The sequence below is a fragment of the Corvus cornix genome, chromosome Z (assembly GCF_000738735.6).
Source record: "Corvus cornix cornix isolate S_Up_H32 chromosome Z, ASM73873v5, whole genome shotgun sequence".
NCBI lineage: Eukaryota > Metazoa > Chordata > Aves > Passeriformes > Corvidae > Corvus > Corvus cornix.
In genome coordinates, this window is record NC_046357.1 from 22,574,605 (window position 1) to 22,697,001 (window position 122,397).

The window sequence follows — 122,397 nt, forward strand, 5'->3', positions numbered from 1 at the left end:
AATTCACAAAGGCCAGGCTGACCAGTAACAGCGCTGCCCACAAATCCCCACTGAGCAACCTCAGTTGTGCCAACAACCACGTTTCTCTTCTCCCCTGTTTAATTCATAATCGAGATGCTCAAAAGCGACAATGAACACCCCTAATATGTTCTCTCACATCTTCTGGACTTCAGCCTCGAGCTCCCTGCTGAGCTGGAGGAGGTCACCATGCTCCTGCCCACCCTTTTCTCGGCTTCACTTTGATCGGGCACTCACCACAGAGCAAGGCAACCTAAAAACAAAGGCCCCAAAGGGATCCATACATCAAACTTGCCAGTGGCTTCTGACTCGTGCCCCTGTGCCAAGGCACAACAGGCTCTACGGAAGGGCTCATCTTCGTGGAAGTCACGGAGTTCATCTCCTGCCAGTTAGCTTGACGTCCCTACACTTGCTAATGCTGATTTGGTTACTTGATCAAGCATGCAAATCTTCAGGTCTCACGCTAGACAAAGCCTGGAGAAAGGAGAAAGCTGGAGCAAACAAATATGTAAAAGTTGGATTTATTAAAATGAAAAAAAAAAAAGGACGGGGGGGCGGCAAGAAGCAAACTCTTCTCCTCCCTCCCCACCTCCTCCTCTGAGGTGTGTTCTTAAACATGATGCAATAAGAGGGCCTGCACAGCAGTGGAAAGGTTCCTGTCACCAGGAACAGAGACCGAGAGCTCCCACAGGGCAAAGGCCACCTTGCACACTGGTAAATGTTGTACCCAGCAGACACAAGATCTGCAAGAAGCAGCAACAGGAAGCTGGGAGGCTCCACTTTTCTCAGCAAATCAGTAACTCATAAAGCTACATAGGACTTGACTGGCAGGTCAAGGGAGAAGATTCTGCCCCTTCTACTCAGCTCAGCTAAAACCCCACCTGCAGAGCTGCCCCCAGCTCTGGAGCCCCCAACATAGGTAGGACAGGGAGCTGCTGCAGCCAGTCCAGAGGAGGCCACCGAGATGCTGCAGGGCTGGAGCCCCTCTGCTCTGCAGCCAGCCTGGGACAGCTGGGGGTGTTCAGCTGCACAAGAGAAGGCTCCAGGGAGAGCTCAGAGCCCCTGGCAGGGCCTAAAGGGGCTCCAGGAGAGCTGCAGAGGGACTGGGGACAAGGCATGGAGGGACAGGACACAGGGAATGGCTTCCCAGTGCCAGAGGGCAGGGCTGGATGGGATATTGGGAAGGAATTGCTGTCTGTGAGGGTGGGCAGGCCCTGGCACAGGGTGCCCAGAGCAGCTGTGGCTGCCCCTGGATCCCTGGCAGTGTCCAAGGCCAGGCTGGACAGGGAATGGAGCAACCTGGGACAGTGGAAGGTGTCCCTGGATGGGCTTCAAGGTCTCTTCCAGCCCAAACCATTCCATAACTTTCTAGAGCATCATGCACCCCACAACCCAAAAGAGCCCAAGTCTCTTGGCTGGCAGAGGCAACAACCTTCAGACAAGCCATAGAGCTGCCAGTTTTACCCACTGAAAGACATAAATAAAATGCCCACATCATGTTCATAGGGGAGTCCAATAGTTTCTGATAGGATTCATGCTATTTGTGGACCCAAATTTTCCCTGCAGCTACAAGTAGACAAAGTAATTTTGCATTTTGGGTCCTGAACCGTAGTGCAGCCTTGTTATTAAACAGCTGACACTATCCTGAAGCCTGGGAGCAGCGTTTTATGTGCATGTGAGAGTTTACAGAGCATTTGTGTGTCATTTCTGATGAATGGCGCTGCATAAATGTTAGATCTTCAACCCATTGCTCTTGCAAATACTATTTCTTCTCTTATTTATTTGTATTGCTGTAATTCATTCAGGTGCCAACCATGACTGAGGCCACCCCATCAATACACAGCCTGACAGCAGCAGCTCTACAGATCACACAGGAGAACAGGAAACGTCTTGGCTGGTGTTGGTGGGGAATGGATGTAAAGCCAGAGAATGTCCTCAAATCCCAAGGAAAAAGCCAGCAAAGCAAACAGAACTCTGATGCACAGAGCACCCATCTAAGTGTTGAACCAGAAGAGGCACAGAAGCCCCATCTCTGGTGTAACCTGGGGTCTCTGACAGACGTTTCAAACGGAGATGTGTGTGCCACCAGCACACCCAAACCATGAGGAACTACAAGGCCAGCAGCTCAGGCCTCTGCAAAGCCTGTCCCAGATCAAAGAACCACTGAATTGTTAAGGCTGGAAAAGCTCTCTAGAATCTAAAATTGAGTCCTACCATTCCCCCAGCACTGCCAAGGCCACCACTAACTCGTGTCCCCAGGTGCCACATCCACACGGCTTCTAAATCCCTCCAGGGATGGGGACTCCACCACTGCCCTGGCAGGCTGTGACAACATTTGCCAACACCTTCCGTAAGAAATTTTCACTAATATCCAATCTAAGCCTGCCCTGGTGCAACTTGAGGCCATTTCATCGTCTCTGTGATCTGCCCTAGCTGTGACAGCCTCCCTAGCCCTGGAGACCTGCAATAAGCACATGCCCCAGTGCTGGTTTCCATGGACCAGCAGGATGAGACGCTATCAGCCCACACCTCTCCTCTGCTCCAAAAGTGCCCCAAGGCAGCGTGCGAGCCCTGCTGCTGGGGAGCAGTGCAGCAGCTGGATTTGCAATATCCCAGCTCTGGTCTGGCAGCACGTGGCCCTGCACCCTCCCTGATGAAGCCAACACGATGTCCAGAAGCAGGCTGACATGGTCCACCAGCACCCCTGGGATGTGGGCTAACTCATGCCAGGCACTGTGTCACCTCCTGTGCCCGTGCCAGATGTTCATCCCATGAAGCACCTGGATGTGGACATCCACCAAGCTGCCACCACCCCGAGCCACACCTCACCAAGTGTCACCACGGTGGGCAGGACCTCCAAGCCATGAAGGTCTGCCAGTATCCCAGTCCTGCTCCCTAGGAATTGTACCACAGCCTGCAACAGCAGCAGAGCTGTCTCCTGGCTGTCCTTGCCACCTGGACAGGCAGTGCCACCCCACCCTTTTAACTCTTTCTCCTGAGCCCTGCTCTTGGAGCAATTCCCTTCGGTCCTGGAAAACTGCTGGAGAGGGAGCCAGCAGCCTGACAAGGACCACCACTCCCCACCCACCTGCTCCTTGCTCCTCCAAAAAACCTCAAGCAAAGCCTTTCAGACCAACCAGCTCAGGTAAATAAGCCAAGGCACCTCCTCCCAGTGGAAGTAATGGAGAACTAAGGTCTCATTAAATAAATGAAACAGATTAATGAGGAGAGTGACTGCTGTTTCTTTGAACTGATCATGGTGAGATAAAAGGCACAGCAAGACCCGGATCCCTTTTCACAGGAGTGCTGTAAAATGAGTGGCACAGACTCAGCAGAGCTGAAAACACAGGGCAGGACACACTTTTCCCTCCAAACACACCTGACACTTCTTTCTCTGCCCTTCTTTTTCTCTCCCATACTCTCTCTCGAAAAGCCAAAATTCATTCATTACAGAACCAAACTATTTCCGTTTTGATTCTAGTATTTACTTTTTTTTTTTTTTTTACAGTCGACCATCTGGGAGTGGGGGAGTAGAAAGGAAGCCCTGGAGCTTTTCAGACACAATAAATAAATTATTACAAAAAAAAAAAAGTATGATTAAAACCAAAAAGTATAAACAAACAAGCCATGTTACCCAGAATAATGACTTCGGGGAAAAGTGCCAAAAAAATTGTATAAGCTTCTGGAGCGTGGCAAGAGAAGAGAACAGAAAGTCCTCTCTGCTAAGGAGAATGTGCCACTGCAATGGGACAAGGGCTGGGACTACAGGGATGCCCCTGGGCAAGCCAGGAAGGCAAAGGGTTTCACATGGGCTTAGATGCCCAAATTTGTCTTCAGGCACCTGCTTTTGCTAACTGCAAAGCCCCAGTCTAGGCACTCTCAGACCTTTTCAATACAGTATAATTGCATCTGCTCCTCTCTGGTGAGACCCCACCTGGAGTCAAGCTTGGGAATCCTCAGCACAAGAAGGATGTGGAGCTGCTGCAGCCAGTCCAGAGGAGGCCACCGAGATGCTCCAGGGCTGGAGCCCCTCTGCTCTGCAGCCAGCCTGGGACAGCTGGGGGTGTTCAGCTGCACAAGAGAAGGCTCCAGGGAGAGCTCAGAGCCCCTGGCAGGGCCTAAAGGGGCTCCAGGAGAGCTGCAGAGGGACTGGGGACAAGGCATGGAGGGACAGGACACAGGGAATGGCTTCCCAGTGCCAGAGGGCAGGGATGGATGGGATATTGGGAAGGAATTGCTGTCTGTGAGGGTGGGCAGGCCCTGGCACAGGGTGCCCAGAGCAGCTGTGGCTGCCCCTGGATCCCTGGCAGTGTCCAAGGCCAGGCTGGAGAGAGCTTGGAGCAACCTGGGACAGTGGAAGATATCCCTGCTCACAAGGTTCCCTTGGGCCCACTTCTCAAGCTTGTCCAGGTCCCTCCGGATGGCATCCCATCACTCAGGCACGTCAACTGCACTCAGCTCAGTGTCATCTGCAAATACAAACCCCTCTGAGCTATTCTTGTTCTACAGCTCCATCATTCTCAGCAGCAGCATGCCATATTCTGCAGGGATGACAAACTGGGGGCAAGCAGGGTGGATGGCATTACCCAGAACAAATCTGATTTCTTTCTGAAAAACCCAGAGCACAGAGGGATGCACCCATTGCTCCTGTCCTAGCAGGGAAGCATTTGGGGGGGGATTCTTTGCACTCAGGGGTGTCCAGCCTGATGCAGTGCATTGAAAGTAACAGGGTGCCACATGAAAGATGTGGTGAGGAGGAAAGGGACAGTGTGCAGCACTGAGACAGGGCTAGCAGAAAATGGACCAGCACAGGCAGCCATGCTCCTGAGATACTGACACTGCAGCAGAGAAGATAAATGATTGGCCCAAGGCCACGCAGCGAGGCAGTGTCCCCTCTACATGACTTTCAATCCCTTCTCTGGCACAGGATTGCTGAGGGATCCTTCAACAAAATGTTATATTGGCTTTGAAATCATGAGATTTATTTTACACCTGAACACACTCACACTTATAAATGCACTTCTCTTCTGCCTGTTTCTCTTGCCTCTACCCAAATGCACTCAAGCACATCTTAAAACCTCTCAGAATAACCAGAAAAAGTAAAAACTTTGTATTTCCCTGCTAAAGGAGAACTCATAGGGGTTAACTTGACTCCAGGAGCTGGGGCTTCACAATGAAGCAGGGTGCTGCCAGCAGTCCCACCTGGCAAATCAGTGTCTGTATTTACAACTGCACGCCCAGAGATTCTGCAAATATTTCCTAGAAGCTATAAACCCCATCCCAAACAATTGCAACGGGAGCAGGGATAAATTAGCTGAAGCCTGTCACTTGGTGAAGTCATGCTGGAGGAGATCCATCCAGGTAATCCATCTTTCTGCTGTGTTATACAATGACACAGTAATGGCCAGCCCAGAGGGATTTCCTTCAGGAAAACTCAACTGTTACTAAAACGGTAAGTTAATACCAAGCAAGAACTCAGCCATCATTAGACCGAAGGATAGGCATGACAGGGAATAAAATATTACAATCCCCATTCAAATATTTTTTATTTACAAGAGCAGGAATAAATAGACCTATCTGTAGGCTGCAAAGAGAGGAGGCTGGGATTAAGGGAGAAGAGAAAAAAAGACCTGCACACATCGATTCCATCTTTGCCATTTTTCCTAATAAATAGCCTGGCACAGCTGTGCTGATGGGTAGCTGGGGTGGAGGAGGGCACGCTGCCCAGCTCTCACAGGGACACAGGACACAAATGTGAGCTCAGGCTCTGCCCTTTTGTGTTGATTAAAAAAAAAAAAAAAAAAAAAAGCCCTAAGAAGAAAGGAAGAAAGCAAGAAAAGTTATGTGGCTAATAAAGGGCTCTATTGTGCCATCAATTTTTTAAGCTTTAATGATTTCGGGAGGAAGTTCAGCTCAGCAATCAATAGCACAATATGGGCAGGAGGGCTCGGAGGAAATTCAGCGCCGGAGCTGCGGCGAGGGCTGGCGGAAAGCAGGGCTCAGAGGAAGGGGGTTCCCCTCCTTCAGGGGGTAGGGGGGCTCCCAGAACCCTGCACAGGCTGGGGATCCTGTCCCCCTCCCTGTTCAGCCTGTTCAGTGCGAGCTCCCTCTCCCGCCGCACAGCATGTGCGGCCAGGGGACAGCGGGGACATCTGGGGATACCACGGCTGCTGCCACGGCAAGGGAGGTGGAAAAGCATCCACGTCGGCTGGGGTGCTTGCCCCACACCTGATGGGGCTGAGCACATCCCAGGAACGCTCACAGCACACCAGGGACAGCCCAGGGACCATCACCCCACACTGAGCATAGCCCAGAACTGATCCCCCCACACTCCCCACCCCACACTGAGTACATCCCAGAAATGATCACCCCACACTGGGTACATCTCAGGGATGACCACGCTCCCCACACCGCGACTGAGCACATCCCAGGGACCATCACCCCACACTGAGCATATCCTAGAAATGATCATCCCACACTCCCCGAATCCAGGGTTAGCACATCCCAGAGATGCTCATCCCTCGCTGAGCACATCCCAGAGCTGCTCACCCCACACCATGCTCATCCCGGAGATGCTCGCCCCACACCATGCTCATCCCAGAGATGCTCGCCCCACACCATGCTCATCCCGGAGATGCTCGCCCCACACCATGCTCATCCCAGAGACGCTCGCTCCACACTCCCCACACCCGGGCTGTGCCCATCCCAGAGACACTCTCCTCCACGCCCACCCGTCCCTAAGCCCCACAGCCCGGGGCACACAGCCAGCCTTCCCCCACACCCTGTGCTCCGGGCAGCCCCGCTCCTGCCCGCAGCGGCAGACGTACCGCATCGCCGAGGCTCGGTGCTGCCGCCGGGATGCGGGGCTGTCCGGGGGGATGATCCTGCGCCAGGCAAACCTAAGAGACACGGTGACACAGCGTGAGGCTCTCCAGCATCAGCGGGGACAGCGCCTCGCCCGAGGTGCCAGCCTGGGCAGGAGCCACAGCCGCCTCCCAGTTCGCACAGGCACGGGCAGCGGCTGGGTAAAAACCGGGCTAAAAACCCACAGAGGGCTTCCCAGCAATGGGGGGATCCCGAGCCGTCGGGTCCCTGCCCCGCTGCGAGGTGCAAGGAGAAAGGATGGGAGGACATAGGACGGGACGGGACGGGACGGGACGGGACGGGACGGGACGGGACGGGATCACCCGGCGCTTCCCGTCCTTCCCTGCAAGGAAAAGCCGATCCTGTAAGTTGATCCTTGGATCAGGGAGCGCTTCGCAGAGTGGGACCGCATCGGCTGCAGCGCGAGCCACCGCCGGCAGCAGGAACTCGGGCGAAACTTTTGCCACGATCCAGGGGGAAAATAATAAAAAATTACTAATAGTAGTCAACCAATCAACCAAAAAAAAAAATTAATAGCAATTAATCAATAAAAATTAACGACCGTTGGAGAAGAAGAACGGGGGGAATATCCGACCTGGGAGCCAGGAGCGCCGGTGACAGCGGTGCTGCCTCTGCGTGATGCTGCCGCAGCTCGGGGACCCAGCGGGAGAACCGGGCACGGTCCCCGGGCACCGGGAGGGACGGAGGGAGGGACGGGAGGGGAGGGGAGGGGAGGGGAAGGGAGGGGAGGGGAGGGGAGGGGAGGGGAGGGGAGGGAGGGGAGGGGAGGAGAAGGAGGGGGGGCCGCCACCGCCTCCCCCCGCAGGAGGGTCCTGGGAAAGAGAGACCCCTCGGTCCACCCCCGTCGGTGAAGGCAGCAGTTCCCACCCGGGAATACCGGTAGGGAGGAAACAGAGCATTATTTTAAAATAGCAAACAGAACAGAAAAAAAAAAAATAAATAAAATCAGAACTTACCGTCTAACACGAATCAGCAGGGAGGGATCCGCGGGCAGCGCAGCCGGGGGAGCATCGCCCCCGCCGTGGGACGGGACGGGACGGGACGGGACGGGACGGGACGGACGGGACGGGACGGGGCGGGGCGGGGCGGGACAGGTCCGCGCACCTCGAGGGGGCAGCGGCGGGGGATGGCGACGGACACAGCACCGCGACGGGCACCGCGGCACCGCCCGCCCCGTCCGGCGGCGCTGGCCCGCGGCTGCGGGCGGCTCGGCGGCGGTGGCGAGCGAAGGGCCCGGATGTCGCTGGCCCCGCGCCGGGGGGGCCACACGGGACGCGCGGGGGGGGGGGGGAGGGGGGGTCCTGCCCGCCCCGTCGGGGCGGCGGGCGCTGCCACGTGGGACCGCCGGGGGGGGACGCCGCACCTTTCTCTGTCTCTCCCCCCCGCGCGCGTCCCCCCCCCCGCCCCGGGCTTGACAGGTCCACGCGACCAAACAAACCGCGGCGGACGGACGGGCGGCGAGGCCAATGGGAGCGCGCGGCGGGGAGGATCAGCCAATGGGAGCGCGCGGGGGGCGGGACCGCCTGAGGGGAGCGCGGCGGAGGCGCCGCCCCGGGGTCGGAGCGCCGCCCGCTGCCCTCGGGGTGCGGGGCCGGGGCCGTGAGGGGTGGGATCTTGGAGACGGGGAATGGCCCAGGGGGGAATGGGCCCGGGAGATCAGCCACTCCCAGCCCCCGCCGTGGGCAGGGACATCTTCCACGAGACCAGGGTGCTCCAAGCCCCGTCCAGTCTGGCCTTGGACACTTCCCGGGATAGGGGAGCCACAGCTTCTCTGGGCAACCTGTGCCAGGGCCTCACCGCCAGCATCCTCAAGTCATTTTCCCAGAGCTGCTGTTCATCCCCATCCTGGATTGATCCTGGGGGTCACCTCGCCTCAAGTGCAGCTTGCTTCAGGTCTTGTTAAACCTCAGAGGTTCCCATGGCACCACTTCTCATGTCCTGCACCATTTGATAATTCCAGACAAATAAACCCTTGCATGGGGATTAAAAAAAGAGCCGATATATGGATCAGAGTGGTACTCCACCATCATCGTCCTGCTGCAAGACCCCCAATCCCTCTTGCAGGCAAGGGCTTGGTGGAGCGGGGTGCAGCTGATGGCATTGCCCTGTTCCTGCAGGGATCCAGCAGCTCTGGATCCTCTCTGCATCCCCTTCCTAATTGCCTCACCCTGCCTGTGTTCTCCAGTGAGAAAGGAAGCTTCTTGAGATGTTTGGTTTCCATGTTCATGTGTGTCACAAGCTTCAGGTGCCACCTGCCCTGTGTGTTGTTAGACAAACATCATCCCTCAAGCCAACCCGACAAAACCTGCGGATGATCCTTTATCGCTCCTCAGCCTTTCGAGGATTGGGCTGTGAGGGTAGAAAATACGATTTGCAGAGAAAATAGACAAAGAAGGCATATAAGTCTAGGAAATCCATGACATTTGGATAGCAAGAAGCCCCCCTTACATGTCTAATCATCTTGGTCCCAAAACTAGTGTTCTAAAACACACTGTTTTTTTAATTTGGCAGGGTGTTTTGGGAATTTGGGATTTTGACTTCCCGGGTTTTTTTTAAGTCAGACCTAGCCAACAATCACAATTTGTTTTTATTTCATCTGGTCTCCTACCCTGTCATCAGGCTCCCGTGCTTTCCCACTGGGTCCCTGAGTGCAGTCAGCACGATGCTGAGTCATGGAACAACATTGTCAGCTTAAATTCTGAGCAGCTGAGGCTTCCCCTCAATATCAGCTACTCAGGGAGAGCTTCCCTGTGTGCGTTTAGAACATTTCCAGCATATTTACCCTCTATTTTTTAGGATTCTCATCAAATTTTTCCAGTGAAACATCATTTCAGGATGTTCCTTTAGGGTTTGTTGCTCTGCAATCCATCTGTTTCAGGTGGAGGAGCCTGGCACAGCAATCCAGCCTGGGATCTCTGCTCTGACACCCAGTAAAACCATTGCTAACAGCTGACCCAGCCTGGGGTCTGCCTCTGAGTGCCTTAATTAGTCAAAAGTCCCCAATTTCAGTCAAAATCCTTCACTAGTAGTGTGTTTTTAGATTTAAAGGGAAGGTTTAAATTAGGAATGGTAATACCAGAGCAGCTGCTGTGAGTTTGCTGGTAGAGGAATGTGTGTTCCTAACAAAAAGCAGAGGCAGGATTTGGGATCTTTTTCATCCAGAGAAAGGATGCCATCCAGCTACAAAGTTCCCCATAAGGGGCAGAGGGGATTTTCTGCCCCCTCTCTGCCTCCTAGGAAACACTCCTAAGCTTTATCTCATTCTCTAGATCCAGACTTAGCACCTGATTATTTTTAAAACAACAAGCTTGTGTAAAACACACTGACAGGAACAACGTGATGCTGCCTCCTGATCTCCCCTCTACATCTCCTGCCTTCAAAAACACACCGAGGTGGAATCAAGCACCCGAACCCACTGCAGCCAAAAGCACCTTGGAGAGAGTGAGTGACATAAGACTGACGTGTGCTAAGGATTCCCTCATGCCTTTGTCTGGCAAACACTCACCAGCACAGCAGGCGAGAGGCTGTGAGGGCTGGGAGCTTTGGATGGAGGTGTCACGAGGCAGAGAGTGACGCTTGTGGTTGTTTTTGCCACAGGAAAACTTGAGATGGGATGCAACCAGGGAAGACTTCAGCGTGAGATTGGAAATGGATGAAATAGAAATGTAACTTTTCCTGTTCCACTTTGCATTTAGTTTTTTGGGTCCTGGGTGCATTAATTGGTATTAATTACTCTCACCAACTTCACCTCCACTCATGCACCCTCCACTCATTAGTCCAGAGGCTCTAATTAAGCTCTGGGCATTTTTCCCTGAGCTGTGTTGTTGTAGTACTTGGTTGTAGTCCTGTCTGGGGTCTTGTGTCTTGGGTGAGCATCATACCCATGTTGTGACCTTGATTGCAGTCCTGCTTCTGCTATTCCCAAGTGGATCCTGGACCCAGTTCATGCTCTCACCTTGCCTGGAACACTTGGTAGTTCCTTCTTACCAGCACCTGGCCCTGACCTTCCTCTTTAGATCCAGTGGGACTACATCCCTGCCTGTGCTGTGGTCCTAGGCTCACCTTACCATGGCAGGAAGGATCGCTGAACCTGAACACCCCACAGCAGCTGGGAGCCATAAGCACACTGCTCCTAGACCACATTCCCTTCCTCGCTCTCCAAGGCACACCTGTCTTGTGTCTGTAGGACTTGACTTGTATGGTCAGGAAGATGTGGGCACCCGTCTCCTACTGCCTACAAACTACAAGTTTGTTCCACTTGTACTTAAGGAGGTCTGTGGTCACCTCAAGTACTCTCAGGAATATTCCCAACAGATTTCTGATGCGTCAAGTTTATCCCCTCCTGAGAGCAGTAGCTCAGCTCTGTTAGAAATGGCTCAACTCCGGCACCCGCTTGTAATGTAATTTAGTGTGGAAATTGGCAGGAGAAGTAGGGAGCTACCTCATTTTCATGCACATAATCAATAGCAAATCATTACTTAAAAAGTAAAGTGGTTGATGGTGTTTCTGTAGGGCAAGACATGCCCTGCATTTTCAGTCTTTGATTCATACTGCTTAGCATGCCGTGAGATGGGGCTTGGCGAGTGACTCACATTGTAAAAGCTCTCCAGTTAGCTCCTGGTGCTCCCTCTCAGCAAGTGTGTCATGGTTGCTTCAGCATGTCTGCATCTGTTCTCCATCCCAGCTCCCAAAGCCTTCAAGGCCCTTTTAGGGATTTCCCTAAGTCCAGACGCTGGCGGCGTGGCACCAAAGCACACATGGGGCTCTCGCCAGGAGCAAGGTGCTCTCATGCTCAATTAGGTCCAGCCTGCATGAAGCAGAGTATGATACAACTCAGTCCACCTGCAGACACTTGGGTGGCTGAGGGAGCTGCAAGGGCTCAGGTTGGAGCAAAGGAGGCTCAGGGGGGACCTTGTGGCTCTGCACAAGTCCCTGACAGGAGGGGGCAGCCGGGGGGGTCGGGCTCTGCTCGCAGGGAACAGGGACAGGAGGAGAGGGAACGGCCTCAGGCTGGGCCAGGGGAAGCTCAGATTGAATATTAGGGAAAATTTCTTCACTTAAAAGGTTGTCCATTCCTGGCACAGCTGCCCAGGGCAGTGGTGGTGTCCCCATCCCTGAAGGGGTTTAAAAGCTGTGTGGATGTGGCACCTGGGGACATGGGTCAGTGGTGGCCTTGGCAGTGCTGGGGGAATGGTTGGGCACAATGGTCTTGGAGGTCATTTCCAACCTGAATAATTCTGTAATTCTCTGACGGGAAACCCATGGCTTGGGGAGCACAAGCTGTGGCAACCTACTCCATCTTGCAGGAGAAAGGAACCTTGCTCCTGACTTCCACCATGACTATGTGAGGGTCAGGCTGTTCCCATGTGGAGAAGGTGGCATGCTGCAAGTGTGTATCAGTGTTGTCACACCCACTGCAGATACACTTTGGTGCTTCTGAATTGTCAGCCTTCCTAAACACGAGCTTCCTGTCTGGGTGCTCCTGCTCGAGTGAGGGATTCAGCCAAGGAATCCAGTGATCCTTCTCTTACCATTGCAAGTTGTTTGCTGTACTTCAATAACATTGTCACTGGTTTTGGTCTGGAGTTGCCTCTTCAACAAGTTACAAAGCTTGGTAGGATTCTTTATTTATCCGCTGAGGATGCAGGGAGTGTTCCTTTGCTGTTGCTTCCTGTCCTCCCCTTGCACTGACAGCAATATGTCTCTGCTTTGGTTCCCTGGAGCTATGCTGGGGTTTCTGTAAGTTTGGGTGGGTCCTTGGACAAGAGGTGGGAGTCAGGAGAAACCAGGCTCCTTTGGCTGAGAGGAGGACAGCACAGAGGAAGGGCAGCAGCCTACCTGGGGCTTGCAAGATCTCCAGCTAACAATGGCCTAAGCTACCCTCTCTGGGTTTGCAGTGGGACAGAACTGCCTGTGTCCATATCATAAACTCACAGGATAGTTTGGTTTGGGAGGGACCTTAAAGCTCATCCAGTGCCAATCCCTGCCATGGGCAGGGACAGCTTCCACTGTCCCAGGTTGCTCCAAGCCCTGTCCAACCTGGCCTTGGACACTCCCAGGGATCCAGGGGCAGCCGCATCTTCTCTGGACACCCTGTGCCAGTGTCTTACCTCCCTCGCAGTCAGGAATTTCTTCTAATATCTGATCTAAATCTGCCTGCTTTAAGCCCATTAATCCTCCTGAGGACACTGCTTGTTTTCTCTGGACTCCTAAACTGAAAGCAGCAAAAGAATTCCAGCTAAGCTCCCAAGGAGCATGAAGGGTTACGGAGAGCTGTGCGGTGACAGGCGGTCCTGGGCAAGGCTGAGCACGTCCTGTGGAGGCCAGCCAGCAGGGCTGACCTGATGGAACTGGGAGCTGGCACTGGATGCTTAACTTCAAATGGCCCAGGGACTGAACAGATGGCTCCTCTTTATTTGCATGCTACTTGGATTTGTGAGTCAAACAGAAGAATAACTTAATTTTTGACATTTGCTTCTCCTCAGAGCCTGGCACAATTTATGTTATACTGGCATTTGCGTGAAGGATGTTGCTTTAGGCACAAAACCCATCCTGGCTTTAACCCTAAAAGGAGCCAAATAGGCAGGAATCATATTCCTCCCCAGCTCTTTTGTAGGCTCTGCCAAGGGATATCACACTTACACAGTGACCAAAGAATCAGGAGAAAACAGTCATTTGGGGCTTGTGGAAGGAAGGGGCAGGGTTGGAGTTAAACTGGACTGGAAAATATCGCATCTGTAGGCCTGAAATGAGAGACTGTTTGTGGATGAGGTTTACCTCCTATTAAAAATACCCTTCAAGGCCTGTGCAGTTAGTCTTGAGCACAGGGGATAAATTTAGTAGAGTCTTGTTCCTGCTGACATAAACTTAAGTGAAAATAATATATATAGCCAGGGCACAACATCTGCAAGCCAATTAAAAACCTGGCTGATCACACCCCAGATGACAGTTGCCATGACTAGTGTGTCTGTGTGCCACCCCTTTGAGAGGGAAAAAACAGATCCTGCTTGGCTGTGCAGCATCTCTATACATCTTCCAATGCCCACGACACCTAATGGCGATTATTTGATAGCTGGAGTCTCAGCAGCATGTCCTCCTTGCCCTAACGCCTGTGCCTGCTGTCCCCAGTAATTGTATGTGGTCACATATGTGATATTCACGGGGTTTGACTGTAGGTCAGTTACAAAAGTCACAGGATAAGAGAATAAAGCTCGTTTTCTGGCCTGATTGTAAAGACGTGAGAGCCTGGGTAAGGATGTGTGTGCTTTGACCAATGAAAACACACATTTGTCAAAGGCTGTACTTGAAATACTTAGTACAAAGAGATGGTCTTTGTTTTCCAGCGGGCAAAGTGCAGTTCTCCTTCACCTGTAATTTTAAGCAAAATATCAAGTGGTGTTTTTGTGGATGGAAGATAAAGCAGGCAGAGCAGGGAGACCCATGCCCTTGAATTCTGGGGCTACAATATGTTTTTCAGACTGTTTTCAGCATCTCTTGCATTCACTGTGATCCCCCTCTTGTGGTGAGTCCAGCACCTGCAAAATTTCCCTGTCTGTGCCTGTCAAGGTTCAGTGACTTTGGGTTCCCCAGCCAGTGCAATTGAAATATGGTGGCTTCATGGTCAGCTGCTCTCAGCTGAGCTGCTGTGACTGTTCTGGTGTGTTCTAGAAGACAACCCCAGTTGTGAGACAAAGAGCATTGTCCCAAACCTCTCCTGTTGACTGTTGCCCCAGCAGCCACAGTTACCAACCTGTTGTGGAGCTGCTGGCCTTGTGTAAGCTCTTGAGATGCTCCTGTTGGGAAGTGAAACGTGTTTTAAACCGTATACATGCAAGTCCAGCTGACACATTCTCCTCTGCCACATGGGCAGGCCATGAGCGTGCACAGGAAGGATTTAACAGCCCAGCTCATGGGCCGTAACGTGTTATATTACAATAATTTGGTCCCGTCTGATGACGTGCTTCACATTTGGCCTGAGCCCTCAGTGCATAAAACATGCCCAGAGCACACAGCAATTGTGGTGTTGCTTGGATGCAAATAAGTCTCGTATATCATCTCCTCTACATCTCATATGAAGCATGGGTTGGATTTTAGATTGGATATTGGGAAAAATGTCTTAACTGGAAGGGTGGGCAGGCATTGGCACAGGGCAGTAGTGGATTCCTCATCCATGCAGGGATTTAAAAGCCCTGTACATGTGGCACTTGACAGTGCTAGGGGAGTGGTTGGACTAGACAGAAGGTCTTTTCCACTGTAAATGATTCTGTCATTCTGTGAAAAACTCCGTTTCACTTCTGACCCCATTGAGTTGTTCAGTTTGAAAATGAGACTGACCCCAGTGTTCATGTAGAAGTACTTGGGCTATGGCATGGGGTTCTGATTCCCCTGAGCTAGCCCATCAACTCTCTTGTGTCTTCAGGGAGGCCAGGATTGTTGTGGATTGAATTCTACTTCTGGCTATCAAGTGGCTTTATAAGGTCAGAGCCTGCATTCTTCCCCCTTCATTTGATGCTGCAAGGAGCTGGGACAGATACTCTATGCTCTGTATCCTCTTTAGAATCCATCCTTGTGTTTAGATCCAATCTACAGACATCCAGCAACAAGACCTCTTCGAATCTCCTCATAACTTTCCATTTCCTGGTTGGTTTTTTTTTGCATGTTGCTTCAGAAGCAAGATGCCCAGTGTTGAAACAGCCTGACATTTCATGTGGGCCCTTTGTGAGACGTGGCACAAGCGTATTGTGAATCTTTGTCGCTTTCTCCATCACTCTCACCGTGTGAGAGCCTGCACCAGACCCACACACAGCTGAAAGACAGCTCATAGCCGGAGGGCTGCTGTGATTAGGAGCAGCAGGGCTGTGCTGCGTAGAGAGAATGGGGAGCTGCACTCCCTCTCGTGGCTGTGCCTACCTTTTCCTGGAGCAGAAGACCCTAAAACTTCACGTACGGAGCCAGTGCAATATCCTCAGCATATTCAGAGCTAGCAGCACAACACCGCCCAGCACTCAAGGCACTGGTAATTCAGCTAAAAGTTTTGTCAAACAATTAATTGTTCGGGGAAAAAAAATTAAACAATTCCATGCCAGATGTCTGCCTTAGGCTGAGGTTCTCTGGAAAGTTTCAGCCAAAGTATTTTGTCCATTTCCAAGAATGAGGGGAAAGCATAGTGTTTTGCCCAGTTTTAGAAAGGAATAATTCCATGAAATTGTAATAACAGAGAAAAGCCTCCATCTATTGAAGAAAGAGCATGAAATTTGGCCCCGCTGTCAAAAAAGTGCCATTTGCTACTTCCAGGAAAGTTTGTTTAATTTTGAATTAGTTTTAAGCTCTGAAGATCATGGTTCGCATGTGCTCAACAGATCCAGTCACAGATTAACAACTCTGTTCTCTGAGGACTGTCTGAAGCAGGCACACTCCAACTCAGGCCTGAAAAGGCTGGAGTATGGAATGGCTGCTTCCAGCACTGGAAATAAGAGCTGGGAAGTGAGGAAAGCTGGGGAGAACAGAAGGTTCAGAAGTAAGTGTTGTGATGCAGTCAGAAACAAATAGGTGCTACTGGAGGGCTCTTTATGAGAGGGGTAACACAAGCTGGCCTAGAAAAAATAGTAATGAAAAAGCTCCTGTGAGAGTTAGACCAGGCATCCTCTCCCTGCTCCTCCAGAAATGCTTCCCTTGGTGGCAGAGAAAGGAAGGACAGATTCCACCAGGTCACGGAATTCAAGCAGCAGGTGAGGGGGGATTCTGCCCCTCTGCCCCGCTCAGGGGAGACCCCACCTGCAGAGCTGCCCCAGCCCTGGGGAACAACAGCACAAGGACCTGGAGCTGCTGCAGCCAGTCCAGAGGAGGCCACCGAGATGCTCCAGGGCTGGAGCCCCTCTGCTCTGCAGCCAGCCTGGACAGCTGGGGGTGTTCAGCTGCACAAGAGAAGGCTCCAGGGAGAGCTCAGAGCCCCTGGCAGGGCCTAAAGGGGCTCCAGGAGAGCTGCAGAGGGACTGGGGACAAGGCATGGAGGGACAGGACACAGGGAATGGCTTCCCAGTGCCAGAGGGCAGGGATGGATGGGATATTGGGAAGGAATTGCTGTCTGTGAGGGTGGGCAGGCCCTGGCACAGGGTGCCCAGAGCAGCTGTGGCTGCCCCTGGATCCCTGGCAGTGTCCAAGGCCAGGTTGGCCAGGTTGGATGGGGCTTGGAGCACCCTGGGATAGTGGAAGGTGTCCCTGCCCATGGCAGGAGATGGGACAAGATGAGCTTTAACCCTTCCCAGCCAAAGCATTTCATGATTCTGAGGTCCTATGTCCCCAACACTGGGTCACCTCCTGAGCTGAGCAACCTTCCCATGCAGGGAGAGTTTCTTCTCAGAGTTTGGTTGCCGCACCGTCATCCCAGAGGCAATTTCTGAGGGAAAGCAGGAATGCCTCAAGAGCATGTCTAGGGTACTTTCGGTTGGTATGTGATGGAGATGCACAGACTGATCCAGGGTGTCCATGGGAGCCTTTTCCATCCTGCAGCATGGCACTGCAGAGACTTGGGGCAAACTGACTGGAGCTCTGGGCTGCTCCTCCCGGCACCCTGCCTCTGTCATCTAAAGCTTGCACTGGGTGTCTGGACACAGCCCTACAGCATGCCCCGTGGACTCAAGTGCAGATACCATCTGACTCCTTTGTCATGGCAAGAAGATTGTCTTGCTTTATAACCCTGCCATCCAGATGCCAAAAACACACTTTTGCCATCCAGTGGAGGGAAGGTTGTTAAGAATGAAGGCATTGACACAACCTGCCTTTGGGGGAAATGGCACAGAGCAGCGTCCCTAGTTCAAGAGGCTGTCTGAGTTTGGCAATAGTCTCTTGTTCCCAGGCTCTGGGCCAGGCTAAATTGGCTGCAGTGTACTTTGGGAAGGATGGTTTTGCCTCCAGGAGAAAAAGAGCTTAGCACAGCTCTGCTGAGAGCCCCTCTTAAGCTCATCCACACAAGGGGTTGGGTGCCAGTTCCTTGGATGGGCTTGTTACTGGCCTTTCCTGGGTGGAGGAAAAGCTGCCATTAGCAGGTACAACGAGAAGGGGTTGAGAGGCAAGAGGGGCCCACAGGTTTTATCTGCTTTTATGAATTAGCCTGCACTGATGGAATGGCCTCTCCACGATGGGAAGGAGAGGAAGGCAGAGACTAGGATGACTCCTGTCTCCATGCTCTGAGCTCTGCGTACACGAGCGAGTGTTCCCCACCGTGCCAAGTATTTTAATGCCTCACACAGTATCTGGGAACAATCAGAGAACAAAGAGCACCAGCCCTACTCCCTGCCCAGCCCTTGTTGCTGTGGATGCAGCCATGCCCCTGGGTCTGGGTGGTGGATGAGGCAGGAGCCAGGCAAGGTCTGATCTAGAGGAGAGGTCTTGAGGGCTTCTCCATGGGCTCCATCCACCTGCTTTGCCCTGGAAACCTTCAGGTTTCAGGATTGTTTGCCCTGCAAGGGAAGGGTGAATTGGAACAGGCATAACAACTGGAGTCTCCTGACCTACGTGGTTCCAGTGAGGACTGGAGAGGAGCATGGCTGGAGCTCAGATCTCTGTGTTGCCTAAACAAGGGTCTTTTCTGTTAACTGAGACGTTTGAGGCCATCTCTGGCCTTGCCTTCAGCCACCACTCCATGACAAGTCTCCTGTGAGCCCTGTGTCATGCTCACCAGTCTCTGTCTCAGTACCTAAAGCATCTCACGTGGCATTGGAGACTGACCTTTAGGTACCTGAAGTGAGCCCTCGGTGTTCATGCACCCCTTGGTGTTCATGCACCTCTGGTTGTCCTAGGATAGGCCATTTCTGCTGCTCAGAGCAACAGTAACTTTCTCAGGTGCTCTGTTCAGACAGGTTTTCTGGATCAATAGACCATGGGAGAGTGGTGGGGATGTTCAGCCACCCCTTCCCGGAGGGCTCCATGAGTCTCCAGGAGAGATGTCCCCAAAATCTGTGTCAGGGAGCAGAACAAGCTTCATTTCTCCACCCTGGACTTCAACCTTCCCTGAACACAGATCAGAAATCCCTGTTTGCTACTTGAGATGCAGTAGGATGGAGACCAAAGATGATCTTTTTAAATGTTTTTTACCTAGAGCAGATTTTTGTATTTAAATTACATACACCTTTAAAAATAAAGGGTAACAGCTTCTTGAAAGTCCTAGGCTTATTACACTCTACTAAATCTCCTTAATTACTGAATTTGCAAATGTTACCAGAGCAGTGGAGCAGTCACAGTCAAGGTGAAGCCCTTGGTTTCTTGAAGAACTAATGCACCTTTTGACAGAAGCCAACTTTTCCACAGATGCACGAAGACAATTTATTTCATTTCCATTTTCTTGCCTAGCTCAGCTCAATGGCTTCTTCATCCAGGGCTCTGAAGAGAATTGGCCACTGAAATAAACAACAAAGTGGGCTTTAAATAAGAAACACAGTATGTATTAATCCTCCAGGGATAAAAAAATGAGGTGTGAAAATCCACTAGTTCTAAAAATCTTGTTCGTGGTCACTACATACATCTGTCAAGTCAGGTCATGGACAACTGAACTTTCTTCATTTAAGTTGGTTTTAAAACAAACTGGTGTTTCCTTTTCTATTTCTCCCACGCATTTAGGCTTCATCCCTGAAAACTCTGGCTGGGAGCAGCCCATGTCCGTGCTGTTTGACTCTCTCATCCTTCAAAACAGGGTGGTCCCCTGCAAACTGCTTGTTGGGGCATGGGTCTCACGAGTCCATGAGATTAAGTTTGAATAAACTCATTAATAATCCATTTGCCCACTGTATTAAATTCCACTAAATTCTATGATTTGGGACAAATGGGTAAATACATGTGCAACTTCCATTGTTCCATAATGCAAAACATTTATGTTTTACAATCCTGAAAAATGAGTATTCATTTATATGGTGACCTAAACATGTTTCTGTCCCAGAGTCATTGCAAAACAGAGCTGGGAGGGACCTCAGCTGTTCAACTCATCCATTCCCTATGCCCCAGACAAGCTTTTCTGTGATTTTTTGCCCATTTTTCTCATTTGTTATTACTCATCTCTGGTGATGGATATTCCATGATCTCCATTTTGATGGCATGTCATCTACTAGCCAAAATGTGCTAAAATATTATAATTAGGTAGAAATCAGCATGTTTTAATAGTTACTAGTAAATATCCTAGGAAAAAAATAATTCTTATAGCAAAACAAGATTAAAAATAATGTTTTCTAACATGACTGCATTTGAAAATTTGCTTAATTTGATTCCAACTGTTCTTGGCACCAGACCTCCCTCCCCTGCCAAGCCCCTTCACTCTTTATTTTTCACCTGGATCTACTCTAGAACAGTTGAAAAGCACAGGGTGATGCAGTGAGCAGTCAGGGTGGGGAGAGAAGCAATTCTTTAAGGAGGCGTTGCTGAAAGGGAGACAGTCCTTGCTTTGAACCATCCTGCTGCCCATTCAACGCCCGTGCTTTGCTCACCTTCCCCTTAACCCAGCAGGTTGCCTGTCTTCACCAGCAAGTTAAAGCAGAGAAGAGCAGCCAGGGATGAGCTCAGGGCCTCCTGTTCTTGAAAAATCACAGCAAAGCATTTTGTTTTTCAAACACTTGTCTAACCCAACAGGAATAATTTGTGAAGGAATCCTGACTCTACTTGTCGTTCAGTTCATTATCTTTATGATCCCGTCCCTAAAAACACTTAATGGTTAATAAACCTTAAGGAAATACAATCTTACAGGCAAATGTTTTGGCTGAGCATCTGCTTCAATACTGGGAAGGGCTGGTCTTTTGTATCTTTAATTGCCTTTCTGACCTTTTCAGAATACAGTTTTGCATTAGCCGTAGGACAGCTGCGCAGAATCGGTGACACTGAACCCCTGGCTACGCGTCCCCCACAGATGCTCTTGCTCCACAGCTATTTCAATGCTAACCTTTCTGCAAGTTCTGTTATTCATCCCAGAAAGGCTCTTTAAAAACCCCAAGGAAGTGTCCTGGCATTTCCAACATGTCCATAGGGAGGCCCAGTGGCAGTTTGGAAGAAATCTGAGTTGTGTGATGCCAGCTCTCCAGCCTGTGTCAAGATATGAGTGCAGAGCCTCATTTGCATAGATGCAAGTACCTTAGAGGAGAGCTCAGCATTGCTGCTCCATGTTTGTAGGAGACCCTCAGTCCCAAGTGAGGTGATCTTTGCGGTCAAAGCTGGACTGTACCACAGGAGGAAGAGTTTCAGAGATCAGCCTTATGCCATTTTTGTCTGAGCTTGAGAATTCACAGCAAAGACGGTGGGTAAATCGAATCCTGAGTGCAGAATCATCATGGCCTGAGTGGTGTGGCTGCCTTAGCTGTCTGGGAGGAGATGAGGAGACCATGGGGATGATGAGTCCTTTGGGGTGATTAGACCACAGGGACGATGAGACCAGGGGGAACAAGGAGGAGTCCTCTGAGGACTCCATGCTGCACTGTCTCCTGCAGATTAATGCACAAACTCACTGTTTCTTTCAAAACAGTTCCATGGGGAAGCTGTGCTTTTTTACTCATTAACCCATGGGTCAGCACACCCATCTGGAAGTGCTTGAGGTGAGCTTGAAGACCCCTTCCCAGCTTTGAGGAGATGAGCCACCTGGCAAGTTATTCTGGAGTGGGGCTTGCTCAGCTTCTTTCTCTGTTTTGTATAAAATAATTAACTGGCGGGGAGAGAGAGACAGAGGGAGCGTGTGAGTTTGCAGCTCATTGCCTAGGCATTAATCTAGAAGGAGAAGACCCAGTCCCTGCTCTTAGAACTGCTTAAATTACCCAGAAAACTGCCACAGCTCCACAGACTCTGCCCAAGGACCTTCTTTGTACACAAAGGAAACCAGAAGTTAAACCAAGACTAATGAGGAGAGGTGACTGTGGAATTTCTGGATCAGCAGTGGTCTCCTTCATGTCACTGCCCAGGGAGCAATGAAGCCTGAAGAATACATACCTCAGTTGTGGACCTCAGGCCCTTGAATCTCTTCATGGATTGAATGTCACCAACATGGCCAAGCATTTTGAAAGTACTTGGTACCTCGACATCTAAGTGCAAGTGATAAAGCTAAAAGGAAAATACTCATTTCCCATAGTAAGTTCCCAGCAGATTATCCCCACAAGGCAGAAAAGCGAGGAAGCAGGGAGTTTCCTGGGAGAACACCTCCACAACCACATGGGTTCAGGCAGAGAGTCCTCAACAGTGGTGGCTGCCTTCCCCTGTCACTCTGTGGCTGCACTGTCTCCAGCAGGGTTGGCTCCTCCTGAGCAGCAGTCTCACGTCCAGAGGTCCAGCTGGTGGTGATGAGGTGAAGTGTGGGTGCAGCTCTGTCCTGCAGGAGCTCAGGGATTCCTGCTGTTTCTGAATGGCAAAGCTGATGTCCAGGGAGTAGAGGGCATGTCACCAGCCCAGTTTGGCTGGAACACTAAATTAATTTTCTTCCTAGTTACCAACATCTGTTGATGGCAGATAGGAATGGAGAGGGGATACCCTCATTCCTGCCCAGTCCCTGTGTTTTTTAGGGTGAAAGGCCCTGGAGGAAAGGTTTGCCCTTACTGTAGACATGATTTAGCTCAAGCTGCCTCCTGCCTTCCATCAATGATATGTCACTGCAATGCAAGCCCTTAGATAGTGGTGTGTTTATAGAACCTTTGTTCTTGCGTTCAGTGAATTGATCTCCATCTGAGAAAGTATCACTCACTGTCAGAATTAAAAAACAGCCCATGAAAAAGGAAAGGAGCAGCCTGACTTCAAAGGGCTGTGGTTCTTTTCTTGTGGCCTCTCCTAACCTGCACGCAGCTGAAAAACTTGTTTGACCCAATTCATTTCAGGCCTCCTTCCTCCCCTCCAACAGACAAAGACGCACAAACAATAAGTTCATTCAGGTGCAGAAGAGGGAGGGAAACCCAGAGACCCAGGCGAGGTCCCGCTGCACACACCCTGTTCCCACAGATAAGCACAAAGCCGGAGGAGTGACAGGTTATCTTGCGCAGATCCAGCTACATGAGAGGTCTCCTTGAAGTCATTGGTGTGTGTCGAGAGATGATATCTTTTATTAGGCCAACTGGTAGAGTCAGAAAAACTAGACAAGCTTTCAGGGGCCCAAAACCTTATTCAGGCCAGGGAAATATCTGGGTCTCTTGAAGCCAGGAGGTGCATGAGATGTTGTAGAGTAGGAGGTGGGTACAGGTAAGTACCTTTAGTGTCTGGTGCATTGGCTTGGCATAAATGGAGACCTTATAATGACCTTCCAGTGCCTCACGGGACTCAGAGAGAGCTGCAGATGGACTTTGGACAAGGGCCTGGAGGGTCAGGACACAGGGAATGGCTTCCCAGTGCCAGAGGGCAGGGACAGATGGGATATTAGGAAGGAATTGCTGTCTGTGAGGGTGGGGAGGCCCTGGCACAGGGTGCCCAGAGCAGCTGTGGCTGCCCCTGGATCCATGGGAGTGTTCCAGGCCAGGTTGGACAGGGCTTGGAGCAACCTGGGACAGTGGAAGTTGTCCCTGCCCTTGGCAGGAGGTCAGAACTAGACAGATGATCTTTAAGGCCCTTCCAACCCAAACCATTCTGTGATTCTGTGATGTTGAAGTGATTTTTTTTTTTTGTTGAGGGGAACCAATTTAGCTTCTGACTCACGACGTGACATCCCATCTCTGACTGGCATGTGGCCAAGGGTGGGATTGCAGTAGCAAACCCCCTCATCAGTTTAAAGTGCCATGAAAAGGTCCTTCAAGGTCAGTAGCAGGCATTAACAGGGTGCCTGGCCTGGCAGCTGTAACCTTGGAGTTTCCAACACCTGATAACATGCTTAGGAGAGTTATCTCTGCAGCAGAGGTACCAAACCACTCCCAAGCAGGGCTGACTGCAGCAGACAGCCCTTTCTTCCAGGAGGAGCACAACCTTGTACAGAGATCTCTGGATGTTTTTCCCCTCTTTCTATTTTTAAGTGTGCTCCAAGCTAAAATCTTCATTTTTCTCTTCAGTGATGCATGTGCCTGCATTTCCTCGAGCTGATATTCATTCCTTCCTCCCTTGTCTTTTCCAAGAGAAATGTCTTAACATTTGCAAAAAGCAACTATTGTTTTTGTACTTTAGAAATGTGAATGTGTCACTATAGCAATTATCTCTAAAACCTTGCTAAACAGGCCTAATGCTGCTTAATAGGAACTTTGTCGCCTCTGAGCACTTTTCGTTAATGAGTCACTGCAAAGCAAATTATCGCTGGTGTCACTGTCTCAGTCCTGCTTCACTGCGGCTGGAGGTAGCATTGCCTCAATGCAAGCAGACCTTAGCCACGGATCTGCCCTGTGTGGGGCAAAAGCTCTTCAAGTTCTTTGTTAGATGTCGATGGTAAGATGGAAGAAGATCGAATAAAACCAGCCACTTGTAGCAGCAACCAGGTGAGGATGAGTACCAATTTCCAGGTGCCCGAGAGGTCTTGGTGGCTGGTTCAAAGCAGCCGGGGACAGGCTAATAACATGTGAAGCAGTCCAAGTTTGGAGATTATACTGCTGGGAAGAGGGACAAGGGACAAAACCAGCATGGACACTGAACACCTTGAGCTTTAAGGTGGCTCCTCAAGGCTATAAAATCTGCCTTGCCCCTGAATTCCATCACCTGGTGACCAGTGTCAAGGAGATGCTCCATGCTGTTACACACAGCATGAGCGAACACAGCAGATACAACTCCAACCAGCCTGGTCCAGTAATGCCCAGTAAATAACCATGCACAAAAAGCTGTTTGTGAACCTACTTCCTATGGCCTAGAAATGAGTTTATCTCAGTCATGCCCAATCACCCAGCTAGACCTTATTCATGGAGGAGCCCCCCAAGCTTTTCCATAAGTAATCATGCCTTCGGGTAGAGTTCTTTGCAGACATCAGTGAAGCTCTGCAAGGAGGCAGCAGCCCGCGTGATTTTAAGCTTGCACATCGAGGCCAGGTTGGATAGGTCTTGGAGCAACCTGGTCTAGTGGAAGAGGTTACTCTCATTGCAGGAGGGTTGGACTGGTTGACCTTTAAGAGTCCCTTTCTGCCCAAACCATTTGATAATTCCATGAGCTCTGATAGACAAAAGGATTGACCACTGAGTTCACAATCCCTAGCAGACCTGTGGTTTCTGTGTCTATGCTCTACACTTATATCCCTTTTGTTAGTGATCACTTGTTAATAGGTTGAAATACCTGGTGCTTCCTGTGGGCTTAGACCATGTATGAGGAGAGTTACTCAGCTGTGGTAGGATGTCATTAAGCTTCTCCAATTAGCTATGCTGGTGCTCTCAGCTTCCTTGTTTTCATAGAGTCATAGGATCCTGGAGTGGACCTTTAAAGGTCATCTAGTCCAGCCCACCTGCCATGAGCAGGGACACCTTCCACTAGACCAGGTTGCTCAGAGCATATCTTGTCTATCATTCCTGTGTGTTCCTGTTTACATGGGGATTGCACTAGAAAGGGCTGCAGAACTAGGTGAGAGGAGCTATTCTCTCTTCTGATGGCATTTCCCTGGACAAGGGTTAGGAAGGTGATACAGATTTATCTGTCCTGCCTAGGAGGTGGTGACAGTCCTTGTGTCTGTCACCAGAAGGTTTCCCTCAAACCCTGATAATCTGAAGTGTTATAACTCATAACTATTATCAGGCACTTCCAGAATAGCCAGGGTGGGAAGACCTCCCCCAGTAGTAGTACAAGACTTTGAGGCTTGCAGAGGAACAGCAGCCATCATCTTGCTTGTGTGTTCCTTCATTTTGCTGCTACTTGAGCTTATGTAAAGGCTGGCCTTGTAAGGGAAAAGAGTTAGTAGTTTCCCAGTAGTCTACTGTGTTCTGTATTGGTTGTTGGCAGTTGAAAAGTAAGCAAATTTCCTAAGATCTAACTGACAGTGTAGAGAAAAGTTTTACCCATTAACATTAGTTATATAAGTTTTTATTTTTTGTTTGATTAATCAAACATCATTCTCCTCATTGCAGGCTAGAGGATTAAGATAACTACAGTGCTACTTCTCATTGGCACAGGTTCAAAAATATGTTAATCTGAATAGGGTAGAGGGATTTAGGAGTACTGTAAATTTTTTCGCATTAGCTTATTTAGCACATCTTTCTGACTGGTCCTAAAAGCTTGGAAACCTTCAGCCCCTAAAACAAATAGTCACTGAAAAATGCAGTATCCCAGCTCTTGTGTGTAACAGGTAAGGTTTGCATGACAGTGACAATGTTAATTTTGTCAGTTCTGCTTTGGGAGTAACACCATTTCCTTCTTGTAAAAAGCTGTATCTGTCTAGACAATACTCTTCCCTGAAGGAAATCTTTTCCACTAGAACAAGTAGCAATCCTCTGAGCTCCTACTGGCAAAAGTTCTAGAGTAGGTACCAAGTTAGATGGGCAGTCAGTGTATTAATGTACAGGGCACGGTTACTGTGCTCTGTAAGAGTCGACTTTAAGTGTGATGTGCTCAGGCCTGAGCAGCAGGCCTCAGCCAGAGCTGACTTACAAGATGAATCCTGGGCATTATGTGACTAGCACCATCAGTATTGTTTAGCTAGAAATAGATGACCAAGATGCTTATGCTAGCTATTTATCACCAAACTGGCTGCTTTAGAAACTTTCACATAACCTTGTGCAATTATCTGCAAGAAATGTATCATTTTAAGAAACTTTCCCAAGGGGGCATTAATAGAGGCCTGTTTGTAGGGTATTTTAGGGAAAACCCTCCCAGCCAAGGCTTGGGCTCTGGCCAAGCCCTGGCCCTAGATGGGAGGGAAGTATGCCATCAGACCCAAGTGCTTCACTTTGACTTGCTGATTCGGGCCTATAAAAGCTGGAGCCCATTTCAGGGTGAATTTGGTGACCTCATCTATGAGTGGACACACCGTGTAGGATTTTCCCAATTGCCAGGAAGGGCTCTCCAGGTCCTCACTGTGAAATGGGGCTCCCCAGCAATTTTGGACTCTGGATGATGGTAAACTTTTTAGGCAAGGGGTGATATATCTTTCTAAATCACTATCCTTTCTCTTGTGTAGTAATGATTAGTTGCATTAGCTTGCTTACTTTTGCATGTTGCTACAGCTGAGTGTGTAGTAAGCTTATTGTTTTATTGAATGTATCATTTTACTTCTGTGTTGCCTTAATATTCATAGTAAAATAAGTCGTTCTTTCCATTGGTGTCTGTGTCCTTTAAATTGCCCCTGTCAGTTGGCAAAACAAAGTGAGAGGATATTTTGTGACCAAGACCATTGTCTTGTTTGTGTGTATGCCACAGCAGAGGCTCAAAAAGTGCAATTTTTTATATAATACAAGTTCAGGAGTTGTTTCCTTCCAGCTCCCACACAGCAATTTGGCATACTGTGCTCTGTATATACAGTTGGGGCCTGTTCTATGCCATGAGTGTGTGCAGTAAGTCTTGTTTTCGCTTGAGTTCAGCTGAGTTGTTTCAATTGAGTGGAGCTGACTGAAGCTGCCTGTGTCAGGGACTAAAATTGCCTTGCTCTTAGTGATGGTGTACACAGATAAAATGTAAGTGCAGCACAGAGTAAAATAAGATTAGAGAAAGGATCAGCACAATATTTTTCTTAATCTCAGCCTTTTGGATGGTTTGACTTAACTTTTGTGACTTAGGTTAGAACTCTGGAAGAAATATTTGGGACTTGTGGTGAATACAATATGCAGTCATGCAATTAGTCATCTAAATACTGTTTAATTTGTGCCTTGGTTCGTTTGTAAGCTCTAAATCATGTTAATCATGCTTCAGCATTGACAATCTGTTTCTACTCACATCAATTTACTGAATATACGTGATGGCTTTTACCATGAGACTTGATGGAGTTTGAGTGACTTCTATGCATTGTACTGGTATTGTTTATATAATTGAACTAGAACATTGTTTTCTTCTTCCACTTTGCTACCACAATAAATATAATAAAACTCATTGTGTGAGCACACCATACACAAAGGTACTCTCTGTTTTAAACAAAACTGATTTCCTTTTCTTGTAGATGCCATGATTACTTGTGGTAATCACATCCTCCTCTGTCTCCCTGGTTCTTGATTAATGCCAATGCTGTGTGATCCTAGCAGCCTTTTTGTTTTGACAAAGAGGGTTCAGAGCTGAGTTGTAACATAGAGTTGTTTTGCATTTTTGGTATTCTTCTATACATGGTGTGGCCTTGCCTTGATGCGCTGCAGGCAGTACTGCCAATTCTTTCTTTTTACCAGTCATCCTTGGCTTTTGTTACTGTTCTTTGTCTCTTGAATGCATGTGCACTGCTCACTTAGCCATTTCTTCTGGTGCACAAATGTTTATGCTCCATGTGCTCCAGTGTAATGATTCTTCTACAGAGCAGGTTTCACCTGCAACCTTTTAATACTCCAGGAGAAGGAAGGGGTCATTACAAAAGAGGCTGTTATTGGGTCTGTTTTTCTTTTAATCCCTCTCCTCCCCCTTGTATTTTATACTCAGATATGTCAGCTTTGTCTCTGAGTTAAGCTATTCTCTCCGTTCTCTTTATTACAGGATAAACCAGGGATACGTCTGCATATGATTTATCAGGTTGAAATAGAAAAACTTCTCAGAAAGCTGAACAGAGTGTTTTGAACACTTTTGGCAGGGTGTATTTTGACATACACCTTGCTGATATCCAGTAGTGCAATTGGCTGTGGAAAAGACCTGCACGGCTGCAGTCTCTTTTGGCTCCAAAACCCAGCACTGCCTAGGAAAACCACCTGTTGATCCTAGTCTTCTGGAAGACCTTCTGGAAATTAGACTGATTCCTCCTGTAGCCCACCACTACCAGGAAGATTCTTGAAGCAGCTCTGGTCTTGCTAGTGAGAGAACTCTATTTGGCCAAACTTTTGATCACATAATGCCAATTTCTCATTTTCAGGTTTTCCTAAGTAGAGCTGTGATGCTATTGAACTGGACTCCTGTCATCTCTGTGTTCCATTCTAGTGTTTCCAATCTTTTTTTCTTCTTTGTTGGCAACTTATTCAGAAAATTTCTGTTTACTTCTTTTTAGAAACTTCTTTCAAATAAAAGGACAGGGTGCTGGGGAGGGTTCTGTCTCTTTCTTCCAAAGAATCAAATCCATAGATTGGCAGGTCCTGCACAAGGATTTTTTGAGGGGCTTGCTTTGTGGACAGCACAGAGGCCATTAGCATTGTAACCATTTCTTGTGCTGCCAGCTCAAATTGTGCCCCGCAAGTTTCATAGTAACGGTATTCGTTACTGTGATATAAGCAGAATGATCTGCAGAGCTGGAAGAAGATGAGGCACTTTACTCTTAATTAGAATGTATGAGTGTTGTGTACTTCATTGCCTACCGCAGGAGATTTATTCCTTTGGCACTGACAGTTACACAACAAGTCTATATCAAAGCTGTGTGCTTTGATTTGGGGAAATCTCTACTTTGGGCCCAGCTGGTAGGCAGGTACCCTCAAAGAATACTTATGCTGTCCTGCATGGACCTGTCATCTGCAAATTAATTATTTTTTTAAAAGAAAAAGTTCACTGTCAAAAAAATTTAACAGATAATTAATTATTGCAATCTGACAGTCCTGAAGAAGTCTACTACTGAGCTGACAAATGTAAAACTGCCCTTTTCTTGTTACTCTAAATTTACCTGTAGGTTCAGGAGCTTCCTCTAGTGTTCCCACATCAGCATCCCAAGAAAGTCAGCACTGCAGAAAGACAGTGCCTTTTTATATAAAGATGGTTTTCATCTTTATATATGATGGTAGAAACTGATTTTAATCTATCAGACTTAATTGCAGGAGTTGAAATACTGATTTACAACTGGCTTAGTTTTTCCTGCTGCTAGAGGCTGTGTGCAACAGAAAAATAAGGCAGGTGGTCAGATATAGTAACAACTGACTGACCTTAACCTAGCGCTTGCTTTTCTCTCTGAGAGTGATCACTCTGCAAGCTTCAAGTCCCTTGTAAGGATGGAGAACCAGGTTGTCTATAAGCTTGAGTCTGTTTAACCTCATATTCTTGTAGAGCTGCTTTAGTAGACCCTCTATATTGACCTTATCTGGTAATTTGAGGATATGCAGGCTTCCCTTCTTCCATCTGTCACTCATTAACTCCATTATGACTCAGTGCCTCCCAGCCAGCACCAGACTGCCTGCTGCTGGCTGGTTACCTGAGTGTCTGAAATGTGTAAATATGCTGGGATACACTGCTGTCTTCTTTTTACCCAGCACACTGTTTCCTCAGCATCACCAAAGTTAAATGTCCACGTCACTTGTTTCTAAGGTAAAGGTATTAGCTGTGATTGAAAATCTGAGACATCATGCAATGAAATTCTGAGTAGGAAGGAAATGCTGTGCTGCATCCAGTGGCAGGGGGCTTAGAAAGAACAGCATTTCTTAAGTGGCCTTTCATGTCATTGTGCTAGAAAGGGGCAATGAAGAGCGTGCAAATGCAGTACTGGGGAGTTCAGTGCAAAGCTGTGTAATGCCACACTTCTGTGCTTCACTTCTAAAAATTAACCTGCTCAGAAATGTGTAATTGATGCATTTCCGTAACAGACAATGCAGACTGTAATCCACTCTAACATTGGATTGGAAAAACAATTAAGCAACCAGTTTATTAAACTATCATTCTCAAAAGAAAGGTTCTTTAAGCAAATTTGCCTGGGAATACCAGCCTTGTGGGTTTTTTAATACTAAACTCTTCAAATGCTTTGCAATGCTTTCTTTCAAGTCCAGCAAGTTTCATTTGACCAGAATCTAACCAAATTTAAATACTTAAATGCATGGATAATTTTTTAGAAATCAGTAACTGCTACCAGTCAGAAAATATTTGTGTGAATTACAAAACACTAGTAAAGATATAGAGGAAGATACCACAATTTTGTGTTATGACCAACCCATTGTTCTGGAAGGGGTAGTTACATGTGTGTGTCAGGCCCCACATCCACTAATAGTCTCTGTGATCACCCTACCTCAGGGATTTATAGTTGCAGGCTGCTCTTGCCTTGCCCTGGCAGATCCTTGGGTGCTCACATTGCTGTTGTGGTTGCTTGCGGTGCCTCCCCAACCTCCATGCACAGTCATAAGGGTGATCATCCAGTCACAGCAGTAACAAGTACTGGGATATTCCAACTTTCTTTTTGTCAGGCCCACAGCTCGGACATACTGTGCTGTTCCAGCTGCTTCTGGCATGATTCTTAGGGTATGCTGGATTTTGGGAGATGTCCAAAGGCCAAGGCTTCTGGAAACCCTTGGCTACCTACAAGAATGTGGGGAGAAGTGGTCCATAATCCAGGTACTGGTGCACATTTAGGAAAAAATGGAGAAAGTCATGCCTTTATTATGGTCTTTAGCCACCTAGACTGCATGACATAGATGGTCTTGCAGTGACCCACAAGTAAAACTGCAGGTGATGAGTAAGTTACTTCTGCTGCCTGCTCACACCTTTGCACAGTGCTTCCCTGTACTGGAATACCTTTTCCACGGGAAACAACTGTAGCAAACAGTAAGGTTGTTATTGGCTGTGTCAGAACTCCAATTGGGAATCTCAGTTGTGGTTTCCAGAGCATGTATGTGCACATGCGTAGACATTACTCCTCCTTCCCATAATCTTGTTTTTGCCTGTTGTCTTAACTACTAGGCTCAAGCAAAATACCCATTTTCTTAAAAAGCAATTTCAAGCCTTTTTTGTTTTAACAGGCATACAAATTCTAAATTTACAGAAGTGACCACCACAACATGTAATAATCTAGTTTGTTTTCTTTCTGCTTGCATTTACATTTGGAAAAAATCGCCATATTTCATTTCACCTGAAAAACAGTCAAGTGGCATATTTCTCCTCCTCACTGGATGCAGACTTTTTGTGCTCTTCATTTTGCCAATTGACACAAACCAAAAACGTTTAATTATGAAAAAACTTGAAATTACATAACATTGAAAGCATTGTTCTGAGTTGTAGCTTTATTTCAGAATATGTGAACAAAACAATGCAATTCCTAATATTCTTATCCTAAAATACACTGGGCTGCTTCATACTGAGGAAGCAGAGAGTCTTTGAGCATTCTTGGTAAGTTATGACTTCCCTGTGCTACCCCAAAAAGCTTTCTGCTTCACCACAAACATCTTTGGAGTTCTCTGTAGAGATAGTAATACTGCATTCTTCTCACAGTGAAGGAGGATGGTGAGAACCTCTACTTCTGTAAAAATAATCCATGTAGGAATGAGTGGGTGAAGAGTAAAGTGGATATGTGCAAGGATGCAACAAATGCAAGTGAAACTGCGGTTGGCATCTGAGGGTAATAACGCCTGTCCTGGTGACCTGAGCAAAGCTGATGTGCCACAGGTCACTGGTATGTATAAAAATGGGTTGGCTATCCTGTAGGCTGCCTGAAGGTGCCTCAAAGTGACATTCTCCAGGGGCTTCAGGTTCTGCTACTCTGCCTGTGCACACACTGGTGAGGAAAATGGTTTGCTCCCAGGGCACAACTGGCTTCTGAGCAGGGGTTTTCCTGAGAACTGCCCCATGCTTACAACTTCTAACCCAGAGTTTTCTTTCCTTCTTTGTTCCCCGGCACCTGAATGGAGATCAGTGTTTTAAGTCCATTCTTGGGTACTCCTTGGCTGTCTTTTGTCCTATGGGGACACTCCATGCCCCCATTCTTCCTGACTTATTAGAACTCTGTAAGTCTGCGTGCATAAAATTCGTTATACAAAGCAAGACCAAAGCATCTTGCCTTTCCCTACTGATGCTGTGAATTCCCTGTCACTTGAAAGCCCTAAATCAGAATAAGCATCTATTCAAAGAGGCCCCCTGCCAAAAGGAAGATTTTGAGGCAGGAATTACTACTGGTTGAAGATTTCTGCCCAGTAAATCAGATCAGCCTTCTCTGATTTTAGAATGTATATTTGATGGATAAACCTTATTCTAAATGCACTGATAGTTTGAGTGACAACTCTTTCCATGTAGTAACATCTGCACATTGCTTTGCTGTTAGTCTGCGTAATGTTTGCCAGCAACACAGCAGGGAAGTTCAAGCCTTTCTGGTGATGAATTTTTACTGAAAAAGCCAAGGCACACATCCCAGAGCTCTAGGGTGCTCTAACTGATTGGAAAGTACATTACAGAGCTCTGCTGTTTTCTTCAGTGCAGAGGCTGGATTTATTCCTAACAGCACTGGCTGGCATAACAGACCTGCATAGAGCAGTGAATTAATGGTGCTCCCCCCTCAGTGAATGCTGGTTGCTATCGCAGACATGCATGTGGTACAGCCCCTCATACTCTTCCACCCATGTGTCACCTTCACCAGTCTCTCCTTGTAAGACAGTTTCATTTTTGCATTAAACCTCAGATTCTCCTTCATGTTTTGAGTTGATTTTGCAGACGTGGAAATTAAGCAAAGCCTGACCAGACAGCTTCTTGCAATTGTATGAGAAGTCTGGAACAGAAATAGAAGATGATTGCAGTTTTGCTGAGTTCTCACTATGCTGTGATCCTTGTGTTCCCATGTCTTAACCACATTCTTTGGGAAGCTGACTGTGTTTCAGAGCTAAACACACCAGTGGTTTTCCACTGCCTGTTGGCTGGTCATGCTGCTTTCCTGTCTGTTGTTCAATTCTTGAGTCTGTCCCTACTGCTTCTGGGGAGTGGAGCTATAAATCAGAGAAGGTGTGCTGAGCCTCCAGCCCCAGTCCTGACGAGGAGTCCTCACCTGAAGTTGGGACTTTTGCTGCTTCTACAAAGCAGGAGCATCAGCCACATCAGTGCCTGAACTGTGCTGAGGGCCTCCTGGATGCCCACAAACTGGTGTCCTTTGCAGTTTAATAACCATCTGGTTGACAGAATTAATTTTATAAGAGTGGTAAATACATTGTCTCTAGCTGAATATATGCAGCTTTTGGAGCACCATTAAAAACAAAGTACTTGTCTGTTTTTTATTAAATGTACTGCTATGATAACTGGTCTCTTCAGTCCCTAGCATAACCAAATTATGTAATACTGATTCATCACATGATCCACTTCCTAAAGCATCAACTCTGTTTGCATATATGAGGAAAGAGGAAGGGCTTTTACATCCTGCAATCCACCCCAGTTTCCTTGGTAGGTGTTGCTACATTATCTACACATATGTACCCATATTCAGGGTAATAGCTTTTAGTTGCTCTGAATTCCTAAAGCAAGGGCAGTTAAGACTAGAAATAGAGTTTAAAATAGTTATATTAAATATTTCAGCATGCACACACACACGCAGGGGACACAAAGCAGTCAAGGACAGGGAGTCTTTCCACAGAGTCCTTAATTTCTACTTTTCATAGCTTTGCAGTAGTAATTTCTATCTGTGTGGAAAATTCATGTCGCTGGATGTTAGTGTCCACAGAGGAGACAGAGGAGTCCTGTGAAAGTACAGACTTCCCCATCCACCTACTACATGTCTCCATAATATGTAGCCGTTCATGATCATTAAATTAGCTTTAAGTCCACGCTGGGCAGAGAAGGTTATATTCATAACTCTATTAAGTCTTTGTTCTTCACAAAATTCAGGAGTCTAGCATGACCTTGGCGGAGCAGCAGTCCGTGTCAATTAGGAAATCTTTCTGAGATTAATGGGTTCTCTTGTTATTTCCTTATCGACAAGTCTCTGGCCTTATCTATAAGCAGATTCACGCAGTCTCTTTGTAAACACGCATTCATCTTACACTTGTCATATCTGAGTTTAGCTTTGCAAGTTCCTATCATCACATGGGAAGCTGAGAAATCCTTGGCTCCTGCCTAGTACTGTGCATGGTTCTTAGTGACTGAGGCTGCTGAATGTATTTCGGAAACACCGAGGAAAGGTCTCAGCTACTGTTAGGAAAGCACGGCCTTACAGCTGTCCTTGGAACAAACATGGCTTTTCCACGCGGAACGGGCTCGCGTGCCAGCCCTGCGATGTGGAAAAGCAGTTTGCACCGGGGTTGGTGCACTACAGCGTTAAAATTCAGTTTGACACCCGGCCTCGTAAGATCCGCATGTTTCAATGCCTTATTCAGTCAATTTATTAGATTCCAGCTACTCAAAACCAGGTGTTTTAGTGGGTATGTAATTAGGCAGGTGATCTCAGCAGTGTCCTCGCTAGCAGGACAGCCTGCCGAGGATGGCCCCGCTCGGATCCACCCTCCGTATGGCAGCTGCCGCCGCTCCTGCTGGCTCGGGGAGCGAGGTAGCGAAGCTCACACGCGGGCTGACGACAGCGGAAGCGGGGCGGCGGGGCCGGGCCGGGCCGTCAGCCGGGCAGAGGCGGTGCTGCTCCGCCCGCGGCGCCCCGCGCTGCCCTGCGCAGCCCAGGACATCCCAGCCCTGCGAGCTCCTGCATGCGGGAGCGGGGAGGGAGCCGCGCCGCCCCGCTCTGCCAGCATGTCCGCCCGCTGCTGCGCCGGCCAGGTAGGGTCGGGGGCGCGGGCAGCGCGGCAGGTGTGCGGCGCGGGGGGCGGACATTGCCGGGCACGGCGCTGGGGGCCCGCCCGGGGGCTCCGCGGTCGCGGCGGGGAGCGAGATCCCGGGTGAGCGGCCGGCGGGGCCGGGGCGGTGGGCGCTCTACGCGGCAGCGGAGGCCGGGGTGGGCAAGGGCCGGTGCGCCGTCCCTGCTCTGCCCCGCGGCTCGGCAGGCTCCGGGCCGGGCTGCGCGCCGGGCTCCCCGGCCATCGGCGCGGTAGAGGAAAAGCAGCCCTCGCAGTGAGCGGCGTGCCTGTCCAGGCTCTCCGAGTGCACTCAGTGGTGTTTCTGCCAGTTTCCTGGGTGGATTCCCCTCGTGTTTCGGGAGGGAGGCTGGACGCAGGCTGTCCCCCGAGGTGCGTGCGGGCAGGCGGGAGCCGCTCCGCTCACCGGCGCCCGCAGCAGGGCAGTGGCATGCGGGTGGAGACGCCGACAGGGAGAGAGGCCTTCCCAAATCCCTGCACAGCAAGGAGCAATTCCCAAAGGGGCAACAGATCCTTTAGAGCTGCGGGAGGCAGTTGGGTAATAGCCACTGGCTCCAGGTGGTGGGGAGATGAGTCCACATGGTGTAAGAATTGGAATGATCTTTTCGTTATCACTGGCTGCCTATCAGTCCTCAGACCCTTTCACAAATCCTTTAAATTCGGCTTGTGGAGAGTTTTGGCATGTTCTCAGGTGCTGACAGAGGAAGTGAGAGATGAGAGCAAGTGGTGATGGAGGGCAGTGCAGGACCTACACTGTTCAGTATCCGTGCAGTGAGGATTCGGTACTCCACATCTTACCATGGTGCACCTGTTTTCCTGTTTGAATCAATCCCATGGATGAAGGATCATGACTTGGAGGAGATAGGCAGTAGTGAGGCCCTTTCCAGATCTCCTTCTTGGCTGCACTCAAGGGAAGGACTCCTGTTCCTAGTAGTTGTGTCTCTGACGTGATGTTAGACACCTTCTCCAGGCACTTTATTTTGTGCTGTATTTTCACAAATTTCTGTTTCTGCCGTAGAAACCCATTACTACTGAGATAAATGAATTTGCGAGCCGAATTTTCAGTAGCATAATATTGAACATTTATTAGTAGAACAAAGGCATATCACAGCGCTGGGGTGCTTAGCAATACTGCCAGAGGCGCGGCTCCATTCATTTTACCGTGAACTTAAGTACTTCTTTAAACATAGTCAATAAGCCCAGAAAGTAATTTCCACTTCACTCAACTTTCCCCCCTCTCCGATCTCTGCCCCCTCCCGCCAGCACGACGCCGCCTCGCTCCTCTGGGTAGCTTCAGAATTGAAGGCAGGCACCCCACTCCGGTGCCTCCCCAGTCTCCAACCTAATTTGTAGCTGACAGTTTCCTTGGGAGGTGTGAGTCTTGATGAGATAACAAACTTCCTGGGATGCATGTGGTTTATCTTTGTTTCTTTAAGATGTCCTGGTTTCTGGCTCTGTAGTTTGTCAACTTAAAGGACATTTATTACCATGTATTTATTACTACGTTTCACAACATACTACAATTATTTCGAAGTTACAATTCACTCTTAATCTTGTTTCTACTTAACTATATTTTACCTTAACACTATTTCTACATAGTATATTATCACTTGTAAATGTTAAAATCATATATGTGAAAGACAACATTTATCATTCACTCATTCGTCACACTAATTCTGTCGGCAACAGACTAGCCAGTGAGCTTATTCCTGTTGTTTTACATATTTAAACACCTTATGTCCTAATTCTGTTGATATTTCTATTGCCCACCCTGCCCACCCTCAGAATCTGATTATTCTCTTGCTTTTGTGTGAACCACCTGGGGAAAATCTTACGTCTTTCCTATAGTTTGAAATCCTGGGCTAGATTTGGTCTTTTGTGTGTAGTTCTTTCAAGCTTCAGTGGGACAGGAGGGATTACTGAGCATACATCCGCTTGCCTGCCCTCTGGGAGCTGCCCTCGGCCTCTCCAAACAGTCCTGTGGACCTGGGGGACAGCAGTAACTACATTTGCTAATATTCTTCTTAACGCAGGGGCCTCCCTGACTGCTGTTGCACAACCACTTTGGCAGCGTGTGAAACAAGTTGTGGAGCAGCTCAACCAAATACTGTTCCTAGGTGCTGTTACTGCAGTGGTTCACGGCGTTTTGCATTTTCATTGTGCTTTTTTTTTGGTGTAGCTTCTGGAGAAGTAACTTAAATACCAAGAGTTTGAAACTGTTGTGATGCTCGGTGGTGAATGGCATGGCTTCAGCGTGACCGACCTTTGAGACATTCTTAAAGCCTCTGTCCCTACCCCGTGTTGTAATCTCTGATAGTAATGTGTTTCATTGACACTGATGTGCCACTCTGGAGTCTGTAAATAAACTGAACTCCTTAATGTTGTTGAAGATTAAGCAAAAGCCCTAAGATAGATGTAGTCATAGTCCCAGAAATCCCTGGGGAGATGTATTCTGCTGGCTCAAGCACTACTTTTGATGTAAGACTTATCTATGCTAAATATGACATATTGCTGGAGTTACACCAGCAAACATAGTGTGGATAACCTTTCTTTAGGCTAAGATAATAAACAGCATAAACCATGTTCCAATAGCATGCAGTGTCACATTTTTAAAATGAAAAATGGTCTTTGCCTTCATTACTTGATTTATTCCAACCTTGTTGAGGAGATGTTTGTATAACGTGATTAATACACAAGAAAAACAAAAGGCATAAAAGTTCTTCATTCTGTCTCAACCAAGCTTCCTCAGGCATTTTGTGGGTACTGTTAATCAAGCTGGAAAATCAAGAAGGAATTTGGCCTCTCCCTCAGTGTTCCCCTGAAGTTAGCCCTATGTCCAGAAACAGAGATTAAGTGCTTGAGGAAAGATGAAAATTTTATAAGAGTTATGCAAAACAACTCCCATGTTAGGTCCCTGATTTTTTCCTAAAATATAGTAGTTTAATGTGTTTGATATCCTATAGTGAGAGGCTTTTTTGTGGGAAGTATTTTTGCCCTTTTTATACTTTATGCATGCCTCTCTGTGGATCTGCTTTCCTGGAACTGACTGAGAATTTTGCTGTTGTCTTTCTGAGCTGTTTAAGTGCAACTGTCGTTTGTGTGCAATTGTTGTTTGTCTATAGCTGATACCAAAATTTTATTGTGAGTTAACATGACTATTAATTTTCGCTCCAAAAAAATTTCCTGGTATGAAGTAGATGATGAGTGATTGGTACTTTTTTTGGGTCAAACCATGCTAAATGTCTAGTTGATGGTGCCTGTCAGAATGAATGCATTCAGTTTTGCAGCCCAGATTCCTGTTGTTATAGGATGCAGCGGCAAGCTGCCAGATTTCCGTGTACTTTGGTTATGCTGATTTTGCATTTGCAAAATTATTTATAATTGTCTTAATGGACAGTACTGTGTGACTTGCATCCTTGCCAAGTAGACCCTGGGAACTTTCTTTGAAGGAACTTGGCCGTTTATTAACTTTAATTTCTGCAGTTGTTTTTTATTGAGCAATGTACAACCTTGCTTTGAAGACAATTGTGATATTTAGGTCTCTGAGCTGTAATAAACTTGCTAAATGTTTCTTCTTTTGCTCATGTCTCATTGATAGGCCTATTTTGAGAATGTAGTGAGAATACAGTTTGGCTTGGTCCTCCACAATGCTTTTGATTACATAAAAACTCTGCTTAAATTGACAGGAAACAGGATTTTATATTTGGCTTTTCTTCAGTAGTTATTCTCAAGAGAATAAATTTGAGATCATGGTTAAAGAAAGCAGCTGTTGCGGAAAATCTTTATTACAATGAATGTGTTTTTTCCAGAGTTAAATAAATGTAATTTAGATCGTTAACATTCATTTTGGGGGGACAGTATGTAGTAGCTGGGTTGTTCAAGAAGATGAATTTTTCAATTAGAATTGGTAGCTATTAAAGCTTATGAAGCTGTTTTTGTAGGTCTGTTGAATCTTGAGTGATGTCCTTAATAGTGTTCTGCACTTAGAAATCATACTGTGGAATAAATAAAAGATGTGCTGCAAGTTAGACTATCAGGTTTTCATTTTATATCCAGACCTCTAATTCTGATGGGGTTTTTTTAAAAGAAAAAAAAAGGGGAAAAAGCAGTGAACCTTGGCCCATCTTATGGCTTCCGTGACTCATAGCTTTTGGGGAAAGGAGAGAGATCCCTGTGCACTCTGGGGCTGCTTTCCTCTCTGGCGCTGCCTGTTTGTACCTGCAGGTTGAGAAGAGGGCTTGCAGTCCTGTCCCCATGGTCTCCTCTTTCCATTACATGGTGAAAAGGGTGGTTCTGTCACCCTCATCCAGATTTGTGTCCTCTCAGGTTACAGGAGCATTGCAGGACATGTGTGTAGTGTGATGTACCACAGTGCAGTGGGATGAGGCCAGTGGTGTTCCTGGCTCCACTCCACATGGTGCTCCCCAAAATACATCTCTTGTTCTGCAAAAGGTTTTCCTGGGTGAGAGCGGTTTGTTAAGTGTGTTTGACCTGAACATTTAGCTTTGGGTGTTTCCACACCTCTGCCACTGCTATTATTAATCGTGATAGAATATGAAGCTATCTGTCTGAGGTCAGATGTAGCATATTGTAGTGTTTATATATAATTATATATATATATATATAAATATAATTATATATTTATATACTTGTATATTGTAGTGTTATGTATTTAAGACCTAACTTAAATGTGTTAGGAAAAACAGCTTGGTGAAGGACTGTTTTCCCTGTTTGCAGAAACATGGAGGTTTTGCTTTAAGTAAATGGTTTCCTGAATAATTGAATTAGCAAACCTGATTTCCTGCAGCTTTGTCCATTGAGGTTGGTATCTCGTGCTGATTCCCCTTCTAGAAAGTACTGAAGATGTGTTTTAGCCTTTTCCTTGCTTAGGGTTGAGAGATCATTTTTTCTCCACTAAATCTTTCACTTATTTTCAAGGAAACTTTAATAACTTATCTTTGAGGTCCCATCTGCCTGCTATAGCAGGATAAAATTTACTGCTGGATTCAAAAGTGGTCAGAAACGGAAGGAAAAGTGTCCAAAAGATGGGGAGATTCTCTAAGTGTTGTATCATTTGACATTGCATTTCTAGGTTGGAATCCTTTCCCTGTCTCCGTATAAAACAGAGAAGATAGTCTTTCTCATTCCTGCCTAATTTCCAGTTGCTTCCTGTTTTTTTAGACTTTTTCTCTTGCATCCCATGGGTTGGTTGTATTGTGGGTTCAAAGAAACACCTCAGATACCCATAGCTCCAGAGCTGTGGAGTGAAGGCAATATAAGAGCAGGGCCTTTGCTTTTGAGGGCAAGGGAGTACTTTTCTGCAGAAGGATCTAAATACTACTGCTGCTTTTAGTTTAATTTTTGCAAGTGTGGTTGTTCCAGGATATGTTTTTCCCATTACTGGAACTTTCATTTCAACAGATGCATTCACCGTTGTGGGTAAAAGACATACTTATTTCAGGGGAGCAATTGGATGAAAGCCTGAGCTATGACTATGGTAGAAGGTGAAGGTCTCTCTGGAGCTAGTGACTGCTCTCATCCCAAACACGTGCTGGGGCTGGATGGTGTTCGCAAGTTAGCCATGAGAAGATGCTTGGACATTAGGTTTCTTCTAGTGTCCTTCTCAAGGACCCCAGTCAACAGTGCTTCCATTCCTGTCTCAACTGTGCAGGCCCTAATATGTCTTGGCGTGTAAATGCCTGGCCTCCAAGTCATTCAGGCTGCAGTTGCCCACTCTGTCAAACGGATTGGACCTGCTGCCTTGTTCAGGTTATCCAGGAGATAAGCTTCAGCATCAGCGTGTGCTACAGTGTGAGGCAGTGAGGGATTGAGCCAGCCAGAGTTGTGGGGGACTGTAGTGTGTGCCCATGATGGCATGTGGGGAGAAGGTGGCTCTGTGACCATTCTGAAGGGAGTCCTACACACTAGCGATCTCATCATCATTTTAATTAGTGGCTAAGCAGTATCTAATGTTTGCAGTTTACTAATTGGATCTTTCAGCAATTAAAGATGGTGTGTGCTCAAGTATTTGAACATATAAATGTTAACAGTCTGAAAACATAAAGCTTTGCTCTTCCTTCTGTCCAGTAGCACTGATCCAAAATGCAACAACCTGTAATCTCTGGTACTGAGTTTTAACTGGAACTGTTCTTAATGTTTTCTGAAAAGACCTGTCTTGTCAGTTCGAACTCTTGGCTTATTACAGTCACTGGCAAAGCAGTGGTTCAGGAATACTTCCTATATCAGGAAGATATAGTCATTATATTTAAAAAATGCTCATTTTAGAAGAATCGAGAGGCATCAAGAAGCATCACAAGGATGTGAGCAGGCTCCACTTTGAACCTGCCAGTCTAGAAAAGTGTGTGAATGTTGTGAATGTCAGTTATCTAAACTGAAGCATTTTTTGCAATGCTTCGAACAAGTAGATTTTTTCTTTTTTTATTTGAAGGGATAAGAAAGAGTTAAGGCTTTATACCAATTTATTGGCTTTGGTCACTTTGTACAAAGTGTTAATGTCTTTTTTTTTTACTCTCCACCATAAAGTCCTCTTGGACTCAGTACTGAAACCATCTTTTAAAGACACAGCATGTTTGTGGAACAGCTCAAAGCTGTCTATTCAAAAGCAAAGCAGCTGTTCCAGCTACATGCTTTTAAGTCAATGCATATGAATATTCAATTTTAACTCCTTCTGCACTCCAGTGGTCCATGGGCTTAGGCAGTTACTGTCCTGCATTTTGTTCTCTGTACCTGGTGATGTACCATGTTATACCATGTACCATTCTACCTCTAGAGTCCTGGTCTCGAACATCAGAGCTAACCTGGAAAAAACCTGCTCTCTGTGTGAAGTGATGGCTCCAGTTGTGAGACTTGGCCACTGCTGACTTGTCTTCTATCTTCCAGTTGCTCTTTCAGTATCTCCTCTGCTGTGAAAGTTTGAGAAGTGGCTGCAGCATGAGCTTAAACTTTCTGCAGATGAGAAACTGTGAAATATAAAATTATAGAAAAGGACAGCTGAACCTGTCATCCAGTGGAGGTTGCTGTCAGTGAGGAATGTCAAGGGATCAGTGCAGAGAAGCTTCAGGATCAGGTCTGTTTTCCTCAGTGACTTGAGAGGATATTTAAAATTGCTCCCAAAAGCACACAGGCAGATAGAAGGACTGATGCAGTGGAGACTACTACTGAAGCAAGTACAACCCAGATGGCATGACACCGCTTTTTAAGTTTAATACAACTTTTTAAGTACAGCCATCTAGCTGGTTGCCCACCTTGTGTGTGGAGTGCTGCGAGGCCAAGTCCCACCCCCTTTGTGGTTGTGTGCTGAGGAGAGGAGTCAGGTGGCTTGCTGGACTGTTTGCAGTGGGACTCCATGATTTTCTGGGAGGGATTGGGCAAATTTGAATTTTTTGCAGGGAAAAAGACCCTGAACAACTTAGGTGCTGGGAGGAAAAGTCTTGAAGCCTTCAAATGAGACTGAGGATAAACGTTTTGGTTTCCTTCTTTGATGAGCAGGGAGAAAAGACCAGGTAGTTAAAAGGCTGTCTAAGCTAGAGAAGAAAGCCTCACCAGGAACGAGTGCCTGGGGAACTGTAGCAGGCAAATTAGAAGGTGGGGGGTTTTTTTCTCTTTTCCGTGTCATATTTAAGTAACCAGAGGGATGGACAGTCTTCCTTATATTGCTGTCAAATACATATGGTCTATGCTCATGGAAGGTAGCTATGCTACTGAGGAGATGGGTGATGTGATACACTGTGAGGCTCAGGTCAGACTAAACAATTGACTTGATTTTTCCAAAATCATCAGGAGAAGAGCAGTTGTGCAGACTTGAATTTAGACGTTTTGCAGTGATGTTATTTTCTAATGCTGAGCTGAGTCGCCACTTAGTAACATTTTTGCACAGTGACAGAAGCTTATCGCCCTCAGTCCAGCTTAATTCCAGCTCTGCCGGTGCCTGGCAGTGGCTCACCCACAGTTTAATTCTCGGAGTAGCTTTCTTGCCTGAGTTTCCAGCTGCTTGGTGATGTATGGCAGTTCTGCCCCGTGGTGGCTGAGGGCAGGAAACCCTTGCCAAAAAGCATTTCTCAGGCAGTGCCTGGGCTGGCGTGACTTTTCTCTGAAATCTGTTTTAATTTTGCACAGTTTGCAGTGTGAGACGTGCTTCTCAAAATAGGTCATCAGTTGATTAACTGGTATGTTGGTTCACAAAACCTCTTGGCTTAAGTCACATGGTGAGTCTGAATATTAAATAAGAGGCAGTGGAAAGCCGGTTAAGTCAGACAAAGGACAAAATAAAGCCTCTTTTTTGGTGAATTTAGTTACTTCAGAGGGACAAACAGCTGTGTAATCATGTGACCAGTTGAAGAAGCTTTTGGAAAATGCATATCAGCAGTAGGTTTTCAGTTATAGTCTGAGACCAGCTCCTAACACTCAGGACACCTGGCATCAGACATCTGTTGTTTTCATGAAGCAGTGCACTAACAAAATACTTGGTTCTAGACACTCTTTCCTGAAACCAAAAGTCCAAGCGAGGGCAGGTGTGTAGCCTCTTCATGATCTTTTTCATGCAGGGCTAGCTGCTTTCCCTGTCCAGACTCCTTGGATGCTGCCTGTAGCTGTGAGAGTAGATATTTGGATGTTTTTGACAGACACTGCTATTAACAGCTCAGTGACTGCATTGTCTGCGAACCTTATGGCCCAGATAATGCTGGTAGTCAAGTAATCAAGCAGTGCATGAAAAACTAAGCTGCTCTAGGCCCCCATGAAAGGAAGCTTCAGGAAGGCATGTTCTGGTGCTCTGTGGACAGGCTGGAAGGCATGCATTCTCCCTGGACGCTCTCACTAGGCTGTCAGTTAGGAGGGAAGAAGTGAAAAGCTGCTAAGTCTTCATTTCATTAAAGTATGCAGGTTTTTTTCTCCATTGTGCTCCTATCCCCTTTGATTTTTACCATTTCTGATGAAGTCTCCCAAAAGGAAGTGCTTTGTTGTGATAAGTTTGATACTTGCCTATGGTTTGTATAATTTAAAAATACCATAGGCTATTTTGGGCAGTGATCCTGAAACTCTTCACTTTAATGACTGCACAAAGTATTTTCTAAAGCCTTCAAGATCTTTTTGGGAACGTATGTGGAAAATACATTCTTAAAATCTCACTGTCTCTATAAAAGCAACAGGCAAGATAGGTTCACTTACTTCTCAGTTTTGTGTGTAAACAGTTACATGTGCTTAACATTAGTCTCATACCTCATTCTACTGATTTATCAGATTGGATCACAGCTTGCAAAAATTGAGACTTGAGTGTGTGGCAGGTGTTAAGTGTGTGCTGGTGGTGTATTTATTGTAGGGAGCCAATAGTTTGTGCACAAGTTGGTAAGCCTGCTTTTATCCTGTTTCGTTAACCTGTCTAACTCTTGTTAACCATAGGTGCTCCCCAGGCTATTGTAAGATGGGACTGTTCAATATGTCTGGGCCTGCCTGTACTTGGAAAAGTGGTTTGCACGAACTAAGGCTGTCACGTGTCTGCTTACCTCTGCTCTTTACTGGGTGAATGTCAAAATTACATTCCTGCATTGGCAGGGACCTACAGCACTCACATCGAATGAGGTGATAGGAAAACGCCACTGGAAACATCTGTTCAGAGAAGGGAGAAGGTGTGTAGGACAGCTGCAAAACATTCACCTCTGTTTTCCCCTTCTGCTCGCGCACTGTGCCCTCGTGGGAAATGGTGGAGCTGTTGCTGCTGTTGCATGATAAATCAGCAGCTGAGAAGGATTCATATGTAATTTTTTCACTTGCCACTAGGTTGCTTTATTTGGTCACCCCCAGCAGAAGAAAGAACTGTCAGGGCTCAGGAGGTGCGTGCTGGAGCAGGGGTAGGAGTGAGTGAGTGGCTGGCAGAGGAGTCACAGATCAGTCTGAGTTTGAAGGGATCCACAAGGATCATTGAGTCCAGCTCTTACGTGAATGGCCTGTATGGGGATCATACCCACAATTCTGGCGTCATTAGGAAAAAGGCTGGGGGGAGCCAGGGATTGTTAAGATAGCCTATATTAACAGAAAAATTTCCCACACAGCTTTCCACAGCTGCTGTTGTGAAACCAGTCAAGTCAGCCATCATCCAGGCAGTTCAAATCCTGGTGCAGTCTGTTTTCAAGTATATCAGGTTTGCAGATTTTCAGGTCTTGGGCAAGTTGGCACTGTACTTGGTGGGCTCCAGAAGAGTAGCACTGAGCAAAGCAGGCAGCTGGTCTGCGCTGTGGTGTCATGTTGGGTTAGTGTGAGGGAGCTGGCTGATGGTAAGTATTTGTGGAAAGCATAAATATTTGTCCAGTGTTTGTAATTGTTGTCAAACTGTGGTGTTCACCCAGTGAGGAGACGTAAAGCTAGAGAGAGAGAGCCGGGCTGGCTGTGCTTGCTGCCTGACTTGTGGGAGCCTTTGGATTGAGAAGCACTTGAAGCCAGAACCTGCTGCAGAATGACAGACTCCTGCCAGAGCAGCCTGGCTTTCAGGGTGCCATTGTGCTGTGATTTTTGACATTGCTTTCTTTTTTTCTCAGTCTTTATGACAAAAATTTATTGCTGTCTTCCAGTGGGTTTTGAGCCCTGGGCAGACCATTGCTGCAGTCGAAAAGCAGAGCAGAAGTGAGATGGGCCGTGCCTGCAGTAAAGGATGTGGCATCAGAGTATCTGTGTGGCTTAACTGCACATTGACCAAAACTTAACAGAGAACTCTTTGTACTTCTGGGCTTTGATGTCTTGTCACCCAAAACTAATTCTTTGAAACCTCTTGTGTCCGTAGGTTGTGGCCAGCATCTTACTCTTTGGGACAGAGACTGTTCTCATTAATTTTTGGATAACACCTATTTCATTGTGGCCTACTGTGGAATGTTAGAGGTACAGTTAAAAAAAAGAAAAAAAAGGAAACAAACTCACATAAAACCCCCTAACCACCAAATTTGGGAGTGTAGCTGAATAATCTAACCAACTTTCTATGGTTTCCATGGCTATTCAGAGTGCTTAAAGAGGTTCATCTGAAAAAGATGGAAATACCGGTATTTTTCACAAGTATTTCCTATTTATAGGGTTACGTGTGCAGAATTAGAAACTATCATTAAAGTCTAAGTAATGTGGAAAAATACATAAACGACTTATATATTCTATTTAAGCATTTGTTACTTTAAGTAGCAGCTCCAGGGACCCAGGAGTGGAATAGCAGATGCTGCTGGATGTAGACGAGAGTTTACTGGCAGAGCTCTCTAGCACCTGGTGTAGGAAAATGTTTTTCTCCTTACAAATGCCAAAGCTGCATACCTTGTTACTTCTATACTGTAATTGTTAGTATTATGCTAAGGCCAACTGTTCAGGTTCATCATGGATCCTTTGGATTTGGCTGATACCAAATCCTTTCAGGTTAAAAGGACCTTTAGTCTTAATTTTTTTGTTGCTGTTATAATTCTGAATGGGGTGAATTATACATTTCTGGTATGCATTTGTTTTGAAATGTTATCCCATTTGTTTGCTGAATCAGTAACTTACCATAGCTTCCTTATTTCCTGGACTTCTGTTGATGCTGTAAAAGGTAATGTAATGTCACTACCTAAAAAAAAGAGAATTGCCATTCAGCCACTACTGCCTTCTACTTTGGCAGTATACTTGCATGATGTGTACATAGTATTTTTAATTTCCAGCTTCGGTGCCAACATGAGGCCATTCTGTTTATTCCCCATATCTGGAGCTCTGTGTTTTGGGGAGGATTTCTGTTTTGCAGTAGCAGCAGTTTTAGCAGCTGCGTGCTTTGAGGCCCCGTCTCCTCTGACATGAGATCCAGTGGTGAAGTGAGAGGAGAGCAGCGTGGGAGCTGGGTTGGAGTGTCCCCACTTTATGTCTTCTGCAGTTGAAGAGCTGCTGTTGAGCAAGGGAAGGGCCTGTCTGCCACCCCCTTCCTGGGGACTGAAGGCAGGAAGTATGAGCTTGAGTGTTGCAAAAAGACTCCCAGTTTATCATTTCCTTGCCATGACTAGTCATGGCAAGGAAATGATAAACTGGGAGTCTTTTCAAGAGACTTCTTCAAAATTATTTGAGGCTCTTTGAACAACCAGTCTGGTTGTGAGACTCTGTGGATTTATGTGGACTCTGTGGATATATGTGTCTGCAAACCCCCTCCCCTTTATCAGACAAGTCATTGATGCTGGAAGAGAAAGTGTCCTGGGAGGAAAACAGTGCATGATGGCTGGTCACCTGAAGGCACATTCAACCAATGAAGGTTGCCTGGATGACTCAAATGTGGCACTTGCGGATTTTCACTCCTCTGGCAAGCATCCACCTTGTACAGCTGCTTGCTGAAAGCAGAACATCCTCTGAATGTTCCTATGGCCCTTCCAAAAGCTAAGGAAACACCAGTAAGAAGCAGCCTTGGTGTGCTCGAGCACCAGGCTCTGGCAGTGCGCCATACCTAGCCACAGGGAGCCCCTGGAAAATGGGAGTGTTGTGGGGTGAGGTTACTCTGGGTTGGCAGCAGTGAGACCTGGGTGGGTGGCTCCCTGCTCCTGGCTGCCTGCTGATGTCCAAAAATCCCTCCTGTGGTCATGGCCAGTGGGTTAAGCACAGGAATCATACGGAGCTGCTGCCTTTTGCAAGGAAGGGCCTGCCATGGACAGTGCTGCCTTATGTATATAAGTAAGGTTTACCTTTGTATTTTATATATGACTTTTAGAAAAGTAGAAGACAGGGAAGGTGAATCCAGGTTCTGTGAAAGTCAGTTATACTGTTGACAGCAAGAAAATAATGACCATCAGTCTAGATGCCTTTCAGGATTTATTCAGTACCTTTTTCTTTGCTAAATAAGGTAACTAAATGCTCTTTGCTATGTTTTGTGGATTTTATCTTGGTGGATCCTCAGTTGTGGGTAGAAAACTAAAATAAACAAGGAAATCTGTCTCTCATCCTTAGCAAATCTGGGAAAGCTAGAAACTGATGTGCTTTAAACTAGTGAGTTTTGATAAACAAGACAGTCTACTTCCACTTAAGTGCTGCTCAGCTGGGAGGAAAGGACTTGAGAAATTCTGGAGTTTTCAGGAAGTCTCCTAGCTTCCCTGTCTAGCTTTTGCAGTAGAAACGCTAAGGTGGAGGGTTTTGGTGGGTTTTTGACTTGCGTTTTTTTTCTTACTTTTCAGCTGGCCTGCTGCTGCGGTACTGCTGCTTGTTCCTTGTGCTGCAAATGCTGCCCCAAGATAAAACAGTCAACCAGCACCCGCTTCATGTATGCGCTTTACTTCATCCTGGTGACCATCATCTGCTGTGTCATGATGTCTACAACAGTAGCTAATGAAATGAAAACTCATGTAAGTAACAGAGGTGTGGTCACTCCTGCCCCTGGAAGAAAATGGGGCTCCTTACATGGCTCTTTGTGTATAGGGGTGCTCCCTCAGAAGAGGCAGTCAATTTCTTCCACCCATCCACTTCCAAACCCAGAATCATTTTTCAATGCTCAGTCTCTTGATTTTTCAGCCTCTTCCTGTCACCCATTGAGTATGTTCCACAACAGGAAGAGCCCAGGCCTAGCATCCTTCCTCTCTGGTGGAGAAATCTGCTGCAGTGAACCCACCCCAGGTTTGCAGTGCAGGCAGTGTCACAGGAGGGAGAAGTATTAGGGAATTTGTTTTAGAAGAACAAATCAGTTCAGTCTAACCTTGATTTTGTTTCTGGCAGCTTGTTTAGTAGAAGATGCAGCAAATTAGAAAATAACTCTTCAGGTGTTGCAATTTTAATTCTGCCTTCCTGGTGCGACAGACTACTGCAAAGCACAATGCTGCAGAGCCTCTACAAGGGGTTTCCTTCAGTGTGTGTTGAGTCATTGTGTTCACATGGCCTTTAACCACAGCAAATACTGTTCATCTCTAATTGTCTTTTAAATTAAACAGCTTCAAAAGGATGAAAGGAGCTGTGGCTAAAGCTAGATTTTAGAACTCAAGTTTCTTTCAGAGTCTTAATATAACTTTCCTAAGCTAAATGCTCACCAGCCTCCTTGTTCTCACACACTGGTCCTGTTGTACCACATACTTGGTTTGGTTTCATAAGCCACCCAAGTAGGACAAATCCTCTCTCTCACCCACTACAAACTACAAAAATAAAACCCTGCTTTTAAGTAGGGGGAACAAGGGCTGCTTTGCTTAATTCTTAAAAAATGAAGGTTCTGCACCAAATGCATCATTGGGCCTGCTTCAGGGTTGTGTATGTGCTTGTCCTGGAGGTTCAGGCTTCCCTCAGTGCAGGCATCTAGTTGTTTTGTGCTCCTCTCCCAAGAGAATGCTTTGGTTGCATACTGTTTCCTAGTTGAACCAGTTGCTGAACAAGCTGGTGCCCTGGTTACATTCTGCACTTGACTTTCGGTTCTCTCTGAAACACTTCCCTCCAGAGCATCCCAGATGCAGAAGCTGGTGGCAGCACCCCCTTCCTGCAACACAGATGAACCAGCAGGTTTATAGCAGGCTAATTTGAGGGCTTCTGTGCTCTGCTGCCTGTGACCTTTCTTTCTTCCCATGGTACCTTCTTTCTATGTTCTGTCCTAACTTTCTTTCATTTAATAGCACTTCGCATGAGTTACCCTAGTGCCACCTTTTTACCCTGGGCTCCCTACCACCCTGTAGGAGCACCCAGAACAGACACGACACTTGCCTGTGAGCTGACTTAAAAACGGTTCAACATGTGCGTGCTGAAATTGCTTGCCAGGAATTACTTTGACTTACTAGATGCTTAGCTTGGCAATAAAGGGAATAACCCAAGGAACTTAAGTGTGTGGGAGACAAATTATGTGCTTATATCCAAATTTCATAAAGTTATTTTCCATCAGTAGTGTGGTTTTAATGCAGCTTGTATCCCTAACAAAAAAAGACTCACTCAGAGTATCCAAGAGAAAAGTGATTCAAGAAGCCTTCAACAACATGCTTTTCAGTATTGCCAAATTTCTTTTCCAATTCATAGTCTTGAAAGCTCAGTGTGGGAAGAAGTGGCACAAAGAGTAGCTGTTAGTTTGAAGTGGAAAGATAATCACTGTCTTAGTTTAGAGCATTTGATGTCTTTGAATAGTAAATGGACCATCTGAAAGTAAGCTTTCTTTATCTGCTCTCTAATTTAATAATTATGTTCAGGGCTGTTAAAAGTTCAAAGATCCCTGAAGCTAATTCAGCACAGTTGTAATGGAGTGCACCTTGAAAATATTTGTTCAGACTAACCAGTCTCAGCTTCCCGATGATGAGCTGTGTTTTGAAAGTGCTGTGCACTTACTGATTCCTTTGCTTTTGGCTGGGTCATGGAACACTCCTAGTTCCTGAAGCCAGACTGTAAGCAAATATTTTGCATGATATTTTTGGGACCTCACTCTCTCTTTTTTTGAGAGAAGACAGATTTTGATTAATTTTAATCAGATTTTTTTTTTTAATTTTTGTATTTAGGTAAAGAATTTCAAATTGTAATGCAGTCCTTTTTAGAGCTGTAATCTTGGCAAGGAACATGTGTCTCTTTTACCAGTGTACAGCTCAAATACTCATGCTGATCTTACATGAAAGGAATCTCTCTTTTGTCAGTGAGAGGTGTTTTTTTCTCTTTGGTTGTTTTGCTGTAAGTTCCCAAGTCTGCAGTAGTAGATCTCTAGGGAAAGAAGCAAGAGGCAGTGGAGGAACAGGGACAAAGTTGATGGATATGTCCAGGAAAATATTTTGGATAGTATGATGTAAAATAGATTTTGCAAGAGCAATATTGCATACCAAGGCAAAAGATGGAGTGTTCATCAATCAAGACATGAGCCTGGTAACAGAGACAGAAATACAGAGAAGACCAATATGGAGTTACACAAAATGGTTTAGAGACTTGATTCTGTTCCAAAATGAAGCAAAGCAGGGCACAACTTTAAGTGCTTTGATACATATATGATTTCTTTTTTCCTGTTACACTGTTTTTTTAAAAAATAGATACAACTTTACTCACATGTGTTCTGTTGAAGCAAAACCTTGCATTTCACAGGCTTTCAAAGGATAACTGAGAGAAGAAAAGAAGAATTGTTTTGATTTCTCAAAACAATGTTTTGATTTTTTAAATTAAATTTTTAATCTTAAAGCTCTTTCAAAACTTGTGGTTTCTGTCTGAAAATATCCATGTCCTACTTAATTAATGAAAAGAAAAATAAGAAAGATATTTTCAGGAAAACAAACACCAGTAAAACTCAGTTCAGTTGTGTGAAAGCATGTCAGTACAAGGTGGTCACAACTTCTGGCAAAACATACTTTCAGGCTTATTTCCCCAGATTAGGTTTATATCTTGGCCCTTAACTGCATTATTGTACATTAAACCCCAAACATGCTACCAAAAATAAGGGTTCTGAGTGCGGATGCCCATTGCATATTTCTGATAAAAATTTAGTCATAGATTCATGATGACATGTGTTCTGGTCTCATTGTTTCTTGGTTTTTTATTTCATTTCTCAGCTGCCCGGGAGAGGTGATTTTACGCGGGGTTTTTTGCCCTTGCTTTCCCACCTGCACAGATTTTCTTCCATGCTTCCTGTTTTCATAACAAAGTTTGCCTGCCATATTCTCCCTCCTTGGGTGAGGCCATCCAGATGAAAGCAGGGTCCTTCAGGCCTGTTTCTACACACTCCTTCCTTCCTGTGCCCCTCTGATGCTCTTTGCTGTGCTCCTACACTCCCACATTTGGGTGCTGACAGACCCCACCCGGGGGTAGCCAGGCCCTGTCCCGGCCCCAGCGCTGGCTCCTTGCACTGAGATGGTTCCATGTGCCTGCAGCTTGCAGTGAGAGCAAGTTTAGGGCACCCTGTTTCTGTAGATGCTACTCAAAGTTGTTTTTCATCTCTGAGGGCTTCAGAGTGTGCTGGAAAATTGCCAGCTTTGCTGTGATAACATCACTGCTTGCGCAGCAACTGAGGCTTTTGTGTTATTGGAGCGGATACTGAGTTTCTGCAACAAGAATTCTTTGTCCTCTACTCAGAGACCAAAGAATTTAGCTTCTGCTGCTTTTAAAGGTAATAAAAGTAGCTATTTCGCTGTATCTTGGCAAATAACTAATCTGTGACTTAACAGCTGTCAAAAATATCTAGCAAATGGAAAGCATGGTGGAGCACGTAGGGTGGGCAGCCTTCTCAGCAGCTGAATGTGTTTCAGAGATACAGACTGAAAAAAAATTAGTCTTTTTTGTCTCTCAGTGAAGTCACATAAGCCTTGATAAATTGTTTCCAGAAGTAGACCATCCTTTCACAAAAACACGCCTTTTTTATTACATCAGTCCTATTGTCCCCAGCATTGTACTTGTGTTTATTATCTGTTGGGGTCTCCAAGACTTTGATTTTATTCTTGTTTTGTTCCTTCAGGACTATGGGTCTTCTAAAAGGGCATTCAGTCCCATGGGACTGTTCCTGTGGCTATCACTTTTTACTACGCAGTGTGGTGAATACTACATGATGGCTGAGCTCTTTATTGCTTTTGTAGGGCAAACTGAGCTGTTGTTCTTGTGAATCCATATATTTTCTCTCTGTTTTCTGTGATGAAGTTAATACGTAAAGGAGGAAAGAATGTATAGGTTCAAAAATCCCATCAAGAAACCTGTGCAATTAAAGAAGCTGCCTACTTATGGTTACTCAGAGATCTGTTTTTAATTAGCTAGTCAGTTAATCAAGTTCTGTGGTATTTTTGTTCTGTTGTATTTTGTTCTGAAAGTCTTGTAAGTAAAGTGAACAGATCTTGTAAAACTCTGTCCCCTTGGTGAGTACTATCATTGATATCAAACAAATAAGTAATTTTCCAAGAAAAATTTTAATTTAATATTATGCCACTTTCTAACCTCTCCTGATTGATGGTTATTATAAGCAAAGAACAGGAAGGCATTCCTTGATAGCCAGTTGCTTTCTCTGGCATTGTTGTGGCTTGCCCTGGCATCACTGTGGCATTGGTAGTTCTCATAATTATTCCAGTCAATCCATTTGCTCATTTTAAATGCTGGCATGTTTGCCCAGTCTGACATTTCATTGCCTTCCAAGACCTGGGAAAAGTGTTGCTGATGCTCCAGACAATTTCTCAGAAGCTTTCTAAAAACTCTTGCATGTGAATTAGCCACAGCTACATATTTAATGTCAAGCTTCTTTATGTGGTGGCTGCTCATCTCTGAGTTATTGCTGAAAGAGCTACTCAGAGTGGCCCAGCTTGAATCCATTCTCGTAACACCACACAGCTGTGCTGAGACCAGTTTTCATCTCCTCAGCTGGTTCCAGCCCACCAAGGATCAGCTCCATATTGTGGTTATGTTTGCTACCCTTAGCTCAGCATCTCAGTGTTGCTGTGAGCTGCTAATATAGCTTTTCTTTTTGAGAAAGTCCTGGGAGGGTTGTTGACCTCAGGTTTGGATTCCTGGAACATGGATTGAAGTTACATACCCTGCCGAGAGAGGCAGGCTTTCAGAGCCTGGTGGCTGGAAGCTGGCAGTTTATACTTGTTTATCCCTTGTTTCCTGCATTTCAGAGGGCTTTCTACCCAGCTGGGAATGCTGCCTGATGACTAGCACCCAGGCCCTGTTGTTCTTTCATTGTTACAGCTTTGTGTACTGACCTGCTTGCTAAATGTGAAGGGGTTTCCTTTGCCACAGCTGTTGGTTTGTGCATGTTGTGCCCTGCTACATGTTGTCTTCTCTATCCTCCAGTCACCTGTAGCAGCAGTCAGCTCCAGAGGGTTTAATAATGTTGTTCAACTGGTCTTACCAGCCTCTGCTGAAGGCTGTAAGCATACAGAAAGGCCTTTTTTCTTTGAAATGGACAGTGGTTTTCTAACTAAATTCCTGTGTTTCTGTGCAGCTGAATGGTTCTCTGGCTGTGAGGGGTGGATGTCTGCACAGAGGTGCCTCACAGCAGCGGGTCCTGGCCACACAGACCTGCTTTTCTGAGCACCAGCATCATGTTCGTGTGGTGAAACTGAAGCCAAAATGTGCAGCTGTTTGCTTTCCACTTTGCAGGGAAAGGCCTCAAAGGCAAATATTAATTTAATGAGTTGAGAGAGGCAGGAATATTCCACCTTTCTGTTAATTTAAAACAACATCAGATCAACTGGCACAGCTCCCTTTCAGAAGCTGTGATGGAGAGGAGAATGGTTGCTGTCCCTGTGACACTTGGATGTGCTTCAGTCTGCATTTGCAGCCAGGGCAGCACAAGCCCCTGTTATGTCTCATGTAACGTGAATTACTGAAGCAATCAGAGTCTTTTTCTGTACAGCATGGGAAGAAGGGAGAAGATCCCCAGGGTGAGGGAATAAGCAGTAATGGACAGGAATGGCATGAGCTAACAGAGATGAAGGAAGGTGGACTTGTACCCCAAGGGATCTGTAAGGAGTTGAGTGAAGGCTCTGGAAGACTTCAGTCCCTATGTTTCAGATTTTGTTATATCCCCTGAACCCTGAAATCCAGGCTGAAGGCATATCAAAAGTGAAAGGTATTAAATGAAGCCAGTGAAAAGTCAGTGGTGCACAGACATAGACATGCTTGGTTATGTGTGCTTCGTGTCCATTCTAACAGCTTATATATGATATGTTCTGCTTTTCAGATTCCCTTCTACAAGCAGATGTGCAAGGGTATTCAGGCGGGTGAGATGTGTGAGAAGTTGGTGGGATACTCTGCAGTGTACAAAGTCTGTTTTGGAATGGCCTGTTTCTTCTTTTTATTCTTCTTGTTCACCATCAAAATTAACAGCAGCAAAAGCTGCCGAGCATACATTCATAATGGGTGAGTATTTTGTTTGATTTCCTAATTTTCACATCTCTTTACAAGTTTGTGCCGTGAACTTCCACTTGGGTATAGTACTAGGCAGAAAAAAAAAGAAAAAAACTTTACTCTGCTCTTATTGTAAGAAATAATTCAGTCAAGTGAAAACTAACTAAAGTGGTAATCAGTCATAAAAAGAATGGGGTTCTTTTTCTCATTAGGCTTTAAATAGAGGTTTCTTGTGGTACTAGAGTGAAAACCTCTAATTCCTATTACAACTGGATGGTTTTTTTGTTTTTTTCTCTCATCCAGATTCTGGCTTATTAAACTTATAGTTCTGGCAGCAATGTGCTCAGGAGCCTTCTTCATTCCTGATCAGGACACTTTCCTCAATGGTATGTCCTCTTGTTTTGCTATGCTGCTTTGTTCTGTACTATCTTGTGAGTGGTTATAAATCCGAGAGGTCTAATCAACATGAATATTGCCTTGTTTCTTCGAGAAAAGCCTTTACAGGCCAGGTGCAAAAAGAGTATTTAGGATTGTTTAGGGGGACCACTGTGTGCACAAACTATGTGGTCTTCATGTGAATGTGCAGGAAACAGCATGTTTTTTTCCTGACCAAGAGCAGGCCAAAGGGGTAGGTAACAATACCACTGCAGGAATTCTTTAAGAATTCTTGCAAATTCTCTAAGAAATAGGGAACTGTAATGGTGCAGAAGGAGTTTGTCACTTAAGAACACAGAGCTGCATATTAGTTTGGCTTGTGCAGGTAGCTCTGGCATAGTGCAGTAGCCAGACTGCACAGTGGAGAGGTGCCAGTGCTCCAGGAGGCACAGTAACCTGCTGGACATTGGTGTCTGCTGCCTGGAAACCCACAATGCCCCAGAGGAATTTGGGATGTTGTTAATTTTCAGGTTGGTGGCATATATACAGTAAGGTAAAATTAGAGTTCTTGGGCCCTGGTGTGAGTGCTCTGCTGAGGATGCTGTGACAGAAGCATTTCCAGTATTGGAAGGCATGCTGGCACTGCACAGGCACGCTGGTACTAGCCCAGTACTGAAGTGCCAGCTGGGAGGGGAGTGTATCACAGGAGTCTTGTGGGCTAGGAGCAAAAACCCTGGTGATACCAAAATGAGTTTGTTCTCTTGCAGTAAGTACATCCTACAGATATTTGTAAGCCCTTAAGTTGTTGGGTCTGGACAGGTGAAAAGGGATGGGATCAGTAGAGCAAAGGAGCAGTTGTGTATGCTGCCTGCTTCCACTAAGACTTGCTTGGTTGCCTTGTTCTCAGCACCTATCTGCTCTAGCCAGGATGTCTAAAAAGGCAGGAGGAAGGAGTAACATGGGGAAGAGAATAGAGTGGGCAGACAGACTATGAGCACAGTACTCTGGGAAACTAAAGTAGAAACCAGTACAAGTAAACCACTAAGAGGTATAATTCACCTTCTTGCTCTTGCTGTCTGTTTGTTGGGTCCTGGCTCAGTTTGGTGCTGCTTTTCCATCTCCTCTTTGAAGCCTTGGGATGGCTATATGTGTTTGTCCTTAGGACCCATTCACTCTTTGGATTAGATGCAGCAGTACAATGCCTTGTACCCGTGGGCCAGTAAGACTGCCTGTCATCTTTGCAAGTGACCCTTTTCATGGTGAAATGTCTTCAGGAAGTGTTTGCAGAAAAAAAGAAACAGTTTTTTGTGCTGATCCTCAACAGCCGTCTAATGTAGTCTGGAGATACAGCATAACAAGCTTTCTTCCCCGAACTATCTCTTGACTTTGCAGTGTAAAGCTGTATTCTGCAACTCCTGCTAAACTGACCTCTAGTCTGTCCCTGAATTTGAGATTTACAGATGGTTTAGGTATAGTATGTTTGTGGGGTTTTCTTCCCTCTTTTCAAGAAACTTACGCTGTCTTTTGGTTGGTTGGTTTTGGGGTTTTTTTTAGAGGGTTGGGGTCATTCTCCCAACTGTTTTTTTTTTTTCTTAAAAAATAAAATCTCTTGCCATGTTTCCCAAGCAGTTTGTTAATCATGAAGGAGAAATACTGTGTGCAAGCAGTAGGTTTCTGCGGGTTGTAGTGTTAAATCTACACTGGTCATGCTAACCTTATCTTGATTGATCCATAAACATCCTGCAGTATACTGTGGCAGAGAGAGATCATGAGAGTCTGTCTATGTAATAATTCACTCCACTGGTGGTCTGACTTTTCCTACTCTTCCTCTCTAAAATACACATGCCACTTTGTGCCCTGCCTATTTTTATGTACTTTTTTACAGGATAACTTCATCCGTTTTTTTGTTTTGTATGCTTGAAGAACAGAATGCTTGTCAAGTGTATACAATGTGTTTAGCAAACCAGACAATGACATTTTTGCTTGTTTCAAATAATGAGCTTATGATAGACTAAGAAAAAAAATGAAGTAATCTCTACATCAACTGCTAATGGGAACGAGCCCTGACTGTTCTGTTTTTCCACTTAACTTACATGTGCTCTTTTTCAAAAGGAAAGCACAATGGAAGGATATGGCTGAATTTTGCTGATGCCTTTCCTTGGTCTTTTCTTCACTGAAATCATCTGCACACCTGGAGTAACTTGTAGGCTGCATACTGCCTACAAGCTGTATATACAGCTAAAAATTAAAATAGGTATCTGTATTTCCTCAGACATTTCTGATGTTGCATGTAAGAAATCTGTTGTCCAAAGTATCCAAGCAGCTACCCAAATACAGTATATGTAGGTCAGCAGTTAAGTAGCCAAATAACCTGTCTTAAAACCAGTCAGTGAATACCAAGTGTTCCTTGGGAGTGGCTCGGAACAGCATTTATGAATAGATAAACCCCACCTTTGTTTTTATGCAGTACTGGAATCTGGAGGAGAAGAAATTGCCCTTTTTAGTAATGATTGGGTTCCAGTACCTTGCAATTTCGGAGTTTAGATTCCTGTGGAATGCCTTTACACCACCTCCCTCCTGCCAGTCACAAATAAGGGTTTCAGTATTTTCTGTCTGAATGTAGTAACTCACAGTGTCCACAAAAATTTTCTAGGTTAGGGAAACTCAGTAGCTGTCGTAACATAATTATGTTGAAAGTGTAGCAGGTTGCAAGCTGAATTCATCAGGGAGCTAATCTTGAGTTAACTGAGCTGGCCTTTCATCTGAAATCTCTCATCTCCTGATACATCTGTGGGCTTGAGATATTCAAACAGCATTAATAGCTTCACTGCATAGACAATAAATCCATTTTATTTCAAGGGAAAGGCAACTGCAGTTTGACCTATTTTCTGCCTCTCTGCCTTGCAGCCTGGCGCTACGTAGGAGCAACAGGAGGGTTCCTTTTCATTGCCATTCAGCTCATCCTGCTGGTTGAGTTTGCACACAAGTGGAATAAAAATTGGTACGTGTTGGGCAGTAGTTATTTGCTTAAAATTCTGGTGGACTCCTGGCCAGTACTTTTCTTGTAACAAATAATGTAAAAGTATCATGGATGTAATTTTTGAAAGGAGACAGTTGAATGTCAATATTCAGAGCTGTTCATATTCGCTTCATAAACTTTCTCCTTCCCCAACAGAAATGTTTCCTCATTGCTCACTTCTACTCTGCTGCTTTATTCTTAAGCTGAATTGCTTGGCTTCCATTAAGTAGTAGTGTCTTGGGATGCAAAAATCTCTTACTTTAAGTTATTTTATATTTTATATGAAAATACATCTTAGTATCTACATGCTAAGTAGAACGGTGCAAGAGAATAAAACTGGATTTGCAAAAGGTAATAGTGAAACTCCGTGCAGTATTGTGAACTGATAAATCCTGCTTTTTCTGTGTCAGCTTAATGCACATCAGGTTTTTTTCTCAACATGAGAACTGCTAAATTTGTGTTCAACTTCTTTCCTGTCATCTAAATATGCAAGATTCCATTATCAACATGGATATACACCATTTGGGCATTGACTGCATTTTTGGTTCAAGTGTATTTTCTGTTACTTTCCTAGCCCTTCCCCTCTCATCAATTTAAAAAATACATGTCTTCCCACATGTATTCTCCTGCCTCTACCTCCACACTTTCTGTCTCACATTTCTTCCTCTACAAGCTCTTGCAGTCCTCTCTTGTTCTAATTCAAATACCACCTGCTAAGGAAGAGTTTTAGCAAACCTTCAGCTTGTTCGATTCCTGTTTCAGGGAGGAAGAGGTGAGAAGTCCTTATACCACAGATATTTTTAGTGGTAGTTACTGTAGCTGCTTTTTTGTGGATGAAAGATTTCCAGCACCAGCATTTAACTTTAGCTTTCTTTACATTAGATATTCTCTTAAAATAAGTCCTGTTTCCACAAAACAACAGAAAAAAAAACCCCACCGAAAAGACTTTCCATCCACCAAACAGCCCGTTGTGTCAAAACAACTGTTTTAGTTTCTTCTTTTAAATGCTGGTGGTCTTTGCAAGAGACCCTTGGAAGGTGAAGAAGGGAAAACAAGATGGACCACACTTTAGCTGAGGAAGACCAGTGGTTAGACCCAAGTGGAGAGGAGGTTTTTTGACTGAGAGAGTGGTAAAACTATCAAGGTAGTACAAGGAGCAGAAGAGAGGCCATGGCCAAGCAATACACCTCTGGTTTCATTGTGTGGGGAGCACCACTCCCTAGCCCAGCCTGGGACACTTGGAGTTGCTGCTGAGGAAACCTCTGAAGTATTGAGCTGAGATACACTGATGGGCTGATTCCAGAGAATTTCTGGGAGTTCTAGGAGTCAGCGTTGGGCTATAATTACAGAAAGAGCTGATTGTGATAGTACAGAAGATAAACACTGGGGATAAGGAATGTTTCCCTCTGCTTCATGGGTAAGAACCTTGCAGGAGTCTGTGTTGGTGTAGTGACGCGTGCATGCTTCCGGAAAGTAAACACTGTCTTTTGTGTTTGAGGATATGAACTATTCAGCTGTTAGAATTTTATGTTTTGGGCAAGGGAAGACAAAGATAAGATGCTTGTCTCTCTCTCCCCAGGACTGCAGGTGCAAACCACAAGCAGGTGTGGAATGGTTTGCTTGCCTTGGTCACTCTCATCCTGTACTCCATCGCTGTGGCAGCTCTGGTCCTCATGGCTCTTTTCTACACGCGCTCAGAGGGCTGCATGTACAACAAGGTCCTGATTGGAGTGAACGGTGGCCTGTGCCTCTTTGTGTCCCTGGTGGCCATATCGCCCTGTGTCCAGAATCGTGAGTCCACTGACCTTTCTCCTCCTCCTGGATTCCTGGTGCTGCCACAGTTGTGTGCCTGGAGGCATAAGCTATGTCAGGGCAGAAAATCTCATGATAGTTCAAAATTGGTGCTGCTCTTGACTCTTTATCTACATTGTGAGTTGCTGTGGCTCATTGTCAGCTTGACTGCTAAAACTACAGAGGTGTGAGACATTTTGGGTGTGCCATCAGGCACATAGTGTAAAGAAGGCTCACCTGCTGATGGCTGGCACTGTGTTGTGAAATTTATCTAAGTCTGGCAGTGGTAGCTGTCAAATGCACTCACCACTGTTTCACCATTTACTTTTGACTTCTTGGGATTTATCATTTGTAAAGTTTGGGCCTGGAGGAGTTGCCAGCAGTATTTCATATTGTGTGTGCTGTTAGTATCTTGCATACATTGGGCCTGAAAACAGTAGAGTGACTCCAACAGAGATTTTACAGGCAAATAAAATTATTGTGGCAGCTTGTCAATAGCTTTTGAAAAGCTGCTGCATTTGGCAAAAGAACAGCACAGAGACGATTCTTTACTTACATGGCAATCTCTAATGCTTTTCTAAAACAACCGGCAGAACTAAAGAATAGACTTTTTTCTCTTTACTGGTCAGTGAACTGTATCTAAACTGCCTCAAACACTTACTAACTGCCTTAAGTAAAAAACAAAAGATACTGGTGTGCTGTTCTTTAAAGGATATAAGTTTCTTTTTCAGTTTTCAGTCTACAAAAATAACTAATTTTCCTTTTACTTGTAAAGGCCAGCCCCATTCTGGTTTGCTGCAGTCAGGAGTTATCAGCTGCTATGTCATGTACCTCACTTTCTCGGCACTATCCAGCAAACCACCAGAAACTAGTAAGTTATCTAACGCTTTATGTAAATTCTTTCCGACATGCCATGTATTAAAAGCAAGAATTTAGCAAACCTGGATTAACAGACTCAGGCATATAGAAGTGCTGGGTTTGCTCTTCACAGAAGAAATTGCAAATAGTACAAATAAAACTGTGCAGCCAAGAGACTGTGCAATTGGAACTCTCCATGTGAGTAAAATGCTTTGGTCTAGGGGTGCTTAACTTATCTTGGGTGAGTTGCATCTGTTGCACCATGTCCTGTTTCCTAAGAATAAATTTCCCAGAGCCTTGTAGTCTGTTCTTCCTATGGCAAGTACACGTTCTCATAAAATAGGATATGACAATATACCTAATGTGTTAGGTCACATGATAGGAAAGGACTGGAACAAACTTGGATTCCTCTGGAACAAGCTGGGTGATCAGCTCCATCCAAAAGTTTACAAGGTCCAGGTCGTAGGTGCTGGCCATCAAAGTGGACACTAATATGACATGTTTTACTCCTAGAATTAGTCTGTTAGGTAGGCCTGGACTCCTCATGAACCAAAAACTTGAGTACCACATGTCTTTTGTTTTGAGAGGAAATATTCCAAGAAAGGACTTGGAGTTACATCTCGGAGTTATGTTGCAGTTGAGATGATGCTGTTCTTCAGCAGAGTTCTTGAACTCCACTTGCCTTTCAGCCACTGGCATTGCAAGTCAGGAGTATGGAACTCGCTAGAGTTCTTTATGCTACAAAAACACCAAGACTTTACAGCACAATTCAAACTTTCCTTTACCCAAATAAATATCAGATTCATATGTTTGGACTGGAAGCATTCTTTTCACTTAGAGAAGATCTTTCTGGTTTGAAGTAGTACTAAAACATCCTTTATTATTGCTCAACTTTTGGTGTTCAATAGCAGAAGCAACAATAACTAGAGGAAAATAAATCCAATGGCAGGAAGGAAAAGTTTACACAGACACCTCTCAAGAAGAAAGGGGAGAGTTGGCAGAAAAAATCTGTCACACTTGTGTAGATACAGACACACACGCAAGAGTATTCTAGAGTTAGGAAGTAAACCAGACAGTATTTAGGTGTAAAATTTACTTACAGAACTTTAGCAGTGTTTTGAATTAATATGGAGTTGAATTTAGAAGGCTTCTGAGTTACTCAAAAGTCTTGACACAGTGTAAAATGAAAAAGAAGGGGAAGAAAGTGATATGTGGAATTAAATCATTTGCCTTGTGTTGCTTCATGCCTGTCACAAACAAAGTCTTCAGCAGTTATGTAAATGTTCTGATTCTTCTTGTATGTATTGCAAGTGTAGTTATTGCATTTGTTAGAGTATGCATCAAGCACACTCTTAGATCTCCTTGTCTTCCCGTGCCTGAGAATTTTCATGGTTGTCATCTGCTCTCAGAGATGCTCCTTCCTCCCCGTCCATGTGATAAGGACTCCACGTTTGCCTGTCATCTTTCACAGTGGCGTGTGCCTGACAATGTGCGAGGTGCTGGCACTTACTATGGTGTCCCAGGCCTTGTCACTCAGGTTTGCCATGAACTTACCTAATGCTGACTCATTTGTCAAGGAGGGATTTCCAAATTGGACATCTTGCATACAAGGCCTGAAGAAAATGCAAGTTACAAGTATTTGCCGCACCCTTTAAGAGTTGGATATGTATTTAGAAGGAATGAGCAAACAAAAAGTGATGTCTCTTGAATCTGTGCTAATTACAGCCTGCCTTAGCTTTATGGTGCCAGAATTGGTAAAACACCTGCCAAGCAGTGGACCTGCCTGTCTGCAGACATGTCCTTAATGGACACAGGTGGGGGAATCTGTGCATCTCTGGCCAAGGTGTTCCATAAAGGCTGGTCATCCTTTTTTTCGCTCTCACCTCAGTGCTGTCCCTGCTGTGTGCTGATAAAGCTGTTTGTGCAGGCCGTACAAAGTCCTCTCCCACTGGGTCAGGGGACTGACTTTGAGTTTATTTTTAACCTGGATGTAGTCTTTGCTGCATTCTTCCCTCTGCCCGTACAAACAGTTGTGCTGCCTCAATAGGGATACATTGTGGTTGCTGGAAGGAAAAAGGAGATGTCTTAAGTAGCATTGACTCAAAAAGCTCTTGATTTGATACAAGGTACAGCTGTCATTTCTTGCTTTGGGGTGATGCTGCAGGCTACTCTATGCCTTGCCTTGACTCCAGGGAGATAATAAAAAGCCAGATGCAACTTGGAACATCAAGGACTGAATTGGTTTCATTTCAGGGACCTAGAAGAAGAATTTGCTTACCTGCCAAGATGAAAATCTGCCTGTAACTGGTGCATCTTTTTTTCCTTGGTCTTCTGTGTGTCAGTCTGAGAACAGGGCAACTACCGACTGCCTTTCTTAACTGTGTATGGATTTCATAGTTGTCCTCAAGGCACCCTTGCTGTGAAAGAAATTTCTGGTCTGAGGTCTGTACTATCTTGGTCTTACATGGTTTTGTAGCCTTGGGTGAAGTGCTAGCAGACTTCCAAATTCTTATTTCTTAGTTCACAAAACAGGGGTTTTTTTTCCTTGTTTGTCTGTTGTGGTCAAACAGGAAATTTTAGCACCCTACTGAGTTGCATTTTTTGTTTTGCCTGAAACACAGAGTCTGCCAGGTCAGATTTACCAATTTTTCCCTATGATCTTTCTAAAAGATAGACAGAAACAAGTGAAATTTACCTGCCTACTCTTGCATAGTAAAAATATTTCAATGAAAGCCTTTAGTCTGAAGATTACTTTAAAATGCAATGAAATGAGCTCTGCAAACTGTTCTTTTTGTTTGTTCTGTTTTGTGAAGTCCTGGATGAAAACAACCAGAATATCACAATCTGTGTCCCTGAATTCAGTCAAGGCCTGCACAGAGATGAAAACCTGGTTACTGGCTTGGGTACTACGATTCTGTTTGGCTGCATTTTATATTCTTGGTAAGTCTAGGAGTTTGCAGCTACCTTTCTGTAAATGCAATGTTGTGGTCCAGACAGTGACGGCTTACAGCAGGCCGCATGCAAAGTCACAGAGAGGTGTGAAATAGAGCTGAGCTGGAAGGTTTGTATTGTCCTCAGCTTCAGAATTTTAGAAGTTTCAGCTAAAAATATTCAACAAGATAATACAACTTTTGAAACAAATACATCTCGTTAGAATCAAATCATTAGATCAAATTTAGATCTAGAGGCAGAGGGGAAAAAAAATCCACCTGTCCATGATCCCAAATAATCTCGAGGTCAAACTCTAAAACTCCATACAGTTACATTCACCTGAAAAATCTGTCTGAAATTTTTGTAGCCTCCTGGCAGAGGCTATGACTGCCTTGAGAGTCTTTAAAACAAACAAACTCTTTGGGACGCTTTAAGGCTTCCTTTGAACAAATGATGAGCACAGTATTGCCATCAGGATTTGCCATTGATCTGCTTTAAAAAAACCCTTCTTGTGCTCGTTATGCTCACCTTTGATGCTCGCCTTGTCTTATTGCAGCTCATTTCAATAAATGAAGTCATGCTCTGGGACAGGGAGTTGCTGGTGATTGAAAGCTAGTGTGTCACTTGTTTTGGCTGTGCAGCTTGCCAGGAGACAGCACTGCCTGTCTGCTGCAGGTTTTTGAGATGGTTCTGCTTCTGATTCAGTCCACTTCAAAATTCACATACAGAAACCCCTTCATATTTTTGTGAAGTGTAAACAAGAGACTTATTCTTCTGTTTATCAAATATACATGTGTTCCATTTTGTTCTGATACAAAATATATAGATATGGATATCATGGATCTAGTTCCCATTAGAAGGGCATTTCCAGTGCTTCAGGGAGGTGTTTCAGGACACAGACATGTAGCCTGCCACTGAAGTGTACCATGTAGCTGGGGAGGTGAGAACACTTTCAAGGGAAGTGTTTTGAGGCATTGCTTACCAAGGCTCAGTGTGTACCCCAAAGCCTTCCTATGGGTAATGGGAAGTTTGCATTTCACGTCCTAAAGGATCAGGACTGGTCAAGAAGTTTTTCCTGTAAGAAGAAACTAGAAGGGATTCCCCCCAGATAACTACAGTCATGCAAGAAAGTAATTTCTAGGAACTGGTACACTGACAACAGTTGCTGGTAATTTACTTTTGAAAACTGACTGCTGCCAGAGACCTGTGAGTTCGCTGGCAAAGCCTTTACAGAAGTGCTGAGCCAAAGTGATGGCTGTGAACTGAGTATGAAAGCATTGGTTGTGCACAGCAGGGGAGATCTCTTCTGACTTGCAAATTGGAGCACTTAGATTTTGCTGCTGTCAGATGGTGGTGAATTCATCACCGTTCAGGAGTGACCTACTTTTGAGCCCATGATTCAGTCTGAGCTGGGCAGTGGCCATCTGCCAGGCTGGTTTATACATAGTGCAGGACAAACTTTTCACATACCTAGTGCTTGATGATAGCATCCAGGCAAATGCTTAGCTGAGACATGGGAGTAGACTGCTTATGTTTGCTGTGATGTTGAAGAGTTACCCTGTTGGGGTTATAGTTATGCCCAGGGGTTTGACGCTATCTTCTTTTCCTCCTAGTTTGACCTCAACAACACGTGCAAGCTCAGAGGCACTGAGAGGAATATACGCAACAGCTGAAACCGAAGTGAGTTCTTGCTTCTTGCCACAGGATTTTTGTGCAGACTTTCTCCCATGCTTTTATTTCTGTTGTCTTTGGTGGCTAGTAATCTGAAAACAGAAGCTAGTCTTGATAGTATGTATGCCATGTGCCTCTGGGTAAGGACTCATCAGAACATTTGTCCACATTGGCCCTTCTGTAGGTCTTGCTGGTCCTGTGGAGGTGCCTTTATGTACTGAAATAACTTGTTGCTCTTAAAGTTCATTCAGCATCCTGCAGACTTCCTGTAAATCTTGTGTTCCACATGAGCTCATGTCCTCTTACTTAAGGGAAAAGTGTGTTGGAAAGCTACCAGAAGAAAAAGTGGAGGCATTCTTGAACATTTTCAGTCCTGGTTGCCTTTGTTCTCATAGCAACTATGATCCCAAATTCTTATCTCTTATTTTTATTTCCATACATAAGTATTTCCTTTCTTTTTGCGTATGGTTTCTTCTCTGATCGTATTTCTTGTCCCTGTTTCAGCTGTTCAAGTTTCTTCATTCCACCTGCCTGTTTCTTTGGCTTCCTTGTTCTGGGAACACCCAGAAAACTCTGGGAAATGAGTGGGGTTTTGCTGAGTAACAGTTTCCCCTTGCTTAGGCTTGCTAATGATGCTTTTCAGATACATGTGTGTGTTTGGAAGATGAGTCTCCATCCCTAGCTGTCTCTGCATTGGTGTTAACTTGCATCTGCAATTTTAGCTTCTGTTTCACAAGTCTTTAATCAGAGTGCTTGTGAGAGTTCAAAAACACAGATCTATCTTCTGAGGCCTTTGGTGTTTGCAGTAGCTGGGCGTAGGGAAGAAAGACACGTTTCAGTGCCAGGGTGCCAGGAGCGCTTCCCTATGGCAGGATTCTGCAGCTGGACAGGGCACCAGTTCCAGCCCAGCCCTCACAGCCAGCTGGGCATGGCGCACCGAGACCTGGTGTGGCCTGTCTCAGGCAGGTCCAGATGGGGCCTGTGCCTTCCCACGCTGTGCTGAGGGACAGGATGGGGAGCACTGGAGAGGAAACAGCTGCCCTTCATGCCCCTGCACCTCCTCTGCCAGCCTTGCACTGTAGGAGGCCTGTACCAGAGGTGTGGGTTCTGTGCCCTGTGGAGGAGCAGCGGGAAGGCTGGGGACTTCTGGCACGGTGTGTATTTGGGATGTGGCCCCTCACTGGGAAGGTCCATCTCATCAGCCACAGTACTTGCCCGCTGGATTAGTTCTGGACTGTTGGGTTTTAAAGAGTGTACTAGAGCCACTGAATGTACATATAAAGAAATGACTGGTAAAGAGCAACTAATAGCACTCTGATTGCCTTCCCTGTGCCAACGGGCCTTTGCCTCCCAGCCCAGAGAGGGTCTGTCAACTGTGCTGGAGTTTTAGGGGTTAGGGGCATGTATGCCAGCATTGCTAATGTCATCACTCTGTGCCAGGAGTTAATTACAACTGGTTAAAATGTTGAAGGGAACCCAGTGCTTGCTTCAGAATGTGAGTGCAGCCTCAGGGTAATTCAAGCTGGCACTTCAGGTGAGGCTTGGCACAACAAGAGTAGAAAGAGGTAGAGAATAAGGGTTTTTTAAGTAGTTTCATCTAAACTCTCAGACAGTCTTTTGAAACAGAGTGAGCTTTTTGGCTATTCCTGACTTTATGAACCCAGTGAGTACAGGTAGTCATTGATATGCAGGGTAAACCTGCTACTTGATGTTTCTGCTGGACACTTTACGTTAAAGACCTACTGTCTGTGAAAACATGCAACCAGCCCCTGTAAGAGGGCAGAAGCTAAAACACAAAGTTTAGAAATGCAAAGCATAAATATTTGTTCATGTGTATGTGGTGTCCCAACAAAGCTGGGGCACCCCAAATGTGGTTTTACACAGGGATCTTCTACCCTTTAGGGATTCAGGTGCAGTGTGATTTGGCTGATCACTAGCACCCACATCATCATTATTAATCATAATAAAACTTTGCAAAGCAACTATTTCTGCAGCAGTCTTGCTGCTTGTCTGTTGATCCAGACATCCTTTAAATCAGTCTTGAGATAGTTACTTATCTATGATGCTGATACGGTTTCAAAGGTGTTTTAGACACTCTAGGATGCTGGCCTTACCTGGGCTGTCCAGGGCCATGTTTTATCCTTCATGGACAGCTCTAAGTTTCCAAGAAGCAAAGTCCATATTTCCAGGACTGGGCTCTCCTTTAGTTTGTTTTACTTAAACATGAACAATACCAAAGTCTCCAGTAAAATTCCAGTGCCTCATTACATTGCACAGTATACTGTGATATAAATAACATATAAATATACAAAGTTAATGCACTTTCATATTATAAAGACTGACTGATGTGATAGTTAGGGAAGTGAATTTTCCTAACAGAGTTCATTGTCTTAATCAGACCACAAGCAAAATAAATCCCAGAGAAGGTTATTATCAGTAGAAATAATGTTGGTGATGCACTACAGAAAGTGCTGACTTTTACTGTATTCTGGTGCAAGAAATATACTTAAAATTTATTTATTAGATGGTCAACACCTTTTCTCCATTTATGTTACCATTCAACACAAGAAGTGTCAATTTTAGCTTTTCTTTATCCATCAGGTTAAAAAAAAAAAGGAAATCTTCATTTAAATAAAACAGTAGAACCAGGTTTCTGCTTTTACTCCTTCTGCTTGTGCTCATTCTAGCTGCATTTCAGCAAAATCTTGCAAAGATAAGTATATTTCAGACTTACACTGGTACAGTTGTGATTTCCAACCCATGCATCAGAGCTTTGAAAGTTCCTTATACTTTCATCTTAGTACAGAAATGTCCTAAAGAGCTCTTATATGCAGATCTAAATAGGTAAGTCCCCTAAATATGAATGTTCTTTAGTGTAGCTTTTCCATTTTGTCATAATTATTTGCATCTGCGTTGTACCTAGAGTTATGTAAAGTGGCTAGAGTAATTTTTAAAGACTGGCTCATTTCTTCAAATTTACTGAGCACATTTTTCCAAAGCTTGGAAACCGCTGTTACGAGCTACTGGGCAAATTCTAATTTGAGTTTGGTGCTGGTTGGAAATACAAACCAGACTTTTCTAAATTAGTGTCTGTATCTTAGGCATAACAGACCTTCCTTCCTCAACTGTTCTGCTTTGCTGTAGCACAGGTTCTTACCCTCTTCCTGTTGTCTGTTCCACAGGTAGCTCGTTGCTGCTTTTGCTGTGTACCCGATGGAGATGGTAATTATGTTTTCACTGCACAATTTACCTTATTTGTGGCTTTTGGACCAAACCCAAGAGAGTAAGGACACAGCTGTGGATGGAGAGCTGCTCGTACCCTCCTTCAATAGAGTACTGAAAGCAAACTGAAGCAGATGAAGTGCTCCAAATTAGGCTACAGAGGGAAGCAAGGGATGTCACAACACCATTTTAAAAATACTAGGCTAGTTAATAATTCTTTAAAGTACGTTTCATTACTGCAACATACAAAGAGTAATCTCTGGTTTTTTGCATGCCTCTGTGTGTAACTGGCTGCTGGACTTCTGGCTCAGCAGCTCTGCAGGGACTGCAGTTCAGGAGTGAGATAGGAAGGGAGTGTCCTGTTTGCAGGTACAATCAGAATTATCAGCTTGGTCTTGCCAGAAAAATATTAACAGGTAGAGCAGTTTAAATGCTCTCAATGCTCAAAATCTACTCAGCAAGCCAGGAAGCTGATACAGGGCAGGATTTCAGTGTTAGTCCAGTTTTTGGCTCAGGGTTTAGGCCCATGCTCTGAGGACAAGGAAATGTTCAGGCGTTACTCTGTGTCAATCATGCATTCCCAAATCACACCGTAGATGTTCTCCTGTGTTCTTTGTGAAGCCAGCTGCTGTTTTCAGTTCTCATTACATTTGCAAAATTTTCTTGTTTCCTGTCTCTTACAGCTGATGCTGAAGAGCATGTTGAGAAAAGGGGAGGCCAGACTGTGGTTTACGATGAGAAGAGGGGCACAGTGTACAGTTATGCCTACTTCCACTTTGTTTTCTTCCTGGCTTCTCTCTATGTGATGATGACAGTAACTCACTGGTTCCAGTAAGTGTATTTCTTTAATGCTGAGAAATTAACATCTCTCTCTGTTGAGAGGGAAGATGTGAACGGGAAGTTCTGGTGTTTGGGTGTTTCCTACCCTTATGGTAGAAGTTTGAAGAGACATTACAAGTCTTTCTTGGGCATTCTTGAGCAAGATCTTGCGCTATAAAGGGCTGCTCTCTCTTGCTTCCTCTATGGGTTAACCTAGTTAAAGTCTTTTGTTTATTGCTAAAGTTCATTCCATTTTTTTTTTTCCCCTATAACAGTTATGAAAGTGCTCAGATTGAAAAGTTCTTCACTGGAACCTGGTCTATCTTCTGGATTAAGATGGTCTCCTGTTGGGTTTGTGTTGGTCTATACTTATGGACTCTTATTGCTCCACTCTGTTGCCCAACCAGAGAGTTCTCAGTGTGAACAGTCAAAAGGTCATTTTAAGTTTTTCTCTTTTTTTTTTTTTTTTTTTTGAATGAGGAAACACCTTTTACCCACTTATCATAATGTACCAGTTATTACCTTTTTAGTCAGACTAAACAAATGATTGCACACTTTTTTTACCATTTTTTATTATCATGAGCAAGCATTGCCTAAGGGTACAAACCCGTTTTGAAACTTTACAATGCTTATGTGTGGTGTGTATAAAACACAGTTGTTGCATAAACTGGAATAAGTGAAATGCTTTTCAAATAACTGACAATCCTTCTCTGGCTTCATTGACAAGAAAAGAAAAAATCATGGTGCAGATGGTATCTTCTTACTCCCCATGAATGTTTGGTATCTTGTAGCAAATATGGATTCATTCCTTTTTATACTCTTTCATTAACTGTTTCTTTTACAGTTTGCAGTGGTGATTTGGACTGCTGTTTTGTACAGCATATAATTCTTGTAAGTAGTATCCAGATAATTTTTTTCCAAAAACCTATCTAAATAATTCTGTAGAAATAAGAGAATATATGAGAATTTGACTGCCAAAGGATCTACTAAAAATTGTTTATCTAAGTATTAAATATATTAAGTTATTTTATACCTGGATTGAGAAAGGAGTGTATCAATGATAGTAAAGTATTTATTCTATTATTACTTTAAAGGCACCTGGATATTTTATGCAATTCAGATTTAGCCCAGTTAATAACTGAAGGGGAGTTCTACACACAAATTCTCAAACTGAATTTTGTCCAATTTTGCTTTGCCAGGTTACTCAAAAGTTGAGTGTACTGCATGGGGATGTAAGAAAAGGTACATTCTTTATTCACAATGTTTGCTGTTGAGAAGATGATAGTTAAGGGAGCACTGCCAGTTGCTGTTAAATTTAAAAGTGGGGTGCTTGTTTACTTTTCTACCCTGCTGTTTCAGCTTGTATCTAAAGATCTCCCAGGATCTTCAGTTCTGTTTCCATGACTAGTTTTTTAATATTTTAGATGCATTGACGGTCAGAAGAGGACTATAGTGTGTTGTCATCTTTTCTGCTTGTGTGTTGGCTGGAAAGTATTTTTTCTAACTGCTATATTTTTATATTCCTCTGTTGATACTAGTTTTGCTGTTGGGATGGGACTTAACCGATCAATATATTAATGGAGACAGTTCTTTTGTAGGACTCCTATTCCAAGCACTGGAGTAAGCAGTCAGAAAAGCAAAACCAGAAGACACAAATATAGCAAGCAGCTGCCTTAGTACAAATGACTTGACAATATTAAATACTACCTTGTCACCTTTTTTTTTTTAATTTAAGCAGATGATTTGGTGGTAGAACAACAGCTCAAATGCCCTGAATGCTGAATAAGGTTGAAGCCACATAGTTATCTACATGCTGGTGGGATGAATTTATGGCTTAAGCTAGTCCTGGTGTTTTTTGTCTTCTCTCTCTTGACATATATATTCACACACATGCACAGTGTGAAATATCAACCAATTTAGCAGGTCGTTTTTAAAAAATGTGATTGAGCCTTAAATCTTCATCCACTGCTTTCTGCAAAACTGAGAAAAGCACAACACAGAGGCCAATGTGTTGGCCAAAACATTTGCATGCCTTAGTTGTTCTGTTGCAATAATTAATGGCTAATGCCCACCTGGTGAGTAATCCTAACATCTCGGATCTCAGTTCTGGTCCTGCTTTCATTACCATTTTTAGCTGCCTTGTTGCTATGGTATCCCAGGGCTTCTGTCCTGCTGGGAGCTTTCCAGGGATGTGATCTTCCCCACCCTGTGCACTCTTACCTAAAACAAAATCTTCAGGTCTGAAGTCCTCTCTACTTACACCACCTATTCCACCGATTAGAGCCTCAAAATACATCTGTCCTGAGATCTGAGGGAAGGAGGAGTCTGTCCAGCAGTGACTGCCCTGGCGTTCTTCTTGTTTGCATCAAGAGTTAAAAATAGCAGTTGAATCTGGGCTTTGACACTGAGTTACAAAAGCAACAAATAACTCTGGACAGGGAGGCAGGTTTTTCTCTTTCCCTTTGCTTCTGCTGGGAGGTTTTGATCCTGCCAAGAGGTCTGCTAGCATGGGGACCTGTCAGGACACTTCTGCCTGCATTTGGAGTCTCACTACACAGATACTTCTGCATCTGAAAAAGGCCTTTATAAATGCTTTTTCAATCCAGAAGCATTTATCTGTCCAACCTCTAAGATTAGAGCTTATGGGCTGTGCAATGATGACTAACAGTTGTCCCACCTAACTCGTAGTAGCAATTCTGACAAACAATTTTGATCCAGTGCTATAGTTGTGTGCTGCAACTGTGATAGTCCAGGCTCTTGATTCTGCCTTGCCTGGTTCTAACAGGCCTGCAAGATTGCCTTCTAGTGCCATATATGTTGTACTATGAGAAACGAAGCTTTTTTCCCCTAAATTAGCCATGTGTTTGTAACAGAACAATTGGGGAAAGGAGCTTTATGGAAGAAGGCATGCACTATGTCAAGTTATAAGGCAGGGAATGGCACCTGTTGTCTGGTTCTGATAGTAGGCATCCTGGTCACAAATGTGGCCCTTTGATGTTCCTGTTTACAAAAACACTTATTTTATGTAGTATTGCATCAGGACTTTCTGCACCTCCTTGTGCCCTTTTTAATATAATTTGTTTTAGGGAAATAGGTTTTGCACAGAGGAAACAAGGCTGTAAAAAGAAAGTCCACAGTGAGGCATGAGTCCATTCTTCTTACACAGCACTTACCTCACTGGTTTGCTCCTTCATCCTTCCCTACTACCGGCTATCAACCTAAAGCATCTAGATCTGCAGGTATACATAGAGTGGGAATAGGGCAGTGCCTGTTTACACAGTTTTGTCTACTTCTGAGCAAATCTTCGGGGGAAAACCCCCAAAATAAATAACTTCAAGGGCCTCTGGGTCCACGGTGCCCCAGATCCAGCTGTGGACTTCCAGGCCTTTCTAAGGAATCAGTAACTAGTGGCACCTGGGTGTGCAAAGACTAGTTCCTCACCAAGACAAGGCTTCCTGCTGGCCAGGCAAACATTACAGCCTTAGCATTCTGTGTAAAATCTGTACTGTGAACTTCCATGTGCAACTACCTAATAAAATCCTCGGCTCGGGTCAAGGAATCAAATTCCCAGCCCATAGATTCCAAACAGTTCATGCAAATGGGCTTTTAAAAAAAAAACTTTTTAAGAAGTGCCTTCATACCTACTGCTGTGATAACTATTAATTCAGGTGGCACTAGAACTGGAAAACCTGGACTGAGCCTGTGACTGGGTGATGCTGCCTTGTACGTTACACCAGTGTGTACAGGGCACAATCAGACCCAGAGTGCGTGTGGAAGACCAAACAATCTGTGCTTGACAAACCTTTGGGGATAAGACTGCTTCAGGTATTACTGTGCAGTGGGAAATTAAGTGGGAAAACTCACAAGTAGCCTGATGCTTTTGTAAATAAATGAGTAGTTTTACATTTAAGCTGTAAACAGTTAACTTTCTCTCCCTATAGCTGAAAGTGTGGGTGACTGTCTGCTGAGGCAGTTCACTGCACAGTCTCTATCCTGCCTTGTGCCATGTTGTTCATTGAATTTGTTCCCAGACGTAAGTGGTGCAGCATGTCTGGCTCCTAGTGGGTTTGGGCTGTGTGAAGTGAGGAAGCTTATAAAGACATCAAGACCAGAGAACATGTCCTATACTAAATTTCCTCCATTTAAATTTGAACTAATGCTATCATTTAATGGACTCTTGGAGGAACACAGTGTTGGCAGAAGTTCTGCTGGGAAGGTGAAGCAATTTTGTTGGCTTTTTTCTACTTTTTCAAATTTGCTATCATAAAGATTATTTGGGACCTCACTGCTGCACTGTCGTCTGAGACTGGAACAATTGTACTTTTCCTCGTGAAGGCAACCAAGAGCCACAGTCCTGAATGGTTCTTGTTTGGGGTAAAATAAGTGGGACAGAGTCAGAGAGCAAGTGTCTGAATCCAAGTAACTGGACTAAAAAATGAAACGATAGAACTTTACTAGGAATGTGTGGAAAGCAGGTGGATATGCTTGTTTGCTGTTTGCCACATAGTTCCTCAACGTGTGCAGGCAGCCCTTGCAGCTGGATGCCAAGTAAGGAGCTCCACTGCAATCGTACATCAGAGATATTGCATGTTTTTGATACTCTCAGCTTTCTCCTTCAAGCATTTCCATGAGGTTCAAGCAGCTTGTGCGTGCCTAGCTAACATGGTAAATCCTGGCTGGGTTGGGCTGCTTTCCTCTGAAATGCAGAATTCAGTGTTGCCAATGTATGCATAGTTCAGAGAGAGGGTTTGTCCCCTCTCAGAATCATAAACACTGCATGTCTATTTATTTATTTATTTTGTGTTTTAGCACCTTTTTACAAGTCTATAAGCGCTTTGAGATTATAAATTATGCACGCGTAATTGCTTTGTCAGCTACTGCTGCAGCCATTTCTGGGCTAGAACATTGCTATTAATGAAGCAACCATTGCACTCGTGAAAAAACTGATTTTTAACAGTTCTTTGGCTTTGAAAGATGGCGTCAGGAAAATTTGAGTGCTTCAGATAGTGCTGCTTGAACTTTGGCTAGCAGCCCACAGTATCGTGGGCATCTGAGCAAATCAGCAACAAAGTAATCTACAGACTTTTTAAACTGCACTGTAAAGATTTTATAAACTGCTAGGCTTTTCTCCTAAGTAAGTTGATGAAGCAAAATACCACAAGACTGTTCCTGTGTGGCTAGATGAGTTGAGATCATCCACAGCTAAAATTTTGCTCTCATCTTTCCTTCTGGGCTTTAGAAGCAATAGAAGTCTTTTGCTTGGAGGCTATATCTTCTTGTTTTACTTGCCTTTTTCTCCTTGGATTTGTTTTTTAAAGGCATTGTAAACCTGGTTCATTCCCAGACAACCTGCTGCCTGCCAAATGGGATGTCTTTGGTGCTAGAAACTAGCAAAGACCACTTTGCCAAGTCTTACTGATCCTTTCCTTTTCATAGCAGGACAACCTGCAGCATTGAAGCAGAGTCAAGGATCATAGTTTTTATAACATGGATTGGTTTTCCTCTGTGAAAACTGCTTCTTTGTTTCCTGTAGTGGCCTACGAGTTCTTGTGGGAGGGAAACACATAATGAACGTCATGACATTTTACGTGTGTTTTCAGTTTTGTAAACAGTAGTTTGAATTCAGTGTTTCACATGACTGTACAAGTGAATGCCAGGGGTCAAGTGCTTAGAAAGCTTTGGCTGTTTCTACTCAGAACAGGCTACATAGCTTGGGAACTGGTATGTCTGTGTTTTCTACATCCTCATGGCCCAGGTGCCCCAGGATGGGGATGCAGACACACTGTGCAGAGTTTGAAGCAGCAACTTTGAGAGACTGGCATGATGACTGCTTTCTAATGCCCGAAGAAATACTGTAGGCTTCAAGTAGGCCTTAAATCCCGTTTGTTCGGAGGTTTTTTATTGAATCTGGATTTGATTTTTCTACACCTGTTCAATAATGTTGTTTTTAAAAAGTTAGAATTTATTTCAGATATAAGCCAGCTTGCTTCCCTGCTGCCTGCCAGTCTCCAATAGTTCCCAGTGTGTAGCGTACAGAGATTTTCACAGACTTGTTCAGAGCCGCAGTCGTCAGCTTTGAAACCACTCCAGCAGCCTAGGCTTCTAGGGCTTATGCTCACCAGAGCTTCAGGGTGCAGCAGTGCAGCCATGCTTTTGCCAAAGAAGCCTCAGTGTGAAGCCAAGAAGAAAGTGCAAAGCCAAGAATTTTGGAAAACTGTGGGGAAATAATGGATCATTTGACATGCCATAGCTTTAGTTTTGCTCTTATCGATACACATCCAGGTGCTTAGGTGTCCTTTGGACATCCATGCAGACTTAAAGTGAGGAGAATTAACTTCCAGATAAAATAATTCTACTTGTAATATAGAAGCTGAGAAAAGGTTTACTAGGAGCATATGGGTTCATTGTCTGCTTCTTGTTCACCACTGATGTGTGGTGTTCAGTCTCATATATGCCATGTTCAAAAACTGGATGCAAAACAGTCAAAATAGAAACACATTTTCTTAATGGTGAGGGGATTTTAATTAGTCTTTTTCAAGGTTCTTAATATCTCAAGGGAACTTTTTGGTGTGTATGTGTGTTTTTATTTTATTAAGCTGTAGCCCAGTGAAGTGGAAGTTTGCCAGTTTATTTAACTTTTTTGCAAGTGTTGTGGTCTTTAGTAACTGTAACAGTTTGACTTTTAAGGATTGGTAAAGATTCCAGAATTGTAAGATCTTACTTGTAAAATAGTCAACAGCTTTGCCTTTATAGCATGTTAATGGTTTTTATGGACACTTCCTTTTGTATACTGAGTGAATGTATTGTTATAGATTTAATGTTTAATGGACCAATAAAATTTTTCTTACATTTGAAATGAATTGTTGTGTTACGTTAAATTTTCAAAGTCAGTTCATTCTTGGAGAAACTTAAAAAATATCTAAATATTTAGATTAGCTATGCAGTTACTGAGCCAGTAAAAGTAAATTGGTTATCTTTTTTGTTCCCTAAATTTGAATGTTGTTTAACCAAAAAATCCTGATCTATGGTATATTAGAGGCCTTCAATGTCCATGTTGTTTTTGTATTTCGCCATTGTGTGATACTGGACGATGACAGATTGCACAGATTTGTCTGTGGCATCTGTTCTGAACAATCCAGCTCCCTGAGACGTTTAAGATACCCTGGCAGTGCAAAGTATCTTCAAGGTCGATGTAGCACTGAAGCCTGTGCAGCTGTTTGAGATGCAGATCTCTGATTTTTAATCTTTTTTCCCTCACCCAGATGGTGGGGTGAGCAGCTGTTGAATTTGACATGCTGAGATCCACACCAGGGAAAGTGCTTTGTCTTCACAGGTGGTGGCTCCTTCACTCTCACCATCCATGTCCTGCTTCAGCGTGTGCCAGCTGCAGTCTGCCTCCTGTGCCAGAGGGTGACCTCCCATGCCAGAGCTGACCAGACCCACACGAGGACACAGTTCCCTGTGGTTTTGAGAAACTGCTGACAAAGCTTCCCAGAGTCAATGGTGGCTGCTACTCCCTGTGCAGCTCCTGGTGCATGAGAGAGCTCTGGTGCATGGAGCTGTGAGGGTGTGTGTTTGGACCTAGGAGCAAGGCAGACAGGTTCCTGAGTGGTGCCCAAGGGCTGGGACAGTCAAGTGCCTGTGTTCCACAGCCTCCCACCAGCCTGCCCACCCCTGCCCTCACCCAACACCGCAGCATCCTGTCAGGATGTTCCCTCCTTGCGACTCCAGCCGGATGGTCTTCAGGGAACAGAAGCACTTGAAGTGTGTTTGCCATGGTGTTTGCAGCACACAGGAAACAGTTAATCTTTGTTGAGAGATTAGATCCTGGTGCAGAAGCTGCAGGACTCTGAACTCCAAAGTAGTTACAGCTGCTGCTCCAGCTGAGTACAGCCCTGCTGTGCAGGTGGTGAGGTCAAGAGCAAGCTACATGTTCAGTTTTAAAGATATGGGATTGCAGCATCTTCACTTGCCAGAGGCCACACATGGAGCTATGTCTGCATTGCACAATAGTCTAGAAAGGGGTCATGGTGCTAGAGAACCTTGTTTAAATGATTTTAAACAGGGACTGCACAATCTCTGATGAGAATGTGAGGCAGAAGGTTTCCCAAGCCCAGACTGTGATCTTCTTGGGGCAAATGTTGTCTGCAACAGCTGGCTTCACTCTTGATCTTGTAGGCTGCCTAGCAGTTGGTGTGTCAGTGTAGCAGACATAGCAAGCTGCAGCATCCTATCGTAAGGTCCCAGCAGCACCTCCTGAAATGGAAGTTCTGGCTGTCTGACTTGTAACTTTTGTCTGTGGCTGCCAGCAGAGCAAGCCAGTATGTTTTCTGTCAGGGGAGGTTAGAGGCTCACAGCTTCACAGAGTTTTCTTTGGCAACAGCATGAGAGCCAGAGCCTGCATCTCACCTCCTAGCTTCCAATGGCCATGGACTGGAAGAGAGCCTGGAACCAGGCAAGCTCCATGGTGGTAAGCCAGCTGATAAGGCAAAGGGCCAGGCTGCTCCCTCCCAGCCATTGCAGCAGAAGGAGAGGCTCTGGCTCCAGGCAGGAGGGCTGAGCAGAGCTTTGGAGCCTGGCAAGTTTTTGAAGGCCAAGTGCAATCGTGTTTTCTCATGGAGCTGGTGTGTGCTGCAGACAGGTCAGGGTGGGCCAGGCCTGTTGCATCCACTGTGAGGAGACCACTTGTGCAAAATGTGAGCACTGCAGGACCCATGTGTTCTGCACTGGTGGTGTGTGTGAGCGTAGCAACTGCCTTCTGCCCGGGCTGTGCCCAGACCATTCAGAGAGGATTTCTGCATGGAGAAAGGGCTCCTTCTGGTGAAATGTAAATGTATGATAAGGAAGATGTAAATTTGGTTCACAGTGTGTTCTCCTTCCTAAGTGAACAATACTGCAGTTTTAGCCCATGTTCAGCTAGAAAAACACTTTTTTTATCATCTTCTAGGCGTAATTTGACAATGCTGTCTGTGTTGCTCCAAAGTAAATAGCTTTTCAGTCCTCAGACATCTGGTGAGTGGTTGGGTTTAGTGATGCCAAGGGGAAAGGAGGACTGAAACTGGAGGACTTTTCATCATCAAGCACTGAACCAAAGGAACACTCCTGCATCATGCTTTTTGTAGTGGGACTCTGGGGTCCCTCATGGGACAGCTCCTAGGACCATCCTGCTTCCAGAAATTTTGGAAATGGTAGACAAGCCCATGGGAAAATTCTGCCAGTAGTCAAAGCCTCTGATAGCTTGTAATATCCTTAAGGGTATTTTTATTGTACTGAGAACAGGAAACTTTTTTTTGTTGTTGTTTCATGCTCTCACCTGATAATTTAACTCAGCATTCCCCCTGTATCCGTGTACTGGGAAAGAGCTAGGAATGTTCATTTTCCCAGGGCTACTTCTGATTTTAAAACTCTCACTGTATTCCCTCCCTTTGTATTTCTTCCTCCCCCGTCCCCACAGGCTGAAGTGCCGTTTCCCAATGTCCTTTTAAAAGTAACTATCCTATAGTTATTTTAAAAGTATATAGTTATTTTTAAAGTAACTATCCTATCTATTCAACAGTCCTTGGAGCTTGTCATCCCTCCCTTCCTAGCTCCATTTTGAAAAACAATGTAGTAAAAATGCACACTGTATTAATAGCTTTCTGCACTTCAAATTAGTGCACTATGATACAGTTTCTTTCAGCTTTTTGTTTCCAGTCCTTTCCTAATGGTTACTAATGCATAAAACAATGTTTTGGGGTTTTAGTTTGGTGACTTTGCATAATATTACAGTACCTGCCTAGAGAGCTCGGCTCTGGCAACAGGTCAAAGCCTGGCTTTGTGCGTGTGAAAGGATTATTTTATCTAGGTGATTCTGCATTTATTATCTCTTAGTCTTTTTGTTTTAGTCACATGCAAGTCGTAAGATGTGACTACAATGCTCTGCTGTCAGCTTTTTTGCTTTTCCAGGATATGATAGTGTTACTCACAGTTTTTGCAAGTGGGAGGGCAGGGAGGTCTAATACAGTGCTTAAGAGGAGGTCTGCCAAAAGTAACAGTGTCCAAAGGCCTTAAACTGTCCTAAAGGAGATGCAGCCTATTCCTAGGAGGACTGGAAAGGTACTACTTGGCTCAGCCAAACAGCTCTGAACCACTTAATTACCAGATGCAACCTGTTGTTTATAACACATTCAAGGTAGAGAAAATTTCACTGTCTTCCCCATCGTTTAATTATGAATCCAAAAATGCAGTAGAGTAAAACTTTTCCTGAGAGTGTTTTAAGCAAGTTGTCACTCCATTTACATGCTGCCCTCTAGATTTGAGGGCATATTTGAAAACAAGTGAGGTCCAAGTCTGTTTTGTCTCCTTTTTATTTTCACTTTTATACAAAAAAAAAGTCTGACATTGTTCTCATTGATGTGACTAAGCTGCGGTGTGCACTCTGACAACAACAATCATATAAGGATTTAAAAGATACTGTTTTACTGTTTGCAATAGCAATGTTAGTTTGCTTTTACTTTTTAAATATCCCCAACGCCAAATTGCTGCGCTTGAAATTCTTGAAAGTCCTCTGGGATGGTGTCTGAAAACAGGAAAATATGAAAAAGTTTAGTCTCTTCTGACAAAATTAAGGAGCACTTCAATTACCAGCCTACTCTCTTTTTATGTAACATGCTTCTCTTTTGTTTACACAGTAAGACTGAACAGGGAATGTTTTCAGTTTGAGCTGTATACCACAGAAAAACACGAAGAGGCTAACAAGACAGTGAGTGCTACAGTGCCAGCCTACAAGGGAGTACTATCTATCTTCAAATTACATATCTCTGAAAACTTTGTGGCTTGCACTCTTAAATTTTTATCAATAAATGCTGACCAGAAAGGCAAGAGAAGTGGTTGTCTTGCTCTGCCTGCCAGACACATTTTTAGTGCCAGCATCTCTATTTCTCATGTATCCTAATTCAACTTCCCTGTGATGGTTTTCCAGGACTCAAGAAGGGACAAAAAGCATTAGGACCAGGACCAATAGCAACCGGCATAAAGACTTGAGACTTGGGCAAGGGAGCTGGAGATGGATCAATGTCGTAAGAGTAACTACAGTTCTGTTTGAAGTGTTGTTTGCAGTCTGCCTTTGCCAGATCCCAGAACATTTTATCTGGAGAGCCACAGAGCAGCCATAGAGCTAAAGGTGCAGCCAGCAATGGAGCCACAGCAATGAAGCTCAACTGCATGACCTCAACTTTACTTTGATTATTTCCACCCTGATGCAGGAGAGTTAGCTTTAAAGTCATAAAAAGGACGTGCGTATTAACACACACAGTATGTAGAAAAAAGGGGTAAGTCCTTTGCTTTCTGTGGAGCACTTTTTAAAGGCTTGAAATTCTTCATAACGTAGGAACTTGTCTGAAATGAAAACAGATACTGGGGGACTTCAGAGTCTTTCTCAGTGGGTTTCATTGACTTAATGTAGCTCCTGCAGCAAAGCCACTTGCCTGCTCTCTGCCATGTAAGTGTGACTCAGTGGCAGCTTTGATACATGCTTTCTGGGAAACCACAATACTGTTGAAAATACTTACCAAGTAATTTTTATTTGTAAGCATTATTGTCTAGAAATTCCCTGTTTAACTGAGACCTCCAAGAGCCAGCCGAAGTGTAGTACTGAGTGTCAAAGTACCAGAGTCCATCAACATAACATGCCACAGAGTGGCCCTGTCCCCTGCAGGCCTGAACTGGGCTTCTCAGATCCACAGAAAGCAGACAAGGAAACTATTCCAACTTGGCTGGGTAATTATTCTCCAAAGGTTGGATGCTGAGAGGAGGGGCAACCCCTTCAGCCCCAGTTCAAGTTACCTGAACTGCTGCTGGGGCAGGAGTACCCTGAAATGATCAGCTTCTGTGTGAGTGATCAAAGTTTGAGTTATTTTACATAGTGGATGATCAGGGCTAAGCTAAAAGGCTCTTGCTCCAAGAGAAGTGAGCCAGCACGCTCCCACAGAAGCAGGAGCATTCCTACATGGGAGGAAAGGTATCTTATGATCTTGTCCCCCCACATATAGGACCAGCCAGCAAGTACCCAAGTGACACTGATGCCTGGTGCCTGAGCTCACTGGCTCTCCAGGTGTATTTCACCTTGTATTCAAAGCTCAAGGCATCTACATACATGATGGTGTCAGTGTATTTATTGTGTGTGTACAGCTCTCACAGTCAGCTGGTTTTATGTAACATTCCTAATTCTCTGATGACAGCTATTCCCCTCAGTTGGCACAATCTCGCCAGCAGAGTGACTGCTCTGGGAGGAGCAGCTGTGAGGTGTTAGTTCTTGTCTGGCTGAGCTGCACTGTGCTGCTGGTGTCTGGGGAGGCATTTCACAGCTGTGAATAACTTGCAAAGGAAGGGGAAAGGAAAGGATGCAAAATGGCTTAATCCAACAGCCTTACTACTGGTTCTTCACTTGCTAGTTGTTAGCTAAAATGATGTAAGAGCAAGATTACCATTGCAGCGATATTTCAGGTTGGACCAAATAATGTTTTCCTGAGAGAAGCAGAAAACTCCAAGCCGTCCTCCACGCATCGTGGTGTCTATAGTTACACCAGAGTCTGCCACTAGGTCAGAGCCTTCATAAAATCTTGCCCTTAATGAAAGCAAACAGAAGCTCTATTAGGTCTTTTCTAAGTCTGCAACATTCCTGAAAGTAATGTTGTTATCCATGGAGACTCTGTTCTTGGGCATGCTATCCTTCCCATCTAGCCCAGGGGAGAAAAAGCAGTAAAGGTAGCCCCTTGACTGTGTAGGCTGGGAACTGGAGCAATGCTACATGCTAGTGAGAGCCAGACGGGGGAGGGTGTTTGGGGGGATTGCTACATATCCTGAAAAAGCCTTGGAATTTTTTTTTTCCTGTAGTCAGTCCGGCTAAGCACTTTAGCTCTTGAAATTTTCCACAGTCAATAGTGATAGGAGAACCAGACTAGATCAGCTGAAGAAGGCCAGATGGATATTGTCTCACATAGTTTGAAGTTTGAAGCTGAACTGTTTTTTTAAATAGGAAAAGTTTCAAACAAACCATTGGAATCTTAAATTTGTCTGTGAGATTTCTTTAAAAATGTGAATATGATTAACTCCAGGAACTGTTTTGCTGATCTAGCATCTTCTTTTTAGAAAACCCATCAGCAACTTCCCAAACCGCCCTGTGAAAGCTGCGCCCCACCAGCTGCCCAGTGTGTGCTCGGTATTGAGGGCTTGAGCAGGACCACACTAGAGCCAGCTGAGCTGTTTGTTGCAGCACTGCCCACATCAAGTCCTCAGCCTAGGTAAATGACCTAGAGGATGATGAGCCTAGAGGATAGGATGTGGATGAGGATAGTGCTGACGCATTTTTGCATACAAGAAAAGAGCAAACGGTGAAGGGAATGAAAGTTCCTGTGTCTTTTCATAAAATAAGGGAAAAAAACCCAAAACAATTCCTGTTATGTTTCTGAGTTTATCTGTAGAATGAACAGAACTTGTTGTCTTGAAAATTTCCATGGGAGAGGCTGGTTCAAGTGACTTTTTCCTAGGCTTCCTTGAAGCCTTGGAAAATCTTTGCTAGACACATAGTGGTCTGTGGCATCTGGCCTAACCAGACCACAGCAAGAGTGGACAGAGAGCTGACAGAGGCGCGCTTTAGGTGTGGCTGCCTTTAAAGGATTCTGTGACCACAGACTTTGCGACCTTTCCCAGTTACAGGGAGCATTAGTTAGGCTGGTGGGAGATACTTCAGCCATAGGAGATGTTTGCTCATGCAGCAGCTTTACAAACTTCTTGGTCTAAACGTAAGTTGCCACCCAAGATCTATTTGCTACTGCCTGGTGGCTAGGGCACAGTAACTGACAGTATAAATGTTCTTTATCAGTTTTAGTGTAAAAGTCAATCACGATCACTCAAATTACCACTGAAGATGATGCTCTGTACCAGAAAAGTGGAATAATTACACCATCAAATTACTGCATCTCAACTGCAGGGTGGTGATTTTCTTGAAGAAAAACTGACTTACCATATTTCTATTCTATTATAAGGTAAAAACCTGAGCTGATTATGCCAGGGCAGTTAGTTTTTTGCATTTTAATGTCAGCCTTGATCTACAAGTATAATTCCTGCTGATTTCTCTGCTGGATGTTGCAGAGTAAAATGTTTCATCCTGAATGGTGATTTTTTTTATATTATTAGCTTTTTTTTTCCCAAAAAAACCAAAGTAAGAATATATAACATGCATTACAAAGCTTTGACAAAATTTCTGATTATATGCTGAGTAATCGCGAATCCATCACATCAGGATAATTACTGATCTTAGCTAGAATCACAACCTCTAAGTGGACAACTTTTATTAATTCTGTTATCCTAGAATACATAAATTCCAACAAAAATATTCTAAAATATCAAAATTAAGAAAATGCGAAATATATTGCTTTTCAATAGCCAGCAGTAGCTTGGAAAACAAGGTACTAAATCCAGAAAAGAGCTCATCAGGGTAAGGCACAGTTAAAAAAGACAGATGGTCCATACAAAGAGGTTTAACTTGGAATTGTCTCTGCTAGGAAAAGAACTGCAGGCAGAATTTCAGAGGTCTAATCTGTTATAAGGCTTCATCAGTGCAAAGCCCAGACATAATACAAATTCTCAGGTTATCATCTGAATCAGGTGTTGAGAAATTACAGTTTAGGCAGACATGTATCTGTACTCACTTTATCTATCCTTTCCTCTCTTACCTGATATAACCAATCTGGGGTCTGTGCTGCAAGAACCAGCGATAGGAGACTTTGTCTTTCCACCCTACATTTCGGGGGTCCTTCCACAGCAGCCTGACCTGATCGTTAGTGTCCCCTGTGTGCCAGAGGGAGTTGCGGAGGTGCTCGCCAGGACCTGTCTTAGATTTCACAGCCTGCAAAAATACAATTTTCCAACACTGACCACATAGAAAAGTCACTTTCAGAAGCCATAGATCTCTTTTTAGTGGGGAACAGGTCTGAAGAAACATCCTCTCCACTGCTAACAAGCCCCTAACATCTGTTCTACAGCCGCAGACACTGCCTATGTGAACAAAGCGACCAGCTGGGTACCTGGACAAAGAAAAAGGAGGCAATCTGACCAGTCAGGGTCAGAGCACAGTCACTGCAGAGACTAAATGCTCCAGCTGATCAGAAAGGCAACATGAAGTTCCTTAAAAAAACAGGAAAGGGCTGTGTGGCAGCTGCCTGGTTTAACCATTTTGACAGCAGTTGCAAATAGAGAACAGCAGTCGGGCAGCACACTGACATGCAGTGCAGTGGCTTGGCTTGTGCATGGCATGATGACCTAGCCCATGGCCAGCACATGGCAGGATGGCATAGCCAGGCTTCCATGAGCACTGTGTCCTTAGCTAGGAGCCACCACCAGTACCTTTAGCTGGATGCCAGGCTCTGCAACAGCTCGGAAGGGAGTCGCTTGCCAGTACGTCTGTTCCGTCTGTTTCCACATTACTACGTAAAAACTAGAGCTGTCTTGATAACCAAAAATAAAGCCAGCATAGTCGTCATCTGTCACTGTGTTCACATGAAAAGTGCCCTCAAAGTCAACGCCATTAAAAGCCGTGTAACCTAGGCAGGGATACAAACAAGTTAAAAACAATTTTGCAGAACACATGTTCATATTCTGTGTGTTTTCTGCTGTAAAACTTGAATCTCAGAAGAGAGTACATACCAACAGCAAGGCCAGGATCACTGTTCATAGTCTGCACAATTTCCATCCCCTGTAAGGGTAAATTCAGGGTGGTTAGCATGTGTGGCAAGCTGGGTTGGCTAAGCCTTATAGCCTTTTCTCGTCTCCCTCTAGCACCTCCTTCATCTGTCTCTTCTGTTTGCTCTCAACATACCTATGACGCTTGTATCTCCGAACTAAAATCAGTGAAAACTATAATCAAATAGTAATGTTTCAGCTGCTTGCATACCCTGAGTCAGGAAGGATTTGTCAGTTTTCCTAATGCAGAATTAGTCATACTGGTATTTTGATACTTTCTTTCCCTACCACAATATTCTGGAAATCTGAATCTGGCCAAAACTGGGGTGCAGGGGAAGAGGGTTGTGGGAGGAAGAGAGTTTTTCCTAGGCTTAGCTCATACATTTGGATCACAGAGCTCAGGATTAAACTGACTGCCAGGACTGGGTTAAGGAAGATGTATACATTCCAGCTGGCTTGGCAGAAACTTTCGCAATGGGAATAAACTACATGTTCCCTGTGACTCAGAATACACTAGCCTCCTGAAGGCTAAAATTTGTTAGTGCAAGTAAGTTACTGAGTTCCATCCAGGAGTACTGGAGTGCTGCATCCAGCTCTGGGGTCCCAGCACAGGAAGGACATGGAGATGTTGGAGCGAGTCCAGAGGAGGCCAACCAGAGGATCAGAGGGATGGAGCATCTCTCCTATGAAGACAGGCTGAGAGAATTGGACTTTTTCAGCCTGGAAAACAGAAGGCTTAAGGATGACCTAATTGTGGCCTTCCAGTACCTGAAGGGGCCTACAAGAAAGATGGAGAGAGACTTTTTACAAGAGCATGCAATGACAGGACAAGGGGCGTGGATTCAAACTGAAAGAGAGTAGGTTTAGGTAAGATATTAGGAAAAAAATCTTTACTGTGAGGGTTGTGAGGCACTGGAACAAGCTTCCCAGAGACGTTGTACATGCACCAAACCTGGAAGTGTTCAAAGCTGGCTGGAGCTCTGAGAAACCTGGTCTAGTGATGCATGTCCCTGCCTATGGCAGGTTGGGGTTGGAATGAGATGAGCTTTGAGGTCTCTTCTAACCCAAACCAATCTATAATTCTATGAAATTCTGTGTTATTTAGCAGGTCAGACTTTTAAATTATGGGAAGGATTCCTGAAACTTGTTTGCTACATGTTTCAACAGATTTCACATATCTGCCTTCTGGCAGCAGTGAAATCCACCCAGAGTAAATTGGCCAGCATGTAGTTACTTTAGATTATTAGGAGCATCAATTTTGATAGCTTGAAGGCTATAAAAAGGAAAATTCCTTCATTATTACTCCTGAAAATAGTCTACTAACCAACAGCTTCCACTTGTCATGTCTGCCAGAGGTCCAGAAATTACAGAGCCAGTTTTACTGTGGTTTTCAAATGATCTTTCTCAAACAGGTAAGAAAGACCAAGTTTTATTTTTACCTGGTTCAGGACCACCCAGTTTGGATCAATCTGCGCATCCCCCTCTGGGTCCAACACCACTGTCTGATAGGCCCTGAAGTCTGTCAAGGTGATCTCTGCGTTCTCAGGGCACACATCGATCCGATCAATCACTGTATCCTGGTCAAAATCAGACTCACAGACATCGCCAACTCCATCACCTGAATGCATCAGAGAAGTGAAAGGAGATTTATGGTGCAGCAAGTAGTTACATCTGGCCCAGCCACTGGATCAGGGTGTCCAACAAGCAGGCAGTGTCAGCCCTGCTGGCTGCAGTGCCTGAGAATGTGCCTCTGTTTTGGCTAAAGGGCCCCTGAGTGCTGGGGTTGTTCCTGGCAAGAGTGTATGCATTGGTAGTGACCGTGTTGCATCCTGGTGCACATGAGTAATGCCTGGAGATGAATGCAGTGCCTGAGAATCCAAATGGCTCCTGAAGGCCCATCTTACCATTATCATCTTCCTGCCCCGGGTTGGGGACCAGCCTGCAGTTGTCAGGGCCCGGGGGCAAGAGGTCAGGAATGCCATCATTATCATCATCGTCATCACACTCATCACCCAGCCCGTCCTTATCTGTGTCCAGCTGGGAGCTATTAATAACGGTAGGGCAATTGTCTGTGCTGTCCTGGTGCCCATCACCATCGCTGCAACCACAGAAACAAAAAAAATGGCATGCCAGCATCAGCTCCTGCCTCTGCACAGTGAACAGCACGGACACCTGAGGGGGAAACACACCAATGGCAGCTCTGGAGGTGGAAGCAGACCAGTGGGCAACACAACTGTTGTTGCTCAGGTGGCTGAACTGCAAGGAGAGCAGGAACAAAGAAACTCAGGTAAGATAAAGTGGCAGGAAAGCAAAGACCAAGTCAGGAGCTATAAAAATACTCAGGGAAAAGAAAAAGAAGCCTTACATGGTGTGGGAAACATACTGGAGCCCAAGACCCCGAAACACATCCACTCCTAAAGGGTGTGTAAGGCACATCCAAAAAGTGCTGTGTCACCAATTAAGAGGCACTCAGGAGACAGGAAGAGCTGGACACCTTGTGTCCCTTGTCTTGTGTGCATATGTGTCTTGGTGCTCATGAACATGCAGGTGTGAGTGTGAATGAAACTTTATGAGAAACTCTACATGAGCACCTGAAGTCAGACTTACTTTAAAACAACCACTGTTCTCACCCTCCTGCATAGCAAGTTTTTCGTGGTGGACTTCGCACTGCTAGGTTAGTGCTTCCACTCGACGGTCTTGAAGGTCTTTTCCAAAATGAATGATTCTATGATTACAATCCTGCAGGGGGACATGCATTAAGAAATAGAGGAGAAAGTCTGTAGCTCCCAAGCATCCCTCCAGGCCATGGGTGCATCAGCTGGTTACAGTGAAGAGCCACCAGGAACCGGGACACAGATGACAGAAGAGGGTTCAAGAAGTTATGGGGTGGCAACATAACTTTTCCATGCCAACAGTTAAGTGCATCCCTGAAAAAAAACTGCCTGAACTGTGGTGTGTTTTGTATGCATACCAAAACCAAATTGCTTTCTGGCAATTCATAGGCATGTTTTCCCTCAGTAGCTTCTTGCTTAGCACAGGTGGAGCAGAAGTGACCTGCAGCCAAATTAAGGTCATGCTATGGCTTATAGGTAGGCATATTCCAAACCACCTCTCCCTGCTTAAGAAAAGTGTTTTTATTTTAGGTCAGAGTAATCAATGTTTGCACAATATTGAGATAAAATGCAATAAGCACCATACATGTGTATCTATTGCAAGGTTAACCTCAGGCAGAGCTACAGCATTTTTACCAGGAAATGCTTCATAGACATTAGTGAAGTTTATGGGGGGAAAAACCGTCTTTTTTTAAAACATGAGGAAGAACAAAGACATATCTACTTAAGAGTAAAATGCTGATGGCCTTGGCAGCTGCTGGCCCAAGACTGGGAATGATCCCTGCAGAGACATGGAAGTGGGCTCCCTGCAGGTCCCTGCGCAGAGAGCAGCACCCACCAGTGGCCCTGGCATGGAGCCCTGCAGTTGTCTGTGGCTGATGAAATGCTGTGACAGCACAGGATTTATCACTTCCCTTGCCTCTTGCTGTAAGTGAGGTGCACACAGGAGGGCCTACCACCCCTGAAGTTGGTTATGCAGAAGCTGCTTCCAGGAAAGTGATGCAATTGGTCATGGGATGTGCTCCTGTGAATGCCCAAGGCATATGAAAGATATAGACAGAGGATCCTTGCCAGTCTTGCTGTGCAAAGGGGTTGCTCTGCAAGTGTTTTACACTTGATAATAAAATTCTGTTTCTGCAACCCTAGGTTCTTAAGGAAAAACATACAGCCTTTAACTGTGAAACTTCTGCTAAGGAGACAGAAATAAAAGAGGAATGAAAAATAAAGAAATGAATGAAAGACATTTTCTCACTAAGAAGCTCTGAGCAGTGCTCTGGGTTTTACAGCCAGAGAATTGCTTGAATGTCACTTCCACAGGAACTCACAGGAAGCCTGTGTGAATGGGGCTAAGGATGAAGTAATTGTACTACCACAGGGAAGTGAACAAACAAGGCTAATAAATCCTAACACTGTTTTTGAAATAACATCTCTCTGGAATTAAATCCAGGCTAGCCTGAGGGATTATAGCTCTCCAGGAATCAGTAGCATGCTTCAGCTCAGGACTAGCCTCTCTCACAGCTTACCTGTCCTGATTGGTATCGCAGGAATCTCCAACAAGGTCATTGTCAACATCTGACTGCAAAAGGGAACAGAGAAAGTTCCAGTATCAGCTGTCAAGAACATCTATTTAAATTGCAGGATTAAATCAAAACAGAACCAAATCAAATACAGTTAAAATAAAAGCGTGAAAAGACACTTGTTTTACAGAATTTATTTTCTCTCTTGCATCATGCATCTAACCAAAAATTCAGTTTTATTAAAAAAAAAAAAAGACAGTGAATAAAAATGGTTGAACTTACTTGAAGCAGTTCAAGCAAGATTCCTCTACTACTGAAAATAAGTATCCCTCATTTCTAGCAAGGTTAACTTCTTAAGCAGCTTTAAAATTCCACTATGTTTCTCTATATTTTCCAACATTTTTCATTAGTCACAGGGGGAAGGGGGGGTTTGAATCAGAATTCCAACATATGAAAAGTTACAATGACTTCTCACCTAGGAGCACTGAAAGTTTTGATAAATAAGGACACCAGGATTTTGTCCTGACTAAAGAAATATCAAGTGTAACTCAATCACACCCCTATGTGGAGTCCTGGAGCCGATTTCAGAGCATGAAAGATATATGCTGAGCAGAGGTCCTAACAACATCCCGAACTGAGAGTACAACTGGTGGCTCCTCCTTCTCACACCAGGAGAGTCTGCAGATCTGTAAAACTCTCCTGAATACCTAGATATATACTGTATTTTATTATCCAGGAAATACACTTTATTATTAAAATATGAACACTATGGCTGCGCGGGTTGCTTCATTCTCTTGCACTTTTTTAGGTCTCAGCAGTCCCTCTCCCTAAACAAGGATAATTTTTCCTTCTGCCTGCTAACCTGGTTTGGGTTGCTGATTGTAGGGCAGCTGTCACAGGCATCACCAACACCATCATTATCTGTGTCCTCCTGGTCTTCATTGGGGATCCTTTGACAATTATCCAAAAGGTTCTTAACACCTAGAGTAAAGTGGATTGTGTGTGTTAGTTGAAGACAATTCCCATGTTTGTCCATACTGCACAATATAAACATTAAAACAGTAAAGACACTATTCCTTTTCAGCAACTACTTAATCCTGCAATGAAATTATAAGCCTGCACAGTAAATCTTTCTTATGTGTGCATCACTCATTTAATAGTAGTTAGCAACATCTTGTTAAAGAACATCTTTCCACCTGTCCTGGGGTGACTTTATGATGTGTATCCCATATCACTGCCTATGCCTATAAATTAATTTTTGTGCCTTTCTGTGCCTTTAAACTGAGCCTGAGAGGGGGAAGGAAAAACTGAGCAAAACTTTCTCAAAGCAGTTTGCAGCTTGTTCAAGGTCACACAGAGATAGCGACTTTGTTTTCAGCTGCAGCAGGGAAGCAAGGAGGCACCTGGCTTGCTGCTTTCCAGTCAGCTTTTGGCCAGTTGTTTCAGTTTCTTTTCTCCAGAGACAGATGGAGAGTTGAACTTTTTTCCTTCCCTGGAATTTTGGATTTTCTCCCTTTTCTACTGGACTGCTTCAATATCAGAGCACATCAGGACGACTTTCCACCGAGCACAGAGGGCCTGGCCCTGGGCCAAGCCCCAGCTCTGAGGACACCAAAGGCTTTCCCAGGTTTTTTCTCCACAGCGAGAGATTTTATCAGTTAGCATTATTTTCCTTTTCCTGTGTGTTTGTTAAATAAATAGTTTTATCTCCTTCACTTTCCTTCCAGGAAAATTTATTTTTCCCAAACCTGGTTGGGGAAGGGGTGGTTGTGACCTGCTGTCTCTCGCAGGATATATTTCTAAATTTGGCGAAACCAGAACACCACCCCATCACACCCATTATTACACACAATTCATTCTATCCTGTTCTTGTATCACAACTTACAGGATGGGACATTTCATCTTTGTTATTACATTTAAAGGGGTGTGATTTTTTCACTTCTTTCAAGCCTCCTACAACAATGAAAATAACACATTATATAGCTCTTGGGCACCAGTGACTGGCAGCAGCTGGATGCTCTGGGATGTTTGCACCTTTAAGAAAATGCTGAATGATCAACAACCTTAACTTCTACATGAAACATGGCTTGGTTTCTCTGTTACAGTGTACAGTGCTTCCAATGCAAGCTAAAATATGTATTAATTAAATGAAAAGGATTAAAAACACAGATTTCATGAAGAAAGACTATGTGTTACAGCTAGCGACATGAAGTCTTCTGATGTGCAGCACACACTCTGGGCAAATTTGAATGACATCAGAGAAGCTGAAAGTGAAAAATCACCAACCATCTCCATCCATGTCATCATCACAAGCATCTCCTTTCCCATCACCATCTGTGTCCCTCTGGTCATTATTCAGGACATTACGGCAGTTGTCACAAGCATCTCCGAAGATATCTTGGTCACTGTTTCTCTGGTTAACATTGGGAACCAAGACACAGTTATCCTGTAAGACACAGAATCAGACATCAGTCAGGCCATGAATCTTTAATTTCTACTTTAATTGATTTATAAACCTCTTATATTTATTTCTACTTACCAAACAAACAAACAGAAAAACCAACCAAAACAACAAAACAGTGTGAGCAGTTTTGACATTTTATGTGAATATTAGCTCTGGATCAGATTTCACTTGGTCCCTCAAAGCTCTGCTTTGAACCACACTCTAATCATAAACATGCAGTACCATAAGGCTTTACTTATAACCTTGATTTCTGATTATCATTTTGGATGCGTCTATGGTGAGGAACCTGTTTTGGTGCCTGAGCTTTCTCACATGGTCCTTCTCAAAAGCTGCAGTTCAAAGACTCTGACAAGGTTTGCAGATGGTCTCAGTGAAAGGCTATTGCCCCCTTCTGGTACAGACTCAAACTGAAGCTGGAAACTGGGGAAAGAATTTTTTTGATGCAAAAACGTACAGGTTTTTGTTCAGTTTTGGTGGGTTGGTTTGTTTGTTTCAAGCAAGCTGCTATTGGCTTTTAAAGTCCATCAGGAGGTATGTGGAGAAAATTTTATTTCAAAGTGGTATAAAATTTCTCCACCCATCTAGCACACTCATGACCTCATTGTCTTGCCCAAAGAGAACAACAACAGAGACTAGAAAGAATAAAGAATTTACTTGATTATGAAGGTGCTGAACCTGCAAGTAGATTTAAAGTTGTAGGAGGATTTAATTTTTTCATTTTAGAACATTAATAAAACCAGCTGATTTAAGCTAGCAGAATTTAGCCTGGGCCTCTCTGGCAAAACAGCCTGAGACAGACCTTCTGTGACTGCTAGTCTGCCCTAGTTCCAGGTGGACATTTGTACTCTGGATGTTATTGTTGGCTTCCTTGGAAGCAGAGTAAGCAGTATCAGTCAATGATCTTAATATAGAACAACAGTCGGCTTGTAAGAATCCAGGGTGAAAACAAAACAGCTTTTCCAATCTGAATTTATTCTCTAGTATATTCTGCTGTGTGTACGCACATGGAAACCTCTTCTGCTTTGAGGACATGATCTAAAGCTTTTTCAAGTTATTGGCAAGACACATTCATTTGTGTGGGGTTTGGATCCCTGATGAAATGTGTTGTCAGGTCAACCTGCTTTTTAAATAGAAAGATGTTAATGCAAGTAATGTTCCTGAAGGTTATGCTGTGGGAGAGTGACAGAAGGACACAAGCTCTATACACAAACAGCTCTAGAATTAAATGATAAAAGGTAGTAATGGAGTATACACAGATGGGATTTAAGGCTGTGTGGCTTAAGTCTTGTAAGAACGAGCATTATATAAAAGAAAAATACAGGATTTAGGGGGCCACTGACAGTGATGGGTATGGAACAATCTCTGGCAAACAGTAGTGAATCAGATTTCAGAATCACTTCCCATTGCTGCAATGGGAAATCCTTCTGTTTGCACAGACCCCTGCATCCTGATCTATACACAGCACCTGCTCATTGGGAATGCCATCTCCATCTGCATCGTCATCACAGGCATCTCCAATCCCATCACCATCAGCATCTTCTTGTCCAGAGTTTGGGACAAATCTGCAATTGTCCTAGACAAGAAAGGAGACAAGTCTGGTGTTCTATAGGTAAACTAGACGCCTTCATAATTTGAATGATTTTTTCCTATTATTAATTGATTCATCAACTTAAATAGAATTCAATAACCTGAATAAAAGATGAATACATTGAGTCATGTTTTTTACAGTCTTCTTCTTTATCCCTTCATGCTCTGAATTATTATAGAATTAAGAAAGCATTTCTTACCTTTCTGCAGTTTTCAGCAGAGCATGAGAGTTCTTCATTAGGGTAGCCATCAATGTCAACATCTTTTCCACAAATATAACCATCACCAGCCCAGCCAATGCCACACTATCAATAAAACATCATGGTAGCACTATCAAAAGGTTAATGAGTCACTGTAGAAATATTCAAGAAGGAAAACTCATGCCAGTCTTGAAAAGAGCAGCATATGGAAGTCATGGCCAGATACTGAAGTACCATGAGATACAGAGAGCTTGAAACAAAGATTTTCTTTCCACATTGAGAGAGGCTGCAGTGTATCCAGATGTAGCTATAAAGAGCTACAACTTGATGTCAACTGGAATGTGTGCCTGCCACACCTAATGATTGCAGTGGGAGCTATAGATTTCTTATAGACACTGGCCAGGAACCAGTTTAGGCTCCTCACCGGCAGGTTGAGCAAAAGAAAAGGGGAGACCTAGGTAGAGTATGCACCTAGCATCTTGGCAAGGGGCACATGGTTAGATGGGATGACTGTGTTTTGTTCAGTATCTCAAGAACACATCTGCAACTAGAAGAAGTTTTAAGAGAAAACTGCGTTGACATTTACTAAGTTTGCTTCAGAAAAACAAATGCATCTGCACACAAGTTTCTCCTAGCCAATTAAATTATTACTGTTTCAAACCAGCATATCATTTATGTCAAAGATATATGCAAAGAACTGCATGTCAAAATCTGGCCTTCCCTTAAAACCAGGAGTTGCCTAATACAAGTGTCTAGGCATGTTCCCATTACAGCATGGACTTAAAATATCCTAGATTATTTATCTTTGAAACAGATGTACTTAAAAACTAAACCAAAGCAAGTGCCAGAAAAAGCATGCACTGTATCCAAATTTAGGACACAGGATTAGTCTCTTGCTTTCTGTTGCAGATGGAAAAACTAAGTAATATACTTAAGTATACTCTTACAGTGGAAGTTCATATGCTACTAGTGCTCCTCAGCTCCCATAGCTGGTAAGCACAGTACAGCCTCCCTGTACAGCCTGGAATCTGTGATCTCACTTTAAAAAACATCTCTATCAGCCAGCAAATACAGGCACATTGGCTATGCAGAGAGGATCCTTACTCATAGCTATGTAGCTGGGCACCAGGAGAGGAATTTGTCCTTGTGATGTCTTCTGTAGTGTGACAGTTGACAGTCTTTTCTGAGGAGACTACAGAAAGTCTACAAAAGTGATTCCTAAAGATCTAATTACACAGGCACAGTGAATATGATACATGAATATGGCTGCTTTACAGACATGTGGCAAGAACAAAACAGTTGCAAGATAGTCTCAGCCCAGTTTTCACAGCTGGTCTTGGCCAGTGTGCCACAATTGGTAAAATATCCAACTGTATAAAATGACCACAAAGATTTTCTCATTTCCAGCCTATAAAAAATGCTGGACTTCACTGTAAAAATGCATTAATTAATGAACTCACAATACATGTCACCTCTCCTCTCCTCTCCTCAATACAACGGGCATGGATGCTGCATGGATTGAGAGCTCGATTCCTGCAGCTCCGTTCAGCCTGGCATCCTCTGGTTTGGTCTCCTGTATATCCTGGTTTGCACTGGCCACAGTGGTAAGACCCCTGTAAGAACAAAAAGTCACCAGCCAGACTTTTAACAGGACTTTTTTTCCTTTTAAAGCAAGCACAAGAGCAAGATTCAAGTCACACTGTTTATGCTGTGCAAGTGTAGTTTTTCATCCAATGACGCCTCTTGTACTGCGAACAAGCTTTATTTTCTACACTTCTTTATTTCTACAAGAAAATTATATTTGATTCCCAGAGTGCATGCTGGAAAACATACTCAACTCTTGCGTGCTTAGACCAGTCTTTTGTTAAGCCAGAGAAAAGTCATGTAGCAGCAAAAGCTTCTTCATGATGCCTTGTCCCTGCCAGCATCACCCTGAGCTGCTTCCAGGTGACTGAAACTTTTGTGCAAAATTCTAAGCAGCAGCTGATTAATCAGGCTGGATGATCTTATTTCACTGTAAAGCACACCCACCAGTTTATCTAAAGGCAACTGGGCACAAATTTTAATCAAAGAGAGATTAAAAAGTTCACCATGTCTTTGTCCCATTTTATTTTTTAAGCTAAAATGTTTTTAAGCCAATTTGATCCAAATCTTCTTCGTCAGAAAAGAATTCTGTATCTGAAGACACAGCCATCCTCATTTACACTGCAATAAGAACATCCATGTAAGTTTTTGCAGTAGTTTACCATGATACATGCATATGTATTTCATATGTATCACTCTCTTGTGTAAACAAACACAAAGGAGCTGAGCCAAGGAATCTCATTATGTGTTGGGCCAATCACCATATGAGATATAAACAGATAAATGCTGATAAGGTGAGGTCTTCTTTAGGCATCTAATGTGACTTTTGTCTCTGTCTCACATTCTTGTTGACCTGTAACTTAAGACATAAAAGTTAATTGAGAATGATCTTTTTACCTTATGGAGAATAATTATTTTTTGATATGTCCAGGAACAGAAATGGGTAGATCTCTGACAAACGTGCATCTAACCACTAGTGAAACTTCATACAACTTCACTCTTTGTGTACAGTCTGTTGGAGGAACTGTCAGGTCTGTCATAGTACACCATCATAGAGAAATCTACTTACTACTCAGACTTCATAGAGAAATCTTTCTTACTACTACTCCTCTATTCCTAACTTCATTACAAATTATAACTGTGCTGTCTTCATACTTTCAGGATGAAGATGAAAATAAACAGATGGCTGAAGAGTAAAATAATCCCTGGGCCATGCTAATGGTATGGCTTATTTAAAACACACCAGCCTGTGTACTTTATCCTAATGGATTACAGGGTAGTATCTTCTGGAGTCTGCTGAATTTGCTCGCTATATTCTGTCCTATATCAAGCTCTGGTATGCATTAAAATAGCCTCTAAGGCAGCATTTCCATACCAGACTGTTTCTGAAGGGATACAGGACTAGAAACCCCACACTGTTCTGTTTTAACAGATGCAGGACACTTCATGTTGGCCCTCTGTAGACAGGGCCCAATGGCCTCCCAAAGAGGCTGCATGTCTAGTCATGCAGCAAAACACAACATGTGACAGTAAATGTTCTAAATATTTAAAAAAAAAGATACAAACATCCTGAACGGTGAAAGCAGCCCTAAGAAAACAAGCTTATTCATGAGGAAAGCTAATACTGAACACAAATGGTAGCCTCAACAATACCTTGCTGCAGAAAGGACCACCTTTACACCTGAAGAATACTTTTAACCCGTCTCTTGCTATAAAGAAAGCCTGTGGCAGGTACAGGACAACCAGGGGATCAGGCCCAGCCAGCACAGATTTATGAAAAGCAGGTCCTGCTTGTTCTGTTAAGAAGGTGACCTGCTCAGTGGATGAGCCTTTGACACCATTTCCCACAGCAATCCCCTGGGGAAATTGGCAGCTGATGGCTTGAGCAGGTGTTCACTGGGTACAGAGAGTTCACAGGCCCAGAGAGTGGTGGTGAGTGGAGTTATATCCAGCTGGTGTTTGGTCACAGGTGCTGTTCCCCAAGGCTCAGTACTGGGGCCAGTTCTGTTTGGAATCTTCACTGATGATCTCATGGAGTGCACCCTCAATCAGTTTGCAGATGACACCAAGCTGGGTGGGAGTGCTGATCTGCTGGAGGGCAGGAAGGCTCTGCAGAGGGATCTGGACAGGCTGGATCATGGGCTGAGGCCGATGGTGTGAGGTTCAACAAGGGCCAGTGCCAGGTCCTGCTCTTGGGTCACAACAACCCCAGGCAGTGCCACAGGCTGGGGCAGAGTGGCTGCAAAGCTGCCCACAGGAAAAGGACCTGGGGGTGCTGGTGACAGCGACTGAACGTGAGCCAGGGTGTGCCCAGGTGGCCAAGAAGGCCAGTGGCATCCTGGCCTGGATCAGCAACAGTGTGGCCAGCAGGACCAGGGCAGGGATTGTCCCCCTGTACTTGGCACTGGTGTGGCCACACCTCAAATTCTGTGTCCAGTTTTGGGTCCTTCACTACAGGAAGGTCATTTTGGTGCTGGAGTGTGTCCAGAGAAGGGCAATGGAGCTGGTGAAGGGTCTGGAGGACCCTATGAGGAGTGGCTGAGGGAGCTGGGGGTGTTTAGCCTGGGGAAAAGGAGTCTCGTGGGAACCTTATCATTCTACAAGTACCTAAAAAGATGCTGTAGATGGGTAGGGTTCAGTTTTTCTCCCAGGTAAGAAGTGATGGGACAAGAAGAAATGGCCTCAGATCCTCAGGCCATCTCAGGTCAGGGGAGACTTAGATTGACTCTTAGGAAGAATTTGTTTACTCAAAGGATTGTCAAGAATTGGAACAGGCTGCCCAGGGAAGTGGTGGACTCACTATTCTTGAAAGTGTTCAAAATAAGTGTGGAGGTGGCACTTGGGAAAATGGTTTTGTGGGATTGTCAGTGCTGTGTTAACAGCTGGACTCAGCCTTAAGGGTCTTTTCTATCATAAATGATTTTATGATTATGTGATTCTATGTCTAACTTGCTTCATAGCATTAAAATGGTTGTATGCCCTCTTTATTGGATCCTAACATCTTTCAAACCATTTTTACTTTTCCTGTGCTTGCTCTCCTGGGTTTAATATCTATGGGCATTAACAGTCTTGTACCAATTGCCACTCTCATTTCCATTTATTTAGAGGGATAGCTGTTACTGTATACGTAACTCCTATAAAGAGAGCACCCAGCAGAACAGCTTATTGCAACAGTTCTCAGGTGGCAGGAGATAAGGGAAGCAAAGCTTTAATCTTTCAAAGGAGGTTCCTTGCAACAACATATCCATAGACACACGTCACTGGATGGTATGGAGAGAAGAGCTCCTGCTATTCAGGGCAAGTGATAAGGATACAATTCAGATGGATGTGTTAATGACAAATCAAGTATTGATTTTTTTTATTATTAGCTAGGAAAAGAAGAAAGGATTCTTTGATTTATATGAAGCCAAGAAACAAATTGTATTATTCAGCTCTTCCATCAGACCCATAAATCCAATCCTAACCTCATGGAATTTTAAAACAGTCGATTTTTTAAAGGCATAAATGAAAAGATGCTTACCAAAGTGTTTATGCAATGGGAATTCGGAACACAGAGTCCAAGTCCACCATTCTGACATTCATCAATATCTAAGCAGACCTAGCAATAAAACCAAATCCACAAATAATAAAAATAATGTCAATTTATTGAGATCAAAGTCTGAAGAAACAACACTAAAGTTTAAGACTGGAAGAGACATAGCCTCTCCTGAAACTGCTCTCAGAATGTCACAGACATATCCACAGGCTAAATTTCCAAACCCTGAAGAGACACAAACCAGAGAATTTCTGCTTTAGGATGTGTTTTGGTTCACCCTCAAGAGTTTATACAAAAACTGTGTTCCCACTATAGGTGCTTCCGGAAATATGCAAAAAAATTTACAGTAAAATGGCCCTTTTTTATGATTTTCTTCCTAGTTCAAAGCCATTTTACAGAAATCAACAAAGCCCGTTGATCAGAGATACTTACAAAGATAATGACATTTTTTCTTGTCTCTGTGCCAGTCAAGAATATTAGATTGTCACTCCCATTAAAGCTAAGCAAACACAATTCAGATCTCTAACTGAAACACTCTGAGCTCTGCCTAAGAGCATAAGGTAATTATGGAACAACTGAAAAATAAATGCAATTCAATACAGATGCATTGCTAACATAAAACCAGCACCTTGCAATGGAAGTTGTCGTGGAGGTGCTGCCACTCACCTGCTTATTGCTCTTGGCATAGCTGAGTCCTATCCCTTGCACGGTTTGTCCCGTATATCCTGGAGGACAGGTCTCACATCGGAAACCTGGAGCAGTGTTCACGCATCGTACACCAGGGAAGCAAGGGTTGTAACGACACTGCAAAGAAAAAACAAACCAAGCACATGTTCATGCTTCAGCAACATCCACACTCAGACTGTGTATAAAGACCTCCCACCAAAGGCAATGCTACACACAACACCTGTATGTCTTCTGTTCAGAGAGGGCTTAGAGAGGAAACCGTCTCTGCAGGTATTTCTGACCTCAATAAGTCTTCAGCTATCTCTGTAATTTAAATAATATTTGCAACCTTACATTACAGCCTGTAGTTGATGTCCTAAACTCTCAATCCTTCCTTTAGTTGGGCAGATTTGGACCCCTGGGAGGCTGAAAGCCCCCTGGAAGGGTCCACACCACAATATCAGGAAAGACAAATAACTCCAAACACCCCTACTAATGTGTTTTGTACACACAGAAGTGGCAGCAGCATTTCCCTTCAGTTATATTTGGACAAATCTCATAGCCAGAAGGAATCCAGTCATAAATGAGATCAGCAGGGATGTGTCGGTGGCACCCACACATTTCTAGACCAGAGGCCCACAGACAGTCCTTGGAACTTCTCCCAAAATATCACGTCCACAAAATCACCCTTGGCCTGAAGGCACCATTCACTTCATTGCCTTATGCAGTTTTATAAAACAGCTGTGACCAGTTTCACTGGTCTTGTGGCTGCCAGTTTGGGAAACACATCCTGCACTGCTGCCTTTCCCAACATCAACACTAGCTGCTAGGTAACATTTATAGGAGTACCAAAAACATCAACATGCCATCCCGCTGCACAGGGCTCAAAGACAACAATAAATGAGAAACATGAAAAAGAAATGCTAAAGTTTTAAAAATATGCCTTTTTTTCTCTTTCCATCACTGACAGACAATCATCTGCAAGATGGAGGGAGAACAAACCAGACAATATCCACCTACAAAAGACATACAACTTGTACCCAAACACACACACACACACAGAAGCAGGAAAGCTATGCTTAATATCAAAATGTGTTTGACAGAAAGATTTGTTAATAGTACGTCAATCAGTACTATAAGGAAAACGTAAAACCTAGGACAGACATTTTGTGCCTCCTTATTTTGCTGTGGATTCTTTATTGTAGGCAGCAGAGGGCACCCAAATTACACAGCACACAGAGCAGAGCTGCAGCTCCCAAGATAACGGGCACCAGCATACCAAAGTAATGTCTTCAAACTGCTAATGAATTAGGGAGCATACTGCAGAGATGCTAACAGCCTCAGGAAAGATGATGGCAGCTCTTAGTGAGGAGTCTTCCAGATTTGTCTTTACCAGAATTTGTACAATAACTTCTTTTAAAATGCCTATTATTAGGAAGTACAGAAATAGCTCATTCATAAAAGGCTTTAAATAAATTTTAAAAAACAAAACTGACCAACCAAACAAAAAAACTTTCCTTCATATCAGCTAACTCAGGAAAACAAGTAGTATGACACATCCCCTCTCATTAGACAATTCAAAATTATTGCAATTTATTGCTTCTTTATTTCTCCCTGTGCAACTCTAAGTAAAAATCCAGCTGATTAAGTAGGTGTTTGCTGGTGAACAAAACTGCTCCCGACAAGGTGACATTTTAATGGCAGTGTCCATATAAAGACCTCATAATAAACAAGACTGTATCTCTATGACACAATTTTGGCATAAATTTCTTGCTGTTTCTAATGTGAAAGCAGGTCTGTCATGTGGAGTGGTGGCAGGAAGATGAAGGTACATGAGTCTCCAGTGACTAGAGCCTGACTGCTAACAGACAACCACTTTAATATCAAGCCATCATAAACTAGTCTCTGTTTCTTTTTCCACCACTGCTGTAATGGGCTGAGTTGCTCCAACTCTGAAAATGGCAGGGAGGAGATTATTGCCATGCTCTGTGTCAGTCTGAAAATAGCTCAGGAGGTGAAACCCGTCCGTATTGCCAGGCTCCACCTAGGCTGGCTTGAGCTTCACACCATGGCTGTCTGTAGCATGGAACATGTACCACAGCTGTCTTGGATCTACCACTTGCATTCATATTTCAGAGCTTCACCTCCATTTTTTGCACCTTCTGTCGCAGCAGACACAGTTCATGCCACGTAAGGCAAAACAAGAGACATTGCCAATGCCTCAGGAAACTGTCACGCTCAACTCACTTTCTCTTTCCAGTGTTTTTCACAGACAGGTATAAGTTAGGCACATCACATCCTCTCTACTGATGGTCTACAGGAGGGAGTAAATCAAAAGAGCAGTCAAAGCACATTTCCTGTTGGCTAGGGAGGAGAAAAAGAGAATTGCTTTTACTGTTTTACATTATTAAACAGGTACACTGGTAGTACTGTGTTATCCACAGGTGCAGTTTATGACCTAATTCTGATGGTTGCTTGGTCTACTACATCAAGGTGCTTTTCCAAAAAAAAGACTGAAGAGTAATGGTAAAAATCTTCCCACAGAAAAAATGCAGTGAACCTGTAAGTGGTTTTGTTGCTTCTGTTCCAACTAAGTGTCACATTCCAGTTAACACAGGTGTTCTTCAATCATTTAAGATACTGTAAATTTATTAATTCAGTACTCAATACAAGCAAGCTCTGAATTTCTAACATACAGCACAAGAAAAGAACCAGATTTAAGTCAACATTATTGGGTTTCAACACAAACACAAAGAAGCAAAAGGAAAAATGACAATAATTGTTTATTTTCTTTCATAGACTTCTAAGGTAAGGATGAAAACATGGCTCCAGTTTGGGTTGAAGAGAAGACTCTGGTCACCGATACTGGTTCAGGAGCACAACAATTTAAAGAAACAAAGCCCATATTGACAAGAAGTGCTTCTGCAACCTATAACAGAAGCTACTGCATCTTCTTGTGGAATAGAAATGACAATGTCAAAAGTTTGTTTCGGTTGGGTTTAGGTTCTGGGGTTTTTTTCCAAACATTAAGCTCCTTTAAATGACTTCTCAACTCACCAGAGCATTTCAAGTTTTCACACATATAACCTCCATAAAGTTGCAGAAACAGCAAAATAGTCACATAAAATCAAATCAGAATGAATTAATATTCACTGTGCAAGCAGTCAGTAAATGCTGAAGACAGCAAGTATTAGCAAACCATTGATATGTATGAAACAGTTGCTTTTTAGCTTTTTTTTTTTAGTTCAGTGAAAGTCACTATTTTACCTCATCAATATCTGAGCATGTAACTCCATTTCCTGTGAGTCCTTCAGGGCAGGGCCCACATTGAAATCCCTCTGCTGTCTCCACGCACCTCACTCCCCTGAAGCAGGAATTAACTTCACATTTCGGTTTAGTACGCCTAGGAAGCTGAGTTGGAAAACTCACAGTGCCCAAACCTTTAATGCAGAAAGAACAACAGTTTCAATAGTTGAAAGAAACATTCATCATAGTTCTCAGCTGGAAAGCATTCTGAAGAAATCCCCAAGACACTTCAAGTCCCTGCACTGTGCTCCGGCCAGCTGTGCTGTGCCTGAAAAGACTCCATGGTGGGAATGGCCCAGGACCTTACTGTGTCCCCAGCAAGGGGAAATTGAGGCTATTTTTTTAGGTCCATGTGCTTCTCCTGGCTACATATGGGGGTCTTCCTCCTAGGCTAGTCCTAAAACATATCTGCCAGGGGAGGAAACTCTGAAAGCCTGTGACCTCAGACCAGGGGACTCAAGTATAAGCCTACAAGAACAGGGCATTTCTCTGGCTAAACTGGCAACACTACCACTTCATAAGAAAAACAATGTTCTGGATTCACAACAGCATCTCTGACAGTCGACAAATAGGAAGAATAAAGAAGCAGCAGCTGACAGCCCACAAACACAGCAGGACCATGCAAGTACACAGGCTTAGGTGCACAGAGACCAGCCGAAGACTGGTCTTTCTGAGACTCTGGCAGGTACAGAACCTTGGTACAAATGCATGTAGGAATTTGACTTTTCCTTTGGCACTTACACATAAAAGTTACCCTGCCTAGAGCTCAACTTGAGTTTTGATGAGGCTGACAGACTGGAAGAAGAAATCAACTAAAAGGCCTGATGAGTTTAAGACCTTTCATCTCACACAGTAAGGGAGTATATTGGTTTTTACAGTGACTTCACTTGTGTACTGATTGTCAGTTGTGTAGGAGGGCCATGAAGTAGCATTTGGAAAAGAATTTATTTCTTTCATCTAGAGAAAAGATGAAGACCACCTTTTGGGTCTTACTGCTAACTAGTGACTGCCTACTCAGAATCAGACAAACTTCAGGTGGACTGCATAGGATCTTCCTCAGACTGATAATACCAGCTAGAGCAGAACAGGATTCCTCCCTTGTCCTTCTACTAAGATGGTGCATGAGATAGTTGGGAGACAGTGTCTCCCTCCACAGGAACACGTGGCACAGCTTTGTGGCAGCGTGAGAACTGCCAGTACCTGCGTGGTACTGCTCGGTGCTCGGTCTAGTGGCATTTTATCCCCCAACAGGTGATTGGCAGGTCCATGGAAGCTTTTTCTCTAATGCAAATCGATTTTAAATTTGTGTCCAAATACAAACACATCTAGAACAGTATTTCTAAAAAAGTACTTTTTAGAAACCACATAAAGCTAACATGACCATCACTAGTTTTAAAACAACTCTGTATCTCTTCTACATTACCAGCAATAACAGGAATACTCACCACATGCTTGGCATTCAGCTATGGTATTTCTCAGAAAAGTGGTTTCTTTGACCTTGAGAATATAGAAAATAAATATTATTTAGGTACAGATAGTTTCAGTTTGCACCTGGCTGAGAGAACAACCATTAGTGCCCAAGATGCCACTCAAACCATGCAACATAGGTAATCTGTTTTAAATGAGATGCTCTTTGTACTCCATAAAATTAAAGATACAGAAAATGGATGTACTTAGGTTCAGCCTTCATCAACAGGACCTTTAAAGGTCCAAAAGTCCTTGTTTGACCAAAGGTATGTGCCACCAGCAATTCCAGTTCTGACACCCACCAGCAAGTGAAACAAACTCAGTTTCATGCAACAGACCCACAACTATCTAATAGTGGGCTAGGATGGCTTCTGTACTTCCTCACCAGACACTAAATTTTCTGGATCTGAATAAGCAAGCCTCTTACACTCCCACATTCAATGATCCTCCCTTGCAAGCACAGGGTACCAGGACCTATATGGTTATTTCTTCTCCATTGCATCATGCCTCCAAGGCAATGAACTCTACACATGAGTTTATTGCTTATGTGAAGTCTGCGCTGACTTATTCTGTGATTCTGTGACTCTATCAAAGGGGCAAAATTGGGATATTTCACACTAAAGCCTCTATACAGTACCTGTTGTCTAAGAAGGTCTTTCACATCTCCCAGTATTTGGTTCATCTGCATCATTTGACCCATCAGCTGCCTGTGAAAATCACCTGCAGGGAAACAGCAATGAAAAACAGTACACAACATAACTCTCCTTCGTTTGCCATGGTAATTTCTGAGATATAAGATGGAAACCCCATAAAGAGCCATGGAGGGCAGACATTACTGTTATGTAAGCCCTGTAGAAATCATCAGAGAGACAGTATTTATCTCAAATTTTATAGTGTTATTTGCATGAACTTGAGGCTTTTCTGGACTGAACTCCTTATAGCCCACAGAAACAGGCAAAGCAGAAAGCTGTCCACAGAGAGAAAAACAAGATCACGATTCTTCTACCATTACTTCAGTGTCAAGGCTCTCTAAGGCAACTAAGACAACCAGTGCTACTGGTTCCTCCCAAGCCTGAGACCAGCAACCCTAAGGGAAACTTCAGGATTTCAGAACTGGGTATTTATCATAACCTGTTTGGGGTAGGAGGGCAAAGTGAGGCCATGAAGCATATGTACATACAATGGGAAGATACCCTGCATAAGTCCATTCTGTGTCATAGAATCAGAGTCATAGAATCATCAAGGTTGGAAGAGACCTTTAAGATCATGCAGTCTAACCATCCACCCAACACTACCACTGTGACCCCTAAACCACTAAACCATCACCTAAGCACCAGATCCAGGCACCACCTGAACACCTCCAGGTAATTCCACCACCTCCCTGGGCAACCTATTCCAATGCCTGACTGCCCTAATAATGAAAAGATATTTCTAATATCTAATCTGAATCTCCCCTGTCTCAGTTCAAGGCCATTTCCTGTTGTCATCCTACTGCAGGCATGGCAGAAGAGACCAGACCCCACCTGGCTATACCCTCCTTTCAGGTGGTTGTAGAAAGCAATGAAGTCTCCCTGAGCCTCCTCTTCTTGAGACTAAACAAACCCAACTCCCTCGGCTGTTCCTGAAACGACACATATTCTACTCCTTTCACCAGCCTTGTTGCCCGTCACTAGACACGCTCCAGCACCTCAATCTCATGTTTAAAGTGAGGGGCCCAAAGCTGAACACAGGATTTGAGGTGCGGCCTCACCAATGTCGAGTACAGGGGGTTGATTACTTCCCTGGTCCTGCTGGCACAGCACAGTTGTAACCACAACTGATTAATACATATTTTTCAAAGTGAAGTTACCCAGCTTTCTGAGCAAGCTCACTGTGAAGTTCTGAGAACACATCAACGATGCCTGCTCTGACAAAACAGTGCTTTTAGTAACTGCAGCAGTCACTTGGCTCTTCTTCTCAAAGGCAGCTCATCACACTGCACACAAGTTTATGGCTGCATTTGCTTCTGACAGGTGCACACTTTGTACGGACTCACAAAACATCTACTCAACACACTATGGACTCACACCAAAATCAGTCCTCAATACTAAGTAACAAATTAAAGACCTCTAAGACAAGATCAAAAATTACATCTGTAATAAGCCATAGGGAAGGACCAGATCAAACCCAAGATCTTCACAGGAGATTTTTATCTGTTAAATGAAATATTTGTTTTGAGCCAGTGACAGAGAAGAAGCAGAGAGTATGTTTAGCATAGTAACTTGTAGTTGCTTCTGTTTGCGGCTTACTTCTGAATCTGTACCTCTCTCAAGAAGATACTTGTTTACATCTCTAAGTCTGTACTTAAAAACAAACTTCACAAATACATGCTCTTTCACAGTCTAGGCAGGCAGGATATTTTGATATTATGCCCAATAGCTTCAGGGAGGTTTATTCACATGTTATTTTTGGGAGTACTGAAAGCTTATATGAAAAATGCTTCTCTTAATGTTTACCTCATTGTTTTGTACTTCAAAGCATGTCTAAGTGTTTCCAAACATTCTAGTGGGAACTATCCAACTACTCACGTACTATGTTCTCTTCACTTCATATTTTCTCATCAAAACACTGAACAAATTTAAAGAGTCAGGAATCACCTGTTCCACAGCCTGCCTCTGTTCTAGACCTAACCTTGCCGTATTTTTATTTTGGTGACAACAGCAGGACGTAATATCATGGGTATTTCAGAATCCCATAGTGGAACCTGGCACACAGGCTGTCAGGCCAGATGCTGGGGGCTATTCTTGTTTTATTTTTAAAACAAAGACTCATTTAGGCATTATTGATTGAAATCTGCAAAAAATTCTCAAGACTTCAGATGCTGTTTGTTGGCTAGCACCTAAATCAAAACCAGATCTATTCTGTAGTTAAGTTTTGCAGACTGCTGAACATTAAGGTGGACTAAACAGGTTATACTGCCTTGAACCTCATGTCCTGTGTGCAAATTTAGACAGCAGAGCAGAAACAGCTGAATACACTTGGTTTTGGTTTTTTATCTTCCATTAAAAGCAATTCCAAAAGTAGGCCCTACTTGCAGCAGAATGACCAGGGTTCAGGGATAATATTGTCCACAATATAGTGGACCCAGGAGCAAGCAGGTAAGCAAAAGGTACCAGCCTGAAGCTATACAGTTATCTGGCCCTTCCACATAGCCTCTCTTATCCATACCCCATCCAATAAGGCAACTCCTCAGTTCAGCTAGTCCCTAGCTCTATATTCTTGAGTTTTAACAATATGATTAACAGAATGGCTTTCACAGTAATAACTAAGCTCAGAGTATTACTGACCAACAGGAAACTGAAGTCCCTCTCTTTCTCTTGACAGGATATTGCAGCATAGAATCTAAGAATGGTTTGGATTGAAAAAGACCCTTGAAGATCATCTAGTCCAACATCCTTGCCATGGTAGGGACGCATTTCACTAGACCAGAATGCTCATAGTCCCATCTAGCCTGGCCTTCAACGCTTCCTGATGGGGCATCCACAGCTTCTCTGGGCAACCTGTTCAAGTATGGGCCCTGGATTTTGAGCAGGCAACCAGCTTCATTGCACAGCCAATTGGCCCAGGCATGTACAAACACTAGCCACCATGAAACACCTCACAGATATTTCTTCTACCTCTCTTGGGAACAACAGCTCTCTGGCTCAAGTAACACACTTTCCCGTGTCTGTGTCATTCAAATCCTGAAGTGTCATTCAAAGACAATGACATTCATAGAATCATAGAATAGCCGGAGTTGGAAGGGACTCGTAAGGATCATTGGGTCAAATCCTGGCCTGGCACGGGACAACCCCAAGAATCACACCATGTGCATGAGAATATTGTCCAGCTTCTTGAACTCTGGAAGATGATGGTTTCTTGTCCAGAGATCGAACCATGATTATAGTACAGATGATGGCTGACAACAAAAAAAGTTTCCGGACAGCCTACAATCTTTCACCAAAGAAGCTGTACATACAAGTTGTATATGGAATTAGGAAGAGGCAGGTTCCAAGTAAACAGAAGGAAATATTCCTCTGATATGTGATAAATTTCTTGCCAGGAGACATTCTTGACCATGCCTTCAAAACTGACTGGACAAATTCATGGATGAAAACATATTCTTGGACAAACACATATATTGAGTACAAAACACAAAGATTTCACCTCTGAGTCAAGAGCTCTGAATACCATGAACTGCTGGAGAACAGTAAAGCATCCAGAGAAAATCACACTAAGACTCCATTCCATTATACTCTTGCCTGTGGGTCTATATTGACATTCTGTCTCTAAAAGCAACTTGGTTAAAAGAATCTTCAGTCTGGTGCAACACAGCTATTTTTTTTATACTTTGTCAGGTTCAGGTACCCTCCACAAACTAGACAACCTCCAAAGATCCCTTCTGACTGGAATGATTTTGCGATGATCACATGCAGCACGCTAATCTCATCTACCAAACCCAGTGCACCTTGCATTCTATTTTCCTACCCAACCAAAAAGATCCAAATATATATCTTCAGCCTATGTCTGATCATCATAAACTCATCCCACTGCTTAGGTGTCTCAGCCTCACAGACTGAACATGGAGGGAATGCTGCTGCCAAAGCAATGAGCAACAACCAGGCATGCAGTCAAATCCATTTACAATTATTAAGGTCCAAAGCACTCCCAAGGATTTTCCAATTAATATGAAAGCACAAGGTTTTACCAAGATATTAGGTCTCACCCCTCCTACACAGCTAAGCATTTGCATTCCAGCTTTTCCTGGCAGTAGTCAAAATTGTCATTATCTGATATATTACTGCCATAGAAGAGCATCATGAAGCATACACATGGTTCAAGGCAGCCAAGTTAAAATTGCTATTGGAACACTCACCTTTTCTTTTGGTGGATTTGACTATGTAGGCTTTGAATGTATTTATGTGAGTTGTTTTTTATTATTATTATTATTATTATTATTATTATTATTAATGATATTAATTCCACTTGGAAGTTAAAAGCAACTGAATTTGAGAGTCTAAGCCAGGTGGAGGCAGACACAGAGACAGTATCTGTCTGTATATTACCATTTCCATTATTGATCAGTGAGCTAAAAGTTACAAATGAGAAAGCTGAAAGTCTGTAATTTGGAAACTCCCTGTGAGAGAAATGTCAGTTTTTGCAGAATAAATATTGAATTAGCCTTCCACATTCAAATGCCTGTTGATTTAGTGAAAAAGAGAGAGCTTTGAGGATAAAACACATTTTTTTACCTAAGTGTATATATGTTAAGAAGCAACGAAATAGAAGTATGTGCAGCTAAGGATTTACACAGCTAAAAGGTAAACCAGATTTTGTTACGACTGCACACCACTGATGCCTATACTCATGCGACTTACCCAGGATGCTCTCATAAAATTTCTGCATCTTATCTCTGTTCTTATCAAAAGCAGCAATGCTGCAGGGTTGGGTTTGGCAGAGGGGACAGGAAAGGGTGCAAGAGAGAGAATGTATCATGGATCCTATTTCAAACCTTGAACTGAGTTTCCTTCCTGTAGTTGTCATGTATTAACATATTGCATGCACAGTGTGAACCCATTCTTCTCCCTCACATCCGGAGCAGAAAGACAGATGGACAGGGACTAGGACTACAGATGGGACAGTCTGGGATAGCACAGGTTTTCTGAGTCCAGAGGTCAGGAAGCACCCTCACCTAACACAGGGGATTGCACTAAGTCCCTGGGGCCCTGCAGGGATCTCAGTAGCCTCCGCTTCTTCCTTTCCTCTCTCTTCCCAGTTCAGTCTCCACAATGCTCAGCACAGGTAGAAAAGGAATTGGTTTTGAATCAATGTCCCCTTCAGCAGGTGACAAAAGCCTTGGCTAAATTGTGGCAGGACTAGTGGCTACTCTAAAATGGCTTTTCCCACATGGACCTACAGCCTCTGTACCCATGGCACAAACATTTTCTTCAGTCTCCTGCAAGCTTCTTAACACCTTGTTCCTCCCCTCTGGGTGACAGTCCAGTGCTCAACAAGAGCTGAATACTGTCAGTGTGAAAGAGTACATGGGTAGGTCTTGCTACTCCATTCATCTACCTTTCATACAGCCTGTAGCAATGTATCCCATTTAGCACTACTTTCCATCTGCAATTGTTTGCAATTTGAATACTTAAAATATTATTAAGCTGACACAAATGGATCATCATCACAAAAATTCAACTTCCAAATTATGCTAAAAAACCTCTTTCAATCATTACAGACTTGTCTTTCACTAAAACAACAATTCATTGCTTTATCACCAGCAACAGTGACTGTTTTCTCTCCAAACTGAGCTATTTATAAAACATTTACAGGAAATTGTCATAGCTATAATTTAGTCAAATAATTGTTATTATTTGACTGAAGGCTTCTTCACATTTACCATATTCATCACATTAGCTTCCTTGCACTGGTGTCATTAGGAATAATTTTAACTCCCAGTTGCAGACCTTACCAGTGTACTGAGGTACAGGCTCAATTTGTTGAAGAAAACAATCCTGCAGGTTTCCCACTTCCGCAAGCGTTCCTCCAGTTACCAGCTTCAGCTCGTCTAGTGTATCCTGGGCTCACAAGAAAAACAGAGCTCACAGTTCTGGTACAACAATGGGAAAAATATGAAATATCAGACAAAGTAATTTTTTTAAGAGAGGTGGTCCATTTCCTACGCATGCAGAGCTTCTATGCCGTTCCCTTCAGGTCCATCCATCACTATTTGAACTGTAAAAAATCTCTAATCTTTGCCTTGCAGATTTTCACATAGCTGTGGTTTTATTTCAAACTTTTTTTACTGTTACAGTGCCTATGATCTCACACACTAGGAAGTTCACATATTTCTGTATCTGTGACATATGATTTTTTTAAGTGCATCCAAAACAGTCTTTTTCTTTTTCCTCTCCTCTCAAACAGGTACATATATTCATGTCAGGAATATGGGCACCACAGTCATTCTCCATAAAAACAGGCTCACTTTCAAGCCTGTAATGAAACAAAGTGGGCAACCTTGGGGGCAGAATGCCTTTGCACTTTATAATAAGTATTTTTGATTAATGATCATTGAAGATGTTGTGGAAGACACTGTTTATCTTGGACTGCTGACAGGGAGATGACAGGAAGCTTTATCCACTCCTGGATGGCAGACAGAGGAAGAAAAGCTACTGCAGTCAAACAGATGAGGGTTGCACTCTGGCACCACAAGAGTCCCCCCTTTCTTTTGTCTTTTTTAGTCTCTTGGCATATCATGAAGAGGAAAGCCACATACACAGACAAGCTCTGCTCATACAGGACAGCTGTAAGAAGCCAGTGAAACACTGCCCCTACTGCATTAGCTAAGTCCTTGCAAAAAGTTCAGTCCCCAAAAAACAACTAGATTGAAGTGAAGGAGGCAGTATTTTTTTGATTTTAATATAAAAGCTAAAAATTGTGTTTAAAACAAATAGCATAATTATTACAGGGGTCATGTAAGCTAAGATTTCACCTGCTCCATAGGGAACTTTTATTTACATTTATTTCACAACTTAATACTAAAGTATTACTGTACAGAGCTTGGCTGCTGTGAAGATTGAGGTTTGAATTCAGCGATTCAGAGGATCACTGGTGATCCCTCTAAGTGCTCAGCCTGCTCCCAGTTTCCATGCTCACCTGCGGCTTCTCCTGAAGAGTGCGCAACTCAACTGCCACCACCTTCTGAGACAGCGCTGAAAATGGTTTTGGCAGGTCCTCAATGGCACCTACTTGCAGGCAGTCCAGATACAATTCTATTGTGCTCAATCCCTGCTGCAGGCCACTCAGCCACAAGATGACACCATGGGGTTTCCCATCGGCCAGCTGGATGTTGCTAAAGATCACGGAATTCAGCCTTCCATCATTCTTCAGATAGCGCAGCACCGCTAGGACAAAATACACAGAAGGACTATTAGAGGGTAGCAGATAGCCCAAGGCTGATCAAGGAAGATCCTGTGGAAATCTGCAATTGCTCTGGTATTTTTCCACATGTCCGCTTTAGTAAATGCATCCCATATGCAGACATAATGGTAATAACAAATGAGACATTGACTTTCAAAGCAGCACTAGCAGGATGCTTGCATGACTCCCTATTTGTAAAGCTCTGCTGCCTGTGCTGAGTTTTCCTCTGCTTTGTCCAGGCCTCTCTAAATGGCTTAACCAAAGTCACTTTATAAGCCATAATGTGCTAAAATGCAAGTGGTAAAGTTACAGGGTGTAGCAGGCAGCCTGCAATCAGCACTTCGGTATGTACATATCTGATAGACCCAGAAATACTCTGTAGCAGAAGTGTACAACTAAAAAATCAATTTCAGTGATGCATACCGCATACAGTGAAGCCATCTAAGAGTGTATCCAAATGCATAATTAAAAACCAAAGGAAGCATGCTTCCAAGCCAATAACCTGCACTTCTCTGTAACAAACACTCAGTAAAACCAAAATATAATGCAGAAAAGGCATAGTCCACTCCTAGAGGTCACTAAGCCTCCTCTCAACTCTTTTTAAAAGCATTAGTGACTGACCTACCTGATAAAAATTCTCATTTTACTAAGTAAAATTCACCATCAAAAAAACCCACAACAGCAGACAAACAAATACTCTTACAATAAATATTCACTGAGCAATATTGAAAAAAAAGTCTCTTTCCTAAGGAAATTGGATCAGTAAGCTAGGGTCTGTGAGCCAGATCTCTAAGATCAGCTAGCTAGTTCTCTCCACAAAATCTCTCCCTGGCTCTTCAACTGCATATCTGCAGAAGCAATGAGCTGAACACATCTGGACAGTGTATAACTACCCTGCGATATCAGATAGACCTTGTTTCAAAGATCCCCCCAAACACCAGCCAACAGTCCCTTATCTCCTGATCATAACAGTTATGTGCATGAGGAATCAAGCTGCACAGACACCAGGCATCTAAACGTTTATGTACTGGCTTTTGCTAAAGTCTGAAATTCACAGAGGGCTGCTACAGTCGCATCAAGTGAGAGCTCACAAATGGTCTGATACTAAGTCAACCAAAAATTGTGGATATAGTGGAGGTAAAAGTTCTTACTATCTTCAGACCTAGTAACAGCTACTTACTGAAACCATCCAATTTCTATTAATTAAACAACCTCCCTTCCCATCTTTCCACTACTAATATAATTGCTTTGATGCTATATCTGTTTGTTGGTGACCTCCCAACTCACTGAGCACATGCTCCCTAAAATTTTTCTAATTCCTCAGTCTAATGATTAAAAAATCCCCAGATTTATACCAGCATGAGTGGGGCAGGGTATGTCTCCATCTTTGAAGTCTACACTAGTGCTAGAGCCTCAGCAGCTGTGATCAATATAAGGAATGTTTTCACTGCTGTCTATGTCAAAACACTGCCAGAGCTGAGATTTCTGCAAAGGTGCATGAGGTCACCAGTAACTCGCTAAAAGGTAGCATTTCTTGGCAAACTCAAAGATCTGGCAAGACAGAGTACACTGCAAGCATTTTATTTATGTGAATATTATGCATGCCTGGTCATATAAAAACAAGGTCTTTGGATCTAGGCCCTGCATTCAGAGTGACCAAGCACAACAGTAGCCTAGAGAAAGAAAGAGGAGATGGAGGCAGGGCCCAGAACAGACCCTGCCAGAATAGCTTCAGGACAAGGAGCAATCAGGCTTGGAAGGAGGATCAAGTATTCTTTCCTCAGCCAAAGCCAAAAAGTCATCTGGTAAACTAGAGTAGGCTTTTGAAGAGAGATTTTCTTGGATCACAGCCTCCACCTCTTAAGATTTAACTCATCCAAGGCCCTGCAGTACATTTGCTGCTTGAATATTTGACAGATATTCATGAGAGTGTCACCTGAACTGATAAAGAAACAAATTTTCAATTAAAATAGGAGATGCTTCACAGAATTGTTAAATTGCAACACTTCTGTGCACTAACTGCAGTTTGCTCCATAAAGGAGTAATTTTAAAAGGATAAGAAATCCATGGATGCTATCTGCATCTGAAAGGCACAATTGTCTACCGTAAGTTTAGCTGTTAACTCAGTAAGTCAGACCTGTGCTTTTAAAAACATTTAGGTGTTACAAACATGTTACTATCAGTTATACCACAACAGAACCAGAATATGAGGCAACCATTGAGAACAAAACTCTTAAATGTGACATTTCAGAGTACAACTAAGGCCTGTTTTGAGCTCCTTAGGTCAGATTTGCATGCTGGAAATACCATACAGAGAAAGCACTACACACTCTTTCGAAACCATAGATATTAAGACTGCATTTTGCTGAGATGCCAACATTGGTCCACCGCTTAAGCGACGATGTCTCGAGAGGATCATACACATCTCACACACTCCATACTTGCAGTTCACATGACAATCTCCCGGATGTAGTTTAACTTACTGTATGAAGTAGCCATATGGGATCCCTAACACGTCCAGAGAAATCACATGTGAAAACACTGCCTACCACTTGCTCACTGCCATATGCCTTGAACAAGGTGCTCTAAAGTAATAAGGAGGCAAAGAAATCCAATGAACGTTCTTGCTCTAAAAAGCCTCCCTCTCTTTGGTCAATTCTTTACATCAATCTGAAGGTCAATCCTTTACATCAGATAGGTTATAGATGTCCCCCATCTACTCAACACTGGTCATTGACAGGACAAGTTGCTTCATGCTGCCTATCCATGTGCCACTGTTTTGTTTGTCCTGTCACAGATGCTTCTCAAACACCAACCTACTGAAGACAAAACCAAAAGAAACCATGTAACGTTCCACCAGAAACACTTTAACAGACTTAAGAGGCTGTCAGTAACCATCGGACACGCAGAAATTTTTGAAAATCAGAGTCTGGTATGTTCAAACTTGCATGTATATAGACACATTTGTGTGTACACATACGTGTTCCTATATGCGTGTACAACATTTACACACATAATTGTGCGTGTGTGATAGGGAGACAGGGAGTACGTGTAATCTATAATTTATTTATCAATTAAGTCAGTGTTAGGAATCGTATTACACTTATTAATAAGGCTGTGTGACCATGTATTACCCATTCCCAACACACCCATAGCTCTTATTCCCTTACCTCAGAAGGATTTTGGCAGACCTGATAAAACTACCGATGTTTTATCTAACTCATTCCCCAATAATGTACAATAAAAAGGTGTGCTTTTGTTCTTTTGCAGCATATTGAATAATTTCCCTATATATAAACTGAAATTTCTCCTTAGAATTTCACAGTATATTCGATTCAGCTAATCACTCAGTAGCAAATTACTATAGCAGTGGTGAAGTCAATGCAGGAACAACAATGTACAAAATTCAACAATCTTTCATTGAACCTTAAATTTGTAGTATATCCTAGATCTGGTTTAGAGATCAATGAAACTCTCTATTTCTAAAACTGCTGCAGCTCCTACTCTGACTCCTGATTAACCAATTCCAAGAAATAAAGAACAAACACTTTATTTCACCCAACAGATCTTATAAGTGCCAGGAATATTTGTCTTGCATAGTCACATCTAACCTCCAGGGTCAGCAGAACAAGAACCTGCCTTTCATATGCATGAGGCAGCATGTGCGTGTGTCCCTCACATTCCTGAGTAATAAGAACCAGTGATTGCCCCTAGGGGAAAAAGGAAAAAAGAAAAGGAAAAAGAAAAGACCAAGCCAAATTGACTCCTTTCTCCATATTCCATGTTTTTCTCCTCCTTTCTCAGCATTGCTCAGAGTAAGCACCATAGCTGAGTTGAGATACCAGCTGATCGTCAGGTCAGCTTCCCCTTTCCAAGAGAGAGAAGCATCAAGGAGAGGAAGGAAAGAGATGAAGGAGTGAGAGGGGATGTGAAAGGTGACAGCATGCAACAGGAATGACTCAAGCACAAAGGTTAATCACACAGTTGTCAACATTCATCTATCACACACCAGTAACTATGGATCCAACACCATTTCTACCATATACATTCCAAACAACTCACCTTTACTCATCCGTCCCATTACCGTAAATTCAAAATACTTGCTGTTGTCAGCTGATGAATATAGGCCAAAAACAGTGGCTGTGCTCTTTGGCTGCAGTTTGAATGTTGAGAGCAAGTACACTTCATTCAGCATAGGATCCCCGAATGCTTGTTGCAAGAAGTTCAGTACCACTCGCTTGTTGGAATAAGGAAGAAGATCAAAAACTGGGGAAAAAAAAAAATCAGATTTCAACAGCAAATTAAATATAATAATGACCAAAGAAGAATGTGATTTGACACCACATATTGGATGCTGTACACTCTTCATACGGAAGCTCTGATCTACCTAAAATAAAAAATTATCAGTATGATGATCATCTGTAAAGATCAAGAAATTCAAACCCCTGGCACTGGAAGGGATATCTTAAGCAATCTGGTCTAGTGAAACATGTCCTCACACATGCAGGGAGTTTGGACTAGATGGTGCCTGCCAGCTACAACTATTCTACGATTCTATCAAAATATCTGTAACTTGTTGCAACTGATACTATTTTAGCAACTTTTATTTTTCAAAGGCATTATTGATAAGTTACTAACATAGAAATATCTAGTCTTCAAATTGAGGTACTCAAATACTTTCAGGTAGATCTCAAAAGTTCTTCTCTTCTGAGGATTCACCTCAACAGAAAGCTTTTTAACCTATTTCTGCTATCATAAATTCAGATGTTTGTGTTCACATATCAATTAGATAAGGATTCAGCATTAAAATTTTCAGCCAGATTTCCAGCTGAATCCTTTGATAGCATTTGCAGGGCACCAATTAAAATGCCAAAAAGCCAGGTAAGCAACATGATGTTCACAGCCTTCTTCTCATTTCACTGACTTTTCAGAATATATATTATATAAATAAGACTCATCCTTCCCTTCTGGCACAGAAAACAAAGAAATACAGGCCTCGCAAAAAATCAAACGATACCAAAAACCACAAACCCTGAAGGCATAGTGAGAGCTGTTTCAAATTTTTATTTTAGTTTTTCCACAATGCATCAGCAAAGGGTCTATGATTTTACACATACATATATCAGCTATGTTTCTTATGGCACTGAAACAACAAACTGGGGTTTTTCTCAATGTTCCTAAATCCACAACGTCTCCAAACTCAATAGACTCTTCTGTTAGGTTTCTTGATTATCTCCTATTCCAACTCACTGCAATTAAAGCAGTATACATATTATACCCTAGCAAAGTAGTCTGATAAATTATTATGCACAAGTGTTATTTAATACCAGGCAGGTGGCAAACATATGACAGCATATTGTAACTTAGCTTGATTCAAACCCATGGTTGTACTAATAAGTTTAGTTTCCCAGGCTGAAAAAACACTGGTGGACCTTTGCAGATGAGCCTTGTCTACACAGCACAACCCCAAAGCTCTTGTTGTCTTCTAAGGTGATGAGGCCATCCTACCATTCCAGTGTTTCCATATGCTACACACAGGAAAAGACTGAAGAGCACTCGAAGGACAAACACATGGGCACACAGACCTTCCCACAGATATGTGGGAAACCCTGTTCCCCTATACTAGAGTGGGTACATGCTGCATCCATTCATCTAGACACTAAAGTTATTTCCAAAAAAGAGAAAAAACGAAGACCTTTTTCCCTTCATTTCATGAAGTCATTGAAATAATCTCTGAACTCTACACTTCTATTCTAAGGACGTCATGAATCTACAGAGAATTTTCACAACACAATACAAAAAGTATCTGGCCCTTGATTTGCATGCACTAGTGTCCCAGTTTGAGACTGTTTAATACTGTTGTCAAACAACTAAGAAACATATATCTAAGGTGGACCTGGTCAAAACACTTCTCTTTCATTCAGTTCAAATTTACAGCATGCCAGGACAACCACTGCTCCTACTGAAACCAGTGACAGGGGCAGCAGAAGCAAAGGGCTGGATATTTCATCACATTTAGTGCAGAAAGAGCAAAGCAACTGCCCATGCAAGAGATTGAAATGCAACTCACTGCTCTGTACAACAGCATTTTACAAGTAATCACCATTCATAAAATAGAGCTGTGTTTCCTCAGCTGGAGCAACGCAATACAATACCAAAGACTTTGAGAGCACAAAATATAGCTATATATTTTGTTCAGTTCAAGGTCTATTGGCTGAACTTCTATCAACTTCTTCAATACTCATTAATCAATGCTAGAGTCACTTAAAAATATTACAAAAGTAATGACTAAATACTGTGAAACATCTAACATTACAAAAAACATTTACTGAAATTGTTGTAATTTGCATATTTAAGTGAATACTCAAATTGGTTTGGCAGTTGTGTTCCACAAACCACAGTGCTTCAGCCAGATCCTTCAGCACCATGTTTTCAAACCCTTTCCTGGGATATCTTCACTGACCAGCATGTGGAGGCACTACACGACCAGATCCATCCTTAAGCACAGCTTGCACATATGGCAGCAAATGCAGCCAGCAGAAGAATGAGTGGGTTATGAAAATTCATTTTACATCCTTAGCAGAGTTGGCAGAGAGAGACAGCTCTTAGCCATTATAGAGACAATTATTTGTTTGGAAGGAACAGGGAAAAAAAGTTCCACAAAGATTTCATGTTTTATTTTTTGAAGAACCTCACCTCTTTGCTCCTCTCCGTGGAAAGGCAGACTTGAAAGCAAATGTACAGAATAGGACTGCCAAAGCTGAAAGGCACAAGCAGCTGGTTTCAATCCATGCAATGGATTGAAAACTCCGACATGCCTTCACGCCTTCAAGCACGAGTGCGCATACCCACTGGGCGAAACTGAGCCTGCTTGTGAGACAGATCAGGAATTCTCTCCTCTGCCTTCCTTCTGGGGATTTTAGAATAGAGTTGTTCACCCTCCTAGCCAAATGCTAACAAGGGATGAGCTACATGGTGAGACAGTGGCAAAACCCGCTTTGGAAATCTGCCCAAAACCATCAAGGCTAGCTTTTCAGATGAGAGCTAGAAGATGCGATGGGAAGTGCTAGGACGAGGAGGCATGAAGGAGTGAAATTAGTAACACAGGAGAGCATGGAACTCGAAACACCCCTTCTTTCCCCTAACTCTGTTGCCATGTCACACCAGCTTTTTAAGACCACCCAAGGCTGTTCTCTGGTGACATCTAATCATAACTGTAAATGTAAACACTGCTCCACTGTTGTTCAGCACTTTTCAAGGTAATTATTAATGACTTAGACACCTGGAGTGAAATCCTAACCCCTGCCACAACAATTTCCCACTGACCCCAAGAAGCGTCCCTTGTTAAGAGTGGAGTTTTTCACTGGCTGCTGCCCCTGACAAGTTAGAAATCTGTCTTGTTTTTTTAATTTGGTAATACGCCACTTGTCATTACAACAATTTTCTGAAATGTTTTTACATCATAAAGGTCTTCAACAAAGGCTTTTGGAAATGCAGCTGTATTGTTGTGATTGGCTGTCTTTTAGATCTGCTTAAGTAATAACCGATTTAAGTGTCAAACATCATTCTGTAAGGCAGTGGAGGGGGTTAAAAATGTAGCGAAAAATCACAAGCAGCTTTAATGCTCCTGGAGTAGCACGAAGTTGCACTAACTGCTGCACTCGGCAGCCGGGCTGGATCCACTCACAAGCTGCTACCGCAGAGCGATACCACCCACTTAACTCAAGCTCTAAAATACAGCGTCTCCTGACTTACTACGTGCATAATATTGCCACAGCAATGCTGGGTTTAGAAGTATGAGTTTTCCTATGAACTTTACTATGTAATAGAGTTTTCCCAAAGAGTTTTCACTGCTTAGAAATTCACTTCTCATTTAGGAGAACTTCCAGCCGAGAAAGGGCTATTCAGATGCTCCACGCACCTACCAGCACACCTACAAAAACACCTTTTGCAAGCTGCATGGAGGCGACTGACAGCGGCTACACCGCCATCTCCTCCGGTCCCCACCGCTAGTCCGGCGGGGCAGTGCGGCGGCGGGGCGGCTCCGCGGGCGGGCTCTGCGCCCCGACGGGCAGCCGCGGCTCCCGCTGTCCGCCGCGGCTCCCGCTGCCCGCCACGGCTCCAGCTTCCCTGGCACCTGCAGAGGTGTTCCCTTTCGCTGCCAGGCAGAGTTCCCGGCGGAGGGCAGGAGACGGGACACTGCAAGCCCAGAGCCAGAGGGAAAAGGAGAGCGCGCTCCATCCCGGGGCGCGGGACCCTTACCTCGGGGGGCGGGCGCGGCGGCGCGGCCCGGGCACAGCTGCAGGGCGAGCGGCAGCAGCAGCAGCGCGGCGCCGCGCTCGCACCCCATGGCGGCCGCGGGCCGGGCAGGGCGGCGAGGGACGGCCGCCACTCCACGCCGGACCCCGCCGTTTAACGGGGGGCGGCCCCGGGGCCGGGCACGGCCGGCGGCAGGCGGCGGGCCATTGGCCGGGGCTCCCCCCGGAAGGCGGGCGGGGGCCGCGGCGGGGGATGGCTGAGTGCTGGGGTGGATGAGGAGGGAGCGCGCCGTCGGGTCCCGAGCCGGGAACCGGCACTAGTGGAGGTGGCTCGGAAGGACATCCTGGCGACGCCCCCCAAAATCAACACCTGTGGGGACCGTGGCTGGAGTTTGCCCTTTGAGGAGTCCTGGAAATTGAAGTGTTTTTAATGGCTTTAAATTAATAGTTGCAGAATTGGTTAGGTAGGAAAAGACCTTTAAGATCATGAAGTCCAGTGGTTAATAAGCAGGTATGTTTATTACCAGTCACAAGAAGATGTCCCCAAAAGTAAACTGGGTGTGCTTTAAGAGCCAGGTAAGAGTTCTGTAAGTTCAGGAGGGACAGCAAGTCCAGTGCTGTTGCAAGCAGCCCTTCAGAGAACCACCAGCCTGGTGAGGGATGTAGAAGAGTGTCAGAAGCACGAAGATAATGCAGCTCTATCCACCCAGTCCTGCTGACTGCAGGATGCTTAACTTTGAGGTTGGAACCATTTTACTTTAAAATCTTTCTTACCTCCCTTTCTATGTTCACCAAATGGTTACCATGCATTTCTTTGTGTCTTCTGACAATAATACAGCTGTTGTCTTTGCAAAGCCCCCTCATAAATTTCTCTGCCTGCTCTGCAGTCAGGTGTTGAGTGTCCACTGGTAAGGTTTAACATGTAGCAGAACAGATTCTCTCTCATGCATACCCAAAGTCAAAACAAATGTGGATGCTCTGGTGTGAAGACTTGGTCTTGGTAGGAATTTAAATACTCCACTTTTCCTTACTGAAGAGTGTCACTAAAAGGGGTCGTGCAGATTGCAGACTGGGGCAAATTTGGTTTCTAGAAGACTCTGACTGGCAAAATGAAGACTATATCATCTGCTCCTTTATTTCATTTAAAGAGCTCAGAAGCATTGAGAGTGCTCAAACTGACCAGATGGAGACTATGTGAAAAGGCTGTTTGTCTTAGCAAGCTCCCAAACTCAATAACTTAGCCAAAGTCAATTTTACAAAAACCTTCTTCTTTCAACTATGACAATTTTGAGCATTGTGTATTCCCTTAGGATATCATTACCCCATTGCTTGTCCTCTACTTCAGAAAATTCTAGCCTCTGCACTGCCGATGTTAAGAAAGTACAGGAGAAAGGGAGCAAGTGAGAAACCCAAACACATTGTGGGCTTCCCGTCCTGCTGCACAGTGCTCTTGGTCCTGTACCTCCCTGTGTGCATCAGCCCTGCTGATGAACCTCTGTCATGTCAGAAATCCAGGAAGCCCTGCTTGGCCCCATCGCAGCTTGCTATCCACACTCAGTTGGAAAAGTTGGAGCTGTCTGATATTATTTACATCACAAAAAGTAGGGCAACAATAGAAAGGAAAGTTTATGTTAAAGTGAGCAAAGTAGTGTTGATTAATGTTCAGTCTCATCAGCTTGGTGCATACATCTAACAAGCACCACAGAGAACAGCCCTTGGGGGGCTCATTGTGTGTAAGGCAAGACACAGCACACTGCAGGGTGGGGGCTGCGTGCACTTTGAAGGGG

The 122,397-nt window shown here is 44.2% G+C and overlaps 3 protein-coding genes across 5 annotated transcripts in view; 1 reads left to right on the forward strand and 2 right to left on the reverse strand.

Moving 5' to 3' along the window:
• The window catches only part of ZBTB7C (zinc finger and BTB domain containing 7C), a 150,670-nt gene extending 142,717 nt beyond the window's left edge, over positions 1 to 7,953 (reverse strand). The window contains exons 1-2 of one of the 2 annotated variants that reach the window (XM_039567633.1): positions 7,860 to 7,953; positions 6,846 to 6,917 (exon numbers count right to left, since the gene is read on the reverse strand). The gene's annotated coding sequence lies outside the window, so the exon portion shown is untranslated. Of the gene's footprint in view, positions 1 to 6,845; positions 6,918 to 7,477; positions 7,565 to 7,859 lie in introns of those variants that run through there. The other variant, XM_039567634.1, reaches the window with a different exon arrangement.
• Positions 7,954 to 26,725: 18,772 nt separating this feature from the next.
• Positions 26,726 to 76,616, forward strand: SERINC5 (serine incorporator 5). 2 transcript variants are annotated; one of them, XM_019291979.3, is made up of 12 exons: positions 26,726 to 26,856; positions 48,485 to 48,652; positions 54,904 to 55,082; positions 55,374 to 55,456; positions 58,353 to 58,446; positions 60,044 to 60,255; positions 61,031 to 61,126; positions 63,927 to 64,053; positions 65,658 to 65,724; positions 68,898 to 68,937; positions 69,621 to 69,768; positions 70,032 to 76,616. In XM_019291979.3, exons 1-12 carry the CDS (start codon positions 26,821 to 26,823, stop codon positions 70,177 to 70,179), a joined length of 1,398 nt encoding a protein of 465 aa, XP_019147524.2. In that variant the 5' UTR covers positions 26,726 to 26,820; the 3' UTR covers positions 70,180 to 76,616. The 2 variants fall into 2 exon arrangements, with proteins under 2 accessions (XP_019147524.2, XP_010407931.2); XM_010409629.4 differs by lacking the exon at positions 26,726 to 26,856 and adding an exon at positions 46,182 to 46,205.
• Positions 76,617 to 80,084: 3,468 nt separating this feature from the next.
• Positions 80,085 to 120,702, reverse strand: THBS4 (thrombospondin 4). The gene is made up of 22 exons (XM_039566612.1): positions 120,615 to 120,702; positions 116,415 to 116,618; positions 112,089 to 112,336; positions 110,905 to 111,010; positions 105,052 to 105,134; positions 104,393 to 104,444; positions 102,909 to 103,081; positions 99,642 to 99,779; positions 98,961 to 99,038; positions 95,317 to 95,469; positions 93,857 to 93,961; positions 93,535 to 93,642; positions 91,892 to 92,051; positions 90,468 to 90,586; positions 89,612 to 89,664; positions 87,381 to 87,574; positions 86,916 to 87,094; positions 85,441 to 85,489; positions 85,141 to 85,337; positions 84,471 to 84,643; positions 82,221 to 82,360; positions 80,085 to 80,314 (listed from the first exon to the last, which is right to left on the reverse strand). The coding sequence occupies exons 1-22, from the start codon at positions 120,700 to 120,702 to the stop codon at positions 80,253 to 80,255; spliced, it is 2,862 nt and encodes a 953-aa protein (XP_039422546.1). The 3' UTR covers positions 80,085 to 80,252.
• Positions 120,703 to 122,397: the final 1,695 nt, after the last annotated feature.

Coding starts and splice junctions, on each gene's coding strand:
- SERINC5 (XM_019291979.3), top strand. CDS start 26,821: ATGGGGCTCCCCAGCAATTTTGGACTCTGGATGATG. Junction 58,447..60,043: donor CACAAGTGGAATAAAAATTG/GTACGTGTTGGG, acceptor CTCTCTCCCCAG/GACTGCAGGTGCAAACCACA. Junction 61,127..63,926: donor CAGCAAACCACCAGAAACTA/GTAAGTTATCTA, acceptor TGTTTTGTGAAG/TCCTGGATGAAAACAACCAG.
- THBS4 (XM_039566612.1), bottom strand. CDS start 120,702: ATGGGGTGCGAGCGCGGCGCCGCGCTGCTGCTGCTGCCGCTCGCCCTG. Junction 111,011..112,088: donor CTCTTCAGGAGAAGCCGCAG/GTGAGCATGGAA, acceptor TTGTGAGCCCAG/GATACACTAGACGAGCTGAA. Junction 103,082..104,392: donor AGCTGAATGCCAAGCATGTG/GTGAGTATTCCT, acceptor TCTGCATTAAAG/GTTTGGGCACTGTGAGTTTT.